Source organism: Neofelis nebulosa, chromosome 15, assembly GCF_028018385.1.
Source record: "Neofelis nebulosa isolate mNeoNeb1 chromosome 15, mNeoNeb1.pri, whole genome shotgun sequence".
In the NCBI taxonomy this organism is placed as follows: Eukaryota; Metazoa; Chordata; class Mammalia; order Carnivora; family Felidae; genus Neofelis; species Neofelis nebulosa.
This window is the reverse complement of record NC_080796.1, coordinates 50,365,115-50,496,944: the sequence shown is the minus strand read 5'-3', so window position 1 is coordinate 50,496,944 and position 131,830 is coordinate 50,365,115. Positions and strand designations below refer to the sequence as shown.

At 46.5% G+C, this 131,830-nt stretch overlaps 4 protein-coding genes, 1 long non-coding RNA gene and 1 pseudogene across 11 annotated transcripts; 4 read left to right on the top strand and 2 right to left on the bottom strand.

Moving 5' to 3' along the window:
• The first annotated feature begins 2,261 nt into the window (after positions 1–2,261).
• PM20D1 (peptidase M20 domain containing 1) lies at positions 2,262–35,672 on the top strand. 3 transcript variants are annotated; one of them, XM_058700065.1, is made up of 14 exons: positions 2,420–2,530; positions 11,327–11,620; positions 14,169–14,255; positions 16,686–16,918; positions 17,327–17,413; positions 18,500–18,633; positions 18,919–19,038; positions 19,743–19,818; positions 20,190–20,251; positions 20,499–20,577; positions 22,620–22,691; positions 28,728–28,896; positions 31,061–31,160; positions 32,574–35,672. In XM_058700065.1, exons 2-14 carry the CDS (start codon positions 11,587–11,589, stop codon positions 32,695–32,697), a joined length of 1,377 nt encoding a protein of 458 aa, XP_058556048.1. In that variant the 5' UTR covers positions 2,420–2,530; positions 11,327–11,586; the 3' UTR covers positions 32,698–35,672. The 3 variants fall into 3 exon arrangements, with proteins under 3 accessions (XP_058556047.1, XP_058556046.1, XP_058556048.1); XM_058700064.1 differs by lacking the exon at positions 11,327–11,620 and having other exon boundaries at positions 2,262–2,530; positions 16,686–16,912; XM_058700063.1 differs by lacking the exon at positions 11,327–11,620 and having other exon boundaries at positions 2,262–2,530.
• A 9,430-nt stretch (positions 35,673–45,102) lies between these two features.
• Positions 45,103–67,467, top strand: SLC41A1 (solute carrier family 41 member 1). Its single transcript, XM_058700004.1, has 11 exons — positions 45,103–45,505; positions 47,206–48,210; positions 56,365–56,472; positions 57,602–57,673; positions 58,312–58,456; positions 58,572–58,718; positions 59,328–59,475; positions 60,363–60,442; positions 61,351–61,485; positions 61,786–61,934; positions 64,872–67,467. Exons 2-11 carry the CDS (start codon positions 47,836–47,838, stop codon positions 65,055–65,057), a joined length of 1,545 nt encoding a protein of 514 aa, XP_058555987.1. The 5' UTR covers positions 45,103–45,505; positions 47,206–47,835; the 3' UTR covers positions 65,058–67,467.
• Positions 62,748–62,827, bottom strand: LOC131496693 (U4 spliceosomal RNA; annotated as a pseudogene).
• An 11,977-nt stretch (positions 67,468–79,444) lies between the features above and the next one.
• On the top strand, positions 79,445–86,881 carry RAB29 (RAB29, member RAS oncogene family). Of its 4 annotated transcripts, none has more exons than XM_058700471.1 (6): positions 79,445–79,550; positions 79,875–80,122; positions 83,353–83,424; positions 84,106–84,287; positions 84,580–84,701; positions 84,999–86,881. In XM_058700471.1, the coding sequence occupies exons 2-6, from the start codon at positions 79,999–80,001 to the stop codon at positions 85,108–85,110; spliced, it is 612 nt and encodes a 203-aa protein (XP_058556454.1). In that variant the 5' UTR covers positions 79,445–79,550; positions 79,875–79,998; the 3' UTR covers positions 85,111–86,881. The 4 variants fall into 4 exon arrangements, with proteins under 4 accessions (XP_058556454.1, XP_058556453.1, XP_058556455.1 ...); XM_058700470.1 differs by having other exon boundaries at positions 79,456–79,576; XM_058700472.1 differs by having other exon boundaries at positions 79,475–79,621; positions 85,283–86,881.
• A 7,098-nt stretch (positions 86,882–93,979) lies between these two features.
• LOC131496522 (uncharacterized) lies at positions 93,980–96,976 on the bottom strand. Its single transcript, XR_009254528.1, has 2 exons — positions 96,714–96,976; positions 93,980–95,604 (listed from the first exon to the last, which is right to left on the bottom strand). It is a non-coding gene; the product is annotated as an uncharacterized LOC131496522 (long non-coding RNA).
• On the top strand, positions 95,531–128,104 carry NUCKS1 (nuclear casein kinase and cyclin dependent kinase substrate 1). 2 transcript variants are annotated; one of them, XM_058702156.1, is made up of 7 exons: positions 95,531–95,584; positions 112,838–112,946; positions 114,534–114,639; positions 117,112–117,167; positions 119,602–119,754; positions 120,534–120,683; positions 122,625–128,104. In XM_058702156.1, the coding sequence occupies exons 2-7, from the start codon at positions 112,865–112,867 to the stop codon at positions 122,822–122,824; spliced, it is 747 nt and encodes a 248-aa protein (XP_058558139.1). In that variant the 5' UTR covers positions 95,531–95,584; positions 112,838–112,864; the 3' UTR covers positions 122,825–128,104. The 2 variants fall into 2 exon arrangements, with proteins under 2 accessions (XP_058558139.1, XP_058558140.1); XM_058702157.1 differs by lacking the exon at positions 95,531–95,584 and having other exon boundaries at positions 112,637–112,946; positions 120,537–120,683.
• The last annotated feature ends 3,726 nt before the right edge of the window (positions 128,105–131,830 follow it).

Below are 131,830 nucleotides of genomic sequence, written 5' to 3'. Positions count from 1 at the left end.
ATCATATGACTTCACTCATATGAAGTCTTTAAGAGACAAAACAGATGAACATAAGGGAAGGGAAACAAAAATCATATAAAAACGGGGGGCGGGGTGGGCGCCTGGGTGGCTCAGTCAGTTAAGCGTCCGACTTCAGCTCAGGTCACGATCTCACGTTCTGTGAGTTCGAGCCCCACGTCAGGCTCTGGGCTGATGGCTCAGAGCCTGGAGCCTGCTTCCGGTTCTGTGTCTCCCTCTCTCTCTGCCCCTCCCCCGTTCATGCTCTGTCTCTCTCTGTCTCAAAATAAATAAACGTTAAAAAAAAATTTTAATAAAAAAAAATAATAAAAACAGGGAGGGGGACAAAACAGAAGAGACTCATAAATATGGAGAACAAAATGAGGGTCACTGGAGGGGTTGTGGGAGGGGGGATGGGCTAAACAGGTAAGGAGCATTAAGGAATCTACTCCTGAAATCATTGTTTCACTATATGCTAACTAATTTGGATGTAAATTTGAAAAAATAAAAAATAAAAAATATTCTGCCAATGTTCACACTTATAAAAATTCATTTCAACTCAGGGCATCTGGGTGGTTCAGTTGATTTAAGTATACGTCTCTTGATTTTGGCTCCGGTCATGATCTCCCAGTTTGTAGGATCAAGTCCCATGTTGGACTCCTTGCTGAGCACGGAGCCTGCTTGGGATTCTCTCTGTTTTTCCATCTGTCCCTCTCTCACACGCACTCTCTCGCTCTCAAAAAACTAAATGAATAAAATAACTCATTTCAACTCTACTTTTAATGTTCTCGATCTTAGGCTGGGTGGTGAATACAGAAATGTTCATTATATTACTCTTTTTTTTTTTTAATTTTTTAAAATGCTTATTTATTTTTTAGAGAATGAGAGACAGAGCAGGAGCAGGGGAGGGGCAGAGAGAGAGGGAGACACAGAATCAGAAGCAGACTCCAGGCTCTGAGCTGTCAGCACAGAGCCCCATGCAGGGCTCGAACCCACGAACAATGAGATCATGACCTGAGCCGAAGTGGGGCTCTCAACTGACTGAGCCACCCAGGCGCCCTACATTATATTACTCTTTACACCTTTCTGTATGTGTGACATGTTTCATAATACTGGTTTGTTTTTTTAAAGTTTATTTATTTATTTTGAGAGAGACAGATTGCCAGCTGAGCCGGGAGGGGCAGAGAGAGAGGGAGGGAGGGAGAATCCCAAGAAGGTCCTCAGGTGTGAGCTCAGAGCCGGACATGGGGCTGGAACTCACTCAATTGTGAGATCATGACCTGAGCCAAATCAAGAGTCCAGCACTTAACCACTGAGCCACGCAGGCACTCCCATAATACTGTTTTTAGATTGTTACTGAAAAGTAAATACATGATTGTAGTTTTTCTGGGGAGGGCCATGTTTTGTTTTGTTTTGTTTAAATAGGATTACTGAAAAGGGCAAAGTACTCCCTCTCTGAGCTTTGGGAAACACCAGGAGTGTGAATTTGCAGCTTTGGTCATGAGTAACTATGCAGCCCTACTATTGATTTTTTTCCTAGAAAATTCTAAAATATGTGACTGGTGGCAGATCAAATTGTATCAAGGGATCTGAAAGGAATGGTTTCTTCTGGTTCCAATAAATCTAATTTTATTCTCTGTGTCTTTAAGTTTTTTTTTTTTTTCCAAAATGATCCTGTATCCTGAATAGCTATGAAATCTCATTTTATTAAATACACCAAAATTATTAATACATAATCTTTCTCAAAATCCTTCAGTCTTAATGTATTTGCCTAGAGTTGCAAAAATGCACTAACATTAATATCAAAAACACTTTCAGTGAATTGCTAAATAGGAGCAAGCCCTCTGAACTGATCATCCAAAGCAATGTCTATAGATGGAGTAATACTGTTTCAATCTCAGAGTAAAGAAAGCCAGGGGCCCCGCAGAGCTCCAACACAGAATCTGGGGGGATGGTAATCAAGTCCTGAATTTCAGAAGTGAGAAGCAGATTAAGGTCTGGTACGCTTTGTTCATTTTATTTTACCTTTTCGCCCTTCAGTTTGACTTCTCATAGAGTGACCAGGGATTTCTGAGTATCTCAAAGCAGATCAAGCGCAGATAAGCCCTGACGTTTAACCGGAGCCCTCACCTCTACCCTACTTTTGCCTGTCCCAGGCGAAGAAACCACAACTCCCAAAAGACCCTGCGCCTCTGGGCGGAGCCTTCCCGTGAATTGGTGTTCCGTAGCCCCAGGCAAGCGGAGATTGGTCAGGTCTGGGAATAGGGTGGGGCTAAGGCAGCTGTGGTAATTGGAGCGGTGACTGGAAGACCTACGCGGGCTAGTCGTTCAGGTCCAAACTCCAGCTGCAGACTGGAGAGAGGCATGGCTCCGCTGCGTGTTTGCGTGCTGGCCCTGGCGGCTGTGCTGCTGCTGGGTATCTCCACAATGTCCAGGTCGAAGGGCCTGGGGGGCCAGAAGCATCAGAGGTCGTCGCAAATCCCTTCTCAGTTCAGCCAAGGCGAGCGCGCTGCGATGAAGGAAGCGCTGAAAGGTGAGCCTGGGCCTCTTTGCCCACCTATGCTCAGATACAGGTCCCTCTCTCCTTGGGCCAACCTGTGCCTCCCCACTTCGACGGCACTGGGTCCGCCATTGGAACTGGAGTTCCGCCACACGCCCCAAGCCAACCCTAGCCCGCGTCCCAGCACCTCGTCCCCAGACTTGCCGATGACACTCTTGCCCCAGACCTGGCTTCTGCGGACTCTGGTGTTCCCTGCCTAGCCTGGAACCTTTCTTAGCTCCACCCTCGTCCCTGTGGCCTTGGCCTTCACCCTGGCCAATACTCTCTGTCTCGGTATTGCAATAGATTTTATTGTACTTTTAACCTTCGAAAGTTTTCACTTCTGTTAAGTCTCTGCAATATCTTAAGATAAGACTAAAGTATCTTAATCTTATCTACAGAGGAGGGAAATTGAAGCTTAGGTCAATTAAATGAACTTCCCCAGGGACCCCACAGCAAGGAGTGAGCACTGGATGATAACACCTATGGCTTGTAGGATCCTCCCAGCTCCAGATGACTCCAAAAAGGGGTGTGGGGTGTTCCAAACTTCCTCTCCTGATTAAAAGACGTCTTTCCCCTAGACCTCAAACCAAGGTTAAAAACTCATTTGCTTTCTCAGTCTGCATTTTCTGGGAGAAAAAAAAGGAAAGTTTCTGTTGAGTGCTAGATCCTATGGGATAATGACATCCTTCCTCACCACTGGGCTTAGCTCCAGTCTTTTCCCTTTCAATAAGTAGTGTATCAAAAGAAACTGCCTACATAAACATGTGCAGGCAGATTCAGGGACCAAAAGCTAACCCCTGTGGTTGAATGTATATTGTGCATGTGCTTGAGCGATTGGCCAGGAGTCAGAGTAGAGCTTTCCCAAAGCACAGCACGAATAGTTAGTTCTCTGAAAGCCAGTGGACAGCTGCTCACCAGTCTCTTTACCCAGAAGAAAGCAAAAAGCTTTCTTATTTAAAGAACCCAAAGTAGAGACCTTATAGCCACATGGCTATATGGCCTATGTATACTTATATGGCATACACACACACACACACACACACACACGCACACACACACACAACTATATAGCCACATGCCTCCTGCTCCAACTCTGAGCACTTGAGTTCAGATTTTGAGTTTGCCTCATACAGGTTCATCTTTTTGAAACTTGACTTCTCCATCTATGTGTTGGGCTGTGATGTAGAGTTGATCCTTAGAAAAACTGATTCCAGAGGTGTGAGAAATAAGCCCACTGACCCAAAGGAGGGACACGGAGGCTTAGAGGGGAGTGAGGTGAGGCTTTAGTCAATATTCTTGCAAGAGCGGGTGTCTGATGGACAGACACAACGGGGCAGTTATGCAGGCAATTTTATCTCCTACTGCGCAACTCCCTCCACTGATTCCTCATTGGCTGAGTACTACAGAGGTTATAGCCTTACCCGGAAGTCACCTATGCCCACATAAGACAAAAAGTCTAATTGGAACAAATGTACATTCCTCAAGGTGACACAGACTTCAGTTCTTTGGTGCATGCTCATTGCCAAGCCGTGAAATGGAGGGGGGCGGGGGAAGAAGAACCAGGAAGTGAAGTGTCTAAGGGTTTGGGACTCGGTGAGCGGGGGTGGTTCATACATATTTCTAATAGGTTGTAAACCTATTGTTAATTCACAGCACAGTTTTTATTTCATATTTCTGAAAATGAATCATCTCACTTCTCACAATCCCTCTTCTAAGTGGATTCCATTTTCATTTATAGGTTATTTTGGGCACAAGGCACACACGTTTGTTTCTTTTTTTTTTTATTTTTTTATTTTTTTAAATTTGCATCCAAACTAGTTAACATATAGTGAAACAATGATTTCAGGAGTAGATTCCTTAGTGCCCCTTACCCATTTAGACCATCCCCCCTCCCACAACCCCTCCAGTAACCCTCTGTTTGTTCTCCATATTTATGAGTCTCTCCTGTTTTGTCCCCCTCCCTGTTTTTATATGATTTTTGTTTCCCTTTCCTTATGTTCATCTGTTTTGTCCCTTAAAGTCCTCCTATGAGTGAAGTCATATGATTTTTGTCTTTCTCTGACTGACTAATTTCACTTAGCATAATACCCTCCAGGTCCATCCACGTAGTTGCAAATGGCAAGATTTCATTCTTTCTGATTGCCGAGTAATACTCCACTGCATATATATACCACATCTTCTTTATCCATTCATCTATCGATGGGCATTTGGGCTCTTTCCATACTTTAGCTATTGTCGATAGTGCTGCTATAAACATGGGGGTGCATGGGTCCCTTCGAAACAGGACACCTGTATCCCTTGGATAAATACCTAGTACTGCAATTACTGGGTCGTAAGGTAGTTCTATTTTTAGTTTTTTTGAGGAAACTCCATACTGTTTTCCAGAGTGACTGCACCAGCTTGCATTCCCACAGATGTTTGTTTCTTAAGAGGAATCTTAAGATTGCTCCCAGGATTGTTCCAAAATGTGTTTGATTGTTTGTTTGTTTGTTTGTTTGTTTTCCACCCAGGGACCTCAAGTCCTAATCTTTTCCCTCTCTGCCTACTGAATCCTATCTTTTCTATCATATTCCGCCCCCCCCCCCCCTTCGAAAACGTGACTCCTAACTGCCATTAGGGATTGGGACGACAACCGATCTTAACTGCTTCCTGCTGAAAGGGGGGGATGACAGGGGTATGGCAGTGAGGGCAGGTTCAGAAGTCCATCCAGAGGTCCAAAATAATGGAAAAGTATTTGGAATGTCTGGGCTAGCAAAATTTTCTTATTTTTCTGATACATGCAACAGCTTCTACAAATGACATACAAAAAGATTATTAGACTAACAAGCATTAATATTCCAAATGCAATGTCTCCTAGGGAGGAGGTCACACTATGGAAAGATGCATTGTAGCCATCCACAAAGTCCCTGACCTGTCTGGTCTTTTTGTTTTTTTTAATTTAAGTATAGCTTTTCTTCCCTCTTCCATATTTATTTGGATCTTGTGATATTGTTACTTAGAATAGTTAAGCATTTGAACTAGTTTTTGGCTCTCAACCCTCAAATCTTCCTTTGGCCATCCAATTTCCAAGGAACAACTCCATGAGGTGTATTTAATTTTACCTCAAGGAAAAATTGATCTTCTATATCCAGATTACTGTACGCTTAGACAACTGTTTATCTGTCCTGGAGCTAGTAACACTATAGTCCCTAATTCAGTCATAATTGTCTCTTTCTAGCAAGGGAGTGGGGCTCTCTGGCATTATCAAAAAAAATGTGAAAAAAAAAGTCTCCCCATATGCACCCCGGTGGCTGAGAGAAACGTTTCGTCAGAAGTTTTCTGGAGACACTGTAATATGCCGTGTTTGGACGGCTGTGGCCGGGAGTGGAAAGGAGGGACACAAAAGGTGATTCCAGTGTCAAGAAGGAAATCAACCGGTTTTCCTTCTGCTTCCACAGTTACCCAAGGCTCTGGATTTCCAACAGTTGGTTCAAAGGGAGCCACCGTGAAGAACCCCAGGCCCATCAGTCTCTTTCAGGGACACTGGTTATCTGAGCCCTTGCAGACTGAGGTCCCCAAGGGCATTCAGATTTTCCAGTGAATGTCTCCACACAAGGGGCATGGCTTATGGGGTTTCGACTTCTGTTGTCCCCTCTGACATTCTTGTTTCCGGTGCCGTGATCGGCCACATAAATGGCACTTGGTGCCAGAACCTCGGGATGTCTAATCTGACCTAGTGCATAAGGCCACGACTATGGCCTTAGATTTTTTTTAAGCCTCCTTTCTTGTTCCTTATTCTCCTTTCTATCTCAGTTGTAATATGCCCAATTGGTAGCTCGTAAGAGCTTCTCCAGGGTCCCTTCCGGGCCAACAGCCAATTTTTGCAGCTTCCTTCAAATACCTGGGGCCGATTGAGTGACAGATTTGTCCTTTAGAATCGTCTCAGCTTCGGGGGCTATCAGGGAGATAGCCGTATATTTAACTTTAACCTTTCCAGGAAGGCCACCAGGCTGTCATCCTGTGTCTGTAAAATGGTGGCTAACTTAGCATAATTTAAGGGTTTAACCTTAGATTTCCTTACCCACAAAGCTTGGAAGTGGCAGCAATACCCTTCTCCAATGGGACTATCATAGTCCCAGTTAGGGTCTTGGGGCAGAACTGCCTGAACCCCAGTAGGGAACTGGGAGTCCCTATAGGACCTCCAGTCCCATGAGAATTAAGGAGTTGCTCATCCCCATATCTCTCGGCTGCTGCCAAAACATCACGCTTTTCTGTCTCATGAAGAGTCTAAATCAATAAAAGCATTGTATCTTTCCGAGTCAACTCAAAAACGTACCTAATATTCTGAAAAGCCTCTATATACTTATCTGGATCATCAGAAAATTTACCTATTCTTTTACCTGTCTTAAGTCATGCAATGAAAAGGTTTCTTGTAAATCTTATTTTGGTGGTGCCTTCCCGTGTTTTCTCCTTCCAGCACTCTAGCTTCTCGTAGTGGCAACGCACCTGCTACCTTACGGGGAGGGCCTGGCTAAGGTGGGCAGTAGGGAGCAGAAGCGCACGTTTTTAAGTCTGGATCGAGGTCCTGAGGAGAAGAAGGTTGGGGTAGAAGACTTCCCTTCCTCCTTTTCTAGGTCATTGTGAACCCTCGGAAAGAGTTGCCCATAAGGCCAGGATCGACCTTACACATATCTCGATTTTCTCTTAAGGTCCCCAGAACACTGAACATAGGAGATTTCTCCCCGTTCCCCCTCACGTTTGCAAAACAGGTCAGACTGTAGCATAGCATTACAATTGGTATTTCCCTATGGCCGGCAGATTTCCTCCTCCAATTTGTATTGGGGCCAAGCCTTGGTGCAAAAGAAAATGAATCACTTTTTCTTTAGGGTTTGTGGATCAAAATCATCCCAGTTTTTCCGAATACATCCCAAAGGAACATTGGCCTTGGTTGGGGATTTGCCCATCTATAGGAAAAAGAAGGAAAAGGCATCCCTTATCTCAATTTCCTATAGCTAGCCGGGAGAAACCTCATCTTGACTCTGACTGCTGGCCAGCAGAAGCCTCATCCGTAGGCCCCATGTTTTGGCTGGCTATCCAACTGGAAGTCGAAAGTCCTGTCAGGGGGCGCCTGGGTGGCGCAGTCGGTTGAGCGTCCGACTTCAGCCAGGTCACGATCTCGCGGTCCGTGAGTTGGAGCCCCGCGTCAGGCTCTGGGCTGATGCCTCGGAGCCTGGAGCCTGTTTCCGATTCTGTGTCTCCCTCTCTCTCTGCCCCTCCCCCATTCATGCTCTGTCTCTCTCTGTCCCAAAAATAAATTAAAAACATTGAAAAAAAAATTTTTTTAAAAAAAAGAAAGTCCTGTCAGTCTTGCGAGGTGCTGGGAGTACTTGCTCTTACCCAGCCTTGACCCTACCACCGAGAGTTGACCCGTCTTCCCCGGCTTCTCCTACCCCTCCAGTTTCCTCCCTGTGGGACTTTGGGGGCATTGACTATGACCAAGCAAGATTCCCTTGGTTGTCGAGGATGCATTAATTTTATTTTGGCCCAACAGAAATTTACATATCAATCATAATAAAGCTGTTCCTCTTTACAATATATTTTAAAAGGCTGGCAAAAACCTTTTCCTAAGGATAAAATCAGGCATTGAGGGGGGCTCAAAGGCCCAAAGCCAAGGTCTATTCCCTTGCCTTTTTTTTTTTTCCAGCAACGCCCACACAAACATGTTCCAGCCATGTGGGTGTCCATCTAAAGTCACTAGATTGGTACAAGTCGGCACCCACTGGGCTAAGTGTAGCCAAATGACTCCCATGTATCCCGGTAAAAGCCCTTCATGTGTCATCCCTCACATGACACAGGCACCCATTCCTCCGCCCTGCAGAAACAACACACATGCGGAGCATTTGGAAGCCGCCAGTGAGGACACTGCTTCCATCTGCCCAGCCTTTGGATCAAAAGAGGGGCAGTTTCAACCAAGGCTTGAGCAAAACAAGTCAAAAGAGAGAGCTGCCCTGCCCTTTTGGTGCAAATCATAGTTCTTTCCATCTTTTTGGGCAGACAAAGGAGAAAAAAAAAAACAAAACTTTACCCTTTTTTTTTTTTTTTCCTAAAAGCATTTTAACCTTTGTCCATCCTGACCACACATAAGATTCCTTGCCAAAGACTTCCTTTCACAAACCTTCTACAACTTTCCTTTGCATTTAGATTTTGTCCCAAGCCATGCCTCTCCAAATGACCAGTCTCACTTAGGACAAAATTATTTTCTTTTACCTCCAACAAAAATGTATTTCCATTTTTTTTTTGTAATTTTTTTTACATAGCTACTTTTACGTACAAAGTTGCTTTCCTTATTTCCATCAGTCTTAACTGCATCTAGCAGAATTTTAACTTTTAGAAACCTTAGTCTCCAGTGAAAAATAAGTAGTTACCATTTGTGAACTGTGACTTATGGCAAATTTATGAATCTGTCAAGCACAAAGCATGTTTACCAACAGACCCAAATAGCTTCAGTTTCTCTACAATAAGAACTGAAAAGCACAAACCTATGTTTAGCAATCAGTGTTTTAGCATTTTATCTCATTAGGTATCCAATGGATTTAATCCCTTGTATTGTGCAAGCAAAACTTTCAAGTTTCAGGCTATCAAAGACTTTGAAAGCTATCTTAACAATTACCCATGAAAACTTGATATAGAATAAGCCATCATTTTAAGTCATCTTATTGCTAACAAACTGCAACAGAGACAACAGGAACTCATTAACCTTAAGTAAACCTGGTTAATAAAACAAAAACATCAAGGCTGCCATGAGTTCCTTGAGGAAGGTCACGCTCTGAATATTTCACGTGTCAGGGAGCTGCAGGGAGATTTATTTCAGCTACATTTCTCTTGCCTTTGTTTTCTTAATCATTTTCCACCCCGAGGGGGTCCTCTGTTTCTCCCTTTCCTTTCAATCATCTTCTCCACAGTAGTTACCATAATCTTTACTTTCTGGTTTTGTCTCTCCTCATCCCTCTTTACGAATCTTTTGTACCTCCCTGAGCAATTCTGTCCACCTCGCATTCCATCCATCCATCTTCTATAACTTTCTGGAAATATCAGGCCAACTTCTAGTGACAAAATTAACCTTCAGGAGACCTTGCCCCATTGGGTCCTCTGGATCTAGGCCTGAATATTTCCTCATTGGATCCCTAAGCCTCTGTAAGAAATCAGTTGGGGCTTCCTCCTCTTACTGTATCCCAAAAGCCTTACCAACATTCTGCCATCTTGGAGCTGATTCCCTGATTCCTTTGATTATTAGCTCTCTTAAATCCTACATCCTAACCCTGTCCCAAGGTCATTACTGTCCTAATCAGGGTCTACATTGGGAAACTTTTGTTCAGCTGGCTGAACACCCTGGCCAGGAGAATAAGTTTCATATTTAATGCTGATAACTCTAAACACGTGTCTGTCTTAGTTAAACAACAAACTTTCAAATTAGTTTTTAAACATTGACTATGTTCTACCTGCATCTGCTCAAAAGTCAATCACTTGTTCCCCATTATCAGTTTTTACCTGGGACACCAGTGGGGGAAATCTGAAGTGGGCCACCCAAGTGGGTGCTCTTTGCTCCTTGACATGGAGGGTGGGAGGAGCCAATGGTGTGGGAGGCACCAAGGAGGGTTCGGAATCAGTTATGCCCGACGCACCCTTAGGTGGTGCCAGAACAGGAGGAGAGGGAGGGGAAGGCAGAAGAGGTGAGGTGCTAGCAGAAGGCAGAGAAAGAAGATTCCCAGTTCTAAACCTTGTCAGCTCAGAGGGAGGAGCAGACGTCCTGGGGTTTTTTGTTTGTTTGGTTTTTGTTTATTTGTTTTTCCAACTGAAGTGGAAATATGGAGTCTATGTCAGACCGGAGAAGACAGGGAATTTCCCCAAAACAAAAGGAAGGAGTTTCGGCAGCTGCTTGGGAGTACTGCTTAAAGACTCCTTCCTAGTGTAGACTAACCACAGACAACTGGCTCTAATTATCATAGTCATTAACCCAGGAAATGAATGAGAGAGACACCCCCACATACAACCTCGGGTTTTTTGGAGGCCTGTTTAGACAATCACCCAATATATCAAGAGGGAGTTTACTAGCCAAACACATTGGGGCAAACACGTTCTGCAAAAGGCCCTCAGTTCTGGATCCTTATGTAGGGCCAGAAAGCCTGGACACGGGGTACCTCAGTCCATTTGCCCTGTTTCTTACAGAAGAGGTCTGTATTAAAACTAGTGTCCCGTTAATCTACTTCATCTCCTAAGGAGTGTTGACCGACCCCAGTATTACAAAAGATCAGTTTTGTGTTTTTTGTTTTGTTTTGTTCTTTAGATCTTGCAATCTGAATTGATTCCAGTGGGTTAAAAGGCATCCCAAGGGAGAGTCCTTGGTGACTGAAGAACATCCCGTGTTTCCTCAGTTTCAGAGAGTATAATCCCTTTCCTCCGGTGTACTAGAACTTGTCATTCACATAAAGGGCCCTATAGATCAGTCTTCCTCTGAGCCAAAAAACAGATGGCCCTTTAATTGGGTCTTTAGTCCAAACAAAACAGCAGAATTTGATCATTTTATGTTTGTCCTTATTCCTTATACAAGGAGTGTCCTCCCAGTACCATAACGTTCACCCCAGCAGACTATCTGGGGGAATCCGAAGAGACCCGCTTCTTTCTGGGTGTCTCTTCCCTTACCCCTAAGCCTGGAGTTTTTGTTCCTCATCCTCCACCAGGCTAGTTCCTGCCCCTGAGTTTCCCTGGGATGCTCAATCCCCCTTAATGGAGGTTTCTTGCACTTTCCAGAACCGACTGCATCTGTCTCCAGCCGTTTCCATTGCGGGAGAATGGAACCATGGATAGAGACTCCTCATTCCCTTCGTATCTGGGATATGTCTCAGTCACACGCACTCAGTCTCTGAGGATTTCCCAACCCCCAAAGCAGTACTTATTGATGGGGTTTTTGGGTGATGGTGGGGTGGCCTGGATCCAATGACCAAGGAAGAATTCTTGAAGACGTCTTTGGTGCACAAAAGTAATTTTATTAAAGCACAGGGATAGGACCCATGGGCAGGAAGAGCTGCACTGGGGTTGTGACAGGTAACTGATTATATACTCTCAGGTTGGGAGGGGGTTAGAGACAGTGTAATAAGTCTTTAAGGAATTTTGGAAGCAAGGTTTCCAGGACCTTGAGGGGCTAGCTGCTGTTAGAAAAATCACCATTTATTACCATTTAGTAAAACCTCAGTCATGAGACCCTTCAGGTGTCTATCAGGGGACCATAAGCTTGGAGTATGATTCCCAGCATATATCTTGGGGGGAGTTGAGATAAAGGAAGTTTCCAAAGGAATTTTTATGTATTAGACTTACAGGACCCTGGGAGGTCAGGATAATGTTGGGCCAAGATTGTCTTTTGCTTCTAACAAAGTGTCATCATCAAGGCAGCTGAGCTCCTAGAAGGACGTCACTGCCTGTTTCAAGGACTTGTCAATGGACTGTAGGCAGTAAGGGAATTTAATTTTTCACTTGCCTTTGTTTCCCACATCACCATGGCAAGCACTTATACCCCCTTACAGCTTGATGAGGGTGAAATTAGGGCTCCAGGAATTGGAGTCTACAGGTTTCTGGAGATTAGGCTATGGATCAGATAGCCTTTTTCTTGCAGTTTACTAAGTTATCTGTAAACTGAAGGAGACTCCTGTCTTGCATGACTGTGATCTCTATTAATCATTTGCTTCCTTTCCTTTCCCCTGTTCTTGGGCCACCAGGAGTGTCCAAGGAGTATCACACATACTCCACGGGACGGTGGGGGGCAGGCCGTGCTGTTAGTCTGTACTTTGCCCTCAGCTTGCCCCATGCTCCCTCATCACTTATATTCCAATTTTCCTACCTTGGTCCATGCACGGAGTCACCAGGTCACCACAATGTCTTTTACCCTTTTCCCAGCATCACTTCTTCTGCCTCCAAAGGTAAAAATTCTCGGGCTCCATGGATCCTGCCAGGGGTCAGGGCCCTCCCACAGAAAGGCCACCCAAACCGGGGTGGGGCACGTCTCCCCTGTCACAGGAGGACCTGGACCCCGTGGGTCCAGGTGAATCCCAGACAGCCCCCAAATATGAGAAATGGGCCTACTCACTCAGTCAAAGGAGGGACACAGAGACTCGGAGCAGAATGAAGTGAGACTTTAATCAACGTTCGTGTAAGAGTGGGTGTCTGATGGGCCCGCACACTTGGGGCAGTTACAGCAGGCAATTTATCTCCTAGCGTGCAACTCCCTTCCCTGATTCCTCATTGGCTGAGTGCTACAGAAGTGATAGTCTTACCCGGAAGTCGCCCATGCCCACGTAAGGCGAAAAGGAGTCTGATTGGAACAAATGTACATTCCTCGAGGTGACGCAGAGACTTCAGTTCTTTTGGCACATGCTCATTGCAAAGCCCGTGAAATGGAGGAGGGAAGCAGAACCAGGAAGTGAAGTGTCTAAGGGTTTGGGACTCCATTGTTGGGGGGGCGGGTCATTCAAGTTTCCAATAGGTTGTAAACCTATTGTTAGCTGGAGAGCACAGCTTTTATTTGGTACTTCTGAAAACGAATCATTTCACTTCTCACAAGAGATGAGTTTGTCTTTCATAGGCCTTCCCTTGACAAATACACTGCCTAGGTGCTTTTGCTCTTCCCACCGTGTGTTGGGATATCTAATAAAACATTCTCATAATTTATTGTGTTTCCCCTCCCATTGGTGTTTACGTATAATAATGGAACTCTACAGTGTAAAGCCTTCATGGCTCAAAAGGATAAGCCTAATGACAATTAGGTAAATATTTGGATAACATGGATGAGACTACTCAGGACTAAGGAGTTTGTTTGGGAACTTCTAAATCTACCACTTCCCAGGCATCATGTGCCCAAAAAAGCTGGCCTTGGCTGAGCGATCAGTTAGACTCCAGATGAGCCAGTCCATGAGGAACAAGCTTCCTCATTCATGTAGGAACCCAGGATAGCGGGCTCCTCTGGTTCATCAAAGGGATGATGGTTTCAGAGGCAGAGTGAGACTTAGAAGCAATTTATAGCAGCTTCCTACTTAAGGTTAGGGTCCAAAATCTACTCCAGTCCATCTCCCCTACCCCTATCTTGAACTTTATTTTCTTTTAAGAATTTGGGGCACCTAGGTGGCTCAGTCGGTTAAGCGGCCAACTTCGGCTCAGGTCATGATCTCGCGGTCCGTGAGCTCGAGCCCCACGTCGGGCTCCGTGCTGACAGCTCAGAGCCTGGAGCCTGTTTCGGATTCTGTGCCTCCCTCTCTCTGACCCTCCCCTGTTCATGCTCTGTCTCTCTCTGTCTCAAAAAATAAATGTTAAAAAAAAATTTAAGAAGAATTGTATTAGCCTAACCAAACACAAACCACCTGGGTTGAAATCCCAGTTCTGCTGCTTGTCTCAGGACAGTCCTGAGCAGCTCACCTAATGCCTCTAAGCTTATTTTCTCACTTTAGAATTAGGGAAAATAGCAGTGCCCCCCTTATAGGATTGTTCTGCCCTCCATAATAAGTTTGTGAATGCAAAAGAACTTTCTATGCACAGAGGGATATGGGAAAACGAATGGTTGTTATCATCTGTAACCTTCCATCTCTTGACTCCCTGACCCTGACAGGTGCCATCCACATTCCAACAGTGTCTTTCGGCCCCAAGGAGATAAACACAACAGCCCTGGCCGAGTTTGGAGAATACATTCGTTCAGGTCAGCCACAAGCTGTGGAAGCCGGGCGGGGGGGGGGGGGGGGGGGGGGGGGCGGAGAGGGGGCAGTAGCCCTGGAGACATGATTCTTTTACAAGGTGATAAAGAGCTTCTTTTGTTACTGACCAGAGGACAGCCAAATTCTGTGGGCCTATTTTGAGTTTATACACCATGGGAAGGAATAGAAGGTCTCCAGGAGTCAGAACAGTGGCAGAGCACAGACCGTAGATTTATTTGGCCTTTGAAGGGGTCCCTGGGTGGCTCAGTCGGTTAAACGTCTGACTCTTGATTTAGGCTCAGGTCATGATCTCACAGTTCATGAGTTCAAGCCCGTGTCGGGCTCTGTGCTGGCAGCGTAGGGCCTGCTTGGGATTCTTTCTTTCTCTCCTTTTGCCTCTGCCCCTCGCTTGCTAGTGCTCTCTCTATTTCTCAAAATAAATAAATATTTTTTTAAAAACCTTATTAGGGCACCTGGGTGGCTCAGTCGGTTGAGAGTCCAACTTCAGCTCAGGTCATGATCTCACGGTTCATGAGTTTGAGCCCCGTGTGGGGCTCTGTCTGTGCTGACAGCTCGGAGCCTGGAGCCTGTTTCAGATTCTGTGTTTCCCCCTCTCTCTGCCCCTCTCCCACTCGCACTCTATCACTCTGTGTCTTTCAAAAATGAATAAACATTAAAAAAAAATTGTTTTAACTTTATTGGAGCATCTGGATGACTCAGTCGGTTAAGCATCTGACTTTGGCTCAGGTCACGATCTTGCGGTTCATGAGTTCAAGCCCCACATCGGTCTCTGTACTAACAGCTCAGAGCCTAGAGCCTGCTTCAGATTCTATGTCTCCCTCTCCCTCTACTTCTCCCTTCTCTCTCTCTCTCTCAAAAATAAATGAACATTAGGGGCGCCTGAGTGGCTTAGTCAGTTAAGCGTCCGATTTTGGCTCAGGTCGTGATCTCACAGTTTGTGGGTTTGAGCCCCACGTCTGGCTCTGTGCTGACAGCTCAGAACCTGGAGCCTGCTTTGGATTCTGTGTCTCCCTCTCTCTCTATCCCTCTCCCACTCACACTCTGTCTCTCTCTCTCTCTCTCTCAAAAATAAATAAACATTAAAAAATAAAGAAAGAAATAAGTAAACATTAAAAAAAAGAAAAAAAATTTATTTGGCCTTTGAAAAACTAAGACATGTAGCTAGTTGGGTTGGAGTTTGAACTCTCCCTATCTTTGCCCTAAATATGCATCAGTCAATAAATATGATGCAATCAAACGGTAGGGCTAGGAAAAGAAATAAAAGGCACATAGGGCACCTGGGTGGCTCAGTTGGTTAAGCGGCCGACTTCGGCTCAGGTCATGGTCTCACAGTCCGTGAGTTCGAGCCCCGCATCGGGCTGTGTGCTGACAGCTCAGAGCCTGGAGCCTGTTTCAGATTCTGTGTCTCCCTCTCTCTGACCCTCCCCTGTTCATGCTGTCTCTCCCCGTCTCAAAAATAAATAAAACATTAAAAAAAAAATTATAAAAAAAAAAAGGAACAGCATAAGAATAAGTAGGACCAGGAATTCCTTCTTCTGTGCAAGTTTCCAGAACTATACCCCATGTGCCTCCCACCCCTACCTCCATATACACCTATGTACACACCCCACCCACCCAGGCCCTTTCTTGGATTCTTTACTGCCCCATTTCTGAACTTTGAGTCAGTCAGCAACTTTGTGAGCTGAAGAAAGGATGGGTCAAGAAGAAGAAGAAGGAGACTTGGAACTCCCCACTCCCTGTGTGAAAAGCTCATGGAGAGTAGCGAGACCCTCTTCCTAAATCAAATAAAAAACCAGCTTCTCCAAAGTTGTTGGGGGTGGAAGAGGCTGGCCTAGGTACTTGGCTGCACCCAGTAGTCCCTTCTCTACCACTACCTGTGACCTGAGTAATTGACCTTGAGAACATCCACACCGTCAGGCAGAAGTATGGCTTTACGCCAGGCAGAACAATCTCTCCATATTTGCCATGTACAGTAGGAATATTATTTTTAAAAAAAGGTCTTTCTTTTTTTTTTTTTTTGATATAAGGGTCGTGTTTGGTCCCAAGTAATTTGGATATCAGAGACTACTATATTTAAAATTTAACTGGGGCGCCTGGGTGGCTTAGTCGGTTAGGCGTCCATCCGACTTTGGATCAGGTCACGGTCTTATAGTTCGTGAGTTCAAGCCCCACGTCGGGCTCTGTGCTGACAGCTCAGAGCCTGGCACTTGCTTTGGATTCTGTGTCTCCCTCTCTCTCTGCTCCTCCCCTGCTCTCACTCTGTCACCATGTCTCTCAAAAATAAGTAAACGTTTTAAAAAAGAATGTTTTTTAAAGGGACAGGGGTGCGCATTTTGTATCAAATGGTAGAAAAACCAAAGGCAATTGTTACATCTGGCTTTCTCTCTCGCTGCTTTTCATCCCTTTCCCTCTAGTCTTTCCTACAGTTTTCAAAACCAGCTTTGTCCAGCATGAAGTCATAGGAGAGTACAGTCACCTGTTCACCGTCCAAGGCTCAGATCCCAGCCTGCAGCCCTACATGCTTCTGGCTCACAGTGATGTGGTGCCTGCCCCTGACGAAGGATGGGAGGTGCCCCCCTTCTCTGGGTTGGAGCGTGATGGCTTTATCCATGGCCGAGGCACACTGGACAACAAGAACTCTGTAATGGTGAAAGACTTTGTTCCCTTCGCCTTGGGGCCCTAAGGATTCGCCCAGGATGGTGAAGCTCTCACCTGACCCCCGGGAGGCAGGAGGTTATGGTAGAAAAAACCTTAGCTCCAGGAGACTTGGGTTCTAGCCATCACTTCTCTCGGTCTTGATTTCTCAACTGGGAAATAAGGGCTAGAGTAGGTGATCTCCAGGGATCCTTGTAGCTCTGACAGCGACACATTTATCCTTTTCTCCAGGTGGTAAATGTTTTACGCAGAGCCACGCTTCCTCACATCGCATCCCCCAGGACCACTTGAGCTTGTTCTCTTTAAAGACAGTCTGTCTGATCGCACCAGTCCTGATGCAGGCAGCTGACTGTCGCCAATGCCCTGATACTCCTTCTTCCATTGTGCTTCTATCCCCCAGGCAATCCTGCAGGCCCTGGAGCTCCTGCTCCTCAGAAACTACATCCCCCGAAGATCTTTCTTCATTGCTCTGGGCCACGATGAGGAGGTAGAGCCTCCTTACCCCATAAACTATCTCTAGGACCCCTGTTTGGAGTGGGGGGGAAGGGTGTTTAACTCGAGTCCAGCTTGCTTCCCAGCTGCAGGGCCTCCAGAATATGGTGTGGTGGTCTGCCACCTTCTCTAGGTATCTGTGTGCCAAAACTGTCTAAATCCCTTGACCAAGATGCAGATTCCCAGGCCCTGTGACATAGATTTGAATTTGTTGTTACAAGACTTTATATTTTTTAGGGCAGTTTTAGGTTCACAGCAAAAATGAGAAGGTTGACAGATTTCCCTTATACCGCCTACCCACACACATGCACAGCCCCTGCCATAATCAACGTTCCCACCAGAGTGGTATTTGTGACAGTTGATGAACCTACACTGACAACTCGTAATTACCCAAAGGCCTAGTTTACACTAAGGTTTACTCTTGGTGTACATTCTGTTGGTTTGGACAATTGTATAATGACACGTATCCACCATTTATAGTCTCTTACAGAGTAGTTTCACTGCCCTAAAAATCCTCTGTGCTCCACCTCTCCAACCCTCTCTCCCTCCCCCAACCCATGGAAACCACTGATCTTTTTAGTGTCTCCATAGTTTTGCCTTTTCCAGAATGTCGTATAGTTGGACTCATACAGTATGTAGCCTTTTAAGGTTGCCTCCTTTCATTTAGTGATACTCCTAGATCTGAATTTCTAACAGACTCCCCGGTAATATCTGAGGCGGGCAGGTGTTCCATCAGTGACACCTGAGAAACACTGGTGTGCTAGAAAGAGAACCAACAGGGAGCAAGGAATCAATGTTTTATTTCCAGTGATGTCAGTTACTTTGACCTTGGGCCAGTCACCTCGTTCTGTGGGTCCCAGTCTCCTCATTTGTGAAATGAGGGCAATTTGGCCCTTTCAGCTGTGACATTCCAAGATTCTGTGAAACAGGGTTGTGTAAGGCCCTTGCCCTCCCTCTCCCCCACCCCAAGAAGGAGACTGGGAAGGGAGGTTCTGGAGTCCCTAGCAATGCTGAATGGGTCTTCATTAGCTGTTGGAGGTCTGGCTGAGGAGCACTGTGGGTGTGGGTTCGATGTCTACAGATCTCAGGCCACAATGGGGCTCAGAAGATTTCAGCCCTGCTACAGGCAAGGGGTGTCCAGCTGGCCTTCATTGTGGACGAGGGTAACTTCATCTTGGATGGTTTCATTCCCAACCTCAAGAAGCCCTTTGCCATGTGAGTAAAGTACCCCATCCCCCCTGCCCCCACCTTGGAAGGTGTTCTCATCCCATTTCAGATGACTCCAGCCTGGTGTCTGTGGGCCATACTAAGACAACTCTTTCTTTTACCCCTCTTGCCCTGATCTTCAACCAGTTCTGGGCTCCCCCTTCCCTTTCTCCTCTATTGTAGATTGTTTACAGCAGCATGAAGCCAACCTCTTAGCCCTCTAAACCACTGGTCCCATGGGATAATTCAAGGGGGGAGGAAGTCGGGAGGGCCCTCTCTGATCCTCTCCTACAGCATTGCAGTCACAGAGAAGGGTGCAATTAATCTCATGCTGCAAGTAAACATGACTCCAGGCCACTCTTCAGCTCCTCCAAAGGAGACGAGCATTGGTATCCTCGCAGCCGCCGTCAGCCGGTAAGCAACACCTGCCTCTGCCCCCTTGCCAGACTCCGGTTGGAAGACTTGGCGCTCTCCCACTTTGAGTTTGAAGGGGCTAAGCTGCCTGGCCTGAAGCTGGGCTGAGAAGCCACGACGGGGCCACAGAGAGGACAGAGCCAACAGTACCCAGGCGGGGGCTAGAGATCAGAAGAGGGTTTGTCCATATTGCAAGCGAGAGCTGGCCAATAAAAGCTAGGTCAGGACACGAGGGCTGCAGGCCGCAGGTGAGCATTTCAGGGTCTCACCTCTGGCTGGGTTTTCTTAGCAAAGTGGGAAGATCTGTATTAAGTCAGTGAAATATGTAACCGATTATCTAGCAGTGTTTAAGGCTTTGTGCCCAGTGATGGGCATACAATGGTGGAAAAAACAGACAGTCCCTTTCCAGAAGGAACTCACAGTTTGCAGCAGAGACTGATAATTGTGCTACAGTGTGGTAGGTGACATGACAGTGGGGGTGCCTCCCTGGACTTGGTAGACAGGGGCAGCTTCTTCCGATGGACTAGAGGTGGTTCCATCTGTGCTTGGAGATCTCCAAACGGGTGGGTCAGTGGAGGTGATAGGAAGGTGAATGAGAGACATCCTCACCAGGCCTGTTGAAAAATCCTGTCTCCCTCCTTCTCTTCAGACCCCTGCCCTTTGACTGGGGGTGGGGAAGTCTTGAGAACCCCATTCTCTTCTAGACTGGAGCAGACACCAATGCCGAACATGTTTGGAAGCGGACTACTGAAAATGACATTGCAGGAACTGGCACATGAGGTGGGAGAAGGAGTCTCATATGCTCCCGGTCAGCTGTGGAAGGGGAAGAAAGGGTGGCAGAGGAGTAGCTTCTAGAGTAAGAGAAGGGCCCACTGCTGACCAGGGCTCTACACATGCTCACCTGTTTTCAGCCAGAGGCTGAGCCAAGGCTTAAAGATCTGGCTTGGTCCCAGGGCTTTAGTGCTTCTCTAAGACCCTAAGACCTGACACAACCAGGCACCCTTTGGGAACTGGCTCCCACCCATCCTGGAGGCTACCACTGAGGGCCCTCAAGGCAGATATAAAGCAGGGAGAGACCCAGGCCTCAGGTACAGTGACCCTGGTAGGCTGACGCCTCTGAGATCCCGCTGACCTGGTTCTTTCCCTTGCAGTTTCCCTTCCCTACCAATATAATCTTGAGCAACCTGTGGCTATTTGGGCCCCTTGTAAGCAGGTAAAGTTTTCTCTTTCCTTCTCGCTCATCCTCCCCTCCCACCATACCTACCCAGTCCCCACTCCTTGGCTTAACTGGGCTTGACTAATCATCCCTTAGCCACCAGATGCTACATCTAGTTCATATACAGGATGTCCCTCTTAGTCTTAAAGATCTCCAAGATTCAGGAAACTGGGTGCTCTTCAACCTGTTTTTTCTTCACATTAGATGGTTTTCCTATTGTCTGATCTTTGTCCTTTTGCTTTAGGTTAATAGAGAGGAATTACATAACCAATGCACTGGTCAGGACCACCACGGCGCTCACCATGTTCAATGCAGGAGTCAAGGTAACATCTCCTGGATCCTCCCCTATACCTTTTCTTCACTGCCCACCCAGCCCTCTACCCTTTGGCTTTATCTCCTGTCTCCTTCTTCCTTCTCGGATTACAGTTTGAATAGTAGGAAGGCCCAATGCTGAATTGTACAATGACATCAGTTGGGTAAGCCACAAGAGCAGGTGTTCTAGCTGCGGTCCATAAACCCTCTGAAATTGCCAGGTTTTATATATGTGTATTTCGAGGGGTGTCCGTGGCCCCTCTCAGGTTCCTTGGGTCCGTACCCCTTCAAAAGCAACCATTACACTAGTATGAAGGAGGGTGGTTTGGGAGTTAATTTTTGTGAACTATACTCATTCAACGTGATATATATTTACCTAGCATGTTGGTCATGTAGACTAAATATTCTAACATGTATACCATCAAGGCTCTTTTGATTGTTCTTCATCATACTTTGGAAGATTTATCCACCTAACAAATTTAATGAATGACTAATGTCTTTTCCCCTAGTGTTACCCTGTGTTGAAAGAGAGAAACTCACCTGCCATTTATAAAATCTATGATAACATTCGTGATATATACAACACATAATATGTATACATTGTCATTTCCCAAAATACACTAAATAATGGGTAACCTTAGCAAACATAAATTCTATAAAGTTTACTCTCACAGTAATAAGTTTTGAGTGATTGTTTTTTTCCAGGAACTACTTTTTGGCAAACTGGTCTACTTCCATTTAGATTAGCCACTAAGGGGCATCTCTGTTTAAAGGAAGAAGCCATGGAGTGCCTGGGTGGCTCAGTCAGTCGAGTGTCCAACTCTTGATCTCAGCTCAGGTCTTGATCTCAGGGTTGTGAGTTCAAGGTCCACATTGGGCTCTGTGCTGGGTATGAAGCCTGTGAAAGAAGGAAAGGGAGGGAGGGAGAGACAGAAGGAAGGAGGGACGAAGGAAGTCACAGCCACACTGGTTAGCCTGGGCCTAGGCCTTTCCGAGAACTTGAGAGAAGTGACACCCTTCCAGTTACTACCAGTACCACCAGCACAACGTTAAGGAGTGCCATTCACCTTGCACACAGTGTGGCCTTGCGGAGCTCTGGTAATCTGGGGCCCAGGCTGAGCCTGGCACCCCAGTGAATTCCTGGCATGACTGACTGAAGTGTCCAGTGCGTCGGCCAGACCCGAGCTGTCTTCAGCTGCCTTAAAGTGTTCACCGGAATAACAGTACTGTGTCCTTGCATTTGAATCCCACTTTATCTGTCCAGAATCCTTTCATATTTGTTACTCTATTCGATCCTTTTCACAGCTCTCCTAGTACTATTGTTCCAATCGCCATTTGGGAAACAGAGGCACCAACAGGTTATAATTATTCAAAATCACACAGGTGCTTTATAACAGCCCAGTTCTTCTGTCCCTAGTCCGGTGCTATTTTGCACCAAACCAGTGCAAAGGAAGATTCAGAGTCGAGGCATCTGTTCTCTCATGGGCCCTGAGGAAAAAATCCACTCAGAGCCTAACTCTCTTCTCCAATTAGGCCTGTGTTCTTCCTGGTCAGGCAGAGAACGGAGTCAAATTTTGCAATTAGACATGGGAAACCACCCTCATCGTCCCCTTCGGGGAGCAAACACACCATGACTGGCCTGCAGAGGCTCTGGGTGCCCTGTCCTGAGTAAGCTGTAACTGCTGCGGGAATGTCCTGGGTGCCCTGGGAAAGACAGCGTATGCACGAGACTGCCAGTGTGGCGCTGCACGGGGCCAAAAAAGACATGTCCGGGTGGTCACAGAGAAAACGGTCTTGCTCTGAGCAGCTCTCCAGGCCCAAGACCCCCCCTCCAGGCCCAAGAAGCATGGAGATCTGACCTAACACAGAAACACATCTCTAGCTCTAAACATTACCACTTGTCAAGGGCCCAGAAGAGACGAGGGGCTGGCCAAACCATAAGCCCTGGACCTTTCAATCAAGTCAGCTTCCTTTTTCTCTACTGGGGGTGGTTGGCCCTTCCTGGGTGGGGAGCACGGGTGGCTCAGCCCAGGGTTTGTGGTTCCCTCTCCAGGTGAATGTCATCCCCCCGGTGGCCCAGGCCATAATCAACTTCCGGGTTGACCCTGCACAGACAGTCCAGGAGGTACGTAACCTGTGTTTCCAACAACTGGCTCAGTGTCAGGGAGGTGTGGTCCTCTGGATTTGGGTTTAGCTGCAATCCCAGGGTCGGCCCACCTGCTTTTGTTGACTTGTTCAATAACATTGCAATTTTCGAAGGCTTCTGGGTAGCTGGCTAGGAATAGGAGACCTCTGGTACAGGGAGCCTGGGGGCGGGAGATGACTCCTGATAAATGGTGACAACTGCGTGTGGCACTGTCCTAAGGGTACACGTGCTCATTGAATGCCCACCGCCCACTATGAGGTAGGAATTGTATCATCCTTCTTTAACAGGGTAACTGAGGCACAGATCAAAAAGACAGGTAAGTGGGCACCTAGGCAGCTTAGTGAGTGAAGCATCTGACTTCGGCTCAGGTCGTGATCTCACGGTTTGTGAGTTTGACTCCACATCGGGTGAGCTCCAGCCCCGCTTGGGGTGAGCATGAGCCCCATTTCTCTTTCTTCCTCTCTCTCTCTCTCTCTCTCTCTCTCTCTCTCTGCCCCTCACTCACTTGCACCCTCTCTCTCTCTCAAAAACAAAACAAGACAAACAAACAACAGCAGGTGAGTGACTTGCCCAGGATTGCACATCTAGCAGGCTAGTTCCAGAACCGCCACACCGGATGACGATTAAAACAATTAGGGGTGAACAGCCGAAGGACCAGTGCAAGGAAGGGAACTGTCACTACCTCTGAGGGTCAAGAGAGGCTTTTCTGACGGAGAAACTTGAGCTGCAATGGAAAGGACACACAGCACCTGGTAGAAGCCAGGCGTTCAGAGTCAGGCTAAAATAACATAAGGCTAAAGAGGAGGACCGACCGGGCAAAAGTGGCAGGTGGTGAAAACGGAGTTGCAGCGTGGGGGTCAGGCCCTTGCGTACCTTGCTGAGGATTTGGGGCTCTGATTGGCGGACAGAGGGAACCGTTAGAGGTCTTCCAACAGGGCCGTGATGTCCCCAGCTGTGCTTTTAGGAAGCTGGTGCTGGTGGCAACGCAGAGGAAGTGTCAGAATAGGAAGAGGTGTTTGGGAAGCTGTTACAGCCTCTCAGGCAGTGGACTGGGCCCGGGTGATGGGGCGGAGAAGGGCACCTGCCAGGGACGTGGGAGATGGGGTCAGCAGAATGCGGTGCGTCCCAGGCACGGGGAGACAGAAAGGCAGGATGGCTCCAAGGTTTGTGACCTGGGTGGCTGGCCAGGTGCCGATGCCTTTAACCAAGATCAAGAGTGTAGGAAGCAGAACAAGTTCACAGAGAAACGTAATGGTCGAGAAGTTTGAGAAGCTTATAAATTATAAATAGGCAATTATAAATACCTCGGGTTTGGAGAGCGAATGAACAAGAGATACAGGCTGGAGTGTTATTAACATAAATGAAACCTCTGGAGTCAATCAAATCCCACAGGAAGGATGTGTAAAATTAGAAGCAAAGAGGATTGAGGGCAGAGCCTCGCAATGGCCTGCAACAAACACCAAATTAAAAACTATTAAAATCAGTGCGTAATTGCGAGCTGTGCCCTGACGCAGAGGGCCCAGGTGCTAGTGGAGAACCAAACGGAGAACCAGACCTGGCATGGGGGTGGGCAAGCCTTCCCCGGGGAAGCGGCATTTGAGCTGAAAGATAAAGGGTGAGTAGACATTATTCGGAATGTTTGTCATCTTCAGGAGAGGCTAGCTTATTTAAAAGGCAGGTTAAGCTAAAAAAAAAAAAAAAAAAAAAAAAAAAAAGAGTTCAAAAGGTAAATCTAATCCTTCAAAAAATGACCTCAAGAGGCAACCCAACAACTCTCAAATGAATGATATGTTCCAGAATTCAGCAGGGGCAGGGGCAGGTGGTGTTCCCTGAGTCTCTGGTGTGGATCCTCGAGGCGCAGCCCCCCTTAGACTTCGTGGTCCTTTCTCCCTAAGTTCTTCACCCTGAGGGTTTTGTTTGTCCTCACGCAGGGTGGGAGGCACACCCCTCAGTGCAGGGGGGTGGGGGCAATGGATTGATGGCCTGCCCAGAGTCACCCAGCATTCGGGGGAAGCTGGGACCGGTGTGAGCCCTGGGCTCTGCTGCTTTTCATCAAGTGCCAACCTTTGTCCTCTCCCTGGAGGATCACGGGGCCAGGAAATCGCTGAATTCCCCCTATTGAACTTCTTTCAACCAGTTTTTTTCCAGCCTCGTTCCAACTCCATGCCCTTTTCAAGGGCTATTTTCCACCAGCTGGGGTTTTCGTCTCCCCAGATTCTGGCACTCTTCCCTCCTCTCTGTTCCCGTGCCATAGTGCCCTTCCCAATCTATCTCATGAAACCCCTGGAATCCCTGGACCCAGCCTGCCCACCTGCCCCAGTGAGGAATGAATGGAAAGTCTCCCATCATCCTGAAAGCACACAGCACCCTTTTGTTCTGGTCCTTTCTCTCCCTCATGCCCTGGTGCCATGCATCGAGGGCCAAGGGTGCAGGACCTAGGACTGGATCTGGCAGGAGCACAAACAGTTCCCAGAACCCTCTTCCTCCACCTCTAACTGGGTTCTCCCATGTTGTGGCTGTAAATAGGTCCCTGGCACCTGTCTGTGAGGAACAGTCTTCAGAAATGTGCCAGGCTACCCTGTAGAAGGTTTGTGCTGAATGGGCCTCAAGGAGAAAAATAAGGCTACTGGGAGATGTTTCAGGAAGCCCCCACTTAAAGGAGAGTTTGGGAATATGGTACCTTGGATGATAATGAGTTTCTCAGAGGCTGGATGTCTACCTATATAGAGTGTGGTAGAAAAGATTCTTTGCTTTCTTCATTTCTTCACCAAGTGTTTATTGAGTGGCTGCTATGGTCTAAACACCTGGGGAAATGGTGAGCAAGACGGCCAAGATTCCCATTCTGGTGGCACTACGCTCTAGTGGGGAAGGGACAGCAATAAGCAAGTAATCAAATACCTTAAGAGGTTAAGTACCATAAAGAAAATCATGTGATGATGGGTCCCAAAGCGATTGTGAAGTGGGGGTGGAACAGAGTCAGTCCTCCAAGGCGACATTTACCCTGAGACCTGAGATAGAGCAAAAACCTGGGAATGGCAACCAGGCAGCAGGGGCACAGAAGCCATTCAGGGGCACCTGGGTGGCTCAGTGGGTAAAGCATCCAATTCTTGATTTTGGTTCAAGTCATGATCTCACAGTTCCTGGAATTGAGCCCTGTGTCAGGCTCTGCATGGGGCTCCATAGCCTGCTGGGGATTCTCTCCCTCTCTCTCTCTCTCTCTCTCTCTCTTTCTCTCTCTTCCCCTCCCCTACTACGCGCTCACATGCACACATGCTCTCTCTCTCAAAGTAAATACACACACAAAAAAAAGAGGGGCGCCTGGGTGACTCAGTCATTAGGCAACCAACTTTGGCTCAGGTCATGATCTCACAGCTGGTGAGTTCAAGCTCCCCATCCGGCTCTCTGCTGTCAGTGCAGAGCCCTCTTCAGGTCCCCCATCCACCTCTCTCTCTGCCCCTCCCTCACTCCAGCTCTCTCTCTCTCTCTCTCTCCCTCTGTCTCTCAAAAATAAATAAACATGAAAAAAAAGAAGACATTCATAACCAAGTTGCTCAAAGGCAGAATGGATTGTAACTCGTGATGGTGCACTTTCTGCCATGGAAGAATTCAACCACAGGCTGGATGGTAATCTCGTGGGTGTCAATGAGAGGCCTCGCCTTACAGCAAGATGGAGGCTGGACTTGCTAAGTCTAACTCTAGAGCCCTTACCAAGGTGTTGATATCCCTTGTCCTTGCCTTCAACAAACTTATCATTCCCTTGAGGGGAAAACATATCTACACGTAAGACAGAGGGAACACGTGATGGCGTGGGAATGTGCGGTAAGGGCTGTAGGAGCTCAGAGAAATGAGAGACCAATGTGCCTTAAAGTAACCTTCGAGGTCCCTCTTACCACCGGCGGGTCCCTCCTCTTAGTCCCATCCTTGTGCCCCTGATTATTGCCCAGGCTGGCCCCTCTATCCTAAACAAATAGCAGCTAGCATATATTGAGTGCTTACTGTGTGCCAGGAACGGGCCCAAGCACATCACGTAGGTTAATTCCAGTGGTGGTCACAACCACCTTACCAGGTAGGTGTTCCTGTTATCCTGACGTTAACAGGTGAGCGTGCAGATGGCACAGAGGTTAAGCAGTTAGCCCCAGGTCACACGACTATAAGTGGCTGTCCGTGGCACGAAGTGTGGTGTCACTGCTCAATTTTTGTGCATGCCCCTCTCCAGGCTCAGACTGTCCCTGCTTCTTCTCCATCAGTCTCATATCCTCTCCTCAAATTCTGGATTCTTAAAATCCATACCACCAAGGAATGCATCCTCCTGGGCCGCCTGGCTGGCTCAGTCAGAAGACCGTGCAACCATTGATCTCAGGGTCGTAGGTTAGAGCCCCACATCGGGTATAGAGATTACTTAAAAAAATAAACAAACTTTAAAGAAAGAAAGAACACCATCCTCTTTCTGGCCCTCCTTCCGATCACCTCGACCTCTGTGTGCTTTGGAGACAGTAAATCATCACCCTTGTGAAGTCAGAGACCAGATTCAGATACCCAGCCCAGTGATACTCACTGTATAACCCTGAACAAGTTACTTCATGAGACAACTCCAACTATTTTTTTTTTTTTTTGGCTCATATCTTTTAAATTTCTGGTATCCAGCATTCATCACATGCTTTTATGCTCCTGACCAGAAACACAGAAACACAGAAATGAGGTAGACATAGCCCCTCCTCTTATGTCAGGACCTGGCCTAGCACTTAGTAGGAAACTTGGTCTCTTGTGGCCTCTCACTGAGGGGCGCTCCCATGTGTGCCCTCTTCCATTTCTGGGGGCAGGAATCTTCAAGTAATTTGGGACAGGGGGCAGCAGGCACAGTCCTAACCCACCTTACAGGGGATGACTGGGAGCCTCCCAGTTGGTTGAGGATATATCAAAACTAGGCATTAATTCTTATATTAGAGAATTTCAGACAGAAGCGTAGAGCGAAAATAAGCTCAGATAAATGAGTTGTCCATCCTCCTTCCAACTAATCCAACAGCGGGGAATTGGGGTTGGCTCAATGGTGGTTTCTAAGCCAGAAATAGGAACCTTCATCTCCTTTCCAGACTCAGCTCCTAGCATACTTCTAGGGGACACTGACCTAAAAAGGAGTACCCTTGAGATAATGTCCCCCGTGCAGGTGATCCTCAGCTATGGGACACCCCCCCTTTCTAGGACAGAAGCAGTTCTAAAGCAATTGCTGATCAAATGAGTTGAGGATAGTGCTGGGGCTTTCCCTGTGTGGTGGGGTGGGCTTGGGGACCACCCTAAACCAGCCTCCTGGTCCATTCCCACAAGGCTCAGGTCACATGGAGCTGGGGTCTGGTCTACGTCCTGCCTGAGACCAGGACCTGTGCTGGATTCAGCTCTCGTTGTTTCAGACTGAATTCTCTAGGAGCTTCCTCAGGTTCCTTCCTGAGGAAAGGAAGCAAAGAGAGAGCTTGAATACCAGTCCCCCAACTCCTGACTTTTTGTCTGTGTTGAGCTCATCTTCCTGGCTCCAGTGCAGTTAGTTACAAACAGGAAGCAGGGATGCCCAAAGAGGAGAAAGAAAAGTGTGTGACCTTTTCCTCAACTGTCTGTGGCTCCCAGGTTGAATGAGGTCATCACATCTATCACCCTTGCCTCAAGATGGTTGAGTTCCCCTTTCTGCTGTCTCTTCTACATTCCACCCGGCCCATGACTCACGGCCCAAGAGGAAGGACACACAATTTCCTGATTTCCAGTTCTCTGCCTGCCTCATGGCTGTAAGGCAAGCCTCCTGAACATTTAACCTAAATCTACCATGCTGTAGATTTCTTTCCAAGAAGACCCAATTCTTCTATCTCCTACTGCCCATCAGCTGAAATTGAGGTCCCGGTGCTAAAATGAGCTCCTCTGTAAGCTCCAAAGTCCTGCCTTGCTGGAGACAAAGCAGGACTATTTCGATTCATATGGTACTTGCACGGCAGATAGTAAGAACTCAAACCCCCATTTGTTTGCTCCCTCAAGGTCCTAGAACTCGTCAAGAACATTGTGGCTGACAACAGGGTCCAGTTCCACGTGTTGAGTGCCATTGACCCCCTACCTGTCAGCCCCTCTGACCATCAGGCCTTGGGCTACCAGCTGCTCCGCCAGACCATACGGTCTGTCTTCCCGGAAGTCAACATTGTTGCCCCAGGTAATGACTTCATCATCTGTGACCACAGGGAGGCAGGGGCTGGAACTGTTTCCTATCTAATGTCTACTGCCCCACCTCCACCCCAGCTGTTCAGCCTGGAAACATCTGGCTGCTTCCCCTCGTGATGGGACTGGAACTGTATTTTCCTCTTGGAGTGGAAGTCAGAAAGCAAACAGGAAAAGAGCAGAAACAATAAATTAGATCAGTCATGCCCGGGTCCTGGCTTCACCTAGGCCAGCCACTCTGGCATGGAGGAGAGGATCAGCCCAGACCCCACCCCCACCCCCACCCCCACCCCCACCTTACTCCTTGAGGAGCCACAGAAGAGGCCAAGTTTCCCCCAGGCTGGTTCTGATCTGTGCAAGGATGATAGCTCAGCAACAGAGCTCAGAATCTGCGGCCCAGAAATGCCTCCCCACCTCTACCATTTGCATTAACCCCCTTCACCTCTCCCAGCCCAGACAGCAGTGCCTCTATGCCCTTTCCCTGGTCTTCCAGCGTACCTTCCATACCTATACTGGGCAGATGGTGGCTCTCCAATTTAACACTGGAAGAGGGTCACCTAGGCCACTTATTACAGTGAAGGGTTAGGGCTCCCAAAGATTCAGCCTAACCAAATCTGGACAGGACACTGGAGTCTGCCTTTTTAATATCCCTCAGGAGATTCTGAGACCAGATGATGGCGGACCACAGTTTGAGGATCTCTGGTCTGCGATGTGAGGATGGCCCATAATGCTAAGACCTGTGTCCAGTTTTGCCTTTTAAATCTAGGTTTATCACGGATTCCCTCATTTTCTAAGCACATACTTAGGACCTGCCTCTGTGCTAGGCATGGGCCCATAAAGAGCGTCCAGTGAAACTCTGCCTCCACAAGATCAGCTGTGAAAAGGGCAGCCTTGTTTTTTAATCAACCAAAATCTAGCTATAAGCCCCACTCCTCAGGAAATCCAACCGCAGGTATTACTGAGACCTCCAGGCTCCCCACCACCACCCTCATTTTGAACCAGGCCCCGAGGTCTTACGGAGCAACCTGACATGGGGGTCCCTTGGCGGGTGGTCATAGGTCCTTGGGGCTCCCTCTGAGACATCCATTACCTAGCTAGAAGGTCACTTCAGGTTGGAGATTCCCTCTGAATTCTGGAGAGTAGGATCTTTGACTCTGGACCTAAGACCCCATCTCCCTGAACATGCCAGGCAACCATCCCCTCCGAGGTCTGCCCCCTACTCGAACTCCTGCCACAGAGCAGGGCTGGGTCTCCACCATCCAGGGACCCTGGCCCTCACAGTCCCCGATTCTTCTCTCTTGGCTCTCAAAGCTCCCTACGCTACCCTCTCCCCTCTGGGGCAACCGCCATAATCCTAACAGGGTTAGGCTTTTACAGGGGAAAAAAGATAAGCAGGCATCAACTGATAGAAATCCCTAAAGCAAGGAGTTGGAAGGGCCTGGTTACCCATTTGAAACCGGAAGTGGAGAATGAAACAAAACACCAACTAACATCTCAGATCATCCCACCGCTCTTCACTGGGTGCTTCAGGGGGTCTTTTCTCAGAGAATGCTCCCCCCGGGGACAAGGCCCAGCCCTCACTGGAGAGGGGGTGAGCTGCTCCTACCTTCAGGAGAGCAAGACACTGGAGAATAAACATCCTGGGACTTTCCTAACCTGAGGTTTGACTCTTGGAAAACAGAAAATAACAGGAAATTATGTTCTACTTTAAGGGGACTGCATTTTATAACAGTAAAACTCCCCGGGAGCGTTGGGGGGGGGGGGGCGTGTTTATTTCTGACCTAGGGTGGTGTAAAGAGAGCTGAGGCAGTAAAGAGCTGATATCTAGATTTCCGAAATAGCCCGGGGAAGAGTATAAAATGAAGGTACTGGCTTCCCTGGTCATCGTGGAGCGAGGACACTTGGCTCTGGATCATTCGGGGATAGCTCACTAACGCCCTTGGGAGGAGACCCCATGCTTCTGGCCGAACGGTGTTGTAGAAGGTGTTGAGAACGGGTAACCCGAAGGTTAAAAATTCAGAGCGACAGGCTCCCAGGAGGGCCCAGGTGAAGTTCTTATTGGCCCAGAGGCCCTAATTTTCCAGCCAGTCCACCTCCCACCAGTATCTTGGCTTGATTATCCACATCAAGCCTCACCGTCCTTCATTTTCTCTGTCCAGGTGTTTGTATCGGCAACACAGACAGCAGACACTATACAAACCTCACCACCGGCATCTACCGGTTCAACCCCCTCTACCTGAATCCTCAGAGCTTCCAGAGGTGAGTGAGTGGAATAGGTCTGGAGAGCAAGGGGCAAAGAGGAGGTACATCTGACCTGTCCCCACCCCTTTCTCCTGCCAGCCCACAGAACAGGAGAAAGCTGGGGTTTGCACAAGCTAAAATGAAGAATTCTAGAACCCAACTGGCCAAACTTCCTCATGGCCAGAGCCTTGCCACTCCCCAGAGTGCGTGGAAATTGGCCACTGGTTTTCTGGGATGGAGATAATCAGATGATTGGAGAGTCTCTGGTGGAAGTAGGACCCTTGGGTCTTAATCCCTCCACCTCTTCCCTTTGGGAGCATGCTTACCCTCTGGACGCCATTTTCTCCCCAGAAGGGGAGACTCCAGACCTCTCAGTTACCATTCAGTGAAACAGACCCGCTTGTGGTCAAAGGTGGACACATGCTTTGAATTCTCAGAAGAAAACGCTCTACAGGGGAGCCTGAGTGGCTCCATCGGTTAAGCCTCTGACTCTTGGCTTCAGCCCAGGTCACGATCTCAGGTTCATGAGACGGAGACCCGCATCGGGCTGTGCGCTGACAATCCAGAGACTGCTTGGGATTCTCTTTCTTCCTCTCTCTGCCCCTCCCCTCTCCCCCTTTCTCTCAAAGTAAGTAAATAAAACATTAAAAAAAAGAAGAAAACACTATAGGGATCTAAGACATGATCGTCAATTTTAACTATTGTATGTGAATTACTACTTTGTGGGTTCTTCAGCAAAATCTTAGTCCTTGGGCGTGGGGGGTTGACTTCCACCTACCTTTCTGTTCCTTACCATATCCAGACCTGATTTCCCCACTCTAAGTCAGTTGCCAGTAGAATGAAAATACTGTATTTGAATACGAGCTCAAGAACAGCTTTCATGGTTTTTGTTTGTTTTTTAACTGGAGCCGCAGGCTGCTGCTCTTTATTTCCTTTCATCTTTGAGGTTACATGTGTGGTGTGGTTGTGTATTGGGTAGTGTGGAGGCTGGTTGTGGGCACAGGATCAGATGGAAATTTCCTAGGTGAAGTAGAGGTGCCCTGGGCAGTCTCCCTCTGTCTCCTTTTGTGCCCCTAGCAATGTGGGGGCCAGGGGACTCTAGCCTGAGAGAAAGAGAATTAAAAAGATAATTTCCCCTCAGGGGACAAATTATCAAATCGATTCCAGGGCAGGAAATGATTCTGAACTCCCCAGGATTTTAGTATTTTCTTCCCCCCGCCATTCTTTGCCACAGTCATGGATCCAGGAAAGATGACCTACGTGTCACATGAAACCTCACGTCTTACAAACACCTCTCCCACATGCCCTCTTCCTGCCCCTGGAGGGTCAAAGGCCAGTGGCTTCAGGGCATGTGAGGTGAGGGTACTCAGCACTAAGGCTTGTGCTAAAGCGGTTGGCTTTCTCCAACCTTCCCCTAAATCTCTCCCACAGCATCCACGGCATCAATGAGAAAATCTCAGTCCGCGCCTACGAGACCCAGGTGAAATTCATCTTTGAGTTTATCCAGAATGCTGACACAGACCAGGAGCCAGTTCCTCACCTGCACGAACTGTGAGGTCAAGGAGCCAGCTGGATTAGGGGTGCCCGACCTCAGCCGAGGCTAACTCAAGGGCAAAGCTAATGCTGATGAAACTTTGGGTCAAAACCACACTATGATACATCACCCTCCTGCCTTGATCACTCCGGATTCACCAAAGAACAGGCCAAGGAGTAGGGAAGGGCCAGCAGAAATCTGGCTTCTCCTCCCTTCCTCTGAACATCTGCATCCCTAGGCTGACCAGTGCTTACTGCCTTCTTGTCCCCATCTTAGAGGTTACCCGGCTTGTTTGTCTTGCGCTGGTTATTTAACCACCCCTTATTAAGGCCAGACTTAACAAATGCAGATTTGGGAAAATCTCAAGCAGGTTTTACCTTCTAGAAATGTTTAATTTAGGGCATGCTTGCCAGGCTGCCTTCTCCGTTGCTTATCTATTTCTTTTTGCTGTTAACTTCCTTTCTCTCCCCGTACCTCCCTTGGATTTTTTAGCTGGCTTTTCATCTCTCCTCTCCTGCCCCTGCATCCCTTCGCCTGCCCTCCAATTTATCCTACATCTGGAGCAGAACTTAGTCAAACTGTGATACCACTGTAATCACTACAACAACTAGTCAAATAACGTGAGCTATGCAGCATGAAGTGGTCGCCGACGGGTGGCACTGAGGCAGGGGAGCTTTGGAGGAACCCCCAGCCTCCCGGTTCTGGAGGCTGGAGCCTGGAGAAAAAAGCCTCTGTCCTTGGGCTCTTCCCAAGGGCTCCCTGGGCTTTGCTCCCTCCCTTGCCCTGTTCCCACCACCTGCTTCTGCCTCACCCCAGGAGGCACTAATCTGTGGAAACATTTCCCTGGCACTTCCTATGGGCTGAGCTCCCAAGAGAAGGGCACTCGTGATCCCGCCTCTCAGTGGAGCCCAGGACCAGCAGGGCTCCGGCCCTGGCATCTGGTCCTGGTTCTGACCTGTCAAAGGGAAGGTGAAGGGCATGGGGTGGGGGGGAGCCAGGAGGAGCCTGACTTGAGGGTCTCTGCCCCAGGCAGCGGGCAGAGAAGGAGCAAGCTGCACTCCCTTAGGGAACAGCAGGGCTCCTGTCTTCTCTCTGCGGAGTCCGGAGTCCGACCCTGAGCATATTTGAATCTGCTTAGTAGCTGCCAGGTAGGGGGCATTGGAAGGCACCATTTCTTGGCTCCAAGCTGGGAGCTGAGTTTTGTGGGTCACTAGGGAGTTGGGGTCAGAGAGCGAGACGCAGAGGGAGCAGGGACTTGAGAGACTCCATTTTTCCTCACCAGACAAAGACCTTTCCCGCCTTCCTGGGGTTTGACAGCCGTGGGCTCTTTTTCCCTCCTCACACTCCCCGCCCCCCCCCCCCCCCAGTTCCTCACCTCCCTCCCATGGCTGTGAGCTCTCCCTTGAAGTTTAGGCTTAATGGAAAGTGTTAGAAACACAGTGTGAGGATTATTTGAGCTTTTTTGCTACTCCCCCTAAGATTCACATTCCTTCCCTCACCCTCCCTTTTTGTTGCCAATTCAGTACTTACTCAGCCTTTGTTGGAGGGTGAGCTGAAGAACAGAAATAATCCTTCACATTCGTACAGAGCTGTACAAAGTGCTCTCGTCCACCTGATTTCATCAGAGCCCCATGAAGAAAATATTACTGCCCCTTCTTACAGAGCAGGAATTGGTTCTCAGACTGGTTACACAGCCAGCTAGGGGCAGATTCAAACCTGTGTCACCTGGCCCCAGATGCACCATTTTTCCATGATCCTAAATTAATGATGGAATCTACTTCCCATCCGTTATCTGACTCAATCCCGACAACAGCTCCAAGGGGCTATTGCCCCTGTTTTACAGATGAGGCAACTGAGACTCAGAGGTTAAGCACTTTGCCCAAGGTCATGCAGGTGTTGGGAGCAGAGTCTCTCTGAGTCCAAAGCCAGTGCTAGTAGTACTGAAGGGGAAACTGAGACTCAGAGAAGTCATCTGCCCAAGATCACACAGTTCTTAAGGGGCAGCCGTGGAATTCAAATGCCAGTCTAAAATCCCCAAGTCCAGTGCCTTTTCAATCGCATCACATTGCCCGTCCCAAGAACCTGTGGTGTGTGGCTCATTCATTCCGATCCAGGGAGATCTCAAAGACAAAGGCTGTTTTACCATCGGCTTTGATTCCTAGCTCAAGCTCTCTGTGTTCCCCTGGCCGACCTCACTCTATTCACACCTCTTCCCTCTGTCTGCCAACACTCCTTACCACCCCCACCCCAGCTTCTGAGTTGGGCTCCTCTGCCTTCTTTGAGTTTAGGGACAGCTAGGTCTCTAATAACCCATGGGATATTTGGAAGGAGAATGAGCAGGGGACCTGGTCCCCATTGGATCGCACCACTCTCTTCTAGTGTCAGAAAGGATAGTCTTTTCCAGTGTCTGGAGTGGGAAGGAAGACCCTTGAGAGGGAACTGCTCCAAATCCTGGTTCTGAGAACGCAAACCTTCCAGCCCTATGGCCCCCAAAGGCTTCTGGAAAGAATGAAAATGCTGGCCAGACCAGGACAATGTGAGCTCTAAGACTCTGGGCAGGAAAGAGCAATGAATCTGAAACTTTCCCCCATCCCTCCTCACATCCATCTACCACTCCCGAAATCCTCCTGGAAGGAGCCTCGGCGATAATCACAGGAATACCCTACATCCCCATCCAAGACTTCACTCAAGCTTCTTACTCATACCTCAGGTTGGAAAGAAGGCAAAATCTTCCCAAGCAAAGAGGATGGGATGGGAGTCCCTTGATGTTGCCCCAGGTTGCTAAAAAATGTGGCCATTCTGGATCCAATATTCTCTCCTTCTGGAGGAGATAGTAGAAAAAGAAAGTTCCTACTGGAGAACTGAACGCTTCATTAGTCTGTTTGGGGTTTTTTGAAAATTTAAATCTACATAATTTTATAAAAATGAAACTACCTGCAATGTCAGGGTTCAGTGTCCATGCAGCTGCCAATAAAAAGGATAAGCATCATGCTTCATATATGTGACGTCCAGACCTACAAATATAAAAATGTAAGAATAATAGAAAGCGTTTAATACCCAAAAATATTCCTCAGCCACCATGTGCAATGCTGTAAATACTACACTAATTCGTGACGACCCCCAGAACCAGAAACTGGAACTCAAAGAGGAGCGAGAAAATGGACAGTCAGCCCTGCTGAGAAATAGCATGTTGTACAGGGATCCATCGCAGTCGTGCTATCTGAGAGGAAGGATTTGACAAGTCGATTTTCCTTTCTCTTAGCTAAGCACTTTGACAACTCAGTTCCTCCCTGCACGCCAAAGCCATGTCTGTCTCTAAAGTTCACAGCGACAAAACCTATACATCTTCAGGGTGTTCTTTTTTTTTTTTTTTCCTGAAGACATCGGGCAAGCTCTGTAGAGAAGTGTCGCTCTGGGGCCTGAACTGAACTGTGTTAGTCTCAGGACCATGTGTGTAGGGTGACAAGTTGCCCTGTGCCAGCACTGAGTGCTGAAACCCGAGTGACCGAAACACTGGGTTTCTGGGGTTTTTCGCAGCTTTCATTATTTCGTTGTGTCCTCAAAAAGTCAAACATAGAGTTACCATAGGACCCAGCAATTCCACTCCTATTTGTATACCCGAAAGAACTGAAAACAAGTACTCAAAAGTTTGAGTACTCGTAGCTTCGCCCTTCATAATAGTCAAAAGATAGAAACCACCCAAATGTCCATGAACAGATGAATGGATAAACAAAATCTGTTATATCCATGCTATGAACGATTATTCAACCATAAAAAGGGATGAAATACTGATACATGCTATAACATGGATAAACCTTGAAAACGTTACACCGAACGAAAGAGGTCAGACACAAAAGTGTCACATATTGCATGGACCCATTTATATGAAATGTCCAGAATAGGGAAATCCACAGAGACAGAAAGCAGACTAGTAGAGCGGGGGAGAGGGAAGTAACTTCATGGGTTAAAAGGTTTCCTCCGGGGGTGGGGGGAGGAAAGTGCCCTGGAACTAAATAAAGTTGCTGGTTGCACAGCATTGTGAGGGTACTAAATGCCAATGGATTGTGTGCTTAATTTTTGCATGTAAATTTTACATCAACAAAAAATGTTTGAGGTATTTAGGAGGTGGAGTCCATGCATGGCCCTTGGTGGTTGATGGGTAGGGGGGAGGCAAGGTAGAGCAAGGGGTCCAGACGACTCCCAGGCGGCTGACATGAGCAAATGGGAGGGCGGCTTCATTTACCCAACCGGGGAAGACTGCAAAAGGAGCAGATATCCAGGAGATGACAAGCTCCATTTGGGATGTAACAAGCTGGACGTGCCAAGAGATCCAAGCCTGGAACTCAGAAGAAAATAAACCTGAACAGTAAGAAAATAAACAACCTGAATAAAAATTGGGCCAAAGACCTTAACAGACACCTCGCCAAAGAAGATATGTGAATGGAAAATAAGCATATGAAAAGATGCTCCCTATATGTCACCAAGGAAATGCAAATTAAAAGAAGAAGATACCAGGGCACCTGGGTGGCTCTGTCGGGTTGGTGGGTTGAGCCTCTGACTTCCCCTCAGTTCATGATCTCACTGTTCTTGAGTTCGAGCCCCGTATTAGGCTCTGTACTGACAGCTCACAGCTCAGAGCCTGGAGCCTGCTTCGGATTCTGTCTCCATCTTTCTGCCCCTCCCCTGCTCACAGTCTCTTTCTCTCTCTCTCTCTCTCTCTCTCTCTCTCTCTCTCTCTCAAATATAAATAGCATTAAAATTTTTTTAAACATTAAAAGAACGAGAAACCAGTACATACCTATTAGGACAGTCAAAACCCAGAACACTGACAACACAGGTGCTGAAGAGGATGTGGGCCAACAGCCACTCTCTTCCATCGTTGGTGGGAAAACAGAACTACAGCAACTCTGGAAAACAGTCTGGCAGTTTCTCACAAAACTCTTACCATATGATCCACCAAGTGCACTCCTTGGTATTTACCCGAAAACGTTTATCTACACAAAAACCTGTTTCGTAATTGGCGAAACTTGGAAGCAAAGAAGATGTCCTTTAGCAGGCGAACGGATAAACTGTGGCCTAGCCACACGCTGGAATATCATCCAGCACTAAAAAGAAATGAGCTATCAAGCCATAAAAAGACCCGGAGGAAGCTTAAATGCGTATCACTCAGTGAAAGAAGCCGATCTGAAAAGTCTACGTACTCTATGATTCTAACTACATGACATTCTGGAAAAGGCAAAACTAGAGAGACAATAGAAAGATCACTGGTAGTGGGGAGGGGTGTTATGGGCAGGCAGAACTCAGAGGATCGGTAGGGCAGTGAAAATACGCTACATGATATTCTAATGATAAATATATCATTAGGGGCTCAGTTGGTTGAGTGTCAGACTTTGGCTCCGGTCATGATCTCATGGTTCATGAGTTCGAACCCCGCGTTGAGCACCGAGTCAGGCTTGCTGTCAGTGCAGAGCCTGCTTCAGATCCTCTGTCCCCTCCTCTCTCGGCCCCCCTCCAAAATAAACATTAAAAAAAACATACCATTAAACATTTGTCTAAACCCATAGAATGTGCAACACCAGGAGTGAACCTTAAGGTAAACTATGGGTGATGACAACGTGTCAATATCGGTTCATCCTTGGTAAAAAATGCACCACCCTGGTGGGGCACCTGGGTGGCTCAGTTAAGCGACCGATTTCAGCTCAGGTCATGATTTCACGGTTTGTGAGTTCGAGCCCCATGTCGGGCTCTGCGCTGACAGCTCAGAGCCTGGAGCCCATTTCGGATTCTGTGTCTCCCTCTCTCTCCGCCCCTCCCCCACTCATGCTCAGTCTCTCTCTTTCCTTCAAAAATAAATAAACATTAAAACAAATTTTTTTTTAAAAAAATGCACCACTCTGGTCAGTGGTATTGATGAAGGGGGAAGCTATGTATGTATGAGGGCAGGGGATTTATGGGAAGGCTCTGTACCTTTCTTTCATGTTATTGTAAAGCTAAAGCTACTCCTAAAAAAAAACTGTCTTTTTAAAATATTAGAATATGTCCACAAACAAATTTTAAATGTACTATAAGGCATTAAAAATTAGTATAAATTTTAAAATATAAAGTATCTATGCTTGAGGACCTTGTAATCCACTTAGCAAAACAAAACCAGCCCGTCAAACAAAAAGTCCCTGTAAAGTCCCAAGCTTCGTACCTGATATCATCAGAGAGCACTGTCATCTTTCTCTCCCACTCCCCACCCAGCCATGTATTAAAAAACGTGCTGTTCTCCAAAACTGCCACATTCTCCCTGGCCTGCCTGCCATTTCACTGTTTCCTCCGACTAGAATGCTATTCTCTGTTCCCAATTCTTTTGGGCATTTACTTGGGAGTGGAATTGCTGGGGATATGGTAATTATATGTTTAACTTTTTGAAGAAACAGTGAACTATTTCTACAGTGGTTACACCATTTTACATTCTCACCAGCAAATGTACGAGGGTTTGGATTTCTCCACACTCTCGCCAACGTAGGCTTATTTTCTGGGCTTTGCTTTTTTTTTTTTTTTTTTAATGGCCAACCTGTGAGTATGAAGTGATATTGCATTGTGATTTTGATCTGCATTTCCCTAATGATTAACCTAAATAACTTTTAAAAAATCTTTTTTAATGTTTATTTACTTTTGAGAGAGAGACAGACAGACAGACTGTGAGCAGGGGAGGGGCAGAGAGAGAGGGAGGCACAGAATCCGAAGCAGGCTCCAGGCTCTGAGCTGTCAGCACAGAGCCCCATGCGGGGCCCAAACTCACACACCACGAGATCATGACCTGAGCCGTAGTCCGACGCTCAATCGACTGAGCCACCCAGGCGCCCCAAACCTAAATAACTTTTAAATATACCTAGGTTTCTCCAATCCACAGACTTGTTTTTGACCTATTATATTCCAACAGTCTACTTCATAGGGTAATTATTAGGATTAAATGAGTTAATAGATAAATCCACACAGGAAGAGTCAACTGAAGCATCTCCATGTCTTTGAAGACTTCTAGAGCCTTCCCAGACAAAGTTCAATGTTTCCTCCTATAACAAAGGTATATTTTTGTTAAACCTCCCCCAGGAGTTCTAATATGCAGCCATGGTTAGAAACTACCAGGCTGGGGCACCGTTCCCCAAACTGGTCAGATCACAGGAGTCATCTGGGGCACCAATTAACAGGGCGGATTTCCTGGCCTGGCACCAGATTTTGGAAACAGAATTTCCAGGAGAGAGGCCTGGAAATCTATATTTTAAAAGACATGCCCACAGGTGATTCCTTTGACGGGGCCAGTTTAGGAACCCCTGGGCCGTTGGCTAATCAAAGAGCAGTAAACATGGAGGGCGGGGTGAAACAATAATCTGGTTTGCAAATTGTGATCTTGCTCTGGAAAGATAAAGATTACTCGTATCTGGCTGATGACCCACCACAGGGATGCTGCCCTGAGACTAGCTCCCCACCCGCATCCATGGAGCTGAAGACTGCCCGTCTTTACCCCTTTGCAGGTAGGCGTGCCCTTCACGGTCTGGGAAGGCTAGGCTTCAGCGTGCACCCCAGGGAGAGCCTGAGCGGCCCTTGCATATGCCTGATCCTTGATGGGGCCTCTCCCTCTTTGGTGAAGACATAATATCCCCACTATGCACAGGAATGTCCCGAATGCTCTTATTATCGCTAATGCTCACAGCATCTCTGAAAGAGTAGTGTCTCCGTGTTACAGACATGGCTCAGAGACATCAAGGAGCTGACCCAAGGTCACACACCTAACGTGTGGGTGAGTGTGGATTCAAACCCATGTGAGCACAGAACTGGGGCACGTGCCTGTCTGCGGCACTTCCTCTCAAAGATGACCGCTCTGTCCCCAGTGGATGCTTCGCCAGGCTATTTTGCTTGTTGCTGGGGCTTCCCAGTAACACCCAGTAATTTCAGAACTGCAGCTTCCAAATAGTCGGAAACTTCCTACCCAAAGGAATCCAGAGAGGGTATCCAGGGGACTTTGGGAAAGGGGAGCTGAGTTACAGACAAGCGAAGGAGATGGTGAGAGCAACTGGCCCTGAGCACAGATGGCCACACTTCCCTATCCCGCCCCCATGACTACATCCTCCTAGAACTGAATGAAGCCGGAAGGGGATATCACCTCAGCTCTGGGCAGCAGGAAAGAAGTTGACCTCTGGAAGGGAGATAGGAGGGGAGGGGTTATAGCAAGGGAAAAATGGGAGGGGGCACCCCTTGCCCAGCAGAGACAAAAGACAGAAAAGTTTCCAGCCGTGTCAGGCTAGTCTTGTGACTTTACCACACTGGTTAGAGGAGCCAAGATTTACAGGGCTCTGGAATTTTATGATGTTTCAGGATGAGTACCCAGGTGGCCCATGGAGAAGCCATTGGTAGACTTCAGCTGTCCCCGATGGAAGGCCATGGGACCTGGAGACCTCAGGACCGAGGCTAAATGAACCCCGTGTTAGGAAACATGCCAAGCAAGACTGAAGAAGCCTGCCCCACAGAGACGCTTCCTCACAGTCTCCTCCACAATGAGGACCACCCCTCCCCAAGTCCTTCGCCTCTACCAAAAAAGCCCACGTTCTAAGTGAAAATGCTGTGGTTGCAATACAAATGCCATTTCATGACACGTCATCTAGCTCCTCTCCAACCAGTCTTCTACCCCAAACCCATCCTATATAGAAAATTCTGAAGTCACCACCAGCCTCGTTGTCTTCTAGGGAACCTGGGAAAGGAGTGCTGTGAGTTTGTCACGGTGTTGCAAGGGAGAAATCCCTCCCCTGTAGAGACCCCTGACCTGACCAGGTATCTGCTGTGTCCGAAGGAAGAGAAGGAGAAGGACGGTAACAGAGAAGTGCCATAGGCCTGGGGAAAGACTTCCTGGAGAGGGACTGCCAGTGACTGGATCATTTTCCATCTGCAGGATGGACATTACAGGCCACAAGGAAGTCACACCTAGACCTGAAAAAAAGAGTTCCCCTCGGGGAGGTGGGAATGAGACCCTGCAACCAAAGAGTCAAGGCACCTCCTTCAGAGGGGGAATAGTGTTTCTAAGTATAGAAGAGCTCTTTAGACTAACGAGCTTTCAGAGTGAGCATGTCCCGAGGGAGGAGAAGACCCACGTGGACTTTGGAAGTCCTTGTCACATAAAAGTCGGCTGTGATGCTCGCTGTCTCCTTGAGGGTGTCTGAGCATCCACCCCCAATGGAGTCTCTCCTGAAGCATCTGTCTGGCTTGCTACCTGCTGCTAGTTCCTGTCTTTTCATCTGTGACCTCCGCTCCCTACTTCCGTGCTTCTCTCTTCGCAGATTGTAGCTATTTCTGTTCTTTCAGTAGGGAAGGGCTGGGTGTCTTCCCCTTCCCAAGGTCACAGCTGGCTGGGCTGGAAGGAAATCTGCCCCCACCAGCCCCTCTTGATGTTTGACCTTAGGGATCAGCCCAACACAGGGCAAACTACCTGGATGAGTCTTACCTATCCCATCCGTTATTCATTCAACATACTTGCTGAGTCCTACTAAGTGCCAAGAGCTGAGACTACACTAGTGATCAAAGTGGACACAGAGCCCCCAGTCTTGTCCGAGTGGCCCTGGGGCTTCCGAAGACCCCAAAACCGAAGTCCTCTATTCATATGCTCATAGAAATACTTGGCAATCCTATAACCTACAAAGGACTCATCTTTGAAATATTTAAGAACTCCTACAAAGCAGGAAGACAGAAAGTCAAATACAAAAGGGACCCCCAAAATGGACAAAATGCTCGAACAGATATCCAAATGACAACTAAAGGTATGAAGAGGCACTTAACCTCATTGGCTGTCAGGGAAATGTAAATTTAAACCACAATGAGATACTACTACATACTCACCCGAATGGGTATTTTTTTTTTAATATTTTTTTATTTTCAGAAAGAGAGAGAGCAGGGGAGGGGCAGAGAGAGAGGGACAGAGAGAATTCCACGCAGGCTCTGCGCTGACAATGCAGGGCTCAAGCTCACGAATAGTGAGACTACGACCTGAGCCAAAATCAAGAGTCGGGTGCTCAACCAACTGAGCCGCCCCCTGAATGGCCAAAATTTTTCAATCTTTTTGGATTGACCATGCAGAGTGTTGATGAAAATGGGAAGTAACCGGAACTCTAAGACACTGCTGGCAGGAGTGTAATTAACAGGAACACTTCAAAAAATTATTTAGGAGCCTTTACTAACACTAAACATATGATTACTCTAGGACCCAGTAATTCTGTTCCTAGGTACATACCCAACAGAAATATGAACTTAAGTGTATCAAAGGACACAAACAAAACTGTTACAGCAGCATTACTCATAATAACCCCATACTGGGAACAGCTCAAATGTCCATCAACAGCATAAAAGCTAAATTATACTATATTCACTTAATGGCATACAGTAAAGCAACGAACATGAGTGAGGACTGCTACCACAATGTGATATTCATGAATTTCGCGAACATAATATTGAGTGAAGGAAACCAGACGCCAAATGATACCTACTGAATGGTTTCATTTATATAAAGTTCCAAAGCAGGCAAAACTATTCTGTGGTGTTAGAGGTTGCCTTTGGTAAGGAGGGTGGGGTAGTGACTGGGAGAGAAAATGAGGGCTTCTGGGATGCCAGTAATGATTTCGTTCTGGGTTTAGGTGGCGGTTATGTGGGTATGTTCATTGTGTCATAATTTGTTGACCTGTAAACTCTGGTTTTGTGCATTTTCACACATGGCTGGTATACTTTGATTTAAAAAAAAAAAACCCACAGGAGAGAACTGTTTTCAGGTGGGTGAGAAATACAAGGTGGGAAGGGAATAGGGGAGAGAGAGCAAGATTTTACATACAGGTGGCTGAGCTGTAGGAAGGGTTAAAGCAGCAGGAAAGACTGTTGAATGGAGCAGGACGGGAATTGTCTCCAGCCCCTGACTGAAATGTCTCCAGATACATCAGCCTTAATTTTCTGCCTAATCCTACACCCCCTCTTCAAAAACGGCTCCTTTTTGGTGGGGCCCACTGTTTCCTAGTCTAGCAGCTACTTCTCCCTCCAGGAAGAGAGACCCAGTGTTTGAGGCCAAAATTGGGGTTCTAAGACACTGACATTTCCTCTAGAGGCTGCAGGCCCTTGATGCAAATGTTTTAGCAGCTAAACTGAAATAATCCTAAATACTAGCATGGGACGGCGGGTGGGGGCGCCAGGTTGCACATGTCTGTCGTCCTTGTCCAAAGGAATTAGATGCTCAGGTTGCTGTGGGTGTTCATGCGTATCCGAAAGAGGAAAGGGCAGCCAACAGCTTCAAAGCCAGCACTGCGTTCTCCTCTCCCCAGGCACATCCCTACTCCAAAACCCATCCAGGGGTCTGGAGTCATGCTAGAACGCCCCCCGAGCCACTTTCCCAGTGGAAAAGGGCAGGAAGGAACCACTGGTCACAGGTTCCACTGACAAGAGGGAAAACCTGGGGGTGGCAGTTCCTTTCTGGGGGAGGTCACATCGCCTGCACAAAAACATCCCAAAGAGAGCTGGTACTGAGTTTGCGTTGGAGAGGTGGAGATACCCCAGGGAGGAAGTGGCAAAAGGCGAGATGGGAACACCCCTCTTTGATCCCACAAGGTGCGTCAGGGAAAGTTGGATTTCGTTTCGCCCAGGATGCAGACATCTCTCCCCTATGTTGCCACCAGGAACGGTGGGTCAGAGGAAGCTCCCCTCCGCCCCTCCCTCAGGTGGGGCCTGTGGGACCCCAGCCGCGAGTCTGACCTGTTTTCGCTCCCGCCCGCCCATCCCCACCTCTTCCAAAACTGGGACGTTATTAAGGCCGGTTCCGTCAGGGCCGAGCCATTTGCTTAGAGGAACGCGGGATCTGGAGGCAGCGCGAGGGGCCGAGCCTGCAGCAGAGGGGCTGTGTCCAAGAACGAGGTGGGGACGGTTCTCTCCCGGTGCCGAGCACGGGAAGGAGCGCGGGGATGGTTGCTTGAGCCCGCGGGGTCAGAGCTGGCTGGCTCCACACCGACGCTACGAAGGCCACGGGCTGGAGGAAACACTCAAGATGCGCGAGGAAACGCGCACAGGCGCACAAGCCTTTAAAGGGCGAGGCGGCGGCGGCGGCGGCGGCGGGGGGTGGGGGGGGGCTCGCGGCAGGGCGGGGCCGGCTCGGGGGAGGCGGCCCCGAGCGGCGAGCGCCGGGCAACGGAAACCTCGGGTCGCCGGCCGCCGGGCGAGGGGACCCGCGAGCTCTCGGCACACGCCGCCGGCCCGCAGCCGCCGTCACTCCTCGCACTGCGTTTCCCCCGCGCCCCGCCTCCCCGGCACAAAGCGAAGGAAAGGGGCTGGGCCGAGGCTGAGCCCGCCCCCTCCCCTGCCTCCGATTGGCTGCCGCAGTTGTCCATCCTGAACCTATTTTTGATGGAGGGGGGGGTGCCACCCAGTCTGCCCCAGATCACGTTTGCCACTAGCAGCCAACCAGTCGGGCCCAGGTCCGCGGGCAAGAAGCGATTGGGGGCGAGTGAGTTCAGCCCCACGGTCCCCCGTCCGGGTCCCCCCCGCCCGGGCCCGAGGCGGTATATCCTGCCCTCCCCGGCCACCTACCCCTCGGGGAAGCGGAGCGGCGGCCTCGCTGTAACGCAGAGGCGAAATGTAGCGAGCCGGGTGTCGCGGCTGGACGCTCGCCTTGGCCGGGGGTGCGGGGGGGTGGGGGGCGCGCACGCCTGGGGCCGAGGAGGACTGCCGAGGAGGAGTGATGAGAAGAGGGGGAACCCTGCACCCCCCGAGACCACGGGTCCCTGCTGCCACTCGCCAGGCGCCCCCCTTCCTCCCAAGCGAGAGGCAGGTCAGTCCTGTTGGGTCTGGGGCGGTGGGTGGCGGAGGGCGGGAGCCCTGGCGAGCAGCGCATTTGCTGAGTCTGAATGCGGGAGAGGCGGGGTAGGCCACCCAGTTACTTCTCCCCCGCCCAGGGTTTGGAGATACTAAAACGGGTCTTTTTTTGTCCCCTCCTCAGGGCATCCTGGTTTACTTTTGCTTCCTTCATCCCAGGGCCTTAGGCCCGTCTGAAGTCTCTTTACTGGAAGGAGTGTGGTGAGGGACTGGCTTCTCTTCCTGAGAGCCCCCTTTCAGTTTAGGTGGCCTGCCAGGAAGACAGGAGGAGGAGGGAGGGTCAGGTTCTAGCAGGCGCTGCTGGGATAGGAGCAGTGGACTCTCCTGCTCGGAGGTCTCGTTCTGGATTTCTAGTGAGGGTCAAGGACCACAGGACTGTGTTTAAAGAGGTCTGAAAAGGGAATCTGGATGTGTGACTTGAGTCCATAGAAAGAGAAAACAATTCCCATGGGTCAGTTACCGGAGTTTGAATCACCCTTTCCCAAACTGGAGTTGACTAATTGTGTTTGGAATACTTAAGTACTTGTTCATCCTACCTAGGGAAATTCTCTTTAAATTTATTTTTTGCCTGTAAGAACTATTTTGGTGAAATGGGCTAGGGTGGGATCAGGGCCTGGGGGGGTCGTAAACAGGAAAAGTGGGACCGTTACACCTAGACACATGCATTTGGGAACAAGTGCATTTTGGCTTCTGCTGCTCCTTTATATTTTGCTCTGCTTTGTTTTACTTTTTTTTTTTTTTTTTTTAGTTTTGCTGCTTTTGTCTCTTTGTTTTTTAAGAATTCCACTATATCCAACTCTTAGTAACCCTGGGGAACAGGACGAACCTAGGGAACTGAAATGTGTGCATAATAACCAATAGTTTTGCGCTCTCCCCCTTCAAACTGAGATAACTCTCTTGTCCTATCTGACAAACCCACAAGGCCAAGAACAGGAGGAGAGAAGTAGAGACAGAAGCCTGGATCCCAGTCAGCGTCTGAGCTTTTTGTAACACTGCTGACTCTCAAGGGCAGGAGTGGGTAGGCCTCTGGCTCTTGGCCTTGGTCTGGCAGCCTTGCCCCATTGCCCAGGGAGTCCTCCTAGGTTTGGTTGTTTTGTTTTGTTTTGTTTTTTCTCCCTCAGGGGCTATGGCTGTTTGGGGGTCTGGAGACTTTCATTTAGTGACCAGATTCTCCTTGTTTATTTGCCTTGCACAGCTGTCTCGTGACTGTAAACAATCACTTTTGCAGTGCAGTGCCTCTGCTGTGTGGCCGGGAGCTTGTGACTAAATTTGTGACTGACCCCACTGGGAGACCACACTTAAATAATCCCGGGTTCTTAATAAGCATTCAAGAAGGGATCTCCCCCAGGACATCCCTGTCCACCCCTGGTTGCCAAGAAGACAATGCCAAGGTCTCCTGAACCACATCTTCCCACTCCCAGGCTGGCCACATCTCACTGCTGTTGACCACTGCGGTGACCCCTGGGGGACGGTGGGCTGCCAGTTGGGACAATGGCAGGGTCAGTGCCTGCTGGCCCTCCAGATGCCACAGTGCGGGAACGGGTAGTTTTAGTGAAAACTCAGTGCCTGCCTTTGTGGGAAAACTGTCCCAGTATGAGCTCTCCTTTGCCATATCATAACATTCTCTTTTTCTTGTCTCCTTCCTTTCCACATCAGGTGTTCCGCACAGATTCTCGTGACTTTAAGGACCAGGGATTCAACGCGGGACGAGGTCTTCCCAGGAAGGAAGGAAATCTCTGGAGGAGAGGGGAAGGGCGGCAGACACTGCCCTGGGACCACAGAGCCCTAGGAGCTGTGGGAAGCTGAGGGAGCCGCAGCCGCGGCTGCCTTCTCAAGGATTTGAACTCAAGCTACTTTTCATGACAGAAGGGCCACCTAAGAGGCCGCCCCAGACTTGGCTGGGCTCTTCTACTCTGGATGCCCCCTGCCCTGAGGAACCTGCCGCTCAGAACCAAAGAAGATAAGGGGCTAGATAAGTTGCCCCCGAGCACAGCGCTGGCCGGCCGGAGTCAGGCACCTGCACCCCTAGCGGCTGGCTGCAGAGCCTGGTGAGGAGTTTCTTGTTTCCTTCCAGCTCGCCGCTTCAGTGCTTGATGGGGCTGCCTGTCGGTGGAGCAGTTTTTGCAGCGCCCGGTAGGAGCAGAGAGCCGCGGGAAGAGGTCCCGCGGCACCCAAGCCTGGGTTCACCCCAAGACTAAGTTCTTTCCCAACTTAGAAAGGGAGAGAGAAAGCAAACAAAAAGAGCGAGAGAGAAGAAGTTCTCCCTTCCCCTCCTCCCTTCCCGTCATGTCCTCTAAGCCAGAGCCGAAGGACGCCCACCAGCTGAACGGGACTGGCCCTACTCCCTCACCTTGCTCTTCCGATGGCCCCGGGCGAGAGCCCTTGGCTGGGACCTCAGAGTTCCTGGGGCCTGATGGGGCTGGGGTGGAGGTGGTGGTGATTGAGTCCCGGGCCAACGCCAAGGGGGTTCGGGAGGAGGACGCCCTTCTGGAGAACGGGAGCCAGAGCAATGAAAGCGACGACGTCAGCACGGACCGTGGCCCCGCACCACCCTCCCCTCTCAAGGAGACCTCCTTTTCCATCGGGCTGCAAGTGCTGTTTCCCTTCCTCCTGGCAGGCTTTGGGACTGTGGCTGCTGGCATGGTGCTGGACATCGTGCAGGTAGGACCTGGGTAGGGCAGCTCTTGACCATGAACCCAGGGCCACCTTTTCCTCCTGGGAAACTGACTCTTGGAGTTTTCTCTCCACCTCCCTGTCAGAAGCAGCTGCTGCTTCCTAGAATACTGTTTCCCTTTGGATCACATCCTCAGTTTCTTCTTGGTCTAGTTACTTTCTACAGAAGCCTCGAGGAAGCCCAGTAGCCCTGAGGAGGTGTTCAGGGCAGCATTGCTTAACAGAAGCAGAATTTGTTCCAGAGCTCAGGCTTGGACGAGGGGAGATGGAACAAGGTTGTTGCCTGCCATGCCTCCTGGGCGTTCCTCCTGAGCCCAGCTCAGTAGGAGACACTTAGATGGGACTCCTCTTTGTGCTGTCTTTTTCCTTCACTTGGGGTTTCAAGGATACCCACAGTAGAAAGCTCAGTTTCAAGGCTCCCCTCCTTCCCCCTGCTGGGCAGGAATTTGTTCAGCTGCCAAGAGGGTCTCAAATTAAGTGGGAAGGTTCTTAAAGGCATTTTGTGTTGCTTATCTGCCTGTAACCTTGGTACGATCTCCTTGGAGAACAGGGGTAAGCACATGCGATCTGATGCATGATTTGGGGGGGGAAGGTGAGGGGGCTGGGGGTAAGACCTAGAAGTGCCAATTCTGTGATGTAAATGGGGACAAAAGGTAACCAGGCCCGGGCAGAACCATCTCTCCTCTTTGTTTCTTACCTGCCGTTCATGAATCTGCCCTGAGCAAAAAAGGCTTCTCGTGAGGCTACTGGGTAGAGGTGAGAATAGCAACTGGCAGGCCCTGGAAGCTGAGAGCCAGGGGTATCCTGTGTAGCAGGTTAGGACTCACCCAGAACCTTCAGGTCCAAGAGAGAATTCAAGTCTTGTTTCCAGGTAAAAGTTTTTGAAGTGTAGTAAGGCACACAGAGTTCCCCTGCCCCAAGGTGCTGGGTTTATCAAAGTTAATCATTAGCAGGTATCAAATTCCTGCTGAGTGCTGAGCTCTGTCCTAGGTACTTAGAGAAATACAAAGACCAGGGAAAATCTGGCCTTTGCCCTGGGGATCCACACGTTCCCCCCCACCCCACCACCACCACCACCAGTTTGTCCCTAACCATGAAATCCCCCATGTCCATGAGGACGTGGAGCTCAACATCCCCTCCCTGGGCCAGGCCAGCCCTACACACAATGCATGTGGTGATGCAGAGAGTCCTGCTGGTGGACGGGTGTCACTTTGCCAGTGTCCCAGGGAACTGAGGGTGGTGGTTTCTAAGTGGCTCTGTCGACAGCGTCCCCCTGGACCACTTTGACTTGAGCCCTTACGAGAAGAACCCTGCACTTCCTGTTGCTGATGAGGACGGTGTTAATGTCATGCCAGAGTGCCTCGGCCTGGCCTGTCATCTGGACAGGACCTTCCCTCTGCCCTGACTTGTCGTCCTCAGGGTTGTTCCTCGTGGAGGTTGGGAAGCCAGTCTGGAGCTGGGAAGGCAGGCTTCGGATTCCTCCCCCAGTGGCTGCTTCTCCTCCTCGGGCAGGGAGTTGGGGCAGGAGCCGGAGGAGAAATGAGCCTGGGGTAGCAATGTCCACACCTCTTCCGTCCCTTTCCTGTGGCCTTGGTTCTCATTCTTAAGAGTTTTGGGGTTCTGGTTTGGTGCTTACAAAGGGGTATACAACCAGGGTCCAGCTGTTTTATTTTCTGCATAATAATGACAGCAGTGGTAATGGCCTGTAGGCCTGTAGGCCTGTGAGGTAGGCACCATGATTATCTCCATTTTGTAGATAGGGAACCTATGGCTGAGAGGGATTAGGGAACTTGTCCCTGGTCATCCTGACTCAGAGCCTCCTGGGCCGTTAAGCCCCGCAGCCTTCACCATGCCCGTGATTTGCCAGTTGGTTAAAGACTCAGGGAGGAATCTGCTCTCCACGTCTTCCCTCAAAGGACAGAGTGGATCAGAATCCTGAACAACTGGAGTTATAAAGTGAACAAGAACAAAGGTTCTTAGCGGTCCCCCACCCCCACCCCAGTCCCACACACTCAGAACTCTAGAGATGGAAAAGGCTTCTCACATCTTGCCCCACCCCCACCCCACACCCATGAGCCTGAGACAGCGGTAGGGACTTTTGGAGCCTGCCCAGCGTACCCACAGAGGGCCAGCAATTGCCCTCAGTGTGGCACTTAGGCTCTCACCCCAGAGCTAGGATCCATTTGGTATAGATGACAATGGCTGGTTTGTCCTTGTCCCCCTCCCCCAGCCTTCCTGTCACAGCTGGGTTGGAGCAGGCCTTGCAGATGGCTACAGTGATATCAGGGCAGGAGGAGGGTACAGAAAGACCAGGACACGGGACCACAGGGAGTTTCTTATTCCACATCCAGGAGAGCAGGGGGCAGGGGGAGAGGGGTGACTGACAATCTCAGATTCAGGAAAAGCAGGACGATTTCTAGGGATTCACACTTGTATTCCCCCTTCACAAGCTAAGATGGCCTTCAGTGGGACAGAATTTGGGAGTGCCTAAAAGACTAGGGCCATCTGGAGGGGTTGGCTATAGAGCGTCCCCAGCATCTCAGAGCAAATGAACCAAAGTCCGGTGCTGATGGCTCCTTGGTCCAGGGCCCCCCATCTTTCCACACGACTGCAGAAGACTTAGTCTCTTCCTAGGAGGCTCCTTTCTGTTGCCTCTTATCTGCCCTCCCGTCCAATGTGCACAGCCAGCCCCTGCAGTGAGATAAGGGACTGGTATACAAAATGGACTGCCATCTGCTCCAGCGTCCAGACCGAGGCTGAAAGTTCCTGTGACATTAAGGAAGGAAAGCAGGGTTGGGCCCATTGTGGGAGTGGAGGCGGTTGGTTGAATGTGGTTGGATAGGGATCTGCCCGATGGTGCTCTGTGCCCCGCCCCCCAGTCGGCTCCTAGGCCTTTGCAGGGCATCTCACTCCCCTCTTCCGTCAGCCTTTTGAGGGATGGGGGTGGCAGGAGGTGCTGTGTACCAACCTTCCCTGGAATTCCCAGCTGTGTTAAGACAGGTGAGACCCCTAGGTCCTTATTTTAGCTCCCTACTCACGTACTGAGAATCCCAAGGAAAGGCGACAACCCCCTCCCCCAAACACCTCCTCCTCCAGCTGCTCATGTGGAAGAGTCCACGGAGATGAAGGCGGATGGCGAATGTGGGCTTGGGGAAGTGGAGGGAAAGAAGCGTTCCTGCCAGCCTGGCCTGCTCCCAGGGCCACCAGCGCTCCCGGGCAGGATGCTCAGATCCCATCTCCGTTGACCACTCTCTTTCTCGCCCTTTGTACAGCCCCGGATACCCAGGCTGGCCTGGGGCTCGCCTGCTGGGGCACCTGGGATGCCTGCAGAGGGGGAAAGCCTCAGGCAGGTGACTCTGACTTAGTCCTCAACTCCAGCCCAGCTTCCGGGGTCCTCCCACAGCCTGGTCAGAGCTTATCTCTAGGGATTTTAGTCTTCTTTTTTTTTTTTTTTTAATGTTTATTTATCTTTGAGAGAGAGAGAGAGACAGAGCATGAGCAGGGGAGGGGCAGGAAGAGAGAGGGAGACTCAGAGTCTGAAACAGGTTCCAGGCTCTGAGCTTTCAGCACAGAGCCCGACACGGGGCTTGAACTCACGAATCGCGAGATCATGACGTGAGCCAAAGTCGGACGCTTAACTGACTGAGCCACCCAGGCACCCCAGGATTTTGGTCTTCTTAATGTCTTGATTCCACCTGTTCCCGGCTGTGACTCTCCGCCCTGCCGCTACCCTCCTGGAGGGGGAGAGAGCACAGGGCAGAATGCTCGAAAGCGGACGGAAGTCAGTATATGAAGCCAGAGGAGGTAAGGGACGGGAGAGGCAAGTTGGAAGGACGGGGAAGAGGTCCCGGCAGGACCACTGAGGTATGAAATTTAGGGTGATCGCTTTGGATCGGGATTATTTTGGAGTGTGGGGGGAGCAGTCTCATTTCTCACCCCCGGATATCAGGAACCAATGAGCCCCCAGCCCCAGCCAAGGACAGAGAAAGGGAAGAGGAGCTACATTCTGAAAAGCAGTGAGATCTGTAGATGCCCTCCCCTACCGAGTGGGGCCGTGCTTCCTGGACCGTGCCCTTTTCTGTCCCCAGCAGAGCAGGAAGGCGTGGGTGAAGGCTTGGCTGACAGGTTTGATTGACTTCAGGGGCAGGCACTCCTCACCAGGATGAACAGGATGGGCCTGAATTAGGCCAACGGAAGGAAGAGAGACACTCACTGTCTGCCCCTGCCACATTCTAGCCGCTCAACCTGAGGGCCGCCCTGCCTCCCAGGCTGGTTCCACATCACCCGCCTCTCTTCCCAGAGACACAGAGTGTGTGTGCATGTGTGTGTGTCTCAGAGGCTCCCTCCTGCCCCCGCCTGAGCTGCCTCTTTGAGCAGGCTCGGTGGGTGAAGCAACTATGTGTGTGGGCATTGGCTCCTCTGACCCAAGTGCCAGTTCAGGGCTTTGCTGGGCCGAGGGTCAGGCGGTGCGAGATTCCAGGCCGAATTGTGTGTGGGCTGGGAAAACTTTGGCACAGGGGCTGTTATGGTGACTGCGTGTTCCCCTTGCCTCTCCGTCTCTCATCTTGCCACTACTGAAACCCCCGTACCTTCTAGGTCCTTCTAACGCGTGTGCTGGGAGGTGGAGGGCTTTGGGAGTGCTTATCATGGCAGCCAGAGGGGCTTAGCTCGGCTTCCTACATTTTTTTCTTAAATAATCACAAAGACAAACAATACGCCTCACAAACAGCGGAGCCGACATCACACGCAGACACTTAAAGTATTTCTTTCCAGGTCCTTTCACTCGGCCCACACGTGCACGTTACCCGCGCCCACCAGGAGAGCCAGGCTCTGGGAGGGGCGGATGGTTTGCAGTGAGGAGGGGATACGAGGCTGTGCCCTGAGAGAAGCTTCGGAAGTCCCCAGTCAGCCACCCTCGTAGGGGGAGGGGAAGTCCTCCCCTCCCTGGAGCTGTTGGTCCAGTTTAGGGAGAGAGGATGAGGTGAACCCCAGTGGTGTGCCCTGGCCGTGTCCCAGAGTAACGGTCCCCAAGTTCCTCCGGGGTGGCCGGGGCTCGCTGGGGACCCCGGGAGTGAGACGGGGTTCACGGTCCTCCAGTGTCTGCAAGGGGCTGGCTCTCTCCTCCTGTGGGGACCTCAAAGCTCGGCCAGTGGCGCTGGGGGAGAGGGGGCAGGCAGGGGGTGGGGGCTGCTCTCCCATCCTTAGTCTTGGGGAGGGGCTCCCCTAAAGAGAGTCCTAGGCCCTCCAGCTGTGAGGGGCCAGACCAGGAGCCCGGGTGAGCATACACCCCAGCGACATGCGCACACACCCGCGAAAAGAACTCTGACGAGAAGAGAGAAATCCTTACCTTCTAGGCCCTCCCGGTAGGTATCCAGGCGGCTCAAGTCTCTGGCCCTGGCCCCAGCCCCCTCTGATAATCCTTGCTCATCTTTTATGATTATTATTGTTATTATTTATTATTGTGGTAAAAAACACACAACAAAGTTCATCATCTCAACCATTTTTAAATGGATAATGTAGTAGTGTTAAGTATATTCACATTGTTGTGAAACAGATCTCTAGAACTTTTTCATCTCGAGAAACTGAACGTCTATAACCATTAAACACTAAATCCCCTTCCAGCCCCTGACAACCAAGCATTCTACTTGTTATTTCTATGAATTTGACTACTTTGGGTGCCTTATAGAAGTGAAATTGTAGAGTATTTGTCTTTTTGTGACTCTGGCTTATTTCACTTTTGTATAATGTCCTTCCGGTTCATCCATGTTATATAGCATGTGTCAGAATGCTTTTCCTTTTTTTTTTTTTTTTTAATTTATTCATTTAGTTAGTTTTTAAAGGCTGCTCATTTATTCTGAGAGAGAGAGAGAGAGAGAGAGAGAGAGAGAGAGAGAGAACAAGGGGAGGAGGGGCAGAGAGAGAATCCCAAGCAGGCTCCGTGCTGTCAGTGCAGAGCCCAATGGGGGGCTCGAACTCACTGAACCATGAGATCATGCCATGCGCTAAAATCAACAGCTGGATGCGTAACCGACTCAGCCACCCAGGAGCCCCAGAATGTCCTCTTTTTAAGGGTGAACACTGGTCCCCTGTCTGCATATACCACCTCGTGTGTATCTGTCCATCAGTGGACACCAGGGCTGCTTGTACCTCTTGGCCGTTTTGAATAATGGTGCTGTGAACATGGGTGAGCAAATATCTCTTCAAGACTCTGCTTTCACTTCTTTCGGATATACACCCAGCAGGGAGATTGCGGGATTATAGGGTAGTTTTATTATTCTCTACATTTTTTTAAGGTTTTTTGTTTGTTTGTTGTTTTGGGTTTTTTTGGTTTTTTGTTTTTTTTTTTTTTTTTGAGAGAGAGAGAGCACAAGTGGGAGAAGGACAGAGAGAGAGAGACACAGAATCCGAGGTAGGCTGCAGGGTCTGAGCTGTCAGCACGGAGCCGGACATGGGGCTCGAACTCACAAACCGTGAGATCACGACCTGAGCCGAAGTCGGACACGTAACCGACCGAGCCCCCCGGGTGCCCCTAGGGTGGCTCTATTTTTAATTTGGGGGGGACCCTCCATACTATTTTCCACAGTGGTTATGGTATTTTACACCCCAACCAACGGCGCACGAGGGCTCCAGTCTCTCCACTTCCTTGCCAACCAACACTCGTTTTTTTCTGGCGATTTTGCAGAGTAGCCAATCTAATGGGTGTAGGTGATACATCTCCCTGGGGGTTTGATTTACAGCTGTCCTCGTTCTTAACTGGAGTGTCAATGCTGGAATTGCCTTTAGAGACCATCTGAGTTGGCCCCTGAATTGTACAGTTTACAGTCAGGAGCTTGAGGCCCTTGTAATGTGTCTGAGGCCCCCGTACACGTTGTCCTGGTCCGTGTGGGAGGCCGCCAGGGGGGAGAGCATAAGGCCCACCCCTGTGGTCTCTGTGGGAGACCCAAGGCTCTCAGTCCAGTGCCCTCGCACACACACAGCACTCTGCTTCCTGCCCACAGCTCCCTCATCAACCTGCGTACGCTCGCCTGGCCGCCCACCCCCTCCTCCCTCTCCAAAGGTGGTGACCCATTCCTAAACAAATGAAGGAACAAACACTGGAGCCCACGCGGCAGCCAGCACCAGGGAGGGAGGCGCAATCCCAGCCTTTTTTGCACATCTTCAGTCTCGCTTGCAGTTAAAGTAGCTTTCAAATAGCCAATCCTGGCTCTTTCTCTTTCCCCTCTTAGCACGAACAAGTATTGCGCCCCCTGGACCTCTCTTTCCTCATTCACAAAACGGGGGCAAAAATAGCCCCCACCGAAATGGATTGCTGATAGGAAGAGATGAGAAAACATATGTAGAGCACTTAGCCTGGCACACCGTCGGCACTTTAACAGCTGTTAGCTGAAGAAACTGGGTGGAGAGCCAGGCCTGATAGTCCCCGGACTAGAACCTCTGTCTCCTGACTCCTAGCCCAGTGCTCTTCCTACAGGGCCACACCTGCCTTGCCTAGCTGAGAGACTGGGGAAGGGATGTGAGGTGCGGGAATGCAGAGGAGGCATAAAAAGCCTCCCGCAAACCAGCACGCAGAGATTTGGGGGCCCCGGTCTTGATTCAGAGCCTCGTAAGGAGACTTGCTGTGGCTGAGGCCCAAAGCCCTTGGACACAGAAACCAAACAAACTCTAATCTCCTCAGCCCCAGCCCTGTGGGGCCTGGCTCTCGACAGCTGAGACAACACCACCCAAGGCTGCAGCCGCAGAGAAACTGGGCTGAAGGCGAAGAGGTTGGGGACTGCTATTTGAGGGGGGCCTGCGAAGGAGTTCTGGGGTGTAAACCAGCCCGGGGTGACAGCTGTGTGGGTCCTCACCTCCTCTCCCCCCGGCTCCAGAGAGCAGGCAGAGGAAGTGGAGCCAGGCCGGAGTTCCTGACTGGAAGCGACCCTCCACGTCTCCCCATTTCTGGGTGCCAGGAAGCGGGGGCCGTGTTGTTTGCAGCACCACACTCTTGGTTGGGTTCCAGGGTTCTTGGAGAAAAGGCGCTTGGTGTGCTCACGCCCTGCTGATTCCATTTCCTCCTCGAGCCCCTGATCCCACACTATCTGCTCGACCTGATGCCAACCGTTTGGGGCACTGAGATTCCTGGGTTCTGTTTTCACCTTGTAGCACTGGGAAGTCTTCCAGAAGGTGACAGAGGTCTTCATCCTGGTGCCTGCGCTGCTGGGGCTTAAGGGGAACCTGGAAATGACCCTGGCATCGAGGCTGTCCACTGCAGTGAGTGTCCTGGCTGGGAGGCACGGGACACACAGAGGACTCCGGGCGGCACAGAGCCAGACCGAGAGATCACTACAGGCCTCTCTCGAGTGCCCAGGCCTGGAGTGCGGGGCTGGGGCGGGAAGGGGTAGGGAGATCCCAGCCTGGGCGTCCTGCTTCTGGGCAGGGGCTCCCCGCCCAGAGTGGTTCCCAGGCTTGGTTTCTGGATGTCCCAGCTGTCCCTGGACTCTTGCCCCACCCCCTGCTTTGCAACCCGCCTCGTGACTGTTTGTGCAGCTTTGACAGGCAAGCGTCATGCTGGTCCCTCGACCTGCACAGATGGGGGCCTCCTCTGATCTCCAGCCCTACTCCACAGCTGGGCAGGAGCAGAGCCAGGCCTTCCCAGCCCCCCTCGCATCCCATTCCCTTTCCCCCGTTGCCACTTACTCTTCATCAAGTGAATAGACAGGGAGGGGGCTGCTTATCACTCCCCCTCCCCACAGCCCCAGAGATCAGCCATGACGGTTCAGAGAAGGAACCAGATTCAGGGCCACAGGGTGGGAGGTGGGAAGCAATAAAACTCAGGAGGCTGGGCAGCCAGCTGGCAGGGATGTCCCGCACGGCTCCAAGTCCGGAGAGGGCAGCAGAGAGAGTGGCAGCCGGTCAAGCCCACCCCATCTTGCCTTACTTCTGGCCTACTCTCACGCCACCTCGCTTCTTCCCAGACCCTCTTGCAGCCCCAGTCCTGTACCGGCAGCTGACCTTTCCTGCCCGAGGATGGCAAGCGGGCCTCAGAGCCAGGGATTGGGTCATTCTGACCCACACGGGAATGGGCCGCCCAGATGAGCAGCCGGTGGGATGGACTCTGCCTCTGCTCAGCGGCTGTCCTGAGAGGAGGCGAGAAGGAGAAGAGGGGGCTGCCTTGGGAGCCCCCTTCCGGCCCCCCGCCCCCAGCTGCAGCAGCTCAGGCTCTTTAGCTCCTTCCCTCTCCTGGCCCCCTTGATGCTGCTTCACTTTCCCTGGGGGTTACGCCCTGGTCCCAGAGTCTTAGGCCACATGCACTGCCTCCTAATCCAGGCAGGTTCCTAACAGACGGAGCTGCAGGCCTTTTCCAGCCTGGAGCTCCAGCCCCTCGCCCTCCCTCTCCCAGGCCAACATTGGGCACATGGACACACCCAAGGAGCTCTGGCGGATGATCACGGGGAACATGGCCCTCATCCAGGTAAGAAAGCAGAGACCAGAGAGGGTGGGCTAAGCTTCTCCCTTAGTCAGGAATCTGAACGACTGAGGTCAGCCCCAGCCTGCTTGGGAGCGACACTCCAGCATCCTGCCGAGCTGGCGTCTCCTGAAGCAGCTCTAGGAGGTAACCAAGTTTCTCAGGAAAACGGCCAAGATGGGGAGGGTCCCAGCGGGCCCCATGTCAGTTCTCGACCCGCAGGGGTCCACTGGGTGTGAGTTCCCACAGATCAGACTCAGGAGTGCTGGGGTGCCATCGACCACGTGAAGCTACACAGCTTCCAGACTGGGAGTCTTACCCCTGGAGTCCCAGGCCTTGTCTGTGGACTGAAGGCTCAGGCTCTGCTGAGCCTCACCCCAATCCCCAGAGGGACAGTCATCCAGCCAGTAACACGTCCCGGGCGCCTGCAGGGTGCACTGCCCAGTACTAGTGTCTGGTGTGAAACTAAATAAATAAAGACTTCATTCCAGCCCGGGAGGACTGCACAGTCCAGCCCAGCCTGCCTCCTGGGGCTGCCGAGAGCCAAGAAGAGGTCTGGCTAAGTGCTCAGTGACCGGTGCTAGGAATCTCTCGGTGCCCCCACCCCCTCCCCCCCACTCTCTGAGTTACCACTCCCTCCTCAGGTGCAGGCCACGGTGGTGGGCTTCCTGGCATCCATCGCAGCCGTTGTCTTTGGCTGGATCCCTGACGGCCACTTCAGCATCCCGCACGCCTTCCTACTGTGTGCCAGCAGTGTGGCCACGGCCTTCATCGCCTCCCTGGTACTGGGTAAGGAAGGAGGAGAAGGGCAGGGTGTCAGCCTGGCACCTCCAATCTCTCCTTTTGTTTGCTGATACCCCTTTATCTCTTCTCGCCCCGCCCGGCCCATCCCCTTCCTCCCCAGGTATGATCATGATTGGAGTCATCATTGGCTCCCGAAAGATTGGAATCAACCCAGACAATGTGGCCACGCCCATTGCCGCCAGCCTGGGTGACCTCATCACCTTGGCACTGCTCTCAGGCATCAGCTGGGGACTCTACCTGGAGCTGGGTGAGGCTGAGGCCACTGAGGGTGTGACCAGGGTAGGGGGGTTTGGGAGAGATGGCAGTGGGTTTACCGGCGTGTAAGGATTTCCTCTAAGTTCTTAACTATCTGGTTGGAACACAGTTTTGTAATAACTCCCGAGCACGGAGACAGAGGCTAAGTACTCTCCAATGCATGCAGGCAGCAGGGGCACGGGGAAAAGGGTCTGAGAAATCTATTCTTGCCTGATCCGGTGGATTCCTACTTGCCTTGGAGGCGTAAAGGTGGAAGGGGTGAGGGAAAGGAACTGAAGTCCGGAATCTGCTTGCAGAGTGAAGAAGGGGAGGGGAATTAGTGATTTCTGGGGATCAAAGCAAAGGAAGCTGGAATCTGGTCTCTGCCCCTAACGAGCCCCATGCCTGGGGAGCTCTCAGCTTGGTGTTCCTCATCGACAGAATGGAAAAGGCTGGCCCCACCTCTGTCCTGGCCTTACAGGGAGGATCAATGAGGTCATGTGTTTACAGGCACCTAGGGTGACGTTCCCGTGGATCTGCCGGCACACTGGCAGGCCGAGCCGGGGGAGGCCTGAGCAGGGAGCTGCGGTGCTCACCTCCCTCTGATCTCTGCCTCTCTCAGATGACTGGCAATACATCTACCCCCTGGTGTGTGCCTTCTTCGTGGCCCTGCTGCCTGTCTGGGTGGTGCTCGCCCGACGGAGCCCAGCCACAAGGGAGGTGTTGTACTCAGGCTGGGAGCCCGTCATCATTGCCATGGCCATCAGCAGGTAGGCTCAGGCCCTCGTATGCACCCTCACCCTCCTCCCACCCTGCCAGAGAGTCCTTGGGGAGCCCTGGGAAAAGGGGAGCGGTCTGGTGCTGACCCTAGAAATGCCTTCAAGAGTGCATCGGCTCCATGGCCTTCTGTTGCATGTGACAGAAGCCATCTGAAATGGGTTGCACTGAGAAGCAGAACGCACTGGCTCAGGGAACTAAAAAGGCCCGGCTGGGCTCAGGCGCATCAGCGATAGCATCAGGGCTCCGCTACTGTCCGCCTCTCGGCTCCGCTTCTCCCTGTGATGGCCTGCAGCTCCAGGTTCAGACTTTCCTTACTCTTACTAACTCCCGTGGGAGGAAGCCTCTCCGCAGTTCCACAAAGTCCCACTACAGAATTTCACCGGCTCTCAGCCAGTCACACGGCTCTGCCTGAGCCCATCACTCTGGCTGCGGGAAAGCGATGCCGTGATTGGCCGGGCCCGGGGGCCTGGCCGTCGTTGGAGCAGTGTCACCCGAACCACAGTGACTGAGTTTGAGAGAGGCGATTCCCGAGGAAGAGCCCCGCGCTGTTTCCACAAGGGGAAACGAACACCGAGCAGGCACAACCAGGCGGCCCTCCCGGGCAGGTCGCCCTTGGCTCCTGCAGCCATCCTGCGGGGCGGGTACAGGAGGCGGCTGCCTGACCCGGTGCCACCAGTTAGCCCTGGGGCCGCTCTGCCAGCTCTGAATATCATAAGCAGCAACTGGTTCTGGCAAAGGGGGCAACACCTGGGAGACCGGGGAGCCTGGGAGCACCTCCTCTTCCTCCCTGAGGCCAGATGGGCCTGTGCCTGGCATCCCCAGGACCAAAGCACAACCCTTCGGTGATCTTTGTGTCACTTTGCCTTCGTCTGTGTAGTGTGGGAGGTCTCATCTTGGACAAGACTGTCTCGGACCCCAACTTTGCAGGGATGGCCGTCTTCACGCCTGTGATTAATGGTGAGGTCTTGGCATCAGCGCCGGGGGAACGGAGGGGGGCAGGAGAGGAGGGTGTGGGGGTCTCTGCGTCGGGATTCCGGCGGGCAAGAGTATCCCGCTCAGAGAGTTCCAAGACTTTAATGAAGGGGCTGCTCACAGAGCAGGGAGCAGGGGAAGGACACACAGATTAGCAACCACAGGAAGCTCTAGTCCTCAAGGGTCAAGGGGAGGAAACGGTGTTATAGGAGCCCAGAGGGACCACACCTCTGCCCCCAGCAGGGGTAAGCCTCTACCTAAAAGCAGATTGGGATAAGGAAAGACATACCTGACCCCTCTCTCCTTCCCCCCCACCCCCTCGTCTCTGACTGGGGTACTGGTGCCTCCTGTTGAACTAACCCGATTAGAAGCAGCCAGCAGGGCAGCCTGGGTGATGTAGTCTGTAGAAGTCAGCCTCTCGGAGCTCCAAGCAAGGCTAAGAGCAGGGAGTAGGTCAGCGGTGGGAGGGGCAACAATAAACCAGCACGGTTCCTAGGAGAGGTACCAGATTCCAGAGTCCAGAGCTCAAACCTGAGACCTGAAACCAGTTCCTGGAACCAGCACAGGGGCAGGGGCTGCCTGGGTCTGCTCAGAGCTGAGGAGAGGGGCTGAGGCAAGGCAAGGCCTTGTCGCCTCGGCCGTGTGGGTGGGACAGCAGGGGCTCAGGTTCCCTGAGTCTACAGATCGGCCTGCACCCCTTCCTGCGCTCTCGGCCACCCGAGGGGCACATGGGACTGCCACGTCTCCATAGCGGGGAGGACGGAAGGAGCCTGGAAGACTCCCTGGAAATGGGGGCATCTTGGTCTTCCTCCTCAGTGTATCCCTTTTCCCCGTGGGACTGGTGAGTGTGTCCTGCCCTCCCCACTCCTCACTCCCTTTCTGTCTCTCTGCAGGTGTCGGGGGCAATCTGGTGGCCGTGCAGGCCAGCCGCATCTCCACTTTTCTGCACATGAACGGGATGCCAGGGGAGAACTCGGAGCAAGCCCCCCGCCGCTGCCCCAGTCCTTGCACCACCTTCTTCAGTCCTGGTAATGGCAGAGTCCCAGCCTCCCAGTCCCATCCGGCTCTGGAGGGGGCGGCACTCAGTGAGCTTCCCTTGAGAACCAGCTGGGGCCTAGATACGCAGCTTCTCCTTCTCTCTGGAGAGCAGATCCCAGGCAGGAAGACGGTCCTTTCCTGGGACGCCACGGGGGCTGGGGACCACGGCGTGGAGAGCAGAGACAGCCCCGCTGTCCTGGAGCGTAGTGTGGTGTCCCCTGACTGAAAGGCCTTCCGGGGCCAGGGCTCCTCCTCCTCACCTCCTCACCCCCTCTCTCCCCTGGTCCCAGATGTGAATTCTCGCTCGGCCCGGGTCCTCTTCCTCCTTGTGGTTCCAGGACACCTGGTGTTCCTCTACACCATCAGCTGTATGCAGGGCGGGCACACCACTCTTACGCTCATCTTCATCATCTTCTACATGACAGCTGCCCTGCTCCAGGTACGGACGGCAGGGGCGTGGGAGGGCCTGCCACACACTCTGCCACCACTTCTTCTGGGACCGGGTGGCCAGGAAACACTGGGCTCAGGGGCTCAGAGAACAGGCTGCAGTTCCAGCAGAGTCACGAACGTGCTGTGTGACTTTGGCCCACTTGCTTTACGTCTCTGAGCCTCAGTGATCCATTTGTAAATTGAGAGGAATGGACCCGAGGTGGTGGCTGTAGGGTGCCGAGCAGGTGGGCCTGGGCGCCACCCCCACCGGCCTAGCCACGGAGCTCCACTTGGCTGTTTTGCGTGCTGGGCTTCCTCAGGAGATGTCATTCGAACGGAGGGTTTCACGGCTTGGAAAAAAAAATGTCAGCACCACCACACTAGGATCCTGCCCAGCCTTGCCATCCTGGAACACAATACATTCTCTCCCTGCTAGTAATATTCCTTTTTTTTTGCAACCTCTTATTTCGAAATAATTATATATTCACGGGAAGTTGCAAAAAACACGTACCAAGAGATCCCGTGTACTGTTCACTCAGTTTCCCGCAGCGGTAACATCTCACGTAACTCAGCACAGTAACGAGACCAGGCAGTGAGGGTCGGAACGGTCCACGGACTGCATCAGTTTTATATACACTCATGTGCACGCGTGTGTTTACTTCCATGCCGTTCTGTCTCCGTGCCGTAGATTTGTGTATCGTCGCCACAGAACCGTTCCTCCGTCACAGGCCCCGCCTTACGCTATCCCTTTGGAGCCGCGCTCACCCTAGTGTTACAGTTTTAATTTCTATAGACCTGACTTCCGACCGGTAATAACAGCCCCATAGTTCAAAACATTTTAATTAGCACTAATCGCGCCTCGGATAAACCTCATTGGCTACGATACTGCCACTGTGCCAAGCTTAAACATTTTAAAGGTTCATAATGAGAGCTCTTCCTTTCTGCCCTCTCTCTGCCACCCAGTCCCTTCCTTCTGGCCACCCGTGTCATCCGTTTCTTGCAGATCCTTCAACCTTTTCTGTATTTATACAAACATAATTTTTCTTCTTTTCCTCCCCCCCGCCTTTTTTTGTACACACATGTAGCACACTGTCCACACCCTGTTTTTTCACCTGACAGTTTATCCTAGAGGTCAGTGCACGTCGACACATAAAGAGAAGAGCACCCTGATTCTTTGATGGCTGCGGTCTTCTATCGTATAGATAGATGGACATGATTTCACTTAACCAGTCCGCCATTGGGAACCTCTTATCCCTCCAGCCCCTCACCCCACACCTTGAAAAGGCTGTGTGTTGGGACGTCTTACCAAGGGCTGGGCTGGGAATCAACCATCCATTCTTGCCCCGCGGCAGTTACCTAGGCAGCACGTTCCCCTGCAAGTTGGGTTAAGTGCCCTTGCTGGGAAAGCGGGGGTGGGTACGCCAAGGGTCTGTGGCTGGAGGTTAGCCCTCGGCCTCCATCAGGAAGGATACACCTTGGCTCTGTTCCCCATTTGGGGCCAGCTGGAGGCACCCTCACCTCTGCTCTCTTCTCTAGGCCTGTGGAGGACCAGAGCTGGGCACTTAGTCCGCTGTAAAGGTTCTTCCTGCGTACTTTGCGCCCTCCTCTCAGCCATGTGTCCTAGAGCTGGCTCTGGAGGCTGGAATGAGGGGTCAGCTGCTGCCGTGCCCTTCCTGAAGCTTGTCCTGAAGTCCTCCTGGCCACACTCTTTATTTGGGACTCTTCTGCAACTGCTGGGAAGGGTGCGAAGTTAGGGGGCGGGAAGGGGGGGGGGGGGCCGGCCCTCACCCAGGGCCAGGGGCAGGCACGTACAAGGCTGCTGTGTGCAAGGCAAGGGGGAACGTGCAGGGTGCTGAACTGTAACCTCTGACTGCCTTCGAGAGAACAACCAAGTTTGCCTAAAATTAGGTATCGGTTCTGGCTTCAGGATCCCCCAAGAGCCTCCGGTTCCTGCAACTGAGCCCCTCAGGGCAGAATTTACATACCAGTTTTTGCAAAATATGGTTAAGAGCAAAACCTCCCAAATGACTGTGTTGGAGATTTACGGGTAGAAACCTCTTCATTCGCACGCAGATGCGGGCATTTAGGGAGCCCAAATGGTGCTGAGGATATAGAAGACACGGTCCTGCGTCACTCTCCTCTAGTGTTCTACATCAAGCGCTTTGCCAACTTAAAAGTGTACGTGAATCTTGTTAAAATGCAGATTCCGATTTAGAAGATCAAGAGGGGGACCTGAGATTCTGCCTCTGTAACCAGCTCCCAGCTGTTGTTGACGCTACTGGTCCTGGGGCCCCCTAGCAAAGTTCTAATCTAGATCATTCTTGATCTGTAGAAGTGGGAGGGAAGTAAGGGCCCAGATAAATCAAAGCAGCAGATGATCCAAAATGTGTTTTGAATTGATATGTGCTCTGGTTTACATCCAGCTGACAGACTCGTAATTCTGTTTTGCTAGGGCTAATGTTAAGTTAGACCTGCTTTCCAGGAGCCCACGGCAGCAGAACCGAAAGGGGCAGGAGGAAGCTAGCTTGGGATAATCGACTGTTATTTAGACAACGGTACAAGTGTGCTGGCAGCAGCCTCAAATGCTGTCCTTATTCTGCTCTGCTCTGCTCTGCTCGGCTCCGTGGAGAAGCCCCTGTATGGAAAGCCAGCTCCAGTCCCCAGCCCCTTGCCAGGCTCCCAGAGAGGCCGACAGGGCAGGCGCTGGAGGGACCCGAGAATAGGATGACCCAGAATTAGAGGCAAGAGCGCTGAATTTCTGCAATAAGTAGGATTTAGATTACGAAGTCTCTCGTTTGGGACTGGAAACAATGCAGGGGTGGAAAGATGAGCTGTCCCACTGTGGATAGCCGAGCCTTGTGAGGCAATGGGTGTGTTCCATCGCGTGGCCTCTGGCTCCCCCTGGAGAGAGGGGATGGCTATAGGCCGGGCCCTTCTGTCTCCCCAGGTGCTGATTCTCCTGTACATCGCGGACTGGATGGTGCACTGGATGTGGGGCCGGGGCCTGGACCCAGACAACTTCTCCATCCCGTACTTGACAGCTCTGGGGGACCTGCTTGGCACTGGGCTCCTAGCACTCAGCTTCCATGTCCTCTGGCTCATTGGGGACCGAGACACAGATGTTGGGGACTAGCCTGGTCACTCAACCTTTTCCCCCACCCCTCCTGCACTTTCTGTTTGAGTTTTTTCTTTTGTTCCCCTTCCCCCAGCCCCACTCCACACTCCCACCTCTTTCTAGGGACTTCACTTTGATACTGAATTCTCATTATTTTCAATGGGAATTTTTATACATTGAGCCAAGTTTGTATAGCAAGAATTCAGACAGGACAGATGGACTGAGATGAGCAGTACAAGTAGATTTTTGAGACAATCACCAAGTGCAATTTCCTGGTGGGTGCCTCCAGGCGATGTGGATTGGGGCAGGGGTTTCTGTCTGGGATCTGGGGGCATCTGGTTTAGCTTTAGCAAACTCGGTCATGGCCCTAATGAGAAACCCTTTGTAAGTGGGTTCTGGTTTTTTGGGTTTCTTTTCCTTCTTTTTTTTTCATTTTGATTGAACAGAGAGATAAATATCATTCCCCCCTCCCCACCCCCGTTCCTCCAAAACACACACATATTTTTTTCTATAAACGGACCAACTTCAAAGCACTAGGAAGGAGATAGCTGCTCCTGGCCCTGTGTAATCCTAACCCTATTCTCTCTCGGTCCCAAAAAGAGTGAGGCAGACTGACTATTCAAATTGTACACACACCCCTTACCCAGCTGTCTGATAAACACCACCAACCCCTCCCTTTGATCTTTTTCCAATTGATTGTCACATCCGGGAAGAAATGAGTAGGGGCCTGGTCTTCCTGTTGACCCGTGTCCACCAACAGGTTTACCAAGATCTACATCCTCCCTGGGCCCAGAGGACCGATTGTTTATCTCTGTTTAATCTTTGTGTCTAATTGTCTCTCAACACCACCTTTTCCAGAGCTTTCCAGGTTGGGTTCCAAGATTAGGGACAGGGAATGAGTATGTGGAGGGTGGCTGGGAGGTGGAGGGCGGCCGGGGTGGCTCACTGTCGCTGTTTCTCCCAAGGGCATTTCACATCGTCACCTTCGACTCTGTCCCTTCCTGACATCACTCATGCCGTCCTGCTGTGGAGGGTCTTCTCTCTTGGCTTCTGCCCTCATTCATCATCCATCCATTCATTCGCTCATTCATTCACTCATTCAACAAATACACAGCCTCCCCAAGAGGAGCTCATGTGCAGGCCTGGTCTGAAGCATTCACTGAGCTATACTGATGGAGGGCCGAGCACATGTTAGGAACCATGCCGGCGGTCAGGGAAACGGCTCTAAGCTCCCCTGCTTCCCCGACACAAAGGCCGTGTGCCCCTTCCAGGGTGACAGAGAAAGCTTCCTCGCTGGAAGTGTTTCCATCTGTGTCATCAGGCCAGGCGCTGCCTCTAGATCCCGCCTCCGTGCAGTGCTGACCCCAGCTAGAGCCCCCAGCCCCACTGCTCAGCCAGCAGGTCACTTCCCTAAACCAGCCTTCCTCACCTTTTCTTCCCCCTGCCAGCCACCCAAAAGACGATTCCGACCTGGTAGGCTGGGCGTCACCAGCTGCTGCTCCTCTGCTCTGCCTAGTGCAAGACCTGGGGAACACGGGAGCCTCCCCATCCGCCCCCGCCCATTACGCTGACCAGATCGGAAATCTGTCCACACTCACGTGTGTGCAGAGCCAAGCGTTTGGATGCAGGCTTCTTCTAGCCTCTCTCTCCCCCGCCCCCATAAACCCTCCTCTCTCTAGCCGGAAGGGCCCGCCTCCAGCAGCAGGCTAGGCACTAACCCTGTGTCTTCCCAACACCAGGTCTCATCCCAGGAACTCAGCCTGTACCTCCGGAGACTATCTTTTCTGTCCCTCCATTTCCGCCCAGGCCACTTTCTGGAGTCTTAGAACTGGAAGGAACCGTGGGGGGGGGGGGGGGGGGGTTATCTAGCTGGGGCCGGGTCTGGCAGAGTTCATTAACACCAGCCTTGTTTCTGCTCTTCCCTCAGGCCCTCTTTTATCCTGCCCTCCACCTCCAGACACATTTGCACACAGACTCTTCTTGTACAGGCACCAAAACCAAGTCCTCTGCCCCCAAGGCTGTGCCCCTGTGTTCCCCGGTCACCCCTGCCCCCAGTCACTCACCCCTTCCTCGTCCCTGGAGTTCAGCCAGGCCGCCCTGGAGACTCGGGAGCATCCTCCTTTGCTGAAAAAGCAGGAAGGTAGGCGTGCCCCAAGCCCTCAGTGTGTGAGCAGAGGGAGGACTGTGGGATGAAAGGGAAAGAAAATGAAGCGGACTTTCCCGGAAGACTCGTTTCTTTTCCCCTGATTGCACAAACTGCATGTCATTTTGGCCTGGCTGAGAGGAGCAACATTGGTTTACTCTTGTATCCTTAAAGAGTTACAGAACTGTGTCTTAAGAGGATTATTTATAGTTACTATAACTGAATTGACAAATGTCAACGTAACTGATAAATTATATTTGGTAAAATAAAGAGGACGTTTATTTAGGTGGTTGGCGGTTCCTGTGTGTCTCACCCTGAAGCAGCTCCAGCTGTTTAGCCTCCCCTCAGTAGTCCCACCCCCTCCTCGCCCAGAAGTGGCAAGAGGCCAGAGTATGACAAGAAATGAAACATCTCTTACATACAGAGCTGTGTGCTAAAACGCACACATCAGTCATTTATTGCAAAACGATCAGCAGTGCTCTGGGACTTATTCCAGAAGTCCGTGCAGTGTCCTTGCCTTCCACGCACTGAGTCGGCCTCGGGTGGGGTATCGTGCTAAGGGGCACAAGCGTCTATGGGTTAAGATTCCTTCCCTGCAGAGCTGACGGTCTGGTTGCGTCAAATTAATAACAGCTAGGATTTGTTGAGGACTTACTACGTGCCTTCACTATGCTCCGCCCTGTAAGCCCTTAGAAATTTACAATGGCCTTCGAAGTGTTTGGAGCCGGACAGGCCTTGGTTCAGATCCTCGATCTTCTGCTTGCACTTGTGTGACGTTAGCAAATTATTTATCCTCTCTGAGCCTCAGTTTTCTCATCTGTACTAATACCTATTTCCTACAATTGCTAGGAGATTTCGGCGAGGTAATATATATAAAGCACCAAGCTCTGTGCCTAGCACACTAAACCCCCAAAATACTAGTCATTGTTTAAAGGGCGGGGGGGGGGGGGGGGGGTCGGCCAATGACAAAGCAATGTCAATACAGTGACCATAGGGGTAAATGGAGGGTGGCTACGGGAGCAGGCAGATGGGGAAGACACTTAACCCAGTCTTGAGGGTCAGGGAAGTCTTGGAGGAAGTCAGGGGGAATAGGAGTTAGCAGAAAGTGGGAAGGGAAAGAGCCATCTCGCAGAGGGAGCAATACGCTAAGCAGGGAAGTGAGCCTGAAGCTTTGGAGAACTACAGAGAGTTCCATGTGACCGGAGTTTGGAGGGCAGAGCGTGACACAGCCTTAGCAGACGCACACAGACACACACGTTTGTGACAAAGCAACGTTTCTGAGATGGCAGATATGGAAGAGCAGAGCCCCAGTGCGGCTCCCCCTAGGTCTGTCTGACTCCAAAGCCTCCGCTGGGAACCGCTGTCCACCCAGGACACTTGCCCCACAGGACGTGGGACAATCTTACAGAGCATATACTAAATGCCGAGCATTACTCACCCCAGTAATCAGCCTTGTTTGTTTGTTTGTTTCAGCTTTATGGAGGTAAAATTGACAAATAAACTTGTAAAATATTTATAGAACATGATGATTTGATATATGTATATGTTGTGAAAGGATCCCCCCCCCCATTGAGTTAATTAATACATTCATCACTTCACATATTTACTTTTTTTTTTTTTTTTTTTTTTTTTTGGTGAGAACATTTTAAAAAATCAGCGTTTTATAACAGGCCCAGGCTCTCGGACTAACTCTTCAAAGAAGCAATACGTTAGTAAGGTGGTTAAGGGTTAACAATAAGAGGATAATTGCTTATTAATTATTATTTGTACAATGTTTTAATATACAGTATATTATACTATACAGTATACCTTTAAATAATGGCCTCATTTGCAACTCCAGTATTATCTCTAATAACTCTGCAAAATTGATATTATCACCATATTATGAGAGAGAAGTAGAGTCTCAGAGAAGTTAAGTATCTTGCCCAAGGTCATGTATTCACACCCAGGTTTCTCTCAGCCCAGTGCCTTCCCACCTTGCCTCGGGGCCAGACGAAACAGCTAGCCAAGGTGCCCTATATAGAGAAAACAAAAGCATTGCCGAAGTGATCAGAAATATGGAGCCTGTTATCTCAATTTTGCCCATGAGACACCTCACATTACTGCACCATGTTAATTGTCTACTGAAATAGATCATATCTTCCAGTGGACATTTAAAAACATGCCTCCCAGGCGCCAGTCTATCCCTCATGATATTTTTGCAACATAATTACAGGCAACAACACCAACCCTGAGAGCTGCCAGCTGCCAGTCTCCTGGAATCCTCTCTCCTTCAGCTAAAATCCAGAAACTGAATATTGTACAATAGAGCGCTGTTTACTGTACTCTACTGTATCTTATTACATTATCTAGACATAAAATCTTTCAGTGTGGCTCCCAAGAAAATGACTGGCTTGGAAATTTAAAACAAACAAGCAAACAAACAAAAAAAGCTAAAGAGAAAACAGAAATTGCAGAAAAGCGAGAACGGTTTGGCCAGCCAGCAAAGATTTTTTAAACATAATTTGAAAGACTTTATGGGAATATTCATGTTTAGTTAAGTGTGGATGACTAAGACTGCCTAGCTATTGGTGATTTTTTTTTAATTAAAATAATCCCAAACAAGTTTAAATGTTATGTCATATTCAGTGCGTGGCAAAAGTTCCTTATTTTGAACATTATAGCAATTATTTTCTCTTAGCTCCTATCAAAGAAATGAACAAGTAGAGAACATTGCTTTAAGGGAGCTCCAGATTGCGGTCAGCCTGGGACAACCCCATGTTCTTCTGTCCTTGACTCTCCCACAGACTGTCACATGTGTGAGTTTCAAGTACATTACCTAAGTTGTTGAGGACCTCACAAATAATTCAGAAATGGAGCGTTTGATTTTTTAGGAGTTAGAAATTTGTGGACACTAAAGCTTCAAGAGAATAAATGATCTGTCAAATATGAAATATTTACTAAGATCTCTGGATTGCCAGGCCAAGATCCAAACCGTCCTTCTGTACAAGTTCAGGAAGCTTGGGGTGGAGGAATGTCGCCAATGCCTGAGGTACTCTTGGGGCAACCACTCCCAAGCTGGGGGTGCAGTTCAGATCCTTCTCCCTGGTAACTCCCATGCTGTGGAGAACAGAACAACGCATCGTGGGCCCAACCCATGCTTCTACATTCCGTGTGTCTTGCTTTGCTGAGAATCTGGGTTATCTCCTTCCTGTATCGGGGCCAAAGATGGCAGTGAGAATCCGCTGGGATGCCCCAGGGCATCCCTGGAATTCTCCTGCTCTAACCCTGCACGATGCTAGCCTGCTTTCTCCAATCAAGGCAGAATCTTATTCTTTGACCTCAATAAGTAAGAATCCGGATGTCCACTTTCAGAATGAGGAAACCTAGAAAACACGCGAAGGATGCTATAGGCTTCTTCTGGGACGTCTCCCCAGTCTCCTCATGTAGCTTAATTGTCAAAATGATAACAGTTAAGCACAAGCTTTAGAGGTAGACAGAAATCTGAATCCTACCTCTTTCAGCTGCTGGGCATAACTAGCTGCTTCCGATCCCCCAGTTGTCCCATTGGTAGAACAGGACAATAATGCTTTCTTTGTGGGGCTGCTGGGCACACAGAAGATCCAATAAATAGAAGCTTTTATTATTATTTTATAATGTCGACTGAATTGGTGGTATAGCAAAATGAGAAGAGAAATACTGAGAATACAGAGTTTGGGATGAGAGGAAGTAGCTAGTAAACCAAGAAGCTGACAGACCCAGACCCTAGACATTACCCCTTGGTGACAGGGTACAGCGCAAGTTGGACCAAGCTGTGCAGGGAAGAGGACTGGCTGGCTTCACAGACAGGTCTCCTTTGGATGAACACACCATGACCCTGAGCCCGGCTTCATCCTCAGAGGCTCAGAAACCCAATCCCACCCGGAAATCACGTCAGGGAGGCTGACTTGGACCCACCAACTCACGGAGCCCTGTGCATCAGACCAAAGACCAAACCCGGGAAGGCCGATGATTGGAAGGGACCCAGAGAGTTCCGAATCCTAACAGAGAAGTTAGTTTTGTAACTTGAAGATATAATGGCACCAGGTCTCGTCAGTCAGCTGCATGAGTCTCCGCAATAGGGACATCTGACTGGCGGCCAGACACTCCCTTAAGACTCTGGTCTCCACCAAAGCCCAAAGAGGTGTGGCCGCTATTCTCTCAGTGTCTCCTCTCTCTGCCTCTCAGGTTGACCAACTTCCCTTCACATCAATGCCTTCCTTCTTTAGATATACGTCTACCTTCAGTCAATCTCCTGCCCGGGGACTTCTCATTAACGTTCATTATATTTTATTTTAACCAGGCTCCACACCCAGCCTGGAGCCCAGTGCGGGGCTTGAACTCATGACCCTGAGCTCATGACCTGAGCTGAAATCAAGAGTCAGACGCTTAACCGACTGAGCCACCCAGGCACTCCATCATCAATGTTCATTTTAGAGTTTAATTCTGAGAGGGCTAGGGAGACCGTGGTATTTCCAAGTCTTGGTGGAGGGGCAGGGGCAGTCGGTAACTAAGGATGGCCTGTAGGCACAGTAATCTCTGCCTTCCTCACCTCTTGCAGAGTTAGAAGGACAGAGAAAATTAGAACAGAAACATCTGCATTGGAAGGAAACACCTTCATTTTACAGATGTGACTTCCTCAGAGCCACACAGACAGTTGAGACCACACGCTCAGTTCTTTAAACCAAAATTTCCCCTCTAGCTTCTGCCCTTTTTCTATCTTCTTTCCTTGGTCCTTATTTGGGGTGGAAGGGAGGGTATCCTTCTGAGGAGGGGAATGTGGCAACAAAACCGTAAAAACTAGAGTTTGATGTTTTCCCTACATATTCCCAGGCGCAAAGTTAACCCCAGACTCGGGGCACAAGCCCACGGAGAAGCGAGCGGCATGTGGCTCTGTGAGCCTGCCAGCCTCTCTCTAGAGGGTTTCCTAGGGCACCTTGCTGTGCAGCCTTCCAGCTGAATGCTCAGCTAGGTCACGGGCATCTCACCAAGCTGCTTCCTGTGCCCAAAGCAATCACCAAAAAGTTACGATCATTTAAACGAGCATGGAGTTTGGGGCTGAGGGACAGCTCACCCTGCCCTGGGTCCGTCCCTCTCCTCCCTCCGTGCTGCTGGGCCACTTGCCATGTCACTTCTGTCTCCGTTTCATGTCACAATGCATTTTTCCTGTCTGTCCTGGCACAGTGGTGGAGGATCGGGAGACCACACAAACCCTTTTTCTCTTCTATTTGAAGTCAAGCTCCCGAGTCCTTCGGTGATTGCCTGGTGCTGGGTCACTTCTTTAATAAGTACTTACTGAATTCATATGGAAGGCATCACCAGCAGGCACCTGAAATCAGTGCCGTAAGATAATGTATGCCACATCTTCCATGTAGGGCTCTTGCCAAGAAACATTTTTTCCAGAATCTAACCTTGAAAAAACAGACAGTCCAGATTGTGGGACTGTCTACGAGAGAATGGCCTGGACTCTTTAAAAAGAAAGTAAAAAAAAAAAAAAAAAAAAAAAAAAAACTAAAAAAATAAAATAAACAGCAAGCCAATATTATGAAAAGCAAAAAACAGGCAGGGGATTGTTACAGACTGATGCTGTCTCATAGAACTGTCTGCGACAGTGGAAATAATCACATCTGGGCCGTTCACGACTCACATATGGCAACTGAGCACCTTGAAATGGGGCCCGTATGATTGATGAGCTGATTTTTAAATGTATTTAATTTTAATTAATTTAGATGTAAATAACCACACATGGCTACTGGCTTCTGTATTGGACACAGCACAGCTCTACATTAAAAAGACATACGGGGCGCCTGGCGGGCTCAGTCAGTAGAGTGTGTGACTCGTGATCTCAGGATTGTGAGTTCAAGCCCCACACTGGGTGTAGCGATTACTTAAAAATAAAATCTTTAGGGTGTCTGGGGGGCTCAGTCCATTAAGCGTCCGACTCTTGATTTCAGCTCAGGTCACGATCTCACGGTTCGTGAGATCAAGCCCAGAGTTGGGCTCTGTGCTGACAGCGTGGATCCTGCTTGGGATTCTCTCTCTCTTTCTCTCTCTCTCTCAAAATAAATAAACTTAAAAAAAAATTTTTTTTTTAGATAAACTCTTTAGGGGAAAAAAATGACGAAAGAAATAAAACAACCAAATGCAACGCATGAACTTTGTATTCTAGATCAGAGGCAGGAAGAAAATGAGAAAAAAAATATTTCAAGGCTATAGACAGGTATAAATATACACTGTGTACGATATTCATGAACCAAGGTGAATTTTCTTGGGTGTGATAATGGTATTTTGGTTTTGTAAGTAAACTTCATCATCAGGAGCTGTGTGCTGAACTATTTAGGGATGAAATGTGCATTACTTTCAAATGGTTCAGTACACACACAAAGAGACAAAGCAGATGTGGCAAACTGTTAGAAATTGAAATCCAACTGAAGGACATACTGGTATGCATTGTACTCTTCTTTGAGCTTTTCTATGGGTTTGAACATTTTCAAAATAAAAAGTGAGAAGTAAAAAGGAGAAAGGCAGACAGTTATAGGAAGTGTGATAGTAACAAAGCAAGGCTGGCCACTTTCCCTAGCTTCCAACAGACTTGTGTTCCAAACACGTATATGCAAATCCGTCATTAGGCCCCCTGAATGTGCTTTCCCTCCTTCTCTGCCTCTCTGGGAATCTGCAACTTACTGTCAAAGAATTCCCTGGGGGCACCTGGGTGGCTCAGTTGGTTAAGCATCCAACTCTTGATTTCAACTCAGGTCATGATCTCATGGGTTTGTGGGATCGAGCCCCTGCATTGGGCTCTGTGCTGACAATGCAGAGCCTGCCTGGGATTCTCTCCCTTTCTCTCTGCTCTTCTGCTCCTCCCCTGCTCATGCTTGCTTGCTTGCTCTCTCTCTCTCTCTCTCAAAATAAATAAACATTAAAAAAAAATTAGAAGAAGAAGAAGAAGAATACACCCCCCCCCCCCAACAAAGGAACTGTCATCCTTCGATAGAAACTCTATGACTTGGCAGGGACACCAGGAACTTGCTAATCTACCCTCTTAAATCTTTGCTCCTCACTTTTTTTTTTTTTTAAGTTTATTAATTTATTTTGAGAGAGAGTAAGCAGGGGAGGGGCAGAGAGAGAGGGAGAGAGAGAATCCCAGGCAGGCTCTGCACGGTCATCGCAGAGCCCAATGAGGGGTTCCATCCCACAAACCGTGAGATCATGACCTGAGCTGACATCGAGAGTCTGACACCTAACCTACTGAGCCACCCAGGTGCCCTGCTCCTCATATTTCTGATTTGGGAAACTTCAAGAAGTTCCTCTACCGGACAGCAGGGACCAAAGCCAAAATTTTGTATTTGAAGTCCTTGTTTACTTTGCAACATGCTGATTGCTTATTTATAAGTTAAATAATCGTAAATTGGTCGCATGCTTACGTGACCACAAGTCAAGCAGCTTGTAGATGCTAAGGTGATGAATAAGGGCTGCAGAAATAAATGAAATGTTCATAAATGAGTTGACACTGAAGTCAGGCCTTAACAGCATTTCTCAAAATGGAATCTAGTCTAGGAGTCACCCTAGTACGAGACACAAAGACAGATTCCCTTGGATCAGAATGTCCATATTTAACAAGTGCCCCAGGTGAGTCTTATACACACAAAAGTTTAGGACTTTTGGAACTTGAAGCATGGGAAGAGTTAGGTATGTCAATACTGAGAGTATTCTGATAGGTAAGGCACCAGGCAAAAGTGCAAGGTCAAAAATGAAATTGGGCTTTTAAAGAGTGTAAGGACCCTGACTTTGTCAAAGGGGAAATTCTCCTTTGAGATCAAGTTAGGGAGGGTGGGGCCAGTGCATAGGTTATGGATACTGGGGTGCCTGGGTGGCTCAGTCAGTTAAGTGTCTGATTTCAGTTCAGGTCACGATCTCCTGGTTCATGGGTTTGAGCCCTCCTACCCCACCCTGTTGGGCTCTCTGCTGTTAGCTTGGAGCCCTCTTTGGATCCTCTGTCTCCCTCTCTCTCTCCCCCTCCCCTGCTTGGACTCTCTCTCTCAAAAATAAATAAACGTTAAAAAAAAAAAAAAACTGCGGGTGCCTGGGTGGCTTAGTCAGTTAAGTGTCTGACTTCAGCTCAGGTCATGATCTCACCGTTCGTGAGTTCAAGCCCTGTGACGGGCGCTGTGCTGAGAGCTCAGAGCCTGGAGCCTGTTTCAGATTCTGTCTCTGTTGCTCTCTGCCCCTCCCCCGCTCATTCTCTGTCTCTGTCTCTCTCTCTCTCAAAAATAAATAAACATTTTTTAAATAACTGAAAAGAATTAAAAAAAAAAAAAAAAAAGGTTTTGGATACCATCTCAGGGAGGTTGGCCAGTCTTTGGATAGTTGGTAGACAGTTGAGGGAACAATGATGTTTTAGGGAAATCATCCTGGACAATGTGTAAGATGAATTGAGATAAAAGAAACTCGAATCAGGGAGACCAAAAAACAGGTTATTGGAGATGACCCAGGTGTGACATAAGGATAGCCTGAACCAGGAAAAGAGCACTGAATAGGAAGCAGAAAGGGTGGGTGGAGTAATGTTTTTGAAAGAAGAATCAGATGATGTGGTGACTGACTTTTTTTTTTTTTTTTTTTTAATTTTTTTTTTCAACGTTTATTTTATTTTTTGGGACAGAGAGAGACAGAGCATGAACGGGGGAGGGAGAGAGAGAGGGAGACACAGAATCGGAAACAGGCTCCAGGCTCTGAGCCATCAGCCCAGAGCCTGACGCGGGGCTCGAACTCACAGACCGTGAGATCGTGACCTGGCTGAAGTCGGACGCTTAACCGACTGCGCCACCCAGGCGCCCCAAGTGACTGACTTTTTTAAAAGGAGTCTGTAAAGTGATGTGTGTAAAAGGAAGTGTTCATAATGCTCAAAGTCTGCCATAGCAAAAGAACAAAAAACTAATGTGTGATTAACAAACTGGCTGAGGATTTGAGTAGACATTTCTCCAAAGAAGACATACAGATAGTGAACAGGTACATGAAAGAATGTTCAGTGTCACTCACCATCAGGGAAATACAAAACCACAATGAGGTATCACTTCACACCTGGCAAGATGGCTATTATAAAAAAAAAAAAAAGACAAATGTTGGCAAAGATGTGGAGAAATTTGAACCCTTGCACACTGTTGGTGGGAATGCAAATCCTGCACCCATTATGGAAAACAGTATGAAAGCTCCTCAAAAAGTTAAAAATAGAACTATCATATGATCCAGAAATCTCACTTCTGGGTATTTATGCAAAAGAATTGAAATCAGTATATCAAACAGATATTAGCACTACTGTGTTCATTACAATGCTATTCACAATAACCAAGATATGGAAGCAACCTAAATGTCCTTCGATAGATGAATAAAGAAAAGTGGCACATGCGTACAGTGGAATATTACTCAGCCTTTTTGAAAAAGGAACCTCTGCAAGTAAGCAACAAGATGAATGAAGCTTAAGGACATGATGTGGAGTGAAATAACCAAGTCAGAGAAAGACAACTACTGCATGATCTCGTTTATATGAGATATCTAAAGTAGTCAAAATTAGGGGTGCCTGGGTGGCTCAGTGGCTTAAGCATCCAACTCTTGGTTTTGGCTCAGGTCATGATCTCAGGGTTTGTGAGTTCGAGCCCCGCATCAGGCTCTGCGCTGACAGTGTGGAGCCTGCTTGGGATTCTCTCTCTCCCTCTTTCTCTGCCCCTTCCCCCGCTTGCTCCCTCTCTCTCAAATAACTAAATATTTAAAAATTAATAATAAAATAAAATAGACAAATTTATAGAATCAAAGAGTGGAATAGCTGTTGCCAAAAAATGGGGGGGGAGGGGGCAAATGAGAGTTTCTGATCAATGGGCTTAAGTTTCAGTTAAGCAAGAGGAGTAAATTCTAGAGATCCACTGTACGACACTGTACCTCTGTTGCACACTTAAACATTTGTATTTTTTTGTATCTCATAACACATTTAAAAATGTGTTAAGAGTAGATCTGATGTTAAGTATTCCTACCACAGAAAAATAAAATTTTTTAAATGCTCAGGGTCACCTGGGTGGGTCAGTTAAGCATCCAACTTTGGCTAAGGTCATGATCAGAAGGTTCATGAGTTCAAGCCCTGCATTGAGCTCACTGCTGTCAGGGCAGAGTCCACTTCAGATCTTCTGTTCCCCTCTTTCTCTGCCCCTCCCACACTCGTGCTTACTCTGTCTTTCTTTCAAAGATAAATAAACATTTTAAAACGTTTTTTTAATTTTTGTGTTTTATTTTATTTTTGAAAGAGAGAGAGCGAGACAGAGTGTGAGTGGGGGAGAGGCAGAGAGAGAGGGAGACACAGAATGTGAAGCAGGCTCCAGGCTCTGAGCTGTCAGCATAAAGCCCGACTGAGGGCTTGATCTCACAAACCGTGAGATGATGACCCGAGCCGAAGTCAGACGCTTAACCGACTGATCCACCCAGGCGGGCCTAAAAAAGTTTTGTTTTTAGTGCTCGAGGTCTGAAACCTGAGTGGAGCAAAGAAACAATGAGACCAGTGACAAAAATGGGGACCCTGAGAAAAGGAGCCATTTTTGTGATGATGTACTAAGAGGGAGGCTGTGAAACCACATCCAAGTGGAGGCACCTTTAAGTACCAGTTGAATATAATTGATTGGAGATAAAAATATAAATAAAGTCAAGACTGAGAGATATTTGAAGCCAAGAGCAATTCATGAATGGCGTTTAATGAATGATCAGCTCAAGGACCAAGAATCAAGCCTTAGAAAAATAGCCCCTTTTGGGCGTGATGGGGTGGAAAGAAACCATAAAAGAAAAAGGTAATGGTCAGAGAGACAAGAGGACCAACCACAAAGTCAAAGAGTTGTCAAAGGGTCGTCAGCTACATCAAAGCCAATGGGAACTGAGAAGAGACCCTTGGAAAGGGCTCTCAGATGACCAGCTAGCCTGACCTCCCATACTTGGGTAGCAAACTTTTTTTTTTAAGTTTATTTATTTTTGAAAGAGAGAGACAGACAGAATATAAGCATGGGAGGGGCAGAGATAGAGGGAGACAGAATCTGAAGCAGGCTTCAGGCTCCAGGCCAGGCTCTAGGCTCCAGGCTCCAAGCCCGATGTGGGGCTCAAACTCAGGAACTGTGAGATCATGACCTGAGCTGAAGTTGGACTCAACCACTGAGCCACCCAGGCGCCCCCTGGGTAACAAACATTTTGGGCCAAATACCTCATGAATCATGCTGATGTTCTGTCCTCAAGGGTCATAAGAGATAGCCTGTCTATCAAGAGGCTGCTTCCGATTCTGTGTTACCAGGTCTCTCTGCCCCTCCCCCACTCATGCTCTGTCTTTCTGTCTCTAAAAATATATAAACGTTAAAAAAAAATTTTTTTTTAAAGAGACCTGCGCATAGCTGTGTTTCCCAGGGCTTGCTGTTTTTTCTGTTTCTGGCAAAAGCTCAGAAAAATAGAGCTATTTTGCTTGCCATGAATCTCAGGTCCCCTTAACTCTTTAAAGGTGGGGTAGGTCATGAAAGCTATAGGCCGAAATTTTTAAATCACTGGCAAAAGTGTAGTTTAATGATTATTTATGAGCAACGGCAGCAGCAAATGGAGGAGGACTCCCAGTGGACTCCAGTTAGCTGCCAGTTCAAACGATGAGATTGGGAATTGTGAAGTGAGAATAAGGAACTGTCTCTTCGTTTTCTACCTTTACTGTTGTGGCCAGTTATCAAATAATAATAATAACTGACATTTAATGGCATAAGTTTTTCTAAGGGTCAGTCTCTTGATCAAATGTCCCTGAACTTGACTTATCCTAGCCACATGGCAAATGAAAGAGCTAGCCTTCATGTTCCTAAGATACTGGAGATTTGTCTGTGTGATCAAAGAAACAGCAAATGGACTTCGCTGGGAGCATGAGGGATGAGGCTGGAACTTCTATTAGTTGAATCATTTATGGAATCTATGGAACAATTTTTAACCTTTGTTCCATAAAACCTTTAATGAGAAATCTGGGGACGGAATGAGGCAGGTGAGATCGTGTGGAATAAATCGCCTCTGAAGGATCTTTTCCATTCCGGGCTTACTATAAAGTAAGATCCCGAACCACCGAAGAGGTTTGAAAGCCTTGAAACTTTGTGCAGCGTTTCAAAAAACAAAAAAAAAAAAAGTGCATAAACTACCTTTCCCAGGAGGCCTCGCGGGGCACTCTCCGCTCTCCGCTAGTTTCTCTTCGCCTCGAGGTAAGCTGGGGAATGTAGTGCCCCAAGCCGCCCTGCACGTGACGCGTGCGGAGGAAGACAAGGGGCCCCGCGCCGCCCTAGGCGGCCCAGGGTCCCCGGGGTCTAAGTGTGAGCAGCTCCTTGCCCGGAATTTGGTTTGTGCAGGGCGGGGAGGGCCCCCGTCGTCTGGCCCCATCCGTGTAAGCGCTGACCCGGGTTCGCCCGCTGGCGCCGCTCCGGGGAAGTCCCCGTGGGCGAGGCACCGCTGGGTCCCCTCCAGTTTCTGGGCAGCCCGGTGCGGGGGGGGGGGGGGGAGGGGGGTCGGGGGGGGGGAAGGTGCGAACAGCCCGGGGGCTCGGAACTCGCGCCCTGCGCCCCACCCAGGCTGCGGCCGCACGGGGAGGAAGCGCGTCTAGGTTGAGTGCAAAGTTTCCCTTTTTGCTTTCTCGTCAGAGCCGCTCCAGCGGGCGGTCTTCGGTTTGAGGGGGTCCGGAACCGAAGGAGTTAAAACAAGCGACTCCCCCCCCCCCCCCCCTACCCCACTGGCCGCCTCCCTCACCAGTCCAGCCCGCCAGCCATGGGCGGACGCGATCACCTGTTCAAAGTGCTGGTGGTGGGGGACGCCGCGGTGGGCAAGACGTCCCTGGTGCAGCGATACTCCCAGGACAGCTTCAACAAACATTACAAGTCCACGGTGGGAGGTGAGACGTCGCCGCGGGGGCGGGGCGGACCCCTGCGGGTGGGGAGCCGGGGGCTTCGAGCCCTCAAGGCCCTTCCTCCGTCAGGAAGTAGGTGTCTGGGATCTTGGAGCGAGTAACTGCCCGGTGTTTGATTTGCACGTTTCTCTTGGGTTTCCCCAGTGAGGTTCACCCAGCCTGAGCTGACTGCCGGGGAAGAGATTGGGCGAAGGTGTGAAGAGGAGGAATGGGGAAGGGAGGATGAGAAAATGCGCAATTGTTGCGTTTCCCCCCTCCCCCGGGAACTGTGAACTCAGGTCTCCTGCAACCTTCCAGGCGGTCATGGGCAAATTCGTGTCATCAGCAGAGACCGCTGGGACCCCCCACCCCCACCCCTCCTACCTGGGAGGCCCGGTTGGGTGCCGGCTGGGGCTCTTGGCCTGCCTCTCACAGGAGTTCCAGGCAGCTGATGAAGGAACAGAAAGGTGTTTAATCTGGCCGTAAAGGACGCTAGTGTGTGTGTGTGTGTGTGTGTGTGTGTGTGTGTGTGTGTTTAATAATTTTTAAAAATTTATTTATTTTGAGAGAGACAGAGAGACAGAGCAGGGTAGGCGCAGAGAGAGAGGGAGAGAGAGAATCCCAAGCGGGCTCCCTCTGTCAGCGCAGAGCCCCACGTGGGGCTCCTTCGGAGAACTGCTCGATCATGACCTGAGCTGAGATCAAGAGTTGGATGCTTAACCTTAAGGCTGAGCCGCCCAGGCGCCCCTAGAATCCCAGCTTTGTTTGGGGGTGCTTACCTGGGAGAGCTCCTGACCCCCACAATCTGATGCTTATCCAGGCTGGTAAGCTGTGTGTATTTTTGTCCATGGATTGCTTAAATAAAGGCAACCTAGAAATTCTTCAGGAAATCTGAAATATATGGATTATCTGGCCTACCCTTCCACCCCTTTTTCTCTCAAACTGGGGAGGTGAAAAAGGAAGGGAACACAAAGGAGTGCATTCATTTGTTTTTAGGGACAGGCTTTGGACTCAACTTTTTTTTTTTCCCCTCAGAGGTAGAAATGCCTTTGTGTTAGGTAGAAGGTGTTTAGCTGGGAACGGCTGGTGAAGGGGGAGAGTAACACAACATTTATTCATTTATCTACATTAAGAGAACTCTTTTTTTTTTTTTTTTAAGGAAAAAACCTGCACTAATGTAAATATTGAAGATGGGTGCTGGTGTCCATTATGGAATTTAAAAAAATTAACAAGCATTAACACTACCATTAAAACATCCTCCTTAGGAACATCCAGCAAAATTTAGGGTTTATAAATTTTTTTTAATGTTCATCTATTTTTGACAGAGAGACAGTGTGAGTGGGGGAGGGGCAGAGAGAGAGAGAGAGAGAGAGAGAGACAGAATCCAAAGCAGGCTCCAGGCTCTGAGCCGTCAGCACAGAGCCCGAGGCAGGACTCGAACTCATGACCTGAGCTGAAGTCAGACGCTTAACTGACTAAGCCACCCAGGCGCCCCGAAATTTAGGGTTTAAAGTTTCAAAAACTATTTCCTGACCATTTTGCCCCCTAACTCCTAAATAATATGAGGTCCCCTATTTCATGGATTTGGTTAAAAATACAGGGATGCCTGGGTAGCCCACTCGGCTAAGCGTTCCACTCCATCTCAGATCAGGTCGTGATCTCACCTACACTGATGGTGTAGAGCCTGCTTGGCGTTCTGTCTCTCCTCTCTGCCCCTCCCCAACTTGTGAGCTCCTGCACCCACGCTCTCTCTCCCTCTCTCAAAATCAATAAATAAAAATAAAACTTAAAAAAAAAGATTTCGCTAATTAGTTTTTAGCAATTGCTCTGGTTTTCCTTTAGTAAAGAATAATTGGCTCCGGCTATATATTTTTTTTCAGTAATTATTCTAAATTTCCCCTGGCTTTCATTTCTGTCACAGATGCGGGAAAATGTATCTCCAAATCTGGGAAATTATTCATTTTCTCTCCTTATCAAAAGGCTTTGGCCCCCTGGCAGACTCCTTCAGGCTTAGCTCCTGGAGTCTCAGCATCTACAGATTCCAGCACTGCTCTTAAAGCATCATCCATGCGGGGTCTTTCTTCTTCCTGGGAATCCTCTGGGACCCCTGCACTTTAGCCCATTCCTGCCCCAAATTCCTAGGGCTTTATGGAGGGTATAGAATCCCCCCCCCCCCCCCCCGCCCGGGTGTGTGCTCCTCGTAATGCAATCAGATTAGAAACCAACAGCGAAATTGAATGTGGAAGATGCGAAAGCTACCCACACTTACCTCATTTCCCCCTTTTGCCCGATCATCCCTAAGGAAACCCCCTAGACCTCCCAGAAACTGTGTAGCTTGAAATCAGGAATGGTTTTCACAATTGCTCCCACCCTCCTGTCCCCCAGCCTGAGAGATGTAGTAACAAATCGATGAGTTTGTTGAGAGAATAAAAGCCGAAGACCCCTTCAGAGGGTGGTTATGAATCGTCTGTGCCAGGCACACTCTCCGTCAGAAGAGCATGTGACTCTTGATCTTGGGGTTGTGACTTCGAGCCCCATGTTGGGGGTAGAGTTTACTTAAAAAGATAATAATAGGGGTGCCTGGGTGGCTGAGTCGGTTAAGCATCTGACTTCAGCTCGGGTCATGATCTCACAGTTCATGGGCTCGAGCCCCTCATCGGGCTCTGTGCTGACAGCTCGGAGCCTGGAGCCTGCTTCGGATTCTGTGTCTCCCTCTCTCTCTGCCCCTCCCGCGCACTCTCTCTCTTTCTCTCTCTCAAAAAAAAGAAAAAAAAGGGGCACCTGGGTGGCGCAGTCGGTTAAGCATCCGACTTCAGCCAGGTCACGATCTCGCGGTCCGTGGGTTCCACCCCTGCGTCAGGCTCTGGGCTGATGGCTCAGAGCCTGGAGCCTGTTTCCGATTCTGTGTCTCCCTCTCTCTCTGCCCCTCCCCCGTTCATGCTCTGTCTCTCTCTGTCCCAAAAATAAATAAAAAACGTTGAAAAAAAAATTTAAAAAAAAGAAAAAAAAAAAAGAATAAACACTTAAAAAAATTTTTTTTAAATAATAAACGTTAAAAAAAAAAAAAGAATTGTCTGTTCCACAGGTGTGGTGGACTCATCTCAGCCCATTGAGAGCTGAAAAGTAAATAGAAAGGATTAGAGTTATGTGTCTCTAGTTGAAAGTGCACATTTGCTCCGGGTTTGTTCATGGATTTTTTAAAGGTAAATCTTATTCAATTCTACGTGCATTTTCAGTGGATTTTGCTCTGAAGGTTCTCCAGTGGTCTGACTCAGAGGTGGTGCGGCTCCAGCTGTGGGATATTGCAGGTAGGCTACAAAGATGCATTAGGAACAAAGGAAGAAATTTTGGTTGGATCAGCAAGCCCTCAGAAAAAGTGGGGTAGCAATCCCAGAAGGGCTTTTCTGGAGCCAGAATGACTGGGTCGCTCAGAGGGTACATAAGATGAGTCGCTGTAGATGTTTTCTGTAGGTGTTTTGCCCTGGATAAAGGTCGGGCCTTTTCTCTGTGGGTGGAGCAGCTTGGCAGGGTGGTGGATTGTCCAGACCATAGGTGGGCGCTCTCACAGCAGACGGAGGGTGCTTTTTCCAGCGTTTCAGCTGACCTTGGTGAGAAACCGGATCCCCAGGAAATAGAGACAATAATAATAATAGCTGACTTTTACTGTATACCAAGCACTTTCCTCAGCATTTTAGATTCAATGACTCGTTAATCCTCATAGCAACCCTGTGATCAAAGCTACTGCTTTTATCCCCGCTCTGCAGATGAGAAATCTGAGGCGCTGAAAGCTTGACTTGGCCAAAGTCACGCAGATAGTAAATGACAGAGCGGGGATTTGGACTTGGGCGGTCTGGGTACAGAATCTGGACTCGGCCACAGTGCCTACTGCCCTGTCCCCCCACAGTGAAGGCACGAAGGGCAGGGTATTGGAGGGGGTTGAGACTAGTTGTTAGCATCACGTTTTCAACAGCTCCCTTCTTTCCTCCCAGGGCAGGAGCGCTTCACCTCCATGACACGACTATACTATCGGGATGCCTCCGCCTGTGTTATTATGTTCGATGTCACCAACGCCACAACCTTCACCAACAGCCAGAGATGGAAACAGGACTTGGACAGCAAGCTCACGCTGCCTAATGGAGAGCCCGTGCCCTGCCTGCTCTTGGCCAACAAAGTATGTGGTTAATCTAGGAAAATGGCCCCTGGCCTCTCTCTGTGGTCAGAGAGGAAGCATGTCTAAAATGCTCTCTGATTCCAGGCATCCATTTCCCCTTCTCAAGTTGGCAAAATCATCTCTACCTCCTTTCAAGGGATGCTGGGACTTTCTTTGGGGAGAATGTTGACTAGATTTTAGATGCTGGTGCTCTTAGCCATTGGTGGAAAGGTTTTAAATCCGCAACTATCTGAGCAGTGTTCCTACTCTCAGGAAGTTTATGGTGTTGCCTTTTGTGTACTCTCTTTGCCAGTGTGATCTGTCCCCCTGGGCGGTGAGCCGAGACCAAGTTGACCGGTTCAGTAAAGAGAATGGTTTCACAGGTTGGACAGAAACATCGGTCAAGGAGAACAAAAATATCAACGAGGCCATGAGGTGAGTAGCTCATGTTGTTCTGGGGTTAGACACACAGATTTACCTGTCTTCTGCCGCCGCTCCCTGCCTTGGACCCTCTTTCCTTGTTTCTGAACAAACAAGAACAGACTGAGCCGCTGGAATCCCAGCTTCGGAAGGTCAGGGATGCTGTCCTTTCTCCTGAGATAACTGGGGACAAAGGAGCATTTAAGGTTGTGGCTTTACCGAATGCCATCTGGTGATAAGGCAGACAGTTGTCTGCCATCCCTCCCTTTCCTCCACCCGGTTTATCAGGCTTACTTTTTATTTGTTTTTTAGAGTCCTCATTGAAAAGATGATGAGCAATTCCAGAGAAGATATGTCTTTGTCCACCCAAGGGGACTACATCAATCTGCAGACCAAGCCCTCCTCCAGCTGGGCGTGCTGCTAGTAGTTTTTGGCTTGTTTCCCTCCCACTGTCAGGAGGTCTCTTCATCCCTTTCCCTTGGTTGCCCACCCAGCAATCTCATGTGCATTTGAACTGTCTCCTGCCCGCTGTCCTGGAAGGACCATCATCACTAAGGAAAGCCTGGGACTCAAATGCATCTCTGCGTCTCTCACAGGTGGGCTCCCACTGGCTGCTGGCTGCTGTGACTCAGTTGGCACCTTCTGTGTAAGAAAGCTCATCTTATCTCTCCATTTGGGATCCGGGATTTTGTGGGAAGCATTGGAAATCGGCACCTGTGATCAGAATCCCCACCTGTTTTTCACGTTCATTTTCCCATTTGATGTATGTTGATATCTCAACCTGATAGGACTTCAGATTGCGAGGAAAACGAGAGCAAAGGGCATTTCCCACATTCATCGTAGGTTATCGCTGTCAGATTCTTCCTGTCTTGGACTTTGAATTTGAACCTCTGATTCCAAGATGCACAGGAGTGCGGCTGGATATCCATGGGTTTTTGGGCTACAGGAGGTAACGCAAAAGTCACTGTATTTTTGAAGCTTCTAAAGTCATGACTGGCTTTCTCTTACCTTGGCTTCAAGAATAGTCAAGCTTTTAAACTACTTAGTGTGTGTGGCGAGAGCATTTCTTTCCCCCAAAGAAATCAATTGTCACGTTAGAGTTTTTCAGTATCTCGCTACCAGCGGGGTGGGAGCGGGGTTAGCAGGTTTCTGGGTTGGTGTCCTGACGTGAAACACTGCAAATGACATCAGTTGGCCGTGGTGCCCTGAAATAGGTCTGTTCCGCACAGCTCGGGGAGTCTGAATGGAAGAGGGAGAGGTTAATAGAACAAAATCCTGTGGGGCAACTTGCTTCTGAGCACTTTGGGTGCCTAGCACTTAACAGCCTTAAGAAACAAATTTTATGTACAGACCTTTGCCTGAGGGGACTGAGTAGATAGACAGAAAATCTTTAAGTAATTTAAGTGCTAAATCGGGTAGGGTTTTTAGTATCAAATCACTTCTAGACAGCTTAATTTGTTAAATTCTCACAGGATGGTGATTTATAACTTACCCAAAGTTATGAATATTCTTAATGAACTCAGAGGCCTAGAATTTTTTGAAAGACACTTATTTAGATAAGTAAGCATCCTAAGTAAGCAACTCCCAAATCTGACCAATCAGAACCACTTGGGAAGTTTGTTTAAAAAAACATTTTTTTAAAATAAGGTGTTTATTTTATGTTTTAAGATTTCTCAAACCCACTGAATCAAAATTTCCTGGGGTGGAGCCTGGGAATTTGTTGTTTTTCAAAGCTACCCGGATAATTTGACTAGCCTGGTTTGGAAAGCATCACTGGGGAGTTTGGTAAAGATGTACAGACCCAGGCATTCCCTATATAAATGCCCCGGGCTCCCCTGTGCTCTGTTAGCTCTCCCAGTGATTCTAATACACACCAGACTTTGGAAACTACTGTCTTAAGAGAATGATCAGAGGCCAAATACTCTCAGAAAGAGAATGGGAGCCAGACTTTCAGTGGTTGGTTGGTTGGTTAGTTGGTTGCTTGGTTTTTAATACCAAGTATTATCACTTGTGCATAGTCTCTTAAGACCGTGAAGTTCTCTTTTGTATTACCCTTTTAAAATAATAGGTTTTTGTTACAACGGTTCTGAAGGTATTAGTGGAGTAACTAATTCCCTTTATGTGAAAAGAAAATTGATTATTATTTGCCGGTTTGAACCTCTGCAAAGTCACAAATAAAAGTGAAATAACTCTTGCATTCATGGTAGTTATTCTCCTTTGAAGTGAGTTTGTTAAAGTGCCATTTTATACTGATGAATAATTCAAGAGTATTGTGGAAGTGGAGATTTTATTTTTTAAACACCTTTAAAAAATGTAGGTAAATGTTTATTCTGTCTATTAATTTACAGGTATCCATCGCCTAATACCAATTCAGTACTTGATGTAACATTCCAAATACTGCTTGGAAATGTGACCATTATAAAAAAAAAAAAAAAAACATTGAATATGTTTTCTTTTCCCATGTGTTGACTCAAGAGTTACCTGCTTTTTCAAGCATTGCTCGAGGCTGGCCTGCCAGTCCTTCTGGATTTTTTTCTTAAGTGGTGAACATTAAAGGGCTGAAACTAATTAAAGAAGAAATTGAAATGTAACTAATTCCTCTGTATGTCCTGTCCATAAAGAAAAGGGAAATCAACTAAGATTTTTTAAAAAGAGGGAAATGTTTACATGAATTAGAATTAGAATTATACTAAAAATAATTATATCCTGTCATCAGGATGCTACGTGTTGGTACAATTGCTAGGAACATGGATATTGTTGTAGCCCTTCCCTAGAGAACTTTCCATATTTGAGACAAGATGCCCCTCCAACCACTCAGCTGGTTTTTGGACAGAACGAAAACATAAGCATGTCCTGTGGAGTGTTTTTAAGAGACCCAAGGAAGGGCTGAGAACAGAGCTGTGGAACTGTGACTGCCCTGGTTTTGGACTTTGAACAGAATAACTGAGTGACCAAACAAATAGAGAAAAAGAGATCACAGGTCAAGGAAGGCCCCTCCACAGTAAGTAACGGTTTGCCCTTTCATTACTACTAATGAGCCAGAATTACTCCCAAGATGATTTCCCCAATTCATTTGCCCTAGCTATTGCTAAGATATGTTTGGGGTCCTCATTTTTTCCTGTCATCTCCAGATTTAACTCTTCTTTGAGTGGTCTGTCTTCTGTCCTCAGAACTCTGTCCCATCTAACAGGAGGCCTTTCCTGTGTGTTGCTGTTCATTTGTAAGCAATAGTCTGCTTTTGACATGATATAAGGCTATGGTTGGAAGATGTAGAAATCTCCATGGTATTCTGTAAGATCCAGTGGCAGATTGCCCAAGGGAGTGAACCTCAGTGCCCTTTTTCCCTCTGCCATCTTGGTTCACTGTATAGGAAAAGGCTTCAGCTATGTAAGTGACTCATTTATTAAAGCCAAATAATCCCCAAGGCTGCAGGTAGGAATAAGTGGGAAACCACTAGAAAGTGATGTGTGTTGGAAAGTACTCCATGTATTTTTGATCCCGCTGTAAATACCTGAGACTCAACAATATGTCTATATATGGCCTTCATTGGTGGAACAGCTCTGCTTTTTCTTTGACTTTCAAGCCTAATTTGAATTCTCTCAAATTTTGTCTGCAGAGTTTCAGTATATAACGGTATGGTTCTGTATTAGCATTCTCCTGGAAAACACAACTAATAGGAGATACATGCATATGTAAAGGGATTTATTATAAGGAACTGACGTGTGCAGCTATGGAGCCTGGCAAGTCCAACATATGCGGAGTTGACGTTCCAGTTCAAGTCCCAAGGCTGTTAGTTAGGCTGTAATAGCTGATGACATTCCTGCTTGGAAGCCATCAGACAGGAGAATTCTGTCTCACTCAGCAGAGGGTCAACCTTATGTTTTATTTAGGCCCTCAACTGATTGGACGAGGCCCATCCACATTACGGAGGGTAAGATGCTTTACTCAGTCTACTGATTTAAGTGTTAATCTCATCCAGAAACACCCTCACAGAAACACCTAGAATGATGGTTAACCAGATATCTGGGCACTCCATTGCCTAGTCAAATTGACAAATTAACTATCACATACACTTCACAGGGCTTCATTAGGCGATGGTAGTGTTTTAATACCTTTTCTTCATACTCAACTTTGATTTACACCCAAAGTCTATGTGATTAGGAACTAACTACACATTAATGAGAATAAAGAGGAGAAAGCACGTAGGAAGAGCAAGGACAGAGAGTAGGCATTTATGATGTATCATGACGTGAGAAGGGCAGCCCAGTAGCACCAACTACTAATGTCTGTGTTGGTGTAAACTCTTCCCCAAGCTCTGAGTTGTATACGCTTCTTTAACTATCTCTGAAATAAGAAAGCAAACAGTTCTTCACATTTTATGTTTGAGGGAACAAATGTCTCAAAATTTGATTGACTGACAGGCAGCCAGTTGAATTTGTCATAAAGTCAAGACATAACTTCATGTCTTTGAATTTCCCATCTCCATTCTATCATTTAGGTTTCTGGGAAACATTTGACCTGAAAAACCTATTTTAGAAAATAAGCCCAGGGGTACCTGGCTGGTTCAGTGGGTGAATCCTACAACTCTTGATCTTGGGGTGGTGGGTTTGAGTCATACATTGGGGGTAGAGATTGCCTGAAATTTTTCAAAAAATATTTAAAAAAATATTTTTTTTAATGATTATTTAGTTTTGAGAGAGAGAGAGAGACAGCATGAGCGAGGGGCAGAGAGAGAGGGAAACACAAAATCCAAAGCAGGTTCCAGGCTCTGAGCTGTCAGTACAGAGCTGGATGCAGGGCTCGAACTCACAAACCGTGTGAGATCATGACCTAAGCCGAAGTCGGACGCTTAACCAACTGAGCCACCCAGGTGCTCCAAAAATTTGAAAAATCTTGAAAAAGAAAAGAAGCCCAGACATTTAGAGAAACAGAACTGATCCTTTTTGGGTTTGGAACTTCCGGTTTGTGTTAGCTTTTAAAACTATGTTCATGCATGGAGTAGAGACAATCACATTTCCATATTAAATTTGGGGACACATTAAGTGCAGTTTGAGTAGCATGCGGTGCACACATATCCTAAAATGTTTAATCAACAACTTCCATTTACTAAGGTATGTCACCCAAATGCAGTGACTGACATTTAATTTTGAATATCAGCTATGTTATTTGCAAATACAGGGATTTTAACAGCCATTCCCTTCTCAACTGTTGCTGCCAGTAGCTAACATCTAAGTGCTGCTATAAGCCAAGTATTCCCCTAAGCACTTCACGTGGATTATTTTTATTTTTACAATGACCTATTATATATAAACAGGCACAAAAAATTTAGGTTTCGCCCAAGGTGAGACAGCAAGCAAGTGGCAAACTGATTTTTAGCCTTAAGCAGTGTGACTCCAGAAAATGGCCCTTTCCTACACAATACACTGCTTCTCATTTTTTATGTGTGTGTTTTGGTGGTGGCATCCTTGAGTTTTTTCCATACAACAAATGTTCAATATGCTAGCAATAAAGAGTAATTTATTAAATGGGCATACAATTTTTAAGAGAGCTAGCGATAGGGCACCTGGGTGGCTCAGTCAGCTCAGGTCATGATCTCACGGTTCGTAGGGTTGAGCCCCGCATCGGGCTCTGCACGGACAGCGTGGAGCCTGCTTGGGATTCTCTCTCTTGCTCTCTCTCCACCCTTCCCCCACTCATGCTCTCTCTCTCTCTCTCTCTCTCTCTCTCAAAATAAATAAATAAACATTAAAAAAATAAAAAATCGAGAGAGGGAGGACACGGGAGCGGGGAAGAGGGGCAGAAGGAGAGAGAAAGAATCTCAAGCAGGCTTAACACTCAGCACGGAACCCAAGGGGACTCAATCCCATGACCCTGGGATCCTGACCCAAGGGGAAATTAAGAGTCTGATGCTCAACTGACTGAGCCACCCGGGCGCCCCCAGATTTTTTAATACTTTTATCATGATAAAAGTTAAATCTCTTTAAGGAAAATGAAGAAGAAAACTCCAATCCACCCATAGTCCCCGCAACTCAAACAAAACCTCTATTTACAGAAATCCACCCAACCTTATCTTTTAACACTATTTTAAAAAAAAAAAATTTTAGGGGCGCCTGGGTGGCTCAGTCGGTTAAGCGGCCGACTTCGGCTCAGGTCATGATCTCACGGTTTGTGGGTTCAAGCCCCACGTCGGGCTCTGTACTGATAGCTCAGAGCCTGAAGCTAGAGCCTGCTCCAGATTCTGTGTCTCCCTCTCTCTGACCCTCCCCTGTTCATGCTCTGTCTCTCCCTGTCTCAAAAATAAATAAAACGTTAAAAAAAAGAAGGTTTAAAAAAAATTTTTTAATGTTTATTTTTTTTTTAACGTTTATTTATTTTTGAGACAGAGAGAGACAGAGCATGAACGGGGGAGGGTCAGAGAGAGAGGGAGACACAGAATCTGAAACAGGCTCCAGGCTCTGAGCTGTCAGCACAGAGCCTGACGCGGGGCTCGAACTCACGGACCGTGAGATCATGACCTGAGCCGAAGTCGGCCGCTTAACCGACTGAGCCACCCAGGCGCCCCAATGTTTATTTATTTTTGAGAGAGAGAGAGAGAGAGAGAGAGACAGAGCATGAGCAGGGGAGGGGCAGAGAGAGAGGGAGACGTAGAATCTGAAGCAGGCTCCAGGCTCTGAGCTGTCAGCACAGAGCCCAATGCCCAATGCGGGGCTTGAACTCACAGATATGAGATCATGACCTGAGCCGAAGTTGGATGCTTATCCAACTGAACCACCCAGGCACCCTTTGAACAGTCTTTAAAGTAGAGAGGAAGTTAGAAGTCTGGAGCAGAAGAAATCTACACAAGAAAATGAATTTAAATGTTTAAATTGACTTTGCCCCAATCTTTTTCTGACTTTGATCTGTGGGCAAAGGAGCAGCCTCCTTAACCATGAACTTAACCTCCAAGGTTATTCAGCCTCTGGGGTTGTAGAAAGACTAAGCAGACACACAGCTCTTCTGTCCCATCCTTTCTTATGAGTATGATGGAGCAGAGAGTCAGGAGATTGGAGATGGAAGTTTAAAAAAAAAAAAAAAAAAAAAGCCTGGGAGAACTTTTCTTTAACTTCCTGGCAGGGTCTTCAAAGACAGGTTGCTTTCTGTGCTCCTGTGGTCGGCAGAAATAATGTCTGTCTTTAGAGCTGGTTGGATGACTTTCATGAGGTCACAGAACTAAAAGTGCCCAGCACAGAGTAAGTGCTCAAAATTTGTTATAAATCTCCCAGCTATTATAGCTTAGCCTTGAAGGAAATGCGTTTTTGTCAGGGACAGGGAAGAGTCATCAGCCGGCCACCCGGCACTCCCACTTCTTAGTGTCTTAAACACTAAGTGGAGAAGAAAAGGCTGCTTCCCAAAACATAACTAAAATCATAGGGAAATTAAGCATTGATTTAAAAGGCCATTAAATCTCATTTCCAGGGAAAAGGAATTACTGTCTTTACTGTCTCCTTAGCTTTTTTGTTTTCCTAGTTTTTCATAGTTTTATTATGTATATTGTCCCTTCAGCGTTATCTGACGGTGCTTCTAAAGTCTAGCCTATCATATGATATCTTTCTTCAGTTTCCAGCAAACTGATTGTGGTTGTGACATGTGCCCAGGGCAGAGCATTTGGAGATGGACAAGAGGGAACTCGCCTTGGAGACTTCATTCCAGGCTCTGGCAGACAGGGAGACAGTGCTGGGGCTCTTGAAGGCAGAATTCAGTACTTGTCCACGAAAAAGTAAAGTAGAAGTTCCAATCTCCAGTTACTTTCTTCTTAAGAGACAGTGTTTGTTGAAATACTTAGTGAATGAACAAGCAAACGGAGAAAGATGTTAGCTAAAGCTAAGGTGAGGAGAGTAGGGTATGACTCTCACCTTGGAAGAAGAGTCTTCGTTGAGTGGCCATCTGTCAGTTGGTCTTGAACTCAACTAGAAGGGCACGGCCTGGAAACCTGTCCTGAGATTTCCACCTGCCTGGACATGTTGACTATGGCCAGTTCCTTTCATTACCTAATAAATGAGTACCCAGAATTCCTCTGCCTCATCTTACAGTACTAAATGAAGGTATTTTCTGAAATAATAGCAATCTGCCCTAATAAAACAACCCCCAACAAAGTCACTCATGATCACTGCACCACCCTAGTCTTGCACTGGCATTTTGACAATTGTATGTTTGACAGTAAACTTAGTCAAGACATATTCAGACACTGATGAGGATGCTTACTACCAAAAAAACAACGTTGGCAAGGATGTGGAGACACCCCTTGTGCACTGTTGGTGGGGATGTAAACGGTGCAGTTGCTGTGGAAAACAGTATGGAGATTCCTCAAAAAGTGAAAATACGACCATGAGGTTAGTAATTCTACTCCGGATGTACCCCGAAGAATTGAAAGCAGGGGCTCAAAAAGACTCTTGTACACCCATGTTCACAGCAGCATTATTCACAATAATGAAAATCCGGAAGCAACCCAAGTGTCCACTGATTGTTGAATGGGTAAACAAAATGTGATATATGCATACATTGAAATAGTATTCAGTGTTCAAAAAGCAGAACATTTGGGGCTCCCGGGTGGTTAAGCGTCTGACTCCTGATTTTGGTTCAGATCATGATCTCATGCCGGTGGAATCGAGCCCTCCTTGGGCTCCTAACTGACCTCGGTGCCTGCTTGGGATTCTCTCCCTCCCTCTCTCTCTACCCCTCTCCCCTTTCTCTCTCAAAATAAAGAAATAAACGTTTTAAAACCTGCCTTTAAAAGTAGAACATTTTGGGGGCGCCTGGGTGGCTCAGTTGGTTAAGCGTCCGACTCTTGGTTTCGGCTCTGGTCATGATCCACACGGTTCAGGGGTCGGAGCCCTGAGTCAGGCTCTGTGCTGACAGTGCGGGGCCTACTTGGGATTCTCTCTCTCTCCCTCTGTCTGCCTCTCCTCCACTCGAACACGTGCTCTCTCTCTCAAATAAATAAAATAAAATAAAATAAAATAAAATAAAATAAGAACATTTTGATACACGCGAAAACATCAATGAACCTGGAAGACATGCTAAGTGAAATCAGTCCACAAAAGAACAAATACAATTCGATTCTACTTAGTAGTCAGATTCATAAAAACAGAAAGTAAACTGATGGGTGCCTAAGTCTGGGGAGAGAAGGAATGGAAATTAGTGTTCAACGGTACAGAGCTTCAGTTGAGGAAGCTGAAAAAGTTCTGGAGATGGATGGTGGTGATGGTTGTAAAACATTGTAAATGTACTTAATGCCACTGAACTATACGCTTAAAAACAGTTAAAATAATGAATTTTATGCTTGTACTTTTTTACTATACACACACACACACACACTCAGGGAAGAAAGGGTGGAGTGACAGGCTAAAGAGGGAAGATAACTTGTTTAATGCTTCACTGGTGAGCTGTGCCATTCTCCCTTAGAGAAGCCAGATTTTATATAAGGGGAGACTTTCACGAGGGAGACAGTGGTAGGTTGGTTTGTTTGTTTATAAAGTGTATCTTCAGTTGGTTATTAACAGGCTGCCTGTGGCAGGCATTGAAATCTTTTTTACCATGGTGAAGTAAACCCTACTCATTCTCGTAGGAATTCTGAGCTCTACTTCTGAGAATTTTAGGCATCCAACAAATATTTATGAATTTAAATGGAATGATCGGAGTTACCCTCAGTGGCTTGTCTGGAGTCTTCAGCCAACCTCATCCACTCTTACCCAGGGATAAGGTCACCTTTCAAAAATTGAATTTTAACAAACACTTAGATACTGCTTACTGTGCGTGGGTGACTGTCCCAGGGGCTTTTCATATATTAACTCATTTAATCCTGATAACCCTATGAGGTTAAGCATCTTTGTTCCCCATTTTACACATGAGAAAACTGAGGCACAATGAGGTAAAGTTATACAACTACTAAGTTGTGGATCTGAGGTTCAAACCGAAACACGTTGTGGCCCCAGAGCTCATGCTTCTAATCATTAAGACCCTAAAGTAATGTCGGAGACCAGGACTCTAATGACCCTGAAATGGATCTCAAGGTCCAGAATGGAGAATAGAAATTGGGAGTCAAGTTATTCCTTGATTAAGATCCTGCCTCTCTGCTCCAACAGCGTTTGGACCCCGGAGGGCTAATGCTGAAGTCAGGGGAAGGGGGTTTGTGCGTTTAAGGTCAAAAATTTTGAACCTATGGAATTTCCCTCCAATTCTGAAGCAGCCCCTTAGTGACGAATCAGCTACCTAGCCCACGGGTTTTGCTATTAGTGCAGTTTCTAGATGATCAAAGCAGGCGACATGAAACATCATTAAACTACCACTAAATGACATTGAATCCCATATAAATCTTTTTTTCTAGTCGTTCCAAGATGCGACCTAAAACGAATCTGCAATCCTGGAGTGAAAACCAGGGGGCGGGCCAAGCAGCGACCATTTTTGTTTTGCGGCCGTGCACTCTCAGAGCATCTTGACTAACAGGACCCCACGGAGGAGGCGGGGCCTACCAGTGCACGGGGCGGGGTCTGGGAGACGTGATGATTCAAACGGACTAATGAGCTCCGCGCATCTGGCAGAAGCCGCCAATGACCGGGCGTGACGGGGCGGAGCCCACAGGCCCTAGTGGGTTTGGTTGCAGCGCGGCTTTGGCGCATTTTCGGCTGGTTTGATTCATCCATTTTGAAGAGACGGGGGAGCGGGGGGCTCGTCTGATTAAGGGGCCCTGAACCAAGAAGCAGCGGAGTTTGAGAAGCCAGCAGCCCGGGGTTCGGCGGCAGCGGCCCCATCGGCCGAAGTTGGGGGGGGTGGGGCGCCGAGCGCGCGGGGTGGGGGGGGTCCTGGTCTTTGGCTTCTCGACTCGGTCCTGTTTCGACAGCGAACATGTCTCGGCCTGTCAGGTCAGTGCGGAGTCCGAGGCCTGGAGCGGGATGGAAAGGGTTGGGGGTGAGTGGTGAAGGACTGGGGGACAGAAGCCTGCAGTCGGCCCTCTCCAGTGCCACGCACGGCCTCCTCCCTTTCGGGGCCCGCGCGCGCCCTTGAGCGTGGGGGGCCTTGCTGGCTCGCGGGGCTGCGCGGGGGTGGCGGCCGCGCGCCCATGCGCGCGCTCCTCCCCACCCCGCGCCGCTGCAGGGCTCCGGGCTGCTCTGCTGCCTCCCCCACCCGCCGCACTGGAGCGGGCGGGGTGTTCCCTGAACCGCCAGCGGCCGGAGGGGGAGGGGTGTGAAGTCAGCGCCCCCACCCAGGCCCCACCTCCTCGGGGCCAACCCCTTGGAGCCTGCGGGGAGACCGGCTGAGTCGGGGCTCGGCTCCCCACCTTAAGTGAGGAGGGGCGGAGACGCCCGGTGGCCCCTTGCCCCCTCTGCTTGCGTGGGGGTGGGGGAACTCAGCCCTCTTTCTTTAGCGGACGGGGGTGTTCCATGCATAGGGGGAGGGGCGGTACTGCCGCCGGGCCCCGCCTCTGTCCTCCAGGGTCGCTGCAGGGCCCCGCCTCCCGGATTGGGCCGGGCGTGGGCGGGACCCGTTCTTTTCCCCTTAGGCAAAAGTAAGAGCTGGGGACTGGGCCTTGGAAAATGACTGCTGCCTCTCCTCTAACTCGGAGTTCTGAGCGGGTTAACCGCCCCCACTCACCCCCCCCCCCCCACCGAGTTCGCTGTTTCCCTCCGACTAGAAATGTCCTTCCTCGGGGAAATGTCCCTACTCAGGAAGGTGCGGGTTAACAGCACGACCCAAATCCCGTGTGGTTCTCGTTCCCGCTGCCTGTCTACGCTCACTCGGTGTATGTGTCTCAGATGTTTTTGTAACCCTCTCTTTCCCCCCCCAAGTAACCTGAATGATAAGGGGTCTAGGTTCCGGTAACCCGTAGACTTGATTCTCAGAATTTCAACAAGTTTGCAGTTCCCCAGCGGACGGTGGAATCGCCCTTTGCCGTCCTCCTGGCTATTGTATGGAATGTGCCATTTATGGAGGGGTGTGGCTTAATCCAATGTGTCGAGGCCTTTAAAAGGAGGGCTGTTGAAAATAACTTACTTTTAATGTAATGTCCGTGACGCTTTCGATGTAAGGAATTGGCGGCTTCGCATAGTGTTTTCTAGACAAATAGGTGAAGGTGTAGATTTAAAATGTTAACAGTTGTTGCTTCCCCTTCTTCCAAGTTTTGTGAGAAACGGAAGGATTTTGACCTAGAGCTCTAGAGAGAGGTTTGGAACCCGGGAAGGGGTTTTGTTCCACACCGATCTATCTCCTGCCTAGATCGTCCGTCTCCAACTGGTGGTGGTATGGGACTGCATACTTCTACGTTCGGGGTGGGCATGAGGAGAGTGCTAACTAACTACCACTGCTTTTCTGCCTTCTAATTTCTACCCTCATCTCTGATAACTCACCATCGCACTCGGAAGAGTTTTGCCCACTTTCTGGCAAGGAGTCTGAATAGATACTTCAGATCATAGTGTGCAAATTTTTTTCGGCATGAAAATTGATCAATGTATCCCATCAATTTATGTAGAATATTTTCTTTAGGATCAGGTTAAATAGACAATATCGTAATAAAGATTTGATTCATCTGTATTGGCTCTCCTGTCTCTGGAAGTAAATTACCGTGTGGTGAAATTGGGACTGTTTTTCTCTACCTTTTAACGTCAGTTCACTAGGTTTTGATGACTTTTTATATTATTGTGTGACTTTATTATACTCATCTGCCTCAATTTGTGTTCCCAGATTTAGACACTGGAACACGAACAGCACTTTTTTTTTATTTGGAAACTTTGATTTTTTAAAATATCACCAGTTGGGGATATATTAAGCGCGGATCTTTCTGGGTTTTTTTCGAGGCATTGGGACGTCTGCACAAATTTTTTCTTGTTCGTTGTGTTGTTAAAAATAAATTTAACTGTCTATTTGCCCCTAATTGAATGAAACTAATATATTGGCTTTTGGGGTCACTTTCATAGTATTTTAAAGCAACTTGGTTTCTCATTATATATTTTAGTGATTAAAGTCTCTTTGTAACTTTTTAAAAAAGTTTTTAATATACTCATGACCAATAATAAAGCAGAAATAATTAAACTTGAGTTTGGTGGTTTGTTAAATTTTGCAACAAAAAAGTCTTATCTTAGGGAAGTGCTTTTGTTCCAAGGTGTAAATGAAGAATCTGTATACCTGAGGGCATTTAACATAAAAGTTAATGGTCAACGTTGACCAGAGATACCAGAATGATCAACCCGTTTAAAAACAAACCGGAAAAAAAAAGCGCAAGTTGGAAAATGAGTGTCGGCACATCTTTTAGGGTATGTTTCTGCCCTTTAGACCTATATATAATTTTGAAATTTTTCTGCTTTTCATACTTAACTGTAAATATTCATTTTCATTTAAATACTAACCTGAGCATTTAAAGAAGTATTAGAAATGTACTAATGGCTGCTTGACACCACTTTCCATATGAAGGGAGTGATGAACTGATAAGCTACAGCAGGTTTTTCTGTAGACGTGTGTGCAACACTTACCCAAGTAGTTTTGCTCACACAATATTGCTGTCTTTACCTTTTACAGCATCTGACTCACTGTTTATAAATGAGCTCAAATAGTTTAGGCCTTGGGTTCAATTTTATAGTGTAAAATTACAGTCTTGGAGCTAGACAGAAATTTAGGCAAATTCATTTTACAAGTGACTCAATGGGGACCTGGACCAGTGAAGTGCCTTGCATCACACACTTAATGAATGCAAAGGTTGGGCCTAGAATCGAGATTTCTTAATTCCCAGGCCCACTCATCCTCACCCTTTCCGAATAATAATCACTTTATCTTCTGCCTGGTACGTATTGATGTTATTATAGTATACAGCACTTTTTTTTTTTTTTTAATTTTTTTTTTTTTAACGTTTATTTATTTTTGAGATAGAGAGAGACAGAGCATGAACGGGGGAGGGTCAGAGAGAGAGAGGGAGACACAGAATCTGAAACAGGCTCCAGGCTCTGAGCTGTCAGCACAGAGCCCGACGTGGGGCTTGAACTCACAGACCGCGAGATCATGACCTGAGCCGAAGTCGGACGCTTAACCGACTGAGCCACCCAGGCGCCCCAGTATACAGCACTTTTAACCTTTCAAAGTGCTTTCATGAATCTTGTGAGGAAGGAAGGAAAATGCTATTACTTATAAAAGATGAGAAAGAAAACTCCGATTTACTGACTTGTCCAGACTAGAAACCAGGTTTCTTGAAATTCAGCTTAGTATATTCTCCAAAGATCCTCCCTTTTTGAAAATCATCCAAGGCATTCAGATCAGTGTGTGTTCCTTTCTGTAACATAAGTGTACTTGGTATCTGGTTGTCTTCTGTTGAATATACTTGGAGATTGCAAGGAACCTTTAACCTTGAAAGTTTAGATGTGAAAGCATAGGTTCATACTGGTTGATACAAAATTATTTTAAGTAAGTTTTAAATAAGCAGTTTTGTTCAACTCAATTTAAAATAATTTTCCAAGATACTTTGTAATTGAAAGTATTTTTTTAATTAGAACTTCAGAGATTAAGTCCAGTTCCTTCAGTTTACCAGGGATGATTTATAAGCCAAAGAAATTAAAGTGTAGAAATAGCAAAACTATTTAAACTATGTGAGTCTTCGCTATTTTCCTTTCTACTAGATTTGCATTTACGGTATTTGATGCCACATAGAATGTAGTTCAGGTCCACAGTCCCTGTATAGTTTGAAATCATGAAGGCCATGTGTGTTTGGAAGTTCAGGGTTTTTTTTTCAAAAATGTTCGAAGTAATGGTGCCTGTACTGTGCATTAATGTGCGATCACTAGTGAGCTCTGCAGTAATGCTCCTATAATCAAACACCATAGTGACTCTGTAATAAAACAATTTTCACACACAAAAAAATGCAACTAAAAAAGCCCAGTTGTTTAGGTAAACTGAAACATTTGGTTTTCAGAACTGTTTAAATTTCTAAATTGTGAATTAGAGATTGTGGGCCTTTAACCGCAGCAGTACCTTTCTCAACCTTCAATTTTAGAAAAAATCACACTGCAACTCAAAAGAGTATCACTGAGCAACTTTTTTCGTGCCAAGTATCCTGGCAGATACTTTACACATATTTCGCGATCTTGAAAGAACTCTTCAAGCAAGGTATATGTTATTCCCATTTCATACGAAGTAGCTGAGGCTTGGCTAAATGAACTGGCCCAGTTCACCTGTTAAGAGGTGAAGCAGGACTTCAAATCCAAATGTGGCCAACCCACAGTCAGTGTGATCTTCCCCGTGAGACACACCGCCACAGGCAACACCCTCACAGCGCATCTTGCGAACGCATCTTGCCATCTTTGGAAGGGGTTACATACAGTTCGTAAAGTTGGAGAAGACCAAATTGAAAATGGGGGAGGGTGAAATGACAGTTTTTTGGAAGGAATAGAATATGTGAGGAGGTTGAAGGAAGATAACCCGAATGGAGAGGGAAAAGCGGGGAAATGGTGGGACACTTGTGGGAAGAAATGTGAGCGTTAGATAAGTGACATTGCTTCAAGTGTGTGTGTTTTGTAATGCAAGGGTGTGTACCCCCTGGCTAATTGAGTAGATTTCAAAGCCACCTAAAGGACACTATAAGAAATTTAATGAACTCCTTTTACATATAATTATAGTTGCAGAAACGCCAGAGTATTAGCTAACTGAATCCAATGTGTGTTAAAAATGTATATGAGCAAGCAGAATTTGTCCCAGGAACAAAACTTAAAATCTGTTACTGATGCATCATTAAGACAGGGGGCACCTGGCTGACTCAGTCAGTAGAGCATGTGACTCTTGATCTTGGGGTCCTGAGTTCCTGACCCGCATTGAGCATAGAGCTTACGTAAAAAAATAAAGTTTAAAAAAGAAAAACCATGGTATTTGGAAAGATTCAACACTCATAAAAGTCAGCATGTTATAATTAGAAGGAAAATTAAGATTAATTAAAAATTGGAGTTGATTTAACTTGACAAAAGTTACAAACTAAGGTAAGTGATTGAATTTTTAGTGTTTTAAAAAAAACGTTGTGGGGAGGTATCATGGTACAGCGAAAGAAACCCTGGGGATCAGGAGACTTGGGCTAACTTAGGTTTATATAATGGAGATGTTGCACTCCATCAGAATAATAGAAACTTGCCCACAAAGCATTTTGCAATTTTCATAGGTTTCTTCCAACTCTAGAAATAATGAGAAAGTAATTTTGAGTAGAGAAAGGGCAGTTAGTTTTATTTACTTATTTATATGGTCTGTTTTTCCCAGAAATATAAAACAAGGTCACCATACTACATAATTCCAGGACACCATACCGGAGTCCTGTGAATGGCGCTCTTCAGGAATAGTAAGAATTAGAGCCTGCACAGCCAGATGGGTTGCTTTGTAAACTTTGTTTACTTGAACTTAATAATAATGAAGCTATTGAATATGCCGTGAAGTGTTACTTCTGTTTGCGTTTTTTAATTCTCAGCTGCAAAGATAGAAACAAATATGACCTCATTACTCCAGATTATGAAGAAGTAGCTTCTTGGATTGTTGAGACTAGAGATAGCACTTAACAGACCGCCGTGTTGTGCACAGTAGAAAACATTTGATGTAGCAGCAGGACCACTTTGGTCAAACCAGGACATCTCTCTGTTTTGTTTTGAAAAACCTATTCCTATCTGGATTCTAGGAAGTAGAACTGATGGTTAGAATATTGCATTGACATATTTTTAAATAACTACTATCTAAGTAGCCATAATTATAGGTCTTTGAAATACTTCAGGCAAAGAGACCACAGGTTGCCAAAGACCGTATCTACTGGGGATTGCATATTTTTAGTTGCTGCTTCGTGCACATCTATTTTTTGAATTGTGCACCTCTCCAGTTCCCTGCTAAGCAAGGTGATCTTTAAGATTTCATCTGTCAAACTAAAATGACCCTGAAGATGAACTACTTGAACTAAACATTAGCTCCACTTGGAAGTTAAAAATCCACTTTGCTATTCATTGGGCTGGGATAACAAACATGGCTGGCTGGCTGCCACAGATAAACTGCAGCTGTAAAGACTTACAACAGTCCTCCTCCTGGTGACTGCTACTCCTACTGAGAAGTGATTCTCTAAAAGAGACTGTCAGAAACTTTGCTGTTTGAAATTATGTCAGAATGAGACACCACACTTCTGTCAGGGCTAGGTCCTTTTGACTTGGAGAACTCAGTTTACAACTTCAGGGCTTCAGATGAGTTGCTGGACCCAAATTCCACATCTAACTTCTCTGCCAAGAAATAGGATCCACTTTGTGGTCAGACCTGATGTTAAAACCCCATTACACACATTCTTACTGTGCTTCAAGCTTATCAGGACACTGCTTTGTGTAATTTCCCCAAAAGCACCTTTCTCCAGATCCTTTTATTTTCCTCTGTATGGTGAGGTCCTCCATACTTCTGATATGCCTCTGCCTTCATTGTAATGAGTCACTAAACCTGACAGGCTACAGATTTGTGCCTGGTGATTGGTTTAAGACAACTGGAAGATTCCACTGAGCTTCCTGAGGCTCTGCTGCAGACAGGACTCTACCTTGGTAGCGTGGGCATCTGAGACCCCTTAAGTCTCACCTGCTTGAGGTTTCTCTGTCCCTGAGTGCATAGGTCTTACACTCAACTTCTGTTGGGAAAAAATCTCGCCCCTTTTATTTATCTAATACTATATTCTGCTCACTGAAATTTGTGTGTGACTCTTAAAATAATTTCCTATATAGAGAGAGAGTGGTGAACTGAATATATATGTTAAGAATAAGTGCCATGTAGGAATTAATATTTATTCATCTGGACTGAAACATTAGCAAGTTGATAAAAGATTTAGTAGGGGATTATGACAATTAGCTAATAAACTGTACCTGGCTCATCATTCAAACCTTCACTCCCTTCCCTTTGCTACAGAAATTAGAAACTCCATCCAAAAACCTTGGGAACGCTTTCCTAAATGTTCATTTTACTTTGTTTTTTACTTTTTGTTGTATCTTGTAACTTTTTGAATTTTATGTTTAATTGTAAATAACAATGATACAAGATGCAGTCAAAGGAGTCAATCTTAGCCGATAGGAACTTGAAGCTTACGATGAATGAAGCAGTTCTAAGAAATTTCTCTTAATTGCGTTCAGGTATCTGGGCTTCTAGGAGTTACTGTTCTTATGTCTCTAGAAAATTTGGCGTGTAAATAATCTTTGAGGACTAGAAGAATGGGGAGAGATAAATATCCTAAGTTTTAAGCGGGGAGAATAGTTCTACAGAAACCTTATGTAGATCTGAAGAAACTTCATTAGTCTTTGTTGTGCAGAGTTAGATTTGTGAGCGATTAGGAAAGGAAGATTTGAGAGGTTGCAGGCATCAACGGTGCCCTGTGGGGGTATTGGGTTAGTTAGGCTTGAGCTGGAGAATTCACTTCACCGCTTAATAGCGTGCAGTGATAGGAAAGTTACTTCGCCTATCTGAGCATTAGATTCTTCAGATAAAATGGAATTAATGTTAATTAGCTCCTCTTGTGAGATGATTGTGAGGATTAAGGGAGAATTTAGGTGAAGTATCTGGTGCATGGTACTAACTGCTGTCGTGATAATTTTGAATTCAGCATCGTTTTGCAAATGAATCGCCTAGGTCAGTAGTCTTCGTAATGTCCACTTTCAGGGCCATCTCAAACATTGATTCAATTTTTTATTTTTACAATACTAGTAATTTTAGGGGCACCTGGGTGGCTCAGTGGGTTAAGAATCCGACCCTTTATGTGGCTCAGGTCACCATCTCACCACTGGTGAGTTTCAGCTCTAAGATGGACTCTGCGCTGATAGCGCAGAGCCTGCTTGAGATTCTCCTTCCCCCTCTCTCTGCCCCTCCTCTGTTTGCGCTCCATCTCTCTCTCTGAGAAAAAGAAAAACTAATAACAGTAAAAAAAAAGTGAAAGCTTTTTGCGATCTGAAGAGAAACCCAGAGTATAAGAAAGTACTGGTAATTTCAGAAATCAAAGTTAAGCAAGTTTCTTTAATGCAGGATTTTCAAAGCTTTAACTTGTTTAAGGAGGTGATAATATCCAAATTGATCTGGCCAGGAAACCTTTAGAAAACCTATCTTGACAGAACACAAGTTGGGAAAGTCTGTAATGAGAAAATTCTTTAAATTTGAAATTATAATTAATTCATGCTCTTACAGTGCTGCTGCTTTTACTTTTTACTGGCTGTGTTTTATTTTGTGGTTCCTGGGAATATTTTCGTTCGAACAAAAAAGGTTTAGTTTTTAAAAGTTTAACCGTCGTTTGTTTAAAAGAAAATAGAGTAAAAAAATACTGTAAAATTACTGGGTTTCTCTTTCAACAAGGGTTTTGACAGAGCTTCATATGAAGAAGTCCTTGTGGGGAAAATAATGAAATGTTAGGCAGAATGCTAGTTCATTACGATGGACTTGAACCTCAATAGCCATACCCCGATTAATGTCAGCCTGAAAGTACATTTCTACTGATGACTTAAAGGACTTTGTTCTTGGCCTGTGTTGACTAAGTTTGCAGATAATAGGAAGTTGAGAAAGATAAATATGTTGAAATGAACTATCAATATACAAGATGATTGTAAACAATTCTTTTTTTTAATTTTTTTTTTTTTGATAGAGAGCGCGCGCGCGCGCGCGCTTGTGGGGGAGGGGCAGAGAGCGAGATGGTCAGAGGATCTGAAGCAGGCTCCCTGCTGACAGCAGAGAGCCTGATTTGGGGCTCCAACTCATGAACCGTGAGGTCATGACTTGAGCTGAAGTCACAGGCTTAACTGATTGAGCCACCCAGGCACCCCCAAAAAGGTTTTAGATTTTGGGAAAAAGAGGCTTTAGTTATTGGAATTGCAATATCCAGTACATTGTGTGTTATAACAGCCCAAAAGGCAATGGAGATCTTGGATTGCATTAGTACAAATATAGAGTAGAATAGGAGTAGGAAATTCTGAATCCTGATCTCTCTCTTTCCTGCACATACACCTTTATAAACCATATTGTTAGGGTTAGATTGGGGCACTACTTGATAGACTTTACTAAATCTGGAGGGAAACAAGGTCATGAAGATGCTTGAAACAAGTGATGGGGAAGGGTTAAAGGAACCCTAATTAGCCTTGAAGAAAAAAGTAGAATCTGTCCTATAAAGTTAAGGACTATGTGGAGGAAGGGTTAGATTCAAACCATGGGATGGGGCGCCTGGATGGCTCAGTTGGTTAAGCTTCCAACTCTTGATCTCAGCTTAGACCTTGATCTCAGGGTCCTGAGTTCAAGCCATGTATTGGGCTCCACACTGGGCCTGGAGACTACTTAAAAAAAAAAAAAAAAAAAAAAAAAGATTTAAACCATGGTAATCCAGAAAGTGGATAGATGATAGAATCAGTGAGTGGACTTCAGAGGCAGATTTTGCCTTCTTGGGAAGAACTGTTTCATTATTGGTGTTTTCTTAGTATAGGCTGCCTTGTGCGGGAGGTTCATGAAAGGTTCTTAGTCATTCCCTTCTAGGGACATTTGTTGATAGGATAATGAGTTTGGGGTAAGATTGGATTAGATGGTCTAAGGTCCATGTAATGGTCCATGTGGATGTACTAAGGTCCAAGGTCCATGTGGATGTACTAAGTAGCTCTAGTACATAAAATACACTTGATGTCATCATATCACCCTACCTCCTGCCCCACCACTGGCTGCAAAACTTTGATAGGTTTTAGGAGTGCTTAAGCTTGAAAACATATTTTTAAGATACAAGAAATTAGAGGTCCCTGGCTGGCTCAGTGGGTAGAGCATCCAACTCTTGATCTCAGAGTCATGACTTTGAGCCTCCTATTGGGCATGGAGTGTTTCATAATAAATGAAACAATTTTTTTTAAAGATAGGAGGGGGACTCTCCCTGGCTGGCTCAATTGGTAGAGCATGTGACTCCTGATCTCAGGGTTGTGAGTTTAAGCCCCATGTTAGATGTAGAGACTACTTAAAAATAAAAATCTTAAAAAAAAAAAAAAAAAAAAAGATGGGGAATTAAAATGGGGAAGGGATGTTATTCTTTTGCCACCAAGGATCAAAAACAAACTTTTTTGTAATGGTAAAAATAAGAACAACTTTAGAAATCTCCTTTTGCAATCCACTTTTTATTCTAGAGTAGTGGGTCTCAAACTTTTTTGATGAGGTCGCTATACACAAGAACAAAAACACCTGAAATAAGTTGCAGGTAACTTAACTGTTACTTAAAGTACAGTTTTCTCTGATATTTTTTATTTGTTTTGTTGTTGTTTTAATGCTGGTTATATACCAATAAATTCATTTCAGGACCCAGTAGTGGGTTATGACCTATCGATGGAAAAACATTGTTCTACAGGATCTCATTTATCTGAGAAGATGAGATACTACCACCCAGGTGATTAGTGAAAAGAACAATGTTGGTTATTTTTAGGTTTCTCAAAATTCAGATTTCAAATGTGCTTTAAGTGCCTAATGAGAAACTTGTTAAATTCTAGGTTAGCAAGTTGGGTTTCTTCATTCCTCTTCTCTGCGTTGACCAGCACTTGAGGATAAAAATGGAAGTGTAGTCTGTTGATAGAACTAAATTATGTCTACAAGGCTCTCCCATTTGCCCTGAGAAAATGGTTTTGTGCTCTTCTCGTAGTATAGAGCTTAGGGTGTCAATTTATATTATTATATGTAATTGTTGGTTGCTTGTTATGACTCCATATTTTGATGTGCAGGCTTGTTATAAGTAGAGCTGGATTATGTGGTTTTAGTTTTCTCATCTGTAAAGAGGGTTAGGAGCGCCTGGCTGGCTCTTGTCAATAGGGCATAGAACTCTTGATCTCAGGGTCATGAGTTCAAGCCTCCATGTAGGGCCTAGAGCTTACTTGAAAAAAGAGGGGATTAGATAAGGTCCTCCAAAATTGTGATGATTTTCATCTCAAACACTGATCCTTGACTCTTCAGAATGTTGGTGGGAGGTACAACACAACCTATTATTGTTTGGGTCTTAGACAGTTACTACTATAAGAGCATTTGGGGTGTAGACCTATCAGTAAAAATAAGTTGATGAATAAGAGAGTGGAAGAAGAAATTCCCTACTGTTTGTGAGTTGTGTGAGTTACCCACTCTTGGTGCCCAAACCAGATCTTTTAGTATTCTTTGTCTAGCTTCCCACTTTACCCTTTTTTTTTTTTTTTTTTGCCCTTCAACCTGATGCAGAAGTGGGGACTTCTCATCTCAGAGTTCTCTGGTGACCTCTCAGGAATTGGTTCGCTGTGACCAAGGTACATTTAGAATCTAGACAGAGATTACATAAGGTTTCAAAGTAACAGCAGGCATATAATTGAAATTTTTGTGTTCCTATACAATTGACCCATTGAATACTGAGTTTGAACTATCTGGGTCCAGATTTAATGCAGATTTTTTTTTTTTTTCAATAAAAACAGCACAGTATTATAAATCTATTTTCTCATCCTTATGATTTTCTTAACATTTTCTTTTTTCTAGCTTACTTATTGTAAGAATATATTATATAATACATATAGCATAGAAAATATATGTAAATCAACTATTTATATTATTGGTAAGGCTACCTGTCAACAATAGGCTACTTGTTAAGTTTGGGTGGGGGCTGTCAAAAGTTCTACTTGGATTTTATTTAAGACATACTTTAAAAGTGTAAGTTAATCATCGTGTTCATTAATCATCGAATTAGGTATATTCAAAATGGCTGTGGTATTCTGGGTGGAACAAGTTAGTACTTACAAGTAATGAAAGCTGCTCTTTGTTGGTTAGTTGTGCACCTGATACTCACAACAATCTTGAGAGATAGGTATTGTTATTCCTATTTTACAGGTGAGGAAACTGAAGTTCAGTGAGGGGAAGTAACTTGCTCAAGAACATACAACTAGTAAGTGGCAGAGCCAGGACTTAAACCCAGTTCAAAAAATCTGTTTTTAACCTCTATGCTGTATTGAAATTTTGTGTTGTCCTCCCAGTTCTGGTTGTCCTAGTCGTTGATGCTATTTTACACTGAAGAGTCTGTTTAGCTTTGGCATTTAATTTATGTAACGATATTTCGAGGAAGGAAGAATGTGTCTTTGTTTTCAACTAGAAGTAGAACTTCTCACACCTTTAGACTTAAGTATTACGAGTGTTGTGTTTCCATCCCAGTATATCTTCTCAATTTTTAGTTTATAGTGGAGTAAGTCCATTAAAAGTGCATTTCCACCCTAAATAAGGTAAATCTCCAAGTAGTGGAAATTGTAATTCTGTTATTGTTTTGAAGCATCTTTAGGAGACAGGAAATGAACTGAGTTGTTATTATAAGTCATTATAATGAGTTATTATGAATGACCCGTTTTCATAGATCTTTTATTTAAACTATTTTTTCTTTTCCTCTTTAACATTTGTGGATGGATACCTTTCTTTTTGCCTAGTTATCCTTAAATTCGCTACTATATTCATATTTGCATTACTCAGGTTTTATAGTTTCAGTGAAAAATGACATATGCAAGATAATTCTGATAATTTTCACATAATTCAAAATAAAATATTTTCTGCTTCAAAGGAGGGGGTGGCCTTTGAATTTAATTTTGAAAAATTTAAATTTAATTACTCCCTATCAGTATCGTTTATGTGGCATTTTTTGTAGTTCTGCTTGTTGAAAACTAGGATAGAAGAAAATGTACTAAACACTTGCCTTTTTACTTTTTTAGGTTTAAAGTAATGAGTTATTTCATATGGACAAAACTAGATTTTCCTGTCACTAAGGGCAGTGGGAATTAAATATCTGATAGGCTGAAGGCTCACATATAACATCCTGTCTCATGATGCCTTTTCACCCTGAACCTTTGCACATGCTGAGTCCATTCACTCATCAAATGCATCATTTCTTGGACTCGGTGTTCTGAATGAAGGAGAGACAACCCCTGCCCTCAGGAAATTCACATTTAGTAGGGAAAACAGACATTCAGTGGATTATATAATTGTATCAATAAAGGATTAAAGGTGTTGAGAGGAGGTGAGGTTGTATCTGATATGACTGGGAGTGACACAAGCAGCAATGTAGGTCAAGGAGAAGCATGACCAAGTGTTAAGAAACGACTTTATTGGAGGAACTACAGATTGGTAAGTGGCTTGATTAAGTGGCAAAAGATGAGGCCTTCAAAGACTTTTAGGAGATTAGATATTATCCTCTCAAGTATTTTACAAAACTAGGTTTCCAACAGAGTTCTTAAATTTGGCCCTAAGAGCAAAAAAGTTAAAAACATTTGAGTGTTTCCTTTTTACCTTGCTCTGTGGTAAAAGAAAAGAAAAAAATGTGGATATAAGACCATTGATATCAAGAAGCTCAGATTAGTGAAGAAAATCAATGGTACAGCAATAGAAGCTAAGATGTGTGGCATACAAAAGAGTAGGTGACTATTTGCAATTGAGAAAAACTTTTTTTTGAACTTTAATAATTTTATTTAAATTTGTGGCATAGGGGCACCTGCCTGGCTCAGTCAGAAGAATGTTAGACTCTTGATCTTGGGGTTGTGAATTTGAGCCCCATGTTGGGTGTAGAAATAAAAAAATAAAAATTTATGGCAATAAATAGATAAATAAATAAAGGCATACCCATTTAGGCCATCAGTTCCAGCAGAGGAAAATCTGACACCCAGATAAATTATGTGATTTGCCTCAAGTTCTAGAACCAGAACCCAAGATTCCTGTTAACAAAGATTCCATACTTTTTACCATAGAGTTCCTTTCTGGAGTGTTGCTGTTGATAGACTAAGAAGTAACTATCATTAGCAAACTGTTATAGAGTTGTTTATGTTGAACCTATGCCGAATTTGATCAGGAAGCTAATAAGCCAGTGTGTTTACTACTTTCTTTTCAAAACCTTAAAGTAGCTAACATGTTTTCTCTTTTGCAAGTTGAAAATTCCAGTTTATTCAGTTGTTCTTCATAGGACATACCCATCACCATTCTGGTTACCCTTCTTATCGTCTCATAGGATGTATCTATTGATAGATGGTAACCAGAAATTGTACCGTTGTTTTAGTTGGCGACCCCACCAGCATGGATAAACTAGAATTATTATGCCCGCAATTTTAGAACCTTGTACATTAACTATTAGAGGTTAATATTTCATACCTCCTCTTCTGGATACTTTCCTCCCTCTTGTCACAGGTCCCATTTTCCTTGATCCTAAGTAATGCAGAAAATTGTCATCTTTACATGATGACCATAATACTGTTTTTCATGGCACCTGTCATTAAAAAAATCACTATGTTGCTAGAACATAATAGGCATTGAATTACTAGCCCCCCCCCAGTCTTTTTTTTTTGAAACAAAATATTTTATTCTTTTTTTTTAATTGTAAAATCACATAAAATTTACCATCTTAACCATTAAAAATTTTTTTTAAGTTTATTTTGAGAGAGAGAGAGGGGGGCGCCTGGGTGGCTCAGTCGGTTAAGCGGCTGACTTCAGCTCAGGTCACGATCTCGCAGTCCGTGGGTTCGAGCCCCGCGTCGGGCTCTGTGCTGACGGCTCAGAGCCTGGAGCCTGTTTCAGATTCTGTGTCTCCCTCTCTCTCTGCCCCTCCCTGTTCATGCTCTGTCTCTCTCTGTCTCAAAAATAAATAAACGTTTAAAAAAAAAAGAGAGAGAGAGAGAGATATGAAGGCACATGAGGGGGGCTGGGCGGAGAGAAGGAGAGAAGGAATCCCAAGCAGGATCCCCACAGCTTGGAACCTGACTCAGGACTTGAACCCACGAACCTGTGAGATCATGACCCGAGCCAAAGTCAGACTCTTAACCAAATGAGCCACCCAGGTGCCCAACCATCTGAACCATTTTTAAGTGTACAGGTCTATAGTGTTAAATGCATTCACATTGTTGTACAACCAACCTCCAGAACTCTTTCTCTTGCAAAAGTGAAACTATACACATCATTAACTCACTATCCCCTCCCCCCAACCCTTGGCATCTACCATTCTTCTGTTTTTATTTTTATTAAAAAAATTTTTTTAACATTTATCTATTTTTGAGAGAGAGAAAGAGTGAACAGGGGAGGGACAGAGAGAGAGGGAGACACAGAACCCAAAGACTCACAGAGCCTGATGTGAGAGTCAAACTCACAAACCTTGAGATCAGGACGCTTAACTGACTGAGACACCCAGTTGCCCCTATTTTTATTTTTATTTTTATTTTAGAAGAGAGCACCAGTCGGGGAGAGGGGCAGGGAGAGAGGGAGAGAACATCTTAAGCAGGCTCCATGCTCAGCACGGAATCCGAGATGTGGTTCGGTCCCACAACCCTAGGATCGTGACTTGAGCCAAAGTCAAGAGTGGGAGGCTCATCTGACTGAGCTACCCAGAGGCCCCACTTAACTTTCTTTTTTTTTTTTTTTTTTTTTTTTTTAAGATTTTTTTGGGGTGCCTGGGTGGCTGACAGAGCAGCACCTGCTTGGGATTGTCTCCCCCTCTTTCTGCCCCTCTCCTGCTTGCACATGCTCACTCATGCATGCCCCCCCCTCAAAATAAATAAGTAAACCTAAAAAAATACCAATTTTATCTTATTTTAAGTAATCTCTGTACCCAACAAGGGTGGGGGACTTAAACTCATGAGTCACATGCTCTACTGACTGAGTCAGCCAGGCATCCCCACTGTCCTTCTTTCTTTCTCTATGAATTTGACTACTCTAGATATCATGTAAGTGGAATTAATGGTCATATTTTTTAAATTAGCTTTCCTATTACAATGGAATCATTTATATATAAACCCAGCTGCTTGTAACAAAACATTTGGAACATGTTTTAAAGTTTTGCATTTTGACTTACAGAGGCAGTACAGTGAGAAGATAATTCATTGCTGGTAGACTAAAGAAAAACAGAAGGCAAAATTCCTTTAGAGCCTATCTTTCTTGTCCAAAGCCAAGGGTATGGCTATGCTTTCTTCCCTATCTAAGCCCCAAACATGTTTTCAGAATCCATCCAGCCCTCCACCTTCCATGTTTGCATATTATATATAAACTGTACATGTGCTTGAATACTGCACATCCTGTCTTTGGATATAAATGGTGTCTTAATCTATAAAATCAGGAATATTCCTCTGCTCAGGTTTAAATGTAGTTGGTGGCATTTTTCTTTTAATTCTTTTGGTTCACATATTCAGTATCCATTTAGTACAGTACCTATAAGGCTCTTTTGAAAGCGATACTAACATGGATACTAATTTGGATACTAACATGGAGGGTTTGTTTTGTTTTGTTTTGTTTTTTTAATTTTTTTTTTTTCAACTTTTTTTTTTTTTTTTTTTAATTTTTTTTTGGGACAGAGAGAGACAGAGCATGAACGGGGGAGGGGCAGAGAGAGAGGGAGACACAGAATCGGAAACAGGCTCCAGGCTCCGAGCCATCAGCCCAGAGCCTGACGCGGGGCTCGAACTCACGGACCGCGAGATCGTGACCTGGCTGAAGTCGGACGCTTAACCGACTGCGCCACCCAGGCGCCCCTGGAGGTTTTTATATATATCTCTAAAGGAGGAATTTTAAGCTTTTAAAGTATGAAGTAGAAAGATGGAAATTAAAGATTTGTTCAAGATGTTAAAGATGCCTTACCTAGTAGGAAATGCTTAAAATCATTGAGTCAAGTAGGTACATAAATTTGTGACTTTCGCTCATATTTTTCTTAATTACAGACCCTTTAAGAAAAAGCTTCTTTTGAATGGATCAATTATTTTTTTCTTCTTTGTAAGGCTTAATATACTGTCGTCATAATTTGTATGTTATCACATTAACCATTATATTTAAAAATCACTTTGCCTTGAAAAAAAACTCAGTAATAACTTTATCAGGTATACACGTGTATTGTGCATATCAGTAAGCATAAAAGTGTAAAAAATATTTACAGTTTTTGTTGATGCACATGTGACATCTCTGTGTAATGAATAATATGGTAGTTTGGCTCATTTTGCTGTGTCATGTGTGTTTGGGAAGTGGGAGGTTTTGTGGGAAAGAATAGTATTTGAGCTATCACTGAGATGAGCAGTCGGAGAATTGTAGTTTTAAATACTTCCGAACTACACTTTTCATAACAACATGGAAAAACTTTTTGACGGAGGTGGGGCTTGTCGAATGGTTTTCATAGAGCGAGTTCTAATTTTGTTTTTAAACAGAAACAAGTGTTCTGGTATCTTAGGAGAATGATCTTCATTAGAGTCTCTTCTTTCTACAGAAATAGAAAGGTGGTTGATTATTCACAGTTTCAGGAATCTGATGATGCTGGTAAGTTTCATGATTTCAATAAATTGTAAGTTGGACCAACTCATATTGAAAGAATTGCTGACTCAGTGTACTGTTTTATCATGCTTTTAGAATAAGTTTTATCTTTTTTTATTTTTAAACTATATGTAAATTATGTCGGGATTTGTGTCACCCAAAACAGAAGTTGGACTTGCATGGATTTTTATTTTTCCTTAGTAGATCATTGATAATAAATACTTGGATAACTTTTTTCTTAACTGGTTTTGGAGTCAGCTTCAACACGCAGTAATGTTTTCTTACAATATGTCCTTAATCTCATTATTTTCCAGATGCATTTGCTATTCTTCCTTTTTAAAATCGAATTTCACTTTATAAAGATAATGTGTGTACTTTGGGAAAACTTAGAAGATGCAGAAATGTGAAAAAGAGTAATAACATACAATCCAACCTCCCAGAAGTAATGCTAACATTTATTAAATGCTGCTAAATATTTGCATGTATTCATTTAATCCTTAGGAGAGCAGTCCTATTAAAATGGAATATACTATTATTGTTTCCATTCTACAGATAAGGAAACTGAGGGAGGGATCTTATTCAAGTCCCCTTAGCTGGCAAATGGCCATTTTCACCTTTTGCAAAAAAAGCCTGTGTCTTTCTTTCCTTTTAAAAACATAGTTGGAAGTCTTGCTATAGAATTTTGGGTTCTCTGCTACTCCTATTTGTGTGTATCTTTCTCCTATTATGAAAAGTTATTTGAGAAATTACTATTAGTGGTTGTGTGATATTCCATAATGGAATTTATAATGTATCCATCCATTTAATAATTGCTGAAGCTCCTGAGTACTTCCAGATCTCCACTATTATATAAAATGGTATAGTAAACATAACCCATTTTTAAGATTGGCTAATTTTCTTAAGTTCCATAGGACTTTTGAAATTGGAAGTATTTTCCTCAAGTGTCAGAGTATGCTCCATTTAATACTTCAGTTCAAAAGTAATCTACTTGATAACAGTAATTGTGTTAGGATTATAGAATTGTGGGGTCTTTACATTCTGAAATGCTTGTATTTATTACTGTAATGGTTTTCAAGTAAATATGAAGATGTTGAAACATGGGAATATCTTTAAGAAATTAAAAGGGTAGGATGTAAAATGATAAGAGATACTTGGCTATGTATGGGTATATTAAAATACACACATGAGATTAGAAGGGACTGATATAGAAAAGAATTTATTTTTTAAAAATGAAAGAAAATTGAGGGGCGCCAGGGTGGCTCAGTCGGTTAAGCAGCCAACTTGGGCTCAAGTTATGATCTCATGGTTTTGTCGGTTCGAACTCTGCACCAGGCTCTGTGCTGACAACTCAAGAGCCTGGTGCCCACTTCGAATTCTGTGTCTCTTCTCTCTCTCTGTCCCTACCTCATGCACGCTCTGTCTCTCTCTCTTTCAAAAATAAACACTGAAAAATTAAAAAAAAAAATTTTTTTGTGGGAAATCCTGCTGCCCCCTCACCGTGTAAATAGCATTAGAGATACTTATCTCCATAAATAGTGGTAATTTATACATGTAAAAATCATAATATTTGAATTTGAAAAATGCTCTGTTTAGATGAAGATTATGGAAGAGATTCAGGCCCTCCAGCTAAGAAAATTCGGTCATCTCCCCGAGAAGCTAAAAATAAGAGGCGATCTGGAAAGAATTCACAGGAAGATAGGTAAGAGGCATTGTTAATCTGTTCCTGCTTACCCTGTTCCCACTTGGCCTTGAGGGTGGTCTCTGATCTCTAAATTGGTGGAATCTCCATTTTACTTTGGGAAAGTGCTTATTGTCTACTTAATGTTGTTTTGCATATTTCTTATTATCTCAGGCAGTGCTTCTTGAGTCTAGGGGTTAGCCTCTTTAAGGTCATGAGGCTTACTTAGACTCAACCTAGAATCCAAGGTGATCTCCACGAATGCTTTTGTTGCTACCTCAAACCTCTGAACATAAGCAGAAAGATTGTTTAAGTATGTAATTTGTTACCTAAGGTTAGTATTGACATTTTCATTGTAGTGATAGCAAAGAATCAGTGGCCTTTCCCGTTGAGTCACACATCACTGGCAGAATCATAACTAAAGCTTATAGAATCTTCACTTGTATAGACTGCTGAGTTTTGCTATCTATAATCCTCCTTTGTTCAGATAATTTCGTCATTTGTGGGGCAGTAGAGGAGTTGTGATTTTAACTATACTTGCCTTCTGAGGCCAGGATATTGTAATTTTTGCCTCTGCTGTCACAGACCTACACACTCTCATCATACTCCATGTAGCATAATTTTAAGACCTTAATGATGGTGGTGATGGCGATAATGGTGATAGCTACCATGGATGATTCTTTGCCAGTCTCTCTTATGTGCTAATTTATAATTTATATTCATTATCATTTAATTCTCACAACACCTGTATTAAGGTACTGCTAGCTTAGAGACAGGGTCAGTGATTTATCCAAGGTTATCCAGCAAATGGACCAGCAGGTTTTGGAACCATGTCTGTTGGACTCCAAAGACCATGTTTTCACCATTGGGCTGTACTGCTTCCAAATATATTATGTCAGAGCAGTTCAAAGAAATACAATCTTTCTCGTCAGTTCTTCTAAGATATTTACCTTCAGATACTAAAGTCTTGTAAAATAAAGCCCCACACAGAAGTCTTTCCGTTCTGAATTCATAGAATGCTAAATTTGTAGAAATGACAATATTTACTTCCAGTATTTTCTTTACTGGAAAATTTCAGAAATGTGGTTTTGAGGAAAAATAAGACAACATTGTCTTGTGGGGAGACAAGTCTTCCATAGTTTTGTAGTATATCTTTAATCCAGTTTTCTGTAGCAGCCCAACTTAGATTCTCTTCCATTATGTTCATTTTTTATATTTCTCTTAGGAATGGATTTCTTTGTGGCCTGCAACCTGTTCTGTAGTGTCTCATCGATACAATTAATAGCTAGCCTAAACTTTCCCTTGTTCTAATTGCTTGGTTTTATTTCTTTCCTAAGTGTCGGGAATGGTGGAGATACAGTTTTTATTGCCATTTGTACTAAGCGCCTTGTAAAGTTTATTCCCTCAGACCATTGTTGTCTTGAGTTTTCTATTGATCTCTACTTGTAAAAGTTCGGCTTTCACTTGACTTTATTGTAATGGGACTCCAGGATTAATGGTCTCTATAAACCCAATAATAAAAGAACTAGAGAAAACTATAGTTCTTTGTCATTGTAACTTGTAAATTAAATGCTTACTTTGCATAAAAACATACAGAATGGTCTCAGGTTTCAGCATTACGGTGTATCTTGGATCACATTGCTTAGTAAAGAAATAGGGTTGGTTTTTCTCTTTTTTTCGGGAATCTTGAGTTTGGTAGTTTGTCATTTGAGTGTGGTCTAGATCATAGGAAATACCAGAAGAGATTTACAAGACCTGCTGTTTGAAAAAGCTGTGAAGGCAGTTTTTTATGTTGGGTGTTTCTTTTTTTGTTTGTCAGAATTTCTCATAGAGTCGTGAAGTCAGAGCACTGAAGAGTGAGTACCAAGTGATTTGCCTGAGACCATACAACTGATAAATGACAAAGACAGGACACTAGAACCCAGATTCCTGAATTAAGATTTTTGAGGACGTAAAATGTGCATCTTTGTGACTTCAATTGTTTTATATAACTTTCCTTGGAACTTTGAAGCACTTTTTTCTTATTTTACTTTGCGGTGATTTGAGGGCTCTTATTCTCTCCATGATACAAGGCAGGTCTGTGTGTTGATGTTTCTGATGTATAGAAATATTGGACGCAAGAAAAATCTACGGAGATAATTAGTTGATCTATTTTCATTTTGTTTTAGATAATTTTTTAGGGATATTGTAATTTATACAACTGCACTCCAGTTTCCTTAAATAATTGTGTTTTAGGGGTTTTCTGCGTCTATATTTGGTGCCATCCAAATTTATTTGCCTACTTTCCCGCCATTCATACATTGTGTAATTTATTTTGAGTATTTTTATACTCTGCCTCTGACAACAGAGAATTTTTTATTAAATGTTCTTTGAATGTTTCATCCATAAAAGAGGTATTCTTCAACTTCTTCCCCTGTCGGAGATACCAGAGATGTGTGCTCACTTAGGTTTTGACCTAAGACTTTTAAACTTTCTCCCTGCTTCCCTTTACAGTGAGGACTCCGAAGAGAAAGATGTGAAGACCAAGAAGGAGGATTCTCACTCAGCAGGTAGGAAACAATTTTTAGTGTAATAGGTGGATTGACTGATGTCTTTATTCACTGGACATTTTAATAGCAGTTTTATAATAATGCCAGGCGCTGTCATAAATACTGACATGACAAAGAGGTTTGCATCTTTGAAGAGCTCAGTGCTGGTGACTTATTGCAGTTGCCGTGAGGGTTTTTTAAACACACTTATTTCAGAAATCCACCCAGGATTTCTGGTGCAGTAGTCACGGTGGGACATTGGGGCTTTGTTTTTAAAAATATTTACAGATTATTCTAATGCATAATCAACACTGAAAACTATTTGCATAAATGAATAACAGCCATCAAACTGAATAGATTTTAAAGAGTACGTATAATAGGAAGTGACAGATCTAAGGCATGTGGCGAGGAACTCTAGAGTGAAGAGCAGACGGAAGATAGTTTTGCCCTTACTTTAGCTCGGGAAGTAGTCCTTTGAAACGGTAGCCACAGAGCAGGCTGTTGGGGTAAGAGTTTTAACTCGAAAGAATTAATAGAGACCCCATGGCCAAATACAATGTAAGATCCTGATTACTTGCTGTTATTTTTCCAAATTTAACTCTCCCAAGAACTGAGGGTTTATTCTATACTGCCCCCAACCACTTTAGTTTTGACCTACATTCCCATGCTTTTGCTTTCCTGGATGTCCCTCTAAATAGGATTGCTGTTGGCTAATACGTGGAGGGCCGACAGTCCCACTGCGTGCACTCCACTGAGCTATTGGCTTTCGTTCCTTTCCAAGTGTGTTATCTGACTGCCTAAGTTGAAAAGAAATAGGTTTTGTATCTTAGAATAATTATCATTGGGAGCCTTCCCCTCTTCTATTTAAAAATATTTTGGGGCGCCTGGGTGGCGCAGTCGGTTAAGCGTCCGACTTCAGCCGGGTCACGATCTCGCGGTCCGTGAGTTCGAGCCCCGCGTCGGGCTCTGGGCTGATGGCTCGGAGCCTGGAGCCTGTTTCCGATTCTGTGTCTCCCTCTCTCTCTGCCCCTCCCCCGTTCATGCTCTGTCTCTCTCTGTCCCAAAAATAAAAAATAAAAAACGTTGAAAAAAAAAAATTTTTTTTAAAAAAAAAAAATATTTTTCTGGGGGCGCCTGGGTGGCTCAGTTGGTTAAGCGGCCGACTTCGGCCCAGGTCATGATCTTGCGGTCTGTGAGTTCGAGCCCCGCGTCGGGCTCTGTGCTGACTGCTCAGAGCCTGGAGCCTGTTTCAGATTCTGTGTCTCCCTCTCTCTCTGACCCTACCCCGTTCATGCTCTGTCTCTCTCTGTCTCAAAAATAAATAAACGTTAAAAAAAAAAAAATTAAAAAAAAAAAAAATATTTTTCTGGGGTGCCTCGGTGGCTCAGTCCGTTGGGCGTCTGACTTTGGCTCAGGTCATGATCTCGCAGTTTATGAGTTCGAGCCCTGTGTGGGACTCTGTGCTGACAGCTCAGAGCCTGGAGCTTGCTTCAGATTCTTTGTGTGTGTCTCTCTCTCTGCCCCTCCCCCACTCATGCTTTTTCTCTCTCTCTGTCTCTGAAAAATGTATAAACCTTAAAAAAAAATAAAATATTTTTCTAACTTTAGTTTCTAAAAACTGTGAACATAGGGGCACCTGGGTGGCTCAGTTGGTTGAGCGTCTGACTTCGGCTCAGGTCATGATCTCGCGGCCTGTGAGTTCGAGCCCCGCATCGGGCTCTGTGCTGACAGCTCAGAGCCTGGAGCCTGCTTCGGATTCTGTTTCTCCCACTCTCTGCCCCTCCCCTGCTCACGCTCAGTCTGTCTCTCTCTCCCTCTCTCTCTCTCTCACTCTCTCTCTCTCTCAAGAATAAATAAACATTAAAAAAAATTTTTTTAAATAAAAATAAAAACTGAACATAGATTGAAATGTAATTGATAATTTTAGGGCAACACAATGGTACGAGTTTAAAGTAGATGTTCACACCTAAATTCAGCTTTATTGTTACTTAAAACTACATGCTTCAGTTCTTTTCTTTTTTTTTTTTTTTTTTAATGTATATTTATTTTTGAGAGGGAGAGAGAGTACAAGCAGGGGAGGGGCCAAGAGAGAGGGAGACCCAGAATCTGAAGCGGGCTCTAGGCTGTAAGCTGTTGGCACAGAGCCTGACGTGGGGCTCGAACTCATGAACCACGGAATTATGACCTTAGCTGAAGTCAGATGCTCAACCAACTGAGCCACCCAGGTACCCCGCCTAAGTTATTTTCTATGTACTAATGAGTACGTGATATTTTTCAAGTTCGTGCTTTGAATTTTAGCTCCTCTTTTGTATATTTTGTAGGCGTTTTTAGGGATAGAATTTACCCTTTTTGAGTGAAATAAAGCTGAAGGTTATGGCTCATGCTGGCTTTTCTGGTCAGCTGTCAGATAAATGCACAACTCTTCGATTGTTGCATTATAACTTCGGTATTACAGAGGACAGTGAAGATGAAAAAGAAGATCATAAAAATGTGCGCCAGCAACGGCAGGCAGCCTCTAAAGCAGCTTCCAAACAGAGAGAGATGCTCATGGAGGACGTGGGCAGCGAAGAAGAACAAGAAGAGGAAGATGAGGCGCCGTTCCAAGAGAGTATGTAGACTTGGCTTGTTACTTTGGTCATGACTGTACTTTGTGACCTCGATGGCTTCTGGGTTGTCGTGGATACTAAACATGGCAGCCGGTCCCTTAAATTAGATCCTCGCTGTTAGAAGAGATGACTGTTTCTCATATGTGCTGATACCTTTGAGGTTCACAGACTCTCTTTGACTATGACGTCCATCGTTTGAACTCAAATACTGAATGAGCGCTTGTTAGAACAGCAGTTACACAGTGGGTGTTGTGATTAGGATTGGCGTTGTGGCCCGGGAGTGGAAGGGGTAGACCTCGTCCCCCAGCGAAAGCGTTCATAGCAGAATCTAGATGCTTCACACATGACTCAACTTTATTGATTCTGTGTATTTTTGCTTTGTGTTTAGCTTTCTTGTTTCATTGGTTCATAGTTGGACCAAACACACACCCAACTGGTGCCATTTCATTTCCCCGGTCTCCCCAGTACTACAGGGGGGTGATGGAACTACCGAAAGTTATTTGGTGGCTGCGGTGTTTATTCAGATTAAATTGTATCCGTTCCCGTTCTCAACCGACTCTTCAAACAAGTCAGTGGCGTCACCCGCGTGTGCGGGCTAAGCCCGCTGTACACGTGGGGCTGACGACGACTCCAGCCAAATGGGTAGCACAGCTGCCGGCAGAATCCGAGAGTGTTTATTTCCCAGATCCCGTCCTCCGGTCGTGCCTAGCACGGTCTCCCTTTGTTCACTTGGAAGGATGTGTACGTTAAGCTGGACGTTGAAATTCTTCTTTCCTCTCAGAAGATTCCGGCAGCGATGAAGATTTCCTCATGGAAGATGATGATGATAGTGACTATGGCAGTTCAAAAAAGAAAAACAAAAAGATGGTTAAGAAGTCCAAACCTGAGAGAAAAGAAAAGAAAATGCCCAAACCCAGGCTAAAGGCTACAGGTGAGTGGTGCAGAAGTGAAATTAAATTACCGCTTTGAAAAGTTGCAAGAACCAATACACTTTTCTCTACAGAAGTTCTTCATTAGGGGTTGGCAGTGGCCACATGCCTAACAAGAATGAAGGAATTCTGAAAGGACCGTCTTCCACAGTTGGAAGTATCCCTTATTTGATTATTAATAAGACTCTAGCCCCTGCAAGAGTCTGGCGGCTCAGCCCTGTTCTTCAGCTCCTGCCTTGCGTGGCAAGTTTGGGCGGCCACCTGTTTGTGTCAGGCACAGTGCTGGAAACGTTGCATCAGGGCATCGGGGTAGCTGTTCCTGCTCTTTTTTCTCACCAACATCACAATCCCAGCAGCTAGTAAAGACTCGAAATTGTGAAAATGCACACCTCTAATCCTATTTCAGTTCTCTGTTCTGATCCGTGCACGGTCCCTTGTGCTAGCCTAACGAAGCCACGCTTGGCAACATGGATTCGGTTTCTTTGAGCCCTTGTGGTTTCTGCCAGATAGTCCCCTTTCATAGCTACTTTGTTATTTAACTCAGAAAGTTCGATTTGCTTTGTTTTTTCTGGCAAATAGAACTGGTGATTTTTACATTTTTTTCACTTACCACTTCTTACCATGAGGAATTGTGGAACGGTCTGGGGCACGCGGGTGGCTCAGTCGGTTAAGCATCCATCTCAGTTTTGAATCAGGACGCTCAGGTCATGATCCCACGGTTTGTGAGTTCGAGCCCTATGTGGGGCTCTGCACTGACAATGTGGGCCTGCTTGGGATTCTCTGTCTCCCTCTCTGTATGCCCCTCCTCCACTCACTTTCTCTCAAAAATAAATAAACATTTAAAAAAAAAAAAAAAAGAGGAATCCTGGAACTGTCAAAAGGTATGTTATTTGATGAGGGCGCCTGGCTGGCTCAGTTGGTAGAGCATGGGCTCTTATCTCAGTCATGAGTTCAAACCCCACTTTGGGTGTAGAATTTACTTAAAAATAAAATCGGGGCGCCTGGGTGGCTCAGTCAGTTAAGTGGCCAACTTTGGCTCAGGTCACATCTCTGTCGCAAAATAAATAAAACTTAACATTTTTTCTTTAAAAATAATAAAATAAATGATACATCCTTAGAAAATTTTTTTAAGAATTTGATGGCTTTAGTTTCTACTCACATTGTTGTATCCATTCTTCTTGACCCGCCCCCCCCCCCTTTTTTTAATTTGAGAGAGAGTGCACAAGCAGGGGAGAGGGGCAGAGGGAGAGAGAGAGAGAGAATCTTAAAGTAGGCTCCTTGCTCAGCATGGAGCTCAGTTCAAGGCTCCATCCATCCCACAACCTGGGGATCACAGCCTGAGCTGAAATCGAGAGTCGGATGCCCAGCCAACTGAGCCGCCCAGGCACCCCATCCCCGGCCCACTTTTTAAACAAAACCTTTATCAGAAACAACTTTTCATTTCACAAACCACTAAGGATAGTGTGCAGTTTCTGTAGCATCCTGTTTCTTTATTAGAAACATTACTGCAAACATAACACCACGGTGTTGGCAAAAGTGATTGGGAACCAGTGCCCACCTCGATTTTTTTTTTTTTTTTTTTTTTTTTTTTTAATTTTTGTTTTTAACATTTATTTATTTTTGAGACAGAGACAGAGCATGAACGGGGGAGGGGCAGAGAGAGGGAGACACAGAATCGGAAGCAGGCTCCAGGCTCCGAGCCATCAGCCCAGAGCCCGACGTGGGGCTCAAACTCACAGACCGTGAGATCATGACTTCATGAGCCGAAGTCGGATGCTCAACCGACTGAGCCACCCAGGCGCCCCCACCTCGATTTTTTTAGTCAGTTAGGATGTTGTCTTGATAGATTTTATTCTTCTAGTTTTGTTTATGGCTGATTTTTATTAAAGACCTTTTCTTCTCTTCTCTTCCCTTCCCCAAATTGGTATTTGTTTTCTTTTCAGTGACTCCAAGCCCTGTGAAAGGCAAAGGGAAGGTGGGTCGCCCCACAGCTTCGAAGGCATCAAAGGAAAAGACTCCTTCTCCCAAAGAAGAAGACGAGGAACCAGAAAGCCCTCCAGAAAAGAAACCCTCTGCCAGCCCTCCACCTGAGAAATCTGGGGATGAAGGGTCTGAAGATGAAGCCCAGTCTGGGGAGGATTAAAAAAGTGATGATGGTTTGGGGAGAGATTTTATTAAAAAAAAAGAGAAAAAAAAAAGAGAAAAAAGAAAAAGGGGGAAAAAAAAACTTACTTAAGATAGAACATGGTTTTGGCTATGGCTTGACTCATGGGCTTTCAATGCTTTTTCCCTTTTCTTGAAAATAACATTCTCTGTCTTTCTCTCTCTCTCTCTCTCTCTCTCTCTCTCTTTTCCAAGAAAACCATTGTATGTTTAATTTACTTTTTTGTCTTTTGGTCTTTTCTTTGCCGTCACCCCTCTTTCCCACCCCTTCCCAATGAAAGCCATGTCAAAGTAATCACTGGATTGACTGCTTCATCTTTTTATTTTTAATGGAAGGTACACCGCAGTTGTAAAGCAATAAGATTTGAGGTGAACGCTATGGAAATTTTGCTTTTTGCTAAACGGTAGCAAGTTGAACCCTAATCAAAAAACATAGAAGGGGTTTAGTTAAAAATGATTGCTTCTGTCTCTACCTGGACTTAAAAAAATCAGTTGTCATCTAATACAAGTTTATATGTCTATATACACAAGTATAGATGTCTACAAAAAATCATGATGTTACACTTCCACTGATGGGGCAGGTAGGAGATAAAGCTGAATGCTGAATTCTGAATTGTTACTACAAGTATTCATATTTTTTACCGAGGGAGCAGGGCAGGGAATGGGGTCACCTGATCTTGTGTGAGGGGGTGGGTTTGTTTTGTTTTGTTTTGTTTTTTTTAATTCCGTCACCTGTTATCTCAAAGAGACCGGGAGCCAGTGATCCTTTTACCCTGCTACAGTCTTTCGGGAACTTTAAAAAAAAAAAAAAAAAAAGCAAACAAAAAAACACAAGGGCCACCAAAACTTAAGTCACTCTTGATTTCCTATTTCATTCTCTAGTGGTTCATGTTTTTAAATATATATGTATCTATTCTGTTTCTTGGATAAAATTTTACCAAGGATCAAAAAAACCCCACCAAAAACAAAAACAAACCTAGAATTTAAATGGCAAGATCTATACACCAGAGTGGATTTCTTCTTAACTGACAATGTTTAGGTTTTAAGCAAATAAAGTACCAATTAATGTGAAACTCAATCACAGAGACTTGAGATTTTTCCTTTATGAAAACCGAAAATTGAAATTCTTTTATGCCGTAAGTGTGCATTCAGATCCCATGAACCATGCTCTGTTTTTATTTGGGGAAAGAACATTTTTCTCTTCACACACCTGTCTTCCCATTTCTCCGCAGACACATGAAGCGCATCTCTGGGCTTCCCGCTACTACGTGGGGCACCACTGCTTCCCCGCCCGAGAGCCTACCAGCTCTGATTTCTCCTGGCTCCTTTCTTCACCTCATATTCCCTGCTTGATTGGGAGTCTGTTAAATGCTGCTCCCACACTCTTTGATTTGCTTTTGTCTTTCTGCTGGTGCCCCTTTTGTGTAAAGCCAAAGTGGAAGGGGCTCAGGGCTAGAGAAACCATGTGTTTAGGAGGCCTGTGTGCACCGAGAATAGACTTTACATGCCTTATGAAAGCAGTCAGGACAGGGGTCTGTAGGTTGGATCCTCTGCATCCTGATACCATGAGCTAAAGGGAGCGAGGTTTAGGGGTCTTAGTGTGCTACTAAGTTGAAAACATGGTTGAGGTTTAACCTCTGCCTTCTTATCTAGGTTTGCTGCTTCGATATATCCTATGCGGTTTTCCTTCGATCTTTTAAGTTAGAGCATGTTTTTCTCTCAGACGACATGGCTTTCTTGCAGATGTTCCTAGGACAAAAGGTTATTTAAGGAATATTTTTACTCTGATTTTTAAGACACTTTAAGGACTATCCTTCCTCTGTGACTTTTTAAAATAGCACCCAGTGGCAGAGTCCTCTCACTGCCGGGCACTGCGTGTGTTAAAGAATGGATTTGGAGATTTTAGTACTTGGCCAAAAATGCAAAACTTGAACCCAAGTAGCAGTTGGATTATTATCTTCCATGATGGTTAACTTTATAGTTGTGAACTTTGTAAAGAGGGTGTTAAAGATTATTCTGTTTGGTTTAGTGGGTTTGTTCAGGTAGCCAATTTTAACAAGAAGGTTTGTGTTCATACCGTAAAAGACCTATCAGTGTTTCCACCATGCACTTCTGTTTTTAGGGGTTTATAACTTTAAGTCCTACATTCCTAGTAACATTTGGACTTTTCTTAGGTTATGTTTCGTGAAGATTGGGGTGCGGGGGGGGTCTTTCAAAACTTTAGCCTCTGTATTTTATGTAACACAGTCTCTTTATATATTAATCTGCACTAACATCTCTGTGATATACGCTCATTCTTTAGAGGTAATCCTGACTTCTAGGTTATTTGTGTGCATTTGGTTGGGATCCCTTTTTTAAAAATTAATTGATGAGATTGAAAATGTCTTCTATATTTCTAATGGACTAGACAAAAGGATCTGTGTCCCCAAGTGAGACAGGCTCTGAATGACCTTTGTTTTCTCCGCTTTTTATCGATGATTTGAAAATGCTCTAGTCCTCCCTTCAAATCATGCATGCATATAGGAGGACGACTGTGGTGGCTCAACTGGAAACAGGTGCTCAATAGTCAGGTTTGATAGCGATGTCAGGACAAGCTAGAAGCTGTTAGTGACTGGCCGTTGGCACCACCCTTGACTAACCCCCTGTGTTTCCCTCTAGCGCGCCTGTGGCGAAGTGGCCGTGGCGTCGTTCAGGGTCTCGTTTGCAGTGCTCAGGAAGTGGGACGTACACTTGGAAGGTGCTTGTTTGCCATTACCTGAATTCTGTTCGCTCTGTTAGGTTTACCTCTGGAGCATGGATTTCGGCAGCTGTGCTGACACTACATTCTAGTTCTTAAGACCCCTAATTTCCAGACTTCCCTCCCCGACAGACACAGCTAGAAATGGGCGGCTTCCATCTTCTTAAACCCGTGACGTGCTGCTGTTTTCATCCCTCCCCACCTCAGATTGGAATCAATGGAGCGGGCCCAGAGATGACACTTCGGTTTCGGTGATGGTAGATTTGTCCTGCTTTTTGAAAGCTCTCTCCCTTTCATATCCCCACTGCCGGTGGAGTCCATGAAGTGAAATGAGTGGGTGTGTCCTCCTTTAGGGAGGTAACAGTGGAAGACTTAATCCGATTTCCCACAAGGGAGCTTGGATACTGATTTTTTTTTGTTTGTTTGTTTTGTTTTTTCACAGTACCTGGTTTGCCCCATTTCAGTCTTCAGTTCAGTACTTCCTCTTGGCACTGGTTGAAATAGCATTTTCTTACAGGTAGCTAATGAAGAGTGGAATTTGAGGTTATGATCCAGCAGAGTTTTGACGCTTCTGGAAATGGTCAGCCAGACTGAACTTGAGCTTTTTTTTTTTTTTTTTTTAAACTTTTCTTCTTTTATCCAGGAACATTCAAGTAACAGGTGGATATTAAGGGTACTGGTTGGAAGAAGGAACTGCTTTTCTCCAAACCAGTTTAGGAGATGCTTTGAGAGTAGTAGTAAGGCAAGAACAGAATCTACCAGGAGCAACAGGGAAAGCTTTATAAAAGATCATGTGGCCATTGTTGTTCTAAAGAGTGGGAGTTTTGATTTGAATAGTTCTTTCTGTTCCTGCATCGCCAGTAGCTGCACTGTGAAGAAACTGTCACCTTAGGCATTTGGGAAGGACAGAACCTGGCCTCTGGTCTTTCATGGCATTCAGACAGATACTTAAGAGGAACAAGTAATAAATGTTCCCTGCCAAGGGAGGGGGAGAATAAAACAAGCCGTATGCTCTTGAGGTTAGAAAATTTGTCTTTTCCTGTGTTCCTAGAGCTGGGTTTATTTGAAAGGGGAGTTAGCTTGAATATTGGGACATCAGGCTACCTATAGCAAAGTTTTAGTCTGCAACCTATTTTCCCCTCGTCTTGGGATAAACTTGATACAAAATGACTTTCTGAATCCCAAATCGCTAAGTTAACACTTTTTTTCAAAGCCTAATTCACAAAATTCACAGTGGTGCTGACTGTGTATTAACCACTATTGGGAAGAGTCCTGTAAACCTGCCTGTTGCCATGCCAATGGAGTGCGTGAGCGGGTGACATCTGTTTGAGCATGCTTTGTGTGGCTGGTGGAATGCCACCATTGTGCATACACTTTGTACATCAGGGGTGAAGGGAGGGTTTTCTAGATTATGGGGGGAGGGTAAAATTGGGGTGGTTTTTTTCGTTGTTCCTTTTTCAATGGGGTGTAGGGGTAGAGTACTCAGCTTATGCCCTAAATAACATGTATAAAAACCCCTGAAGTATTGTGTGGATGTGTGTGTGAGTGTGTGTTTGTATATGTCTGGCGATTAAAACTTTTGTCTTCTGGAAATTAGTGAATTCTTTTCTTCTTTTCCTCCAGAAGTATTTGTTACAAGATTTGTAAATAAGAGCTCTACCTAGTTTGTTTACCATGAACATGTTGCAGCAAACTTTACGCATCTAATCCCTGCAAGATTTAAGGAAAGACTTCCAGACTTGCCAGGTTAAGCAGCAGCCAAGTTCTCAGTAATTGTTCACCTCCATTCACCTTTCAGACTTCATTTTGCCAGCTCTAAAACTCCCAGTCTTCCTTGATTTTAGTTCTGAATCTTTTACCTTCTGAGCAGGAAGGGTTATTGAGAGGAACCTGTTTAACTGTATTTCATCAGTCCATGGGCCGAGACGGGGGCATCCCTTTCTTAATACTGCAATGTTGCTATAGATACATGATCAGACACCGGACGGTTGGGCATTCTTGCAATACCTTAACAGTGCTGAAATCTGCAGCATGGTACTAAGGAAGTTAAAGTTTGAATGTAACCACTTTATTTAAAAGATTTTTTTTTTTAATTTAAATGAAATGAGGTTGAAGTGAACATGATTTTGTTGACCATGTTCGTGAATTATAGATGCAACATGCATTGGTAGACTTGTGTGATGGTCTTTTGTGATCCTTAATTTTTACATATCCCAGTCTCTGTATGTATCTGCATAGACCAAGAAAAAACAAACTCCTGCTTTCTTTTATTGAAGGGTCTCCAGGACTGCGTGTCTGCTCCTGAGCTCTGTTTTGAGTATGTGTATCCTTTGCTTGTATTTTGTATTAAAAAATAAGAAAGAGAACCCTTTATTGTTGAGCATGTTGGCATTGTCCCCTTTATTTTTTTCTCTTTTTGGGACATATGAAGCAAGTTATTCTTTTTCTGTATCTTTTTTTTCTTTTGTAAACTTTTTTTTGTTTTGTTTAAAAATGGCTTTATAAAAGGGCTTTTATAACCCAGATGCGTGCTCCGTGTACTTCTTATAACACTCAAGCAAATACACTAATCATAACAGTTGACCACGTTGGCCTGTCAGCTCCCAGTCCAGCCTGACTTTGGGGGGGGGGGGGGGGGGGCGACCTGCTCCCCGAATGAATTCTTTAGACACAGTGACCATCACTGGTGTTGGTAATAAGAAAGGCATGTCTTGTCTAAAAGTCAAAAGGAGTAATTAATGCCTAAGAGTATGTAATGAAGAAGCAGATTCCCTAACTTGATTAATCAGGGGAGCTCGGGGCCGAAGTGCGTGAGGATTCCTAGTTAGCATTTTTCCGCATGTTCACATCGAAGGTTAGGTTGTGGAGGGCAAAATTGCTTCAACGGTAATATAGGAAGATAATATGCTCAAAAGACAGATACTTGCATTCAATTTCAAATACCCATATGAGCTATACTAACCTGCAATTTAGAATTAAATATTACTTGGATATATGGTGTAAGACCCCCCCCCCCCTTTAGAATTGGGCTGATGTTGTAGCTATTAGGGCTTTTATTCTTTTCATCCTTTCCCATTGTTTACATTCTTGCCTTGTCATCTAAGTGTTGTAATTGACATACAAACTCAGCTTGGCTCTGAAATTAAATGTTTCTACAGGCTGTTACCTCTCAGTGACTGCGTAACCATTTCTTAGAGTTGTCCCAGGTCAAAGTTGACTTCAGAAGAACCAGCCACTTTTTCTTCAATAATCTCTAGGTGTTTTATGATTAACCTACCCAATTTCTGTTTTAGTACAATGCTGAAGAAAGGCATTCAGTACAATTCTGGTGTAAAGAATTTAAAAAACTATCAAACATCAGAGGCATAAATACACTTGGAACTCCCTTGACTCTGGTCCATGAACATTATTGTGCAGTAATTTAACACTAGTTGCACAGCACTTTGCAATTTATGAAGAGTTTCTGTTTACATGATACCTCATTCGGTTTTCCCAACAACTGAGATTGGCCAGCTGTTGTTCCTCCGATGTCATAGAACAGAAACGGGTTCAGGTGTGCTTTCACGTGGCAGGTATTGTGATTCAAGGCTTTGAAATCAGGTCGTCAGTTCTGTGTGCTTGGAGCTGTCACAGCTGTTGTTTCTAAAACCAGCTCCCATCATCTTGAATAAATGGGTCCCTTGAGCCTTCTTCTTGATAATAACCTTTTGAGCATTTTGCTGGTCTTTAGCATCTCAGTAACAGTGACACTTGAACCAGCCCAATGACTGACATCAAAGATTTAATAGGAAAAACTTCTTTTCAGTAAGATAGGAAAATTTCTTGTTAAACAGTTTACTTAAAAAAGATCCTCATGGCCCCTAGATATGAAGCTTCAAAATTATTTAAAAACTTTTATTTTCAAGGCGCCTGGGTGGCGCAGTGGGTTAAGCATCTGACTTCAGCTCAGGTCATGATCCCATGGTTCACGGGTTCAAGCCCCGCATCGGGCTCTGTGCTGACAGCTCAGAGCCTGGAACCTGCTTTGGATTCTGTGTCTCCCTCTCTCTGTTCTTCCCCTGCTCGTTCTCTGTCTCTCAAAAAAAAATAAATAAAATTTGTTTAAAAAAATATTTTATTTTCTGATTATGTATTAAGATAGTAACTTGAAAGTTAATCTTGACTATATACAGCCCTTATCCTCTGCCAGTAGAGGGCAGTGTTTGTCCTCCATATACTTGGCTAATGGGCCCGCTGCTCTCCCCAACTCTTTTTTTTCTTTTCCTTTCTTGTCTTTTCTTTTTTTCTTTTCTTTTTTCTTCTCTTTTCTTCTTTCTTTTCTTTTCTCTTCTCTTCTCTTTTCCTTTATTTTACAAATTCTAGACCCAACATGAGACTTGAATTCATGACCCCGGGATTAAGACTCACATGCTCTACCTACTGAGCCAGCCAGGTGTTCCCCCCACCTCACTTTTAGATGCTGTCCCCTGGGCTCACCACCCACCGTATCAGGACACCCTTCCACCTACCTGCATTAGAAATGTTCTGTGATTGGTGTGCCCACTTAACATCCTAGTGTGTCCAGCAGCAGTAGTCTGTTCTGTATTTTTAGTGGGAAATAGGATCTCTTGATTCGTGCACATCTGTCTGCTTATGTTCTCTTTTTGCAACTCCCCAAACCTATGTGGATAATATCCCCAAATGGAAGATTATGTTGAGATTTCAAAATGCAACTGGGAACTCTTGGCCCGATTTTGAAACAGGTGTTGGCTTTTGAAATCGTCCTCCAGCTCAAAAAGCTTGTCTCTTGCACAAGCAGCACTAAACACAAGTTCACATACAATGAATCCTGAAACTTGTTTTCATGGTGACATGGTACCTGGTGTTCCTTTATGGTGACGGCATGCTTCTCATTCTGTCCATTATCTCAGTAGAATGGACAGGTATCCATTCTGACATGTTTTGGCTAGGAGAAATCAGTGTTACTCATGGGTGTGCCCTGTTTCAATACGAAAGTCCTGGACAAACATTGGGAAACAAAGGCTGTGCTAATTCTGGAGTCAGGGAGCGAGAGGGTGCACCCAGAGTTTCCGTCCTAGTAAGGCAAACGATTACTTAGAAATATAACGAAATGTTGGAAATAGTAGTTTGCTTTGATTTAGCTCTAAGCACCGAGAAATCACCTGTTTAAAAATGCCGATTTTGGGGCGCCTGGGTGGCGCAGTCGGTTGAGCGTCTGACTTCAGCCAGGTCACGATCTCGCGGTCCGTGAGTTCGAGCCCCGCGTCAGGCTCTGGGCTGATGGCTCGGAGCCTGGAGCCTGTTTCCGATTCTGTGTCTCCCTCTCTCTCTGCCCCTCCCCTGTTCATGCTCTGTCTCTCTCTGTCCCAAAAATAAATAAAAAACGCTGAAAAAAAAAATTTAAAAAAAAATGCCGATTTTAAGGGATAAGTTGTGGAAGATCGCATGTATATTACTATTGTTGGTAATGTGTCAGCTACTAATATATAATAATATATGTATTGAATACACACACAGACCCTTTGAGTAGAACATGTAAGACCACGTCAGCTCCCTTGGCTGACGTGAACTATAATGTGTCTAACAGTTCTGCCTTTTCCACCTCGGGTAGGAATAAGGAATACGCAGTCTATATGTAGTCAGTGCTTTCCTGACTATAAGAGATTATTAGGGTGGGTGGTTTAGATAAGGCTCTGAAGGAGGTAGAAAGTAATTGGAACAAGAAAAGTGATGGCCTAAATTTAAGATTACAGATTTGGTAACTCTAGCTGACTGGCCCTGAGGCCAGAAGGGATTCTCATCCACAATGAACCGAATATATGTGGTGATGTAAGTAATAAAAAGTGTATAGGGGCGCCTGGGTGGCGCAGTCGGTTGAGCGTCCGACTTCAGCCAGGTCACGATCTCGCGGTCCGTGAGTTCGAGCCCCGCGTCAGGCTCTGGGCTGATGGCTCGGAGCCTGGAGCCTGTTTCCGATTCTGTGTCTCCCTCTCTCTCTGCCCCTCCCCCGTTCATGCTCTGTCTCTTTCTGTCCCAAAAATAAATAGAAAACGTTGAAAAAAAAAAAAAGTGTATAGAGACAGCGACATACATACCTCCTCACTGCGGTTCTCTTGCAGTTCACTAATTCAGCCCCAGTGGAATAAAATAGTAAACCTTTTTAAACTATGGTATTCTTCTTGGGGCGCCTGGGTGGCGCAGTCGGTTAAGCTTCCGACTTCAGCCAGGTCACGATCTCGCGGTCCGTGA

Excerpts from the sequence above, each read along its gene's own strand:
- PM20D1 (XM_058700063.1), top strand. The coding sequence starts at position 2,362 with ATGGCTCCGCTGCGTGTTTGCGTGCTGGCCCTGGCGGCTGTGCTGCTG. Across the intron at positions 19,039-19,742 it reads CTCGCAGCCGCCGTCAGCCG|ACTGGAGCAGACACCAATGC; the intron begins GTAAGCAACACC and ends ATTCTCTTCTAG. Across the intron at positions 19,819-20,189 it reads TGCAGGAACTGGCACATGAG|TTTCCCTTCCCTACCAATAT; the intron begins GTGGGAGAAGGA and ends TTTCCCTTGCAG.
- SLC41A1 (XM_058700004.1), top strand. The coding sequence starts at position 47,836 with ATGTCCTCTAAGCCAGAGCCGAAGGACGCCCACCAGCTGAACGGGACT. Across the intron at positions 48,211-56,364 it reads TGGTGCTGGACATCGTGCAG|CACTGGGAAGTCTTCCAGAA; the intron begins GTAGGACCTGGG and ends TTCACCTTGTAG. Across the intron at positions 60,443-61,350 it reads CTTCACGCCTGTGATTAATG|GTGTCGGGGGCAATCTGGTG; the intron begins GTGAGGTCTTGG and ends GTCTCTCTGCAG.
- RAB29 (XM_058700471.1), top strand. The coding sequence starts at position 79,999 with ATGGGCGGACGCGATCACCTGTTCAAAGTGCTGGTGGTGGGGGACGCC. Across the intron at positions 84,288-84,579 it reads GCCTGCTCTTGGCCAACAAA|TGTGATCTGTCCCCCTGGGC; the intron begins GTATGTGGTTAA and ends TCTCTTTGCCAG. Across the intron at positions 84,702-84,998 it reads AATATCAACGAGGCCATGAG|AGTCCTCATTGAAAAGATGA; the intron begins GTGAGTAGCTCA and ends TTTGTTTTTTAG.
- NUCKS1 (XM_058702156.1), top strand. The coding sequence starts at position 112,865 with ATGATCTTCATTAGAGTCTCTTCTTTCTACAGAAATAGAAAGGTGGTT. Across the intron at positions 112,947-114,533 it reads TCAGGAATCTGATGATGCTG|ATGAAGATTATGGAAGAGAT; the intron begins GTAAGTTTCATG and ends TGCTCTGTTTAG. Across the intron at positions 119,755-120,533 it reads TGAGGCGCCGTTCCAAGAGA|AAGATTCCGGCAGCGATGAA; the intron begins GTATGTAGACTT and ends CTTTCCTCTCAG.